Here is a 124,775-nt window from a genome sequence, read left to right on the forward strand (position 1 = left end):
TCTGCATCAGTATGTACCGTTTCGTTACTGAAAATCACAACTGAAATTACCGTTGAAAGTTATTTGGAATGTAACTGTGGACAACATCTCAGTGAATCTCATATTTTATCTCCTAAATTTCGCTCGCAGGTGGTATTGGTTAGGTTGAAAATGGGCATGCGTCGTTCTCCGCCCATTATAACTAAGATTGTCCTTGCCTTTCTTTTCCACTAGAGGAATATCGGAATCGAACTTTCTGTATTGCCACGGCCGTTTGACTTTCCACATCTTTGCGCACTAATCCGCTATCTGTGCATTAGACAACTGCACGTCATAAAATAATGTCATGTCACGTCAATTCTCGTTCAAGCTTCGTGAGACGAAGGAACTCACGAAATACAAACACTCCGGACCCGTAAGTGAGAGGTGAGGAGACTCGCAGAGAAAAAGCCCTGGACATGATATGCAAGAAGACACAGAAGGAAAAGAATCGAACCAATATCGTCCTGACGACTATTGAACAAAACCAACGTTTGTACACATTGTTCTAAAAACTGCATTGTTGGACAATTTTATTTTGAATTTCAGTTGATTCATTTTTGCATCAAATCATTGCCTGCAGTAAAATAGAAGATACCATTTAACACGAATTTTACCTACTTTTTCTTATCACAGAGACACCAGCTCTTATAAAAACACATTTCAGGTAATTTCGTTTCGTAGATACAATTTGCAAAAACTAAGGTTCTCATTTAAAATTTCACAGTTCGTTCCCGCTTCACCCACTTACGGAGTGAGGTTGCAGCAATAATATTCTAGGAATAAGATTTCCTCCTTTGCATTATGGCACTACTACTCTAATCATATTTTCCTCTGTTGCAACATTCTCGAGGCGTGGAACAATAAATACCCTCTGTGATTTCCTATTCGAATTTTTGTTCTGTTCGTTTATCTTTAACTGTTTTCATTCTATGGGCACTGGACGTTTTCAAGATTTATCGAACGAGGTATCATTCGCCCCATATTTCCATTTAAAATTTTGAAGTTGGGCCTTGGGGGCACCGCGACAATACCATTGGATGTGTCCCATGGCATTTCCTATTTGACTTTTTATTCGATTATTTATTTCAGCCGTTTTCATGTTAGTAACACTGGAGTTTTATCTAATACAGGCAATATGTCTTGGTGGTCAGTTTAAATATGGTGACCGATATGAAAAATCTTTGGCCACAATGTTTTTTAGTTTTTAAAGAGCTATCGAACGAGGTATCACTTAACCCATTTTTCCATTGATAATTTTGAAGATGGGCCCTGGGCTCCCATGAAAGGCAGACCTGGGTTCACCGCGATATCATTTGACGTGCCCCATGCCATTTTCATGTTTCACTTTTTGTTCTGTTCATTTATCTCCAACCATTTTCATATTGGTGGTACTGGACGTTTTGTCTGATATCTTGGTGGCTGGTTTGAATACGGCGACCGATATTCATACATAAAAAATATTTTGCCACAACTCTGTTAAGTGTTTGAAGCTGTATCAAACGAGGTATCACTTGACCCATGTTTCCATTTAAAATTTTAAAGTTGGGCCCTGTGTCCCCAAAGATAGGCGGCCCTGGGGGCACCATGACAACACCATTCGATGTGCCCCGTGGCATTTTCTATTTGAGTTTTTGTTTGGTTCATTTATGTTTAACCGTTTTCGAGATATTTCCGTGGAAAGATTAAAATGGGTCACCCTGTATAGAAATTGATAATTAGCATTGTTCTTGAAACGTGAAAATGACATAAAATTCATTCATTCGTATGATCCGCGAACTTAGAAGCATATAACCATACTTAGTTTGCAAGATTTCTCTGGAGCTATGTCTTACATGAAATGTTAAATCGATTATTCCTTGCGATATTGCATACAACAATATTTGTAACAACAGGCCTTGTCTTCCTGAAATATTTTGTTTTGTTACCTGAACAGCTGTCTTCTATCATTGTTTCTCATAAATATGTTTCAGTTTATTTTATTCACTTATCCATTCTGGTTTACTAAACGATCCCCATCAGGACGTCGCGGTCGGAAAGAGGGATTGCCGCCGTCGACGGTGGCGGGCCGCCGGAGGCAACCGGCACCCGTCCGCGGCGGCACGGCGATCTACTTGTTCAAAGTTGCCGACCTTTTGCCGAGGCGGCAAGCGGTCGAAAATCGTCAAGTAAAATTCCCTTTGCCGACTGTTGCCGACCGTCAGAGCCGGCAAAACAATCGGAAAGGCCTCTTTCCGACCCTCTGCCGACTCCTTATGCCGGCCTCTTTTCGACGGCGGCGCCGGCGCATTTACTGCGCCTTTACGGTTGTTTGCCGACTGCTCGGCAAGACAACTTTCCGACGGCGGTGCCGGCGCATTTAATGCTCATTTCCGGCTGTTTGCCGACCGCTCGCCAAGGCAACTATTCGTCGCGGTCGAAAATCGCGCTGAAAGATGCCGGCGTCCGGCGCCGGCAATCCGACCGCGGCATCTGGTCGGCATGGACAAATTGTCCGACTATAGGCGGCAGAATCCTGATGGGGATTGGACGCAGGTTATGCAGTTATATATGTACAGTACGTTCGTTCATAATTGGAGTGATCAAGAGCTGAGCTGTATCATCAAAAATTAATGCGAAGGCGCATAACTGTGAGTAGCGGTAAGGATTAACTTTATTTGAAGATCCAAAGGATATCAACAGATTCAACATATAACCAATTACAGTTATGCAGTGTGTATTAACACAAGCACATTTAACGTGGAGAGACTGAAAGTAGTTCAAGTTCAAGGATACGCAAGCATAACATTTTATTGTTTGATTTCATATCAAAGAATTTCAGCCCTTCTCATGATGCAAGCTAATAATGGAACAAGTAACTGATTTCGAAAAAGAACCAATGATGGAACATCCACGGTTCCCTAGGGCCTCGGCCACGGCTGGAATTCAGATGGGTCTATTTATTGGATATTAAACTTCCGGAGCTTCATTAAACAAGTTTACGCAAGTCTTCGATTGTAACACAAGGCAAAATATGGAACAAAAAATACATAGATTATGCCAGTTATCGCAAACTGAAATACAAACTTTTTGGTTGCGTAAACACAAACATTTAAATAAGGACTCTGGTCCTCACACGCGTGAAATATCCGGGCGAAGCAGGATGTCCCTTACAATATAAACTTTTCTCTCGAAAATAGTCAGCATTGATTTTTTTTTATTTATTTATTTATTTATTAATGAATACTTCTCTGGTCATCCACATTTCGTCGTGTCGATATGACAATCGTCTGTAATTACTGAATATGCAGAGTTGTTGAGTAAGTGCAACAATGTTAGCTTTTAATGTTTAAAAGTATGAAAGAACTCAGACTACTTTCCAAAATCCCGTAGACACGTACAGAGATGTATCGGAAGCAAAGTGAACTTAGAGATTTATTCTAGAACAATCTCTGGAAGAGAATGATATAAATGCAATATTGTTAATGATTAACTGAACCAAGTGCTGAATGTGAATAGGTTATTCATTTTATTTTCATATTTTAGTAATCGCTTGATACACATAAATTGTAAGTTATCATTTATGTTTTTCTTTACATCGCATTCTTCCAGATGGTATTTATCGTAGTGTAATGTTTATAAAGTCCGTGAAACCTTCGCTCTGTAAGAGCGAATCAAACAATTTAATTTTCCATTGCTGTGTTGCCGCATTGACAACATAATGCTGAAGAATTTATACATGCGTAGTAGCAGGAAAAAATGAAATCTTTCAGTTTAACGTCCCACGATTATACCATTTAGGCTAAAGGAGACGATGATTAAAGCAAGTGAATGATGATGTAATAATTGGTGGAATAAGAAAGTAGGGGAAAACGACAGTACCCCCGAGAAAACTCATGGACACGCTGTCCACCACAAACTTACTTGGCCGGGAATCGAATCAGGAACTCCACACACCAGAGATGAGCGATATACCACACTTTTATTGCAATTTAATGTCAGTACAATTCAATAAACAAAATGAGAAAGTTGAATACAAATTGGCAGGTACAGGAAAAGGTACATTATGTATGTATCACCCTAAAACAATTTACAAATAACCTCTTGCGCATGGCAAAAGGAATTTGTGTTAGCTGCATATAAAACATAGTATAGGAAGTATGAACGAGTTTCTGAGGTTCTACTAACAAATATAAAACAGTGTTACCAATCAACAACTTGATATTTAGTTCTCGGTGAAAAAGTAAAGTCAGGAAAAATAATTTAGTCTATTGAATTAGCCGTGAGAGTAGTGCGGCACATGTGGGCCATATAGCGACAAAACTGAGGCCACACCACTATTACTTCACCACATTCTGTATGACGAGTTGAATAGTGTCCTTTATACACTTTATAGTACAAGAAGCACAAAGATCAGTCACTTAACCTAAATGAATGTCGTCGGGCTACAGTATAAACAATTTGATGCACCACAATAAACCCCACAGACCACTGTGCCACCGTTCCCCCATCGTAGTAGCAGAAATGATGAAATCTTTCTTTAAGATGAGATGATAACTCATTTTCTTTGTATTTTTAGATAAATGTATGTACTCGAACGCATGATACTCATTAATCATTTCTTGAACACATTTCTCATAAATATATGTAAGCGGTATTTCATTTTACCTTTCGATTCATGACCACACGTTCGAACTGTTTACTTAACATGAATTGTATACAAGATCAGATTTTTTTTCCAAATTTTTAGTCCACATACGTAAAAACTTAAATTGGCTTAAAAATTTTGCTGTACAATAAAAACACATACCTATCTTTCTTGTCGAACCTCTATTCCCTGATACAGAATTGTATGATTAAACAAACTTTCCATTAACTCTTAAATGCATTTCTTATTAGCCCACTAGTCGAAGTATTTAATCATGATTGATAAAACAATATAAATATTTTAAAAAATCAGTATGATTTTTTTTTTTTTTTTTTTTTTTTTTTTTTTTTTTTTTTAGATTTTATCTATGTGCAGGGCCGTCGCGTGGCGATTGCTCCGGGCACCGGGACGACAAATCAACAAAATTCAAGGAATTCAGACTATGTTGGTAAATTATTTTTTAAAAATAACGTTCATTCAGATATTTTAATAATGATCAGGCCACGGTTAAGTAAAATTACCGGTGATGTAAAACATCGTCTAGGATTATTCAACTGGAACTCTCCGCAGCCCTTTGTGGGAAGAGTGACCAAGATCTGCTAGCACTTACTTCTTATCCGTATGATAGTTTGGTACAAACTGAAGAAACTTCAGTAAAATTCCATAACATTTCTTTAATCTTATTCCGTCCAAGAAATGCTCAAGTAATACCACAATAACTGCAATAGTATACTACAATTATCTGCTTATTTTGACACCACTTGATAATAACTGGTTAGCATCACAAATGCAAGTTTCCAATCAATAACAAAATAAATATATTTTTAGTTCTTCAATTCTGTACTAACCTCATACATCAACTTGTTTATTAACTATCAGGGAAGTAGCTATGTAGGGAACTAAAGGATCCCTCCCCACTAAAATGGAAAAAGAAATCTTAAAATTCAAATTTAGGCTCTCCTATATTGGTTTAAACTTTTAAAAAAAGTTTTTAAAAAAGGCATTACAATACAATTTTAAAACTTATTTTTTACAAAAAGTTGCGAGGAATACTGTCAGACCTCGTGTACTCGGGGGGGGGGGTAATATTTGTATCCTTATTTGTATATTGTATGCTATTACTATATTGATGTGTATCAAGTTGAAAATAAACAAGAATGGTACAAACTAAATACAACTTTCTTATAAGGCTGTCTATAATCTTTTTGACTAGAAATGTTACAGTTTCGGAAGTATATCACTTCCTTCTTCAGACTACTGCTCCAACTGAAATCATAAATAACATTCCCTACATATACATACATATATAAAGGTGTATGTAGGAGAAACCAGGAAGAGAATGCAAGAACGTTTTAAACAACATAAAGATGATGTAAGATTGAAGAGAGAGACTAATGCCATTTACAAGCACGTCGATGAAACAGGCCACGAAATGAACTGGAAGGAGCGAAAATATTGAAATATGAAGGGGACACAACTGGTTAGAAAGTGGAAAGAAGTGAAGAGGATAAAAGAATTTTACGATAAAGCTATGAACTGGAATTGTGGTTTGAATATTAATGAAGAGTGGTAGGACATTTTGAAAAGAGAAGAAAGAAGAAAGGTAGAATATACGGACAATATAGGATTAAATTTATTTATGTTTTTTCAATATTCAGGTAGAAAATTTCAATATTTAGGTAGTTAATTAGTATTTATTTTAGTTAATATATGTTAAAAGTTGAGTTGATTTTAGTTTAGCGTCCCTTTCAGCAGCGAGGCTATATGAGACGTGGACCTACTGATTAACGTGGAATCCGAACCACATGAGCTCCCGCCGGGAATCGAACCCGGGTCTCCCACATATGTTAAAAGAAATGTAAAGATTTGTTAACAATGTATTATGTCTGTTAAGAATTTAAAATTGTCACAACAATGGACATATATATTGAATTTTAATGAAAAATGATTCCTGATTGGTAGAGATAACAAATGATGTAATGTTATTTATGATTTCACTTGGAGTAGTAGTCTGAAGAAGGAAGTGATATACTTCCGAAACTGTAACATTTCTAGTTCATTTATAATAAAGATTATAGACAGCCTTGTAAGAAAGTTGTATTTAGTTTGTGTTTAAGATGGACACAAGGCCTTTTTATCATAATAAGAATGGTACCCGATTTCAATAATAATTAAAAACCTGTTTTCATTAACTTTTATGTTTAAACTTCAAAAGCTATTCACTTTAAAACACTGACATAATACCAACTTCTTTTACCTTACATTATGATCTTACATTCCATATTTAAATCTAGGAGTACAGAGTAAACTCTGATTGTTTTTCATAACACACTGGGGAGAGGGCGTCTGGAATTCTCGTTCCAGGCACTTACAGTCCACGCGACGGCACTGTCTATGTGTCATCTAAATTCTTTTGAATGTTACTACTAAGTTTAGCAATCTGATCAACATTATTCATATATATATCTTAAAAGGAGTATATGCTGTGGAACGACTCGAGAATTATTAACTTTGGGATCTGAAAGTAAGCCTATTTAGTAGCATTTGATAGTGATATTACACAATTTAAGAAAACAGTAAATAATGTACTCATAAGTATCTAAATCCGTACACGGGCGGGGAAGGAGGTCAAAACTTCCTGCCCCCATAAAAACTCTCTACAGTAGATGAAACGGCAATTAAGTAGTTTCCAAGTCTTTTTTCCCCCCTTTCTCTCTCAAGGTAAATCATTTCCAGGGTTTTTTTCTTCTGTACTTTACATCCCTATTTTAAATTTGTGTAATTAAAAGCATTAATCACCAGTCTTAACACTTCTAGCTCTTAAATTGTCAGTCATAATCACAATAACGGTAAAAGAGCAACACTGCAGTCTTCATAGAGGTTCTTAACACTATTTCCTTCAGAGTAAATAAGTTTTTACAATCTCATTTTCATCATTTTCACCGAACTATTCACTTTTTAACTAAGTTTATATTATGACCCCGCACGACCACACAGATTCGTTAATCGTTGTACAAGTTCAAATCAGCCACACATTGAATGATTCAAATCACAACATATTTTAATATTGCGAACAGACACGTGTTTGGCAAGAATGTATATCTAAAAATTGTAACAGTTTCGACACTAAATGGTCATTCGAATATTTTTAACAACCACTCAACTTGCTTCACTTTTTAAATTTATCGTAGTAGTGAAAGTTGTCTTCTATTAACCAATCTTCTTTAATTAAATCGGAAGCTTTTTCAGCAATCATAATCGTGGGAGCATTGATATTTCCACTAACAATCATTGGCATAATAGAGGCATCCACTACTCGAAGTCCATCTATTCCATACACTCGCAATCGGGGATCAACTACAGCACCAGGGTCCGATGATGGACCCATCTTGCACGTTCCTGATGGATGATATATCGTCATAGAATAATGTCGCATTGCACATTCCCAGTAATCGTCAGACAAAAATATGAAATTTCTACATCCTGGAATGATATTTGGGTTTATTCTTGCTCCGTATTGATGTAGTGCCATTGTTTGACTCAGTCTGAGAACAAATTTCGCTGCATCTATTAATGTCTCAACATCTCTTGGTGTGGTGAAATAATTTGGATAAATTAAAGGATGATCATATGGATTTTTGCTTCGCAGTTTGATCATTCCTTTACTTTCTGGTCGAAGAAGCATCATTGTAACAGTATAAGAATTTTTGTAGATTATTGGTTCATATACAGCTGAATAATAATCATCTCTCAAGCCAACATTTCTTCTGTTGAAAACTCCCCCGTCAGTATTTTCACCAAGTGAAGAAAATATCAATTCGACATCAGGAAAGTCGTCGCTTGCATTCGCAAATCTTGTGTTGATGAATGCAAGACATTCACCTTCCGGACGTGCTAATGCAGGACCTTCATTTTTAAAGATAAAATTAGCAATGGTTTTCAAATTTCCAAATCTTGGTGCGATAAATCCAGCTGGCTTATCTATTAAGAAAACAGTACCCCCTAGCGCTACATGGTCCATTAAGTTATAACCAACTGGAAGATTTTGGATTACAGGAATATTCAGTTCCAAAAGATGTTGTTTCGGCCCCACTCCTGAAAGCATCAATATCATTGGCGATTGTATTGCTCCCATACTAATAATAACTTCTTTTCTGGACTTTACAATTCTTTTCTTGCCATTCTTAGTAAAGACTACTCCATATGCTACTCTTGTAACAGGATCTATCAATATTTTCTCAGCATATGTGTGCATACTAATGTGAAGGTTTGGCCTGTCTTTAATTGGACGCAAAAATGCTTTAGCTGTGCTTAAACGCAAACCATGACGTACAGTTCCATGTGTTACAGTAAACCCAGTCTGCTGAGGACCATTTATATCTAAAACAGGGTACCCCATCTCTTTCCCAGCTTCTAAAAATGCATGAGTTAACTCTGTATGATAATAAAAATGATCTACAGTTAAGTATCCACCTCTTCCGTGATAAGGTGAATTTTGGTATTCAGGTATAAGAAAGTCTTCGGACTTTATAAAGTACGGAAGTACATCTTCGTAGCTCCAACCAGGATTTCCCATGGATTCCCACAGGTCATAATCCTTTCTGTTCCCACGGACGTACATCATCATGTTTAGAACACTACTGCCGCCTAGAACTTTTCCTCGAGGCCAGTTACACTGCCCACGAACCATTGCGAGACAAGCTGTTCCTTGTGGCACTGTCTTGAATTTCCAATCCAAATGCGACAACGGAAGCGACATTGCCGCCATTGGAACGTCTGCGATCGGAATCTCATCTCCACCTGCCTCTATCAATAGCACTGTCCAATGTTTTACTTCACTAAGCCTGTTTGCTACGACAGCACCAGCGGATCCTGCGCCAACAACAATAAAATCATATTCCTGTTGCACAAAACCACAATCTCGAACACGATTTTCTCGATCTATAATATCTGGCCTAAATATATAGATCATGAGTTCTATAAGGAAGAGGAAACCAAACGCCGGAACATAACTTAGTGCTATTCTTCCTATGGTATAAATTGTCAACAGTTGCGGGGGTATTAATGCCTTCCAAGGAATTTGAATCCTCAACATGGTTACCTGAAATAAAAGAAAATACAATAAGATTTTCGAAGAGGTGAGATGGGTCATAGAAGAAAAAATGTATGTATATTCCTACATCAAATAGATCTAGCAAAAGTCTGTTTCAAAATTCGTTGGTATCTATAAAGATAGCCAAGAAAGTTCTGTCGCTTTTTGTGGAGGTCTGTGTTCAATTAGCCTTCTCACCGTGAGTTGAATGCGAATGGAGATAAGGCAAAAGCCAGTTGTTGGTGTGGATATATCCAACATATTACCTGGTTGTGGCACTTCAGTTACACCGTGAACTTGCGTAAGGATAAAGGGAACATGGGACCACTACAGAGCGTCATAAGGGCCTGTATGCTGTACGAGCTCAAACTGGGGTCAAACGCCGCTGCAGCGGGGCGGAAGATATACAGGCCTTTGGTGAGGGTGTGAATACGCGGACAGTGCAGCGGTGATTTAGCAAGTTTAAGGACAGTGACGAAACACTCGAAGACGCACCACATGCCGGAAGACCAACACATGTACAAAATGAAGATCTTGCACTGTTCGCAGCAATTAAGGCGGACATTGGCCAGACATCTGAGGAACTGAGACTATAATTTAGTGTGAGTGGAGATTTGACTTCTGACCAGAAATCAACGCGAGCAGACAGCTGTGTTTCTTTGCTGTCTCGTTTGAGGAAGGAGCCATTTCTGGGCAGGGTGTCGACATGTGATGAGAAGTGGGTACTGTACGAAGCTCCACGGCGCCGTCATCATTGGTTAACATCTCATGAACCGGTTCCAAAACAGCCGAAACCAGCACTGCACCAGAAGAAGGTCCTCCTGTGTGTTTGATGGTCTGCTCGCTGCATCGTGCATCGGGAACTGCTGCCAGCTGGTCAGAGCATCAATGCAACTGTGTACTGTCAGCAGTTGAGCCATGTTCAAGAAAATTCAAAACTCTGGAGCCAGTACTTCTGAATCGCAAATGGGTCCTCCTGTTACAGGACAACGCTAAGCCCCACGTGGCTAGGATGACCCGGGACACCATTCTACGCTTTGAATGGGAAACACTATTGCATCCGCCATTCTCCCCGGACATTGGATGGACCGATTATAATCTGTTCCATTCCTTGGACAATCACCTTAGAGGACGCCAGTTCAAATCCTTAGTAGTAGTAGCATTCCCCAAGTAAAAATTTCTGGCATACTTACTGCTTTTGGGGGTAAAAATGTTTGCCCCAGAGGCCCCCTCAGGGTCCCGGACGGGGTCCAACTCAAAAATTTCAAATAGCAAGAGGGTGTAGCACATTGTTTGAATGCTGTTGTGAAATAAAAGAAAACGGAGCAACTCTCGACTCTCTACGACAACCCTGTGCAAACTGACAGCGTCTCAAAATGTAAACAAAAACTTGAAAAGTCCATGGCTACCCTTATAAATTAGAAACGGTGGAACAAATGTGAAAACAGGAAAAGACGTGTGGCATTATTTTCAAATTACAACGATTTAAGTCAAATCGTCTTGTCCCAGGGTCCTAGGTGGGCTCCAACTCAAAAGTCCCAAATGGCAAGAGGGGTTAAGTAGCACATCGTTTGAAAGCTTTTGTTAAATGAAAGATGGAACAAGTCTCGACTCTACGAGAACCCTGTGCAAAATGGCGGCGGGTCAAAATGTAAACAAAGCTTAATTGAGTCCAAGATGGCTGCTTAAAACCAGTGTTGGGTAAGTTACTTGTAAAAGTGTAACGCGTTACAAGTTACTTTACTTTCTCTTAAAATGTAACGCGTTACTAACGCGTTACTTGCCTCCAAAAAGTAACTGTTACTTTACTTCGAAAGTAACGCGTTACTTTTAGGTTCGAAACTTTGAATATGTGAAAAAATCTTATTACTTCAATTTTCCGTACTACTATTACTACCGCTATTATTATTATTATTATTATTATTATTATTATTATTATTATTATTATTATTATTATTATTATTATTATTATTATTATTATTATTACAACACTGTGTATAAACATGAAAGATAGGCGGTTTGTATTTGAATACTAAAAAACTAGTTGATTGCCACCAGAGTTGGCGTGGGTCAATGAAAACTTGACCCACGACCCACTGGCCCACCACCCACCATGACCCACGACTCACTGACCTACCACCCACCATGACCCACTCTGACCCACGACCCACCATGACCCACCACCCACCGTGACCCACTCTGACCCACCACCCACCGTGACCCACTCTGACCCACCACCCACCGTGACCCACCATGAACCACTCTCATCCACTTTGACCTACTCTGACTCACCAAAATCCATCGTCATCAACTCTGAACACGATCCACAGCCTCTTCTGAACTGACAAAAGAGTTTACACTTGTAATAAAACAAGATTGTGAAATTGTCACTAATCGGAGTTTGAATTTCTAATCAATCGCTCATGCACCACTCTGTTACAATAACGGTAAATCTGACCTTTACGATATAAAATGGTAAAGTGTTTGTCAGTGAGGAAATTGAAACAGTTCGAGGTGGGGGGAAATTAGTGTGTGCCTAAAATATACTTGTATTAAGAGAGTATTCTTGCAAGTGTTAATTTCTGAACGCATTCCACAAGAAACTTCTATTCGCAGGAAAATACCCCTGTACCATATGGAAAAGGTTATGGTTTCTCAGTTCACAGTATTTTTCTCACAAAGGACTTGAAAAATCAATTGTTCATAGGGTATAAATGTGCTCGGGTACCCTATGTGAGAGCATTTCTATAAAGTATGCTCATAATTGTAATTTGTGTAATCACTAAAACACCACGTTAAATTTAAGTTACAAATATGCATAATTGCAATTATTAGGAATATTTATTCAAAGTAGTTTTCCTAAAGCAAAGAAGAGACTTACTAAAAATTAGGTACAAAGTTGAATAACACAAATAAGTCATTAGTAATACAAGTATACATTTTCCGTAACTCGTAATTTTCCACCTTAAAACAAATCTGAAATCGCATTTATTTCCTGTTGGTAACTTTTTGGCGGTAAATCATCCGCAGTGGAATGATGTTCATCCTTCAGCCAAGATATAACTAGCTCGTCTACTTTGAGCATGTCTAGCAGTGGGCCATTAACATTGATGAGCAACAAATTAGACAATGTTTGAGCACTTAGTCGATTTCTAATATCAGTCATCTGTAAATTCTTAAGGGGAAATCCCCATTCCCACTCTGTCGTGGAAATTGATAATACTTCTACCCGATTTCTGCAACTTCTCATCGACAATCTACTTGTTAGACTTAAGTCTGATAACGATTTTTCTTGGTCAGGTTTGAAATACTCAGCAAGAGTATCATCTCTCTATCACCATACAACATCTTTTCCATATCGACCATGTCAGTTGGCAATGCCGACCCATGTAGAACAGAAACTTCATCTACCACGCTTTGATAGGGAATCTTGTGAATAAATTATCAATTAAAGCCTGATAAACTGATGATTTCTTATTTGTTTATAAATTTAATTTTTGTAATTACACATGAAGGTTTGATGCCATTACCAAGTTCCCTCCCCCGTCTAGAAAGCGAAAGGCAACGAGGTTCCTGGAAAGTGTTCAGAGGTGAATGGGAATTTCCCTCCTTCTTCAACTTCAATTACCACACTGCTGTTTGCCATGTGCCAAATTACGATGAATTTCAATTAAATTATCATAGTATAATTATTTCCTTATTGAATTATCAATACTTTTCAGTGGAAAAAAGGATGAAATTTCAAAGTTCCAAATCAAAGTAAGTAGACCAACGTAAAGGGTAAAAAGTATAAAATTTTCCATACAATTATGCGTACAATCCAAACTTCAAATTTCCGTGTAAATAAGGTTACAGTACAAATTTTATGCCTATTTTTCTAACAAATTTTATGGGTTGATTGCCCTGTACTGTAAGCGCTCCATATAATAAACATAAGTTTCAGCAATTATTACAGCAGAAAGCAATGGATATATGAAGCCAAGCACTGTATTTTTTGTTTCTGATTTTTTTTTCTTAAATAACATCGATCGTTTTCGATCATTTTTACAAACCAACTCACTACCAATTTTCCATATATAGAAAGTGCCCCCCCCCCCCACATGAAGGAGAATTTAAAAAATGCTAGGACACATTCTGTTTATTTTCAATAAATACTTAATACACTGAATTTCAGCTCCGTAAGTTTAACGGCTTGCGAGATACTCATTTTTTTTTTTCGCAAAAATTCGGATACTCACTACCTCCTTAGGATATTATGCATTATAATAAAAGCAATATAACATCCCAATTTGGATTAGGGCCTAACTATATACCAAAAGTAATTTCATTTGACTTTGCAATTTGACCGTGATGATAAGGCACACATAGTTACATTCAATTTTTTATATAATAATTTATATATTACAGTGATTCAAAAATGTATTTTTTCCAGTAGGTAGCTCTAAAAACTCACAGGTCTCGAAAGCCAAGTTGTAGTGTAAGTCCTATTGCTATTATTACTATTAAAAATATCAATATCCAAAAGTGCCTGAAGTTCTTTTTTCACTTGGTTAGATATACTCACCTCAGGTAAGTAGACAGAAACAAGTTGAAAAGGAAGGGAAATGAAGGTCTTGAAAGTAAAACGGAGACACATTTCCCAGTCTTCAGAAGATACAGTCTACAATGCAGTGAGCAGAGAAGATCGGTAGATCATACTGAGTCGGTGGGTCGCAGTGGGTCACGGCGGGTGGTGGGTCACAATGGGTTACATGCTTTTGACCCACGACCCACTGACCCACTCAGAAAACTTGACCCACTTGATCCACTGACCCACCGACCCACTGACCCACTCCATCTCTGTTGCCAACCTCGGTAGTCGTGAAGTCTAGGAGTCAAGGACATTGTTCACGAATTTCTGAATTTGGATTGAGAGTTTAGGTTGAGTATTCGGGCACGAGCCAAACATTGTTAAAAGTTATAGGCCAATAAAACTGCTCGGCCCGGGTTTAGAATTATCAACGACTCGAGCAGCTCGGCTCATTCACTATCGACCCGAACCTGGAAGTGAGTCGAGTCAATAGCTTACCCAAACGAGTCAGCTAGAGCCCTCGGCTCAGTTGAGCCGAACCAAGCAGATGGCTCATCCCAACCAAGCCAGCTCGAGCCGATGGTTCACCCCAAGCGAGTCCACTCGAGCCACCGGCTCAGTTGAGCCGAGCCAAGCTGAGCTTGTTATAAAACATCTCTTGTGGTCTCGCTATCGAGGCGAGACGAGATGCGAGCAGTGTCCCCTTTTCATAAGCAACACTAAAAAAATGAAATCTTTAGTTTTACGTCCCACGATTATGCCGGTTAGGCTAAAGGAGACGGTGATGAGGAGAAAGCAACACTAAAAGTATTCCATATTACTGCTTAGCTTACATTTTTCATGGCTTTCGCTTTCCAATGTAATCAGACTATGATTTCAAAACGAGTTAAAACAAGCTGAACGAGCGAGCCCTTTATCAAACTCGACTCCACTCGAAACTCGACGTGGGGCCACGGTGGCTCAGTAGTAGAGCGTTCACCTCTGGTGCTAGGGGTCTCGGGTTCAAACCCTGCTCCCGCCAAGTGAACTTTGTGGTGGACAAACACAGTGTGCGTGGGTTTTCTCGGGGTTCTCCCGTTTCCTCCCACTTTCTTCATTCCACCATTTCATTCATTATTCATCATCACCGTCTCCTTTAGTCTAACCGGCATAAACGTGGGACGTAAAACTCAAAAATTTCATTTCATTTCATTTCATTTTCGAAACTCGACGCCAAAAACAGTGAATCGGCTTGGAACTCGACTCGAGAATATTATCTTTGATTCGACTCGAAACTCGACTTGAATTCAAGTTGAGTTTTAGCTTGACTCGTGCCCATCCCTATCCGTTAGAAAAAAAGTGTCTGTTTATTATTCTGCTAAACTAATTATATAATAATAACAATGTTGTTATGTAAAATTTACAATACAGAATATAGAGAAGCATTACACTACAACTGAAAAATGAGAACACATGAACTGAGGGTGAATCAAAACTTGTCAGTAACTCTAATATCGATACATGCTTTTTAAAGCTAGTTGTTCCAAACTCTATAATCAACGGAACTTTAGGATATGCAAACTGATCTAAAAGAACTCTGATATTACATACCATCATCATTACATCAATAAAGTAGGCCTGCTCATCAGAACACAGTTTATTCATATTAACCCCTTACTGTATATCGTTAATTATGGCACCCTATAGTTGTTGATAAATATTTCCAGCCGGGGTACCACTTTACTTTTAAGTTCTGTCCACCATCATCTTCAGCTTTTAAGAAAAAGTATGCTTTCAAATGTTCGAACGATAAAATATTTTCTTCTCCATCTTTACAATAACAACACAAGTCCAAGTAAAATAGACTACCTGTGCCGTTGCACTTGTAGTTCACTCACTGAATGTATTGATTTAGAGCTCTCAAAGTCTACAACAAAATCTTCCAGATGTGTGCAATCAGTACATGTGATTTTCCTGAGGCTGTCCTCATTTTCCAAAAACAGCAGCAAGTGGTACTATAATCTTATTTGTTTCTTTGGTGTCGGTGACTGATTGTCGTTCACTGACATGATCCATGATCCATTGTTCCATTCTGAGAAATTCACTTACAGGAAAAAAAAAAATTGTTTCCGAAATAAAAATACACATATATTGTAGTTACTCACCCAAATGTAACGCGAAAAAAGTAACGCAAACTAGGCACGTTACTTAAAAATTTGTAACGCGTTACCGTTACAGTTACTTTTGAAAAATGTAACGCGTTACTAGGAAAAGTTACTTAAAAAGTAACGCGTTACTAGGAAAAGTTACTTAAAAAGTAACGCGTTACTTGAGTTACGTTACTTCCCAAGACTGCTTAAAACCTATGTCGAAAGGATAGGCATACCAAATTGTTCAAACTAGGAAAGCTAAATTTGGCATGAATGTTGATCAGCAGGTGATGAAAAAATACGAAGGGTCTTATGCAGAATAGTTTTGACGTACGATTAGCGTCATACTAAACGCCTGACTACTGTAGGAAACATATGTTAGTCAAACTCTTTAGTATGGCATTATTCACGTTTCAGAACGACTCTGCATTAGGCTCGAAGTGTTCAAAAACGCGACATCTTGGAGTCAATCCATTCTAAGTGATCAGGCATATGCTGCTCGACCATCTCCAAAAAATCTATTTTTTTCATAAATGTTTATACTATATTAGGGTACTTCAAAACAACAATTAATTATTTTTAAAAACATTTCGTAGCGACGCAACTTCTGCCGCCATTTTGCGTTTTCTCGATTTCAGGCGTTTACGTTGTTTTGAATATCTCAGCATGCTTGTCCTAGCAAATTGAAAATTGCTGGGCGTGTCCAACTTGTGCAGAGCTAAAGCTTTGTCCTTTTAACATTTTTGCCTAAAACCACTTGAAAGGGGTGAAATCAGGGCCTACAGTAGCAACATTTTTGAACGTTGAAGACATGTTTGGGAAGAGGAAGGAACTGGCGTAGAGGTCTGAATTTGTGTCTGCATGTAGTCCAGGGTTATACGTTTATACTCAAAAATTTGCAGACCTGTAGCTGCTTCCAAAAGCCTGAAAAAATATCGAAAAGTTGGGGAATTATGTCGATTTGCATATTTCACTGTCCAATATCTTCAATGGGCCTGGATAAAAAAAAAAGCATACCATAACACACAACAAAGTGCGTTTTGTGTTTTTGAGCAGAAGGGGGTCAAAGTATTAAGGAATTACGTCATCTCTAGGAGGTGTTTTGTTCACAAATTCAACTGTAAATTCGTTGTTGTGAAGTAAAATAAAGTAAGATGAATGGCTAGTCCAGTTAAGGCTCTCAAGTTCCTTTCTTTCCTCTAGTTCTGACTCACTGTCTTATCACCCACAGCAGCACTGGTGAAGAATATTGCTATCAGCAGAAGTCGAGGACGGTCAAAATGCATGCTTGGCAAAAATAGTTTGTAAGTACTCATTTCTCTCGCTGCTTGCTATTTCAATGATATTCAATTCTGTTTATTGTTGTTTTAACTGTCAATTCATGCAGGAGACTGTTGTCCTTTCGTTAAATTTACATTTCCCACCTAATCCATGTTTACAGTGAGTGAGTGTTCACTGACTGGGGACACAACAATGAGAACTTACTAGAGGAAAGAAAGGAGCTTAAGAACCTTGACTAGACTTGCCATTCATCCTACTTTATTTTGCTTCACAACAACGAATTTCCAGTTGAATTTGTGAACAAAACACCTCCTAGAGATGACGTAATTCCTTAATACTTTGACCCAGTGGCGTAGCACACTTTTGCGCCCCCCCCCCGCAAAGTATAGAAAAGGGGCCCTAGTTGTAAAGCCGACAGAAGTAAGGTTGAAGTTCTACTTCTTTAAATCTTTATTCATCGCAAGACTTCGGGGCCCTCTATACCTCGGGGCCCCCCCGCACTGCTTTGACCCCCTGCTACGCCACTGCTTTGACCCCCTTCTGCTCAAAAACACAAAACGCACTTTGTTGTGTGTTATGGTATACTAAGGGAGTAACTATTCCCAAAATTTCAGATTTTTTTATCCAGGCCCATTGAAGATATTGGACAGTGGAATATGCAAATCGACATAATTCCCGAAATTTTCGATATTTTTTCAGGCCTTTGGAAGCAGCTACAAGTCTGCAAATTTTTGAGTATAAACGTATGACCCTGGACTACATGCAGACACAAATTCAGGCCTCTACGTCAGTTCCTTCCTCTTCCCAAACATGTCTTCAATGTTCAAAAATGTTGCTACTGTATACCCTGATTTCACCCCTTTCAAGTGGTTTTAGGCAAAAATGTTAAACGGACAAAGTTTAGCTCTGCACAAGTTGGACACGCCCAGCAATTTTCAATTTGCTAGGACAAATACATGCTGAGACATTCAAAACAACGTAAACGCCTGAAATCGAGAAAACGCAAAATGGCGGCAGAAGCTGCGTCTCTACGAGATGTTTTAAAAAATAATTAATTGTGGTTTTGAAGTACCCTGATATAGTATAAACATTCATTAAAAAAAATAGATTTTTTTTTTAAAGGTCGAGCGGCAATTTTCTTTTTTCTCGGTCACTTGGCACGGATTGACCCTTTGGGATCAAAACGTCGTGCTATGTATCGAACGCATGTCCAGCTGAAACCACTGGAGTTTGAGAAGCGAAATGTGGTATTTAGGTTTATGGTCAATAGTAGATATCCGCAAAATATCAAAGACATATCATCTGTAATCCAATATGGCTGCCAGCGTGAAAAATGAGTTTGTATATAAATATGCTATCCCTTGAAATATTGTGACCAAACCAACAAAGTTTGATGCAGCTCGATGTACTGAAATGATTTACACGTGGTTTGGTACTGCTCGCCAATCTTGTAAATGAACGTGTTTATATATATATATATATATATATATATTTGGTATTGCTTGAAATGTGATCAAACCAACAAATGACATACAAATGTAATCATTACGAATACGTTACAATGGAGCCCCTAACCTGACTGGTGCAGCAAGTCCTTTATGTATGAACTACGTATGATAAAATTAGGGGGGAAAAACCCGAAGAGATTCAACTTTTTCTTAGCAGAATTAATAGGAAGTTAGAGTTGTGTGTTCATCCGGTATATTCATCCGGTGTGTTCATTCGGTATATTCACGTAAATGATATCAAGAGAACCGCGACGAACGTGCATTAGGAACAAAACATATGTGTTGTTACGAAATTAAATAATAGTTGAAATGAATGGAAATTCAATTGTTCTTTAGTCTTCCTATTGTTTTCGAATACATAATAGAGAAAAATAGATTTAGAATTGTACTGTTATGAATGACATAGGTTTTAAGCAGCCATCTTGGATTCAAGGCGGCCATAGACTTTTCAATTAAGTTTGCGTTTACACTTTGACCGACGCCATTTTGCACAGGATTATCGTAGAAAGTCGAGTATGCTCTTATTTTCTTTATTTAATAGCAGCTTTCAAAGGATGTGCTACTTAACCCCCTTTGCCATTTGAAACTTTTGAGTTGGACCCCATCTCGGACCCTGTGGGTGCCCTGGGACAAGACGTTTTAACGTAAATCGTTGTACTTTGAAAATAATGCCACACGTCTCTTCCTTGTCCCACCGTTTCCGATTTATAGGGGTGGCCATGGACTTTTCAATTAAGTTTTTGTTTACGTTTTGACTCGCTGTCATTTTACACAGGGTTGTCATAGAGAGACGGAGTTGCTCCATTTTTTTCATTTCACAACAGCATTCAAACGATTTGCTACTTAACCCCCTTGCCATTTGAAACTTTTGAGTTGGACCCCGCCTGGGACTCTGCGTGGGCCCCTTGGGAAAACATTTTTACCCCCAAAGTGTGCCCTTGAAAATGATGGGATATGTGTTCGCCGAGATTTCCATTTACCCAACCGTTTCCGAACAAATGACTCGGTTCAAACTATTCTGCCAGGTAATATTTTGTAGCTTCTAGATTACAAAATATGTTGTAATTTACTATATTCCTCCCGGTGGCACTATAACTTTGGGATTCGTCTAGTTATAACATATCAAATGCAAACACAATTTTCTCATTTGGATCTCAACGGAGCCACTTTGGGACCCTCCCTTGTAAGATTTTACTATAATTTTTCAATAAAGTTTGTAGCAAATTTTAAAAAAATATATTGACTACTTATTTTTATATATGTACACTCATGTCCAAAAGTATTGTCGCATGTCTATAAATATGTTGTTGTAGGAATATAATTTGATAACGAATTCGCCCGTTATTTCTTATAATGTTAGTATGTGTATAATCGGCAAAGACATGTATGTGACAAATTTCATGTCAAAAGAGCAGTAAATAAGAACAATAAAAGGAAAATAAAACTTTCTTGTCCATTTAGCAACATTTTATTTTACTCACTCTAATTTTTGTATTTATAATTCTTTTCCTATGAAATTTACCTCAAATATACATTTGCCGAGTATACACATAGTATTAGTATTAAAAGTACAATGCAAAATCATTATCAAATTATATTCTTACAAGAAGACAGTTATAGATATGCGACAATCATTTTGGACTTGAGTGTACATGGTGTCCTAGTCGCTACCGAGTCTAGAATTTCTTTAATAATGTATTTGACACTAATAAGGATATTGGAAAAGAAATTTGACGCAGACGGATCTTATTTTGTATGATATATGATGTTGTATGTTGGAATGAACATTATCTTCGTCCAAACAACACTGAATCCTGCACACCATATTAGAAGCGTTCTTACCACTACGTCCAGTGTCGCTAGCTGAATTGCTTCGTTAATGTTTGCTTTTACAGTGAACATGGTTTATTTATGTAAACTCTCTCTCTGTCTCAGACATTCCCGTAAAAAGTAGACAGGTGACGTTAGATCGGGCGAGCGCGTTGATTAAAGTCTTTTCAAAATGACGCGATCACCGAAAAAGAACTGAATTTCTACCATACTGGCGTGTGATGTGTGAAATGTCGGTTCATTTTGTTGGAAATATTTCTTGTCGTCCAGATAATTTACCGAAATGTTAAAGATGTCCATATATGCAAGCAGTCGTTCTTTCAGAAAAAGTGTTCCGGAGGGCACACTTAGCATTCCGGGGGACACTGCTGGTACTATTCTATTTATTGTTATATTATAGACGTATTATTTTGGTCTCCTCCCGAGAGGCACTCTCAGAGCTCCGGGGGGGGGGGGACAGTGCCCCCCAAAAAAACATGTCTGGAAGAAACACTGTATCCAAGTAGCTGTTGTAATTGTATTATGAAGGACATGGACCGAATCATGTGCTGCAGGAACATCTGACACCAAATAGCAATCTTCTGGGAATGGATAGAGTTCTTCACATATCATGTTAGGATTTTCACTTGGCTAAATAAGTACTTGAAACAATCGACAATATGCAACTTTTTTCTCCTTTTAGACTATTTTAATTCTTGGACCACAGACATACCATAGGCATAAAACTTCGCTTTTGTTCCCAGCGGGATGCAGACCTTCCACTGAAAGCTGATTCTTGTGAAAGTCGGACCAGTGATTCTTGGTTTATATTTATTTGAATTCTTTATTTTCTGGGTTGTTACCACAGATATTTTTGGATGCCTCATGCATTTTTGTCCAATGAAGTTCTCTTGGTTTCTAGTTTCTCGACAAGCTCCTAACGCTGGACTTACCCGGCGAATATCTCTCGAAACTCAAGGATTCGCTGTTAACACGAATATATCGATTCTGTTTTCCAACACCGACACATTTTTCATCCATATTGTCTGCACGCTTAGGCACACACCATGTTGTGTAGATACTATTAACTGAAAGACAAAAACAAAATGTGTCCAACAGTCTGATGGTAAGTCAAAGAGGATACACGTTGGTTGGCAGATCGCTACTCTTGTCGCAACAATCAGGAACCAATTTACACATATTTCATTTCTCACATAACAAATAAATACTCTTGTTAAAATTTTATTGCAATAGTTAGTGTAAATATTTATTAACTAAATGACGGATTCGGCAGTGAGTGGAACATCCTGTAGACAATGAGCTCTTGGTGATTTATGATTGGGATGCCTTGATAAGTTTGATGATGCGTTGACTATTGTTGATGTTCCTAACTATATCATGGTATCATGTAAAGTTAGAATGACCAGTGGAACTGGGTCACTCCATTTTTATCTCAAGTTTATTATTTGCAATTAGGTATAGTAGTCGTGCTCATAACTTTGCCAGCAAGCGACCTTTGAAAGAAATTGAAAGAAATAGTGGGAAAGAATATGATTTGAGGGAAAAGAGAGAATAACGTGGGTATAATTTCAAAGAACACACTAGATATACTCATTTGTTCGTTGTATTAGTACCAGAGTTGGCGTGGGTCAATGAAAACTTGACCCACGACCCACCACCCACCGTGACCCATTCTGACCCATGACCCATCATGACCCACCACCCACCATGACCCACTGTGACCCATCATGACCCACCACCCACCGTGACCCACTCTGACCCACCGTGACTCACCACCCACCATGTACCAATCTCATCCACTGTGACTTACTCTGACTCACCAAAATCCATCGTCATCAACTCTGAACCCGATTCAGGGCCTCTTCTGTACTAACTAAAGAGTTTACCCTTGAAATAAAACAAGACTGTGAAATTGTCACTAATCGGAGTTTGAATTTCTAGTCTATCGCTCAAGCAACACTCTGTTACAATAACGGTGGATCTTACCTTTACGATATAATATGGTAAACTGTTTGTCAGTGAGGAAATTGAAACAGTCCGAGGTGGGGGGAAATTAGTGTGTGTCTAAAATTACTTGTACTAAGAGAGTATTCTTGCAAGTGTTAATTTCTGAACGCATTCCAAAAGAAACTTCTATTCTCAGGAAAATACCACTGCACAATATGGAAAAGGTTATGGTTTCTCAGTTCACAGTATTTTTCTCACAAAAGACTTGAAAAATCAGTTGTTCATAGGGTATGAAGGTGCTTGGGTACCCTCTGTGAGAGCATCTCCATAAAGTATGCTCATAATTGTAATTTGTGTAATCACTAAAACACCACGTTAAGTTTAAGTTACAAATATGCATAATTGCAATTATTAGGAATATTTATTCAAAGTAGTTTACCTAAAGCAAAGAAGAGACTGATTAAAAATTAGGTATAAAGTTGAATAACACAAATAAGCCATTAGTAATACAAGTAAACATTTTCCGTAACTGGTAATTTTCCACCTTAACACAAATCTGAAATCGGGTTTATTTCCTGTTGGTAGCTTTTTCGTGGTAAATCATCCACAGCGGAATGATGTCCATCCTTCAGCCAAGAAATAATTAGCTCGTCTACTTTGAGCTTGTCTAGGGGTGTGCCATTAACATTGATGAACAAGTGAGACGATGTTTGAGCACTTTCTAATATCAGTCATCTGTAAATTCATAAGGGGAAATCCCCGTTCGCACTCTGTCGTGGAAATTGATAATACTTCTACCCGATTTCTGCAATTCCTCATCAACAATCTGCTTGTTAAACTTAAGTCTGATAACGATTTGTCTTGGTTAGTTTTGAAATACTCAGCAAAAAGCATCATCTCTCTATCTCCATACAACATCTTTTCCATATCGACCATGTCAGTTGGCAATGTCGACTCATGGAGAACAGAAACTTCATCTACCACGCCTTCGATAGGGTATCTTGTAAATAAATTATCTATTAAAGCCTGATAAACTGATGATTTCTTATTTGTTTATAAATTTAATTTTTGTAATTACACATGAAGGTTTGATGCCATTACCAAGTTCCCTCCCCCGTCTAGAAAGCGAAAGGGAACGAGGTTCCTGGAAAGTGTTCAGAGGTGAATAGGAATTTCCCTCCTTCTTCCCCTTCAATTACCACACTGATGTTTGCCATGTGCCAAATTACGATGAATTTCAATTAAATTACCATAGTATAATTATTTCCTTGTTGAATTATCGACACTTTTCAGTGGAAAAAGGGATGAAATTTGAAAGTTCCAAATCAAGGTAAGTAGACCAACGTAAAGGGAAAAAGAGTATAAAATTTTCCATATAATTATGCGTACAATCCAAACTTGAAATTTCCGTGTAACCAAGCTTACAGTACAAATTTTATGTCTATTTTCTCATTACTTGTCCTGTGCTGTAAGCGCTCCATATAATAAACATAAGCTTTAGCAATTATTATAGTAGAAAGCAATGAATATATGGAGCCAAGCACTGTATTTTTTGTTTCTGATTTTTTTTCTTAAGTAACATCGATCGTTTTCGATGATTTTTACAAACCAACTCACTACCAATTTTCCATATATAGAAATTGCACCCCCATAAAGGAGAATTTTTAAAAATGCTAGGATACATTCTGTTTATTTTCAATAAAGAGTTAGTACACTGAATTTCAGCTCCGTAAGTTTAACGGCGTGTGAGATACTATTTTTTTTTCCGCAAAAATTCGGATCCTCATTACCTCCTTAGGATATTATGCATTATAATGAAAGCAATATAACATCTCAGTTTGGATTAAGGCCTAACTATATACCAAAAGTAATTTCATTCGACTTTGCAATTTGACCGTGATGATCAGGCACACATAGTCACATTCAACTTTTATATAATAATTTATATATTACAGTGATTCAAAAATGTATTTTTTCCAGTAGTTAGCTCCTCTAAAGACTCACAGGTCTCGAAAGCCAAGTAGTAGTAAAAGTCCTATTGCTATTATTACAATTAAAAATACCAATATCCAAAAGTACCTGAAGTTCATTTTTTCACTTGGTTCGATAAACTCACCTCAGGTAAGCAGACAGAAACAAATGGAAAAGGAAAGGAAATAAGGTCTTGAAAGTAAAACGAAGACAAACTTACCAGTGTTCAGAAGATACTGTCTACAATGCAGTGAGCAGAGTGGGTCGGTAAATCATACTGAGTCGGTGGGTCGCAGTGGGTCACGGTGGGTGGTGGGTCGCAGTGGGTCATGGTGGGTGATGGGTCGCAGTGGGTCACGGTGGGTGGTGGGTCAGAGTGGGTCATGTTGGGTGGTGGGTCGCAGTGGGTCACGGTGGGTGGTGGGTCACAGTGGGTCGCATGCTGTTGACCCACGACCCACTGACCCACTCAGAATACTTAACCCACTGACCCACTCCATCTCTGATTAGTACACACTCAACGCTAGATTGGGCGGGTAGCATTCCTACAATTTCCTCTATTGACGGCTCTGTTCCTGTCCAAACGCCCATGCTTAGGATAATTTGCTGAAAAAGTTCGGGATTATAAAAGCTTAAGAAAAAACATTTGAAAATTAATTTCTTTAATCTACATTTCGAACATATAAATATTGATATTGTATAGATATGATAAGAGCATCCAGCTAGGGATCATAAGAAAAGAGTGACTTAGACCTACGATGATAAAGCTTGGTGGCTGTAGGTATAGAGCACACAGACCCAATAACCTTTCACAATTTAAATTTAATAGAAGATGTAATCGACCTACCTTTAGTTTAAATTAAGTGCAAAGAATATCCAATTTTGTTCCCAAAGAAACTTCAGACAAGGTTGAAAAGCACGTATACACTACTTATGCACATATGTCCTTTACACTATGCGTGACAACGATGAATGTGATATTTTTCTGTAAATATTTGCATTGTTTTTCATTATTATAACTTGATAAGGTTATTACATCGAAGAAAATATTATGTTATGTGTTTCCATCTCCTTTGCTTTTCACACTGGATAACAAAATAACAGATGAAACGTGACAGAAGATAACACAACTAGATGTTCATAGATGCACTGTGTACTTTTCTTATAAGATTCAGCTGGACTGGAAGAAAAAATATATGTCCGCAGTGGCGTAGGGAAGGGGGGGGGGCAGAGGGGCCGGCCCCCCCAAAGAGGTCCGACAATGTACTTTGGTACTTTGACGTTTGTAATTTTTTATATATTTTTGTTTATATATTTCTTTGTTTGTAATGTTTCTATATGTACCTATAACAGCACTTGTCCCCACTCCCCAAACACACATCCTGGCTACGCTACTGTGTCCGTGTAACGTCTTACTTTGATGTTCCTTTGTCCTGTAGAATGAGAGAGGGACAGCGCATCGCACTCCTTGGGATAAAAGATCAGACTTATCTAAAATTGGTTTTACTGTACATTATTATTTTTTAAGTCTTGAAACTAGACTCAGGCAGAAACAGAAAAGCATCTGAATAAATTTCCTATCTTTACGATTGAAAATATATCCGAAACCAGGGACACACCTCTAAAACTTTATAACTTTCTAAATGATGTACTTGTGTTTTAGCTGCACTAGGGACGCACTCATGGAAGGGGGGGGGGGGCTCCTAATATACAACTAATACGTACTTCTGGGTATTGCCGTCATCTATGGCTTTAAGCCCGTCACATATGAGGGATGCGTCCTTTGGCGAGCACACTATCCGACGAAGGAGGAAGAAAGGAAGTAGACTGGGACCTGTGTGTTAGGTACCATCCGGGATTTGTCTGCTGAGAATAAGGGAAACCCAGGAAAAACCTTACTTAGAATGATTAGTCTAAAAAAAAAACTATTACACCTTTTCAACCAAGGGTCACCACCGGTAGGCACCCAGTCTAGACTCTTCCAATCTCGGTAACTCGACGGTTATTTGTACGATTTCTTTATAAAACTATACTTCCTTTACCAGAGAAATAATCGATGTAGCCTAAAGATTTGGTTTTGCATTTTATTTGTACTCTTTATTTTCTTATAGAAAGAATTTAATTTTTTAATAAAAAAATATAGATTCCGGTATTTAAAAATTAGTCGAGTGTTGAATAGTCGATTGTTTTTTTCGGCTAAGCCCCCCAAACAAAAAATTGTGGGTGCAGTCCAGTCCAAGACATACAATATTCTTGCACGTTGTTTTCTTGGACCTTGAAACCAGGGATGGAGGAAAAACGATAGTTTCTATGCTTCTCCTACTAGAGAGAATATGGTCTCTTCATTCAACAAAATAGATTTTAGTTTCGAATGATGAGAGAACTGAAGATCATCTTAATCAAGATTTTAAACGATTTATGTGTCTTGTGAAACCTACGCAATTCTTTTTTAAATACCCGTTCATTCCCATGTGCAGGGGCCTAGGTGTTATGTTATACAGTATGGCAATCTTCAGAGGATTTCTATTTGTTTATTCAATTAACGTTATGTTCTTTACTTACATTATTGCTTCCGGAATTCGAACGCCCGAGACATGACGGCGTTTACATAGGACGAACCGGGAAACCGCTCGGGGCCACGTGCTTCAGTTTTGCATTTTAATTTTTATAAACATTTATGAAATTCGATAAAATTCTCAAATTTACGGACTCTGAGAATATAAAGACGATTACAATTCTACATATAAGTAGTCAAGGAAAATACCATCATAGGCCTATGCACCAGGAAAACAAAATATTCGCATCATCCCTTTCATCTAAATTTTCAACATATTAGTAAGTGAAGTTGCCCTTAACTAGGAAACAGCTATTCTCCCCCCTTCCCCCCGAAGTAATTTAAAACATTATTATGTAACAGTTTATTTGCTTGCAATATATTTTCTCCCTTCTCACTATAGAAAATACATATATTTTGAAAATAGCAGCTCACGATGATTGAGAATCGTTTTTGTCAATAGCAATTGACGACACACATACGTATATATATATATATATATATATATATATATATATATATATATATATATATATATATATATATATATATATATATATATATATATATATATATATATATATATTATAAAATGACAGGAAAAACAGTAAAGGAGAGTGAAGAACCATATTAAAACAAATTTTTGAAACATTTTTAAAAAGTGATATCGGTCATAAAACCATAAACGTAATTTGATCATATTGAAAACTTTTAAGAAAAGTTGCTTATAAGGCTTATCCAGGAAAAGTAGCTTATTAGCCTGAATAACAATCTTATTTATTGGATACGTAAAAAAAGAAAAACGTGTTAAGGGGCAGACTACTAAAAATGATAAAAGTTAACCATTTTTCTTTTGCCAGTTTTCCGCAAATGAAAGGAGATAATGAAATGTAACTTACCACAATAATAGATAATATAACGTGAAATAGTGTTACGTGACATCCGTCTCGTTGCCATGGTGATCGTAGTTTTATTTTCTAAACAACATGGCCTAAGTACAAAGCGAAAACAATGACGTGTTAACTCTCGGATTGTACAAACTAAAATAAAAGAAACACTTATATGTTTTAAAAAAATACTCAATGAATGAAACTACGAAAACATAGAAAAAGCAAGCAATTAGGTAAATAATATGTTAAATATGACAAACGTTGAAGGTGAAATGTTTCCCCTGATATCGCAGATTTTGTGATTTCTACATTGGATGTTACGTTAATTGTCAAAATATACTTAGCTTATTTATTATTGGATATTAAATTCAAATAATGCTGGAAATTTTTTTTATTTAGTATACCATCAGTGTCTCACATTACATTACAAGCGTTTAGTTCTACAGAAATAGTGTTTAAAACTTATGCTGAACCATACATAATTGGATGTTTTCTTGTTGTACTGTCAGTATATGTTTTTAAAGTAAATAGGAAATATAAGGACAGAACAGATCCTATGCGTGTTAACCGATCAGAAATTGGTCCTGATTGAAAATTCTCAGAACAAATATGTTTGTTCTATTTTCACTGTGCGGACAGCTCATCAAGTCTGTTTCATAGAGTTCACACATTGTGTATATTTTTTTTGTTCATTATGCACTACGTGGTAATGGCACTGGCATCACTTATGCAATTTATATCTTATCAGATTACCTAGAGATGTGGCCCCTGTAGAAAAATGTTCCTTATATGTTATTTGGTTAATTGCTAAATTTCATCGTAAATTTTCTAAATGGAAAAGATCTGTATTTTTTCCTGCCAACTTTATTTAGTACTCAAAATATTCTAAAATTATTATTAACTATATGTTCTTATTGCATTTGTTTAGAAAAAAACATGGCAATCACCATGGTAACGAAGAGGGAATGACGACATCACTATTCCACTCTATACTACACTCGAAAATACGAATCGGAAGAATTTTCAGTGTTGCCATCCATAGAAATTGCAGTGCGGCCAGAATACGAATTACTGAAAAAGGTTACGGCAACGACTAGAAAAATGAACTCAGCGGTAACTGATGACTTATGTTGTCTTGGCTCCTTGTTAACTACTTTTTAAATAATATTTGTGTTTATTTTGTAATAAACAGAAAGTTATTAAAATTTCATTTTTGTTTATTACACTTTCTGTTAAGAAGATGATTTTAGAATGATATAAATGTCAGTATCTCAGTGAACAAAGTTACGATTATTAATGATTTCAGATTTTTCCCTGGGTAGATTTCAATCAACGGAGGGTTAAAGAAGCTAATACTGCTAACATACTGTAACCAGTGATTTATTTGTGAATTTTGTAGAAGGGGGGGAATGTCTATGCAATATTGTGTTCCGTATAGCAGAACAACTTTAAAGTCGGGTTGGGACAACGTTATTTTAAACCTACCTATTTTAAAATATGCTAGTAGTTTGATAGGCGGTCCCCAAGTTCATATTTTTTTTTCACCTTTTTAAAAACGATTTTATAATAAATACAGGTAGATACGTTAGATTAGATTTTGTTAGGTAGATTAGATTACATGCGTTACTTGCCTTGCCTTACCTACTACTGAGGACAAGTGTGCAGCATCCAGTAAGAGCCATATAGTTCCATTTCAATCTGCACAACTTGTAACAAGTGTCATAATCCTACGTAAAACAGTTTTGTAATGACAAATAGTTCTTTAGTCTTGAGCAGAACAGTGATAGGTGCACATACACTTGAACCTGATTTTATTAAATAGAAGTTCCTCATATCATAAATGAGTTTTGGCACTTGCCCCTTGTACTTAATAAAATTAGATTCAGGGATGTGTGATCTAGCACTGTTCTGCTGAAAGTAAACTTCTGGTAGATAAAACTTATTGGTATTAAAATGAATCCAGAATTGAACAAAGACTAAAATCTGGTCTCTGAATAATCATGAGCACATATTTAATAGTTACCAATATGATGCTATCTAGGAAAAAAATACTTTACCTTTTCTTTCACTTTTACTCTCGAAATTGAAACAGTCATTGTAGCCTACAATATTTACAGTTTTTTGCAACAAAATTACAAGAAAGGATTGACTGCCGATTTCACCCTGAGTTAAGCTGAGGCATGACTAATGGCGTGTTATCTAACACTGTCTTTAGAAATTAACAATACTTTCACAGCGTACCTCAGTTTGAATAGTGAAGCAATAGGAGGTTGGTTTACATTGGACACCATCTTTTTTTCAGTTGGTTTGTCGGTAGCAGCATGATGTCCACTTTTTATTCAGCTGAAGTCATACCTTTCTGCATTGAAAGAAGTAATGTCTAATCCATTAACGTTTATGGAAAGAAGGGATTCGAGGGTTTTTACAGATAAACGGTTTGTAGCGTCAGTATGCTGTAAGTCCAAGCTGCAAAAGCCTCTCTTACACTCTGCAGAAGGAACTGGAAGCAATTCTATGAACAGTTCTTCGGGAAGCAATGCTATAAACAAGACCAACATAACTCGCGACAAAACATATTGAAAAAGTAAAGAATCACTACTAAAACATTAAGTTGAATCATTGTACTTCAAAACAGATTATAGCTTAAGAAAGGGGGAATAGGGTACAGCGGGGTAATTCGAATAGGCGGGAAATTTGAATAATGTTAAGCATTTTGCCAGCTGGAGTGAAAACGCGGCTCGCCATGTTACTGAACTTGCGGTGGATTTGTAGGTGGTGATTTGCAGAAGTCGCTCTCAGAAATACAAAATATTCCTTCGGTTCTGAAGGCTTACACGATTTTTTACTTGCTGCAAGGTAAGTACGAATATGTGTATTTTTAGGTCGTTATAATTTTCAACGTTGTTTTCTTAAGCTTTCCTTATTATTAACTGGATAAAATGAAACCGCTCTGGATTATAATCGTATCAGTAGTAGGGATGGCCGGATCCGGATCTGGCCGGATCCGAAGATCCGGATCTGATTGGGTCCGGATCCTTTGGATCCGGATCTCGGATCTGGATCCGGATCTCGGATCTGGATCCGGATCTCGGATTTCGGATCTGGATCCGGATCTCGGATCTGGGTCCGGATCTCGGATCTCGGATCTGGATCCGGATCTCGGATCTGGATCCGGATCTCGGATTTCGGATCTGGATCCGGATCTCGGATTTCGGATCTGGATCCGGATCTCGGATTTCGGATCTGGATCCGGATCTCGGATCTGGGTCCGGATCTCGGATTTCGGATCTGGATTCGGATCTCGGATTTCGGATCTGGATCCGGATCTCGGATTTCGGATCTGGATCCGGATCTCGAATCTCGGATCTGGATTCGGATCTCGGATCTTGATTCTTATCCAAACCCACATCCCATCCAAATTATGATAAACATGAATATCTAAAATTCGCCGAAAGTAATTTCACGAAGTCCTGACAGTGAAGAAGAGAACAGAAAATTAAGACGAATATTGACAAGTCTATTTGTTTCCTTCATTCTACTCTAAAGATCAAATGTTTGGCTTACTTAAGAAAAAAAATGATCCGGATGAGAGCTCAAATGTCGAATCTAGTTCCACTCGGTTGCAGGACCGAGATGAATATTTAAAATTCCTATTGACAGTTAAGAAAACATAAACAGTTAAGACAAGTATTGACTACTTTTTACGTAAATTTATCTTGCTCAGTCTGCTCAAAATATCAAATGTATACCCTACAATTAGATTTAATAATTATTTAGTAAATCACAATATGAGCACCGAGAATAAACTATGAATTTTGGTGCCTCTTATCTAGATTTGAAATTTCGGATTCATACATAGAATCAGGCTGAAAAATAAATATTTGAGATCTGGAAACCGAAACATGTGCTAGTACCAAGATCGTAGCCGTTTGTACAGTGGCGTATTTACGATTTTGTTTCGGGGGGAGGCTTTGCTAACTTTCGGGGGGAGGCTTTGCCTGAAAATGTGAAAATTCTGCAAGATATTTCATATAGTTTACTATAGTAAGTAAGATTTCGGGGGGGGGCTTAAGCCCGGAAGCCTCTCCTCTAAATACGCCATTGCGTTTGTACCTAGGTAATGCGAGCGGAAGGCACTTGCACTAATTCCGCATGTAGTTTGAGGAACACGAGAAATTAAAAACAGATAAATATTCTTTTTCAGGAGTAAGTCGCGCTTTAACATGACTTTTCATGAGTGTTGTGTTCAAATATGAAAACTGTAATGACAACTTGTTTGAAATAAAAACCTTTTCATTTTTAACAATAAAATTAGGTACTTTCACATTGGAGAAAAATTAGCAAGGCACGTACCACTGATTAGGGTGCTGATTCTTATGGAAGCTTTCACTTGAACCGGAAGATTTCCGCATGTTAGTATCGGATTGCCACAATTCACCTTGCTGAAAGACGTGGTTTATCAGGAGGTCGGACAAGATTCTTTTGAACGTAGCCTGTAGACTGCTTCTAGTCTCAATTATTCCCATATAACAAGACTAGCCATATACATAGTTGGTTCGAAATAAGTTAAAATATCACTAATTGACCTTAAGGGGATAATCGTGATTTAAATATTCGTAAATCAGAAGAGATGTGAAAGTTAAGCGGTAAAATAAATCCGATAATTCCGGAATAAAGAGATTTATATGCAACCTAATGATAGCAATAAAACTCTTTATGTAACATTTTCAAAGCTAAAATTAACAGTTATCTTCTTGAAGAGGGTTTACGGCAACATAGAATATTACAAATCCAATTATTATAAGTAGTACCTCTGACAGCCCTGCATTTCACATCACCATCGCCCTTCATCCTGACAAGTGGGCAATTCACTTACCCACAATGACTTTTCAGGCGTTCCAGTGACATCAATATCTCAGTTTGGGTTTGGGATCATGCTTCGGTGAACCTTGACTATCACCATCAGCAGCTATTAGAGAATCAGAACTTATTTCTGTATTAGATAATGTGGGTAACTATATAGCTTTTCGTCTATAGAAGTCGGAGAGTGTATGGTATTATCGCAGGAAATATTTGATAGTATACATAAAACTTAGATTGTCAGTATTTAGGAGCAACTTTTAAAATAATCAGTTACTGTAAATGTGCTACAGATTAGCCGAGAAAACCCGACAGCCATAGTCGAGTGGTCTGCGGCATTAGGCTGTGGATCCTTTTACTGTAAATGTCTTGCATTCAAATCCCGCTTCAAATGAACGTAAGCCCGATGGTAGGAACCAAAGGACTGTCGTGCCAAGAATTTAATTTGTTTTAATTATCATAAATGCCTTCTTTATTATTAAATTTTACCCAATATTTTCTTTTCAACCAGTTTGCGAAACTCAGAGCTAGCTACTTGTTTTCTTTTTAATTCATGTTCATACTTAGCACAACTAATCACTAAGGAAAAACAATCATTTCAATAAAATTCGCCTCGCGTCTTTCGTAGCTCTAAGTTATTTTCAGCTTTTTTTAAAAAAAAAACAAAAAAAAAGCTGAATGGCGTTTTATCACTTTCCCCTCGCTTTCCCTATTTTTTTTCTAGTTTTACCTATGTTTCTTTGCACGGATATTGTGCCTATATGCACGTGCTTAATGTGTTCGTTTACAAAAGCGGGCCATTTCCCTGCCACTATAGAAAGTAGAGTGCCCTGTATCAGAGAAATATTAATTGACGTATGTAAGTGAATATATCTGTGATGAAGTCATAATTTCTCAGTTTTTGCATCGCACATAGTTTCCTCATCCTCATTAATCTCTTCACCCCCGCTTCCTGAATTCCAGTTCTGGTATTCTTTCTTGAGCAAGGCCTATGTAATGGGAGACTGATGTCTCATGTAGGCTTATTAACTATATCATCAGCAATAAAGAAAGTAGGGTTTAATTTGCACTAATTTTAGAACATTACGTTAATTAAATAATAATAATAATACGGAGTGAGCTCAGGCTACTTGTTAGGATTCTTGCTTCGCAATTGGATTAAACCGAGTTCGAATTCGGAGACCAACTATCCTGACTGAGGATTTTCCAGGGTTGTTCCTCAGTTATACTGGGCAAATGCTAGGTTAGTACCTTGATCTAAGGCTCTGGAGACCTTCCTTCCATTCCTTTCCCAATGTTTTCATCAGTTGATTATTAGTGTAAAGTGGCCTCTGAGGATTATCTGGTAGCTTATAGTAAATAAACAATAACGACTTAATATATCTTCACGAAACGTGTGGGTTAATTTAATTATAGCCTTACAGTCACAATAGATAGCTAAAGTTTTAATATTAATTTCCTGACTTTTAAATACTATTTTCATATTGTTTCAGCTTTCAATTATCTCATGTATGTTCCACCGAGAATTGAACCTGAGATCACATGAACAAATGCGAATATGTTAAATATTTTTGAACACTAATATACAAAACACAAAACGCTTCAATGATACGATGCATGGATATGTTTTGGTTACGTCCTGCAATGTATGATTAAAGAAACCTGGAGGGTGAAGAAGAAATAACAGAAATCTCTTTTATATTTACTCCTTCAACAAACTCCTGACCTCAGAAGGGCAAGCCATAAGTTAGGTAATAAAGTCGTACAACGAACACTTTTATTAATACTAATAATACTACACAACCACATCGCTCTCCTGAAATTCTCGTGTGTATGTTTAAAGATCTACTGTTGTTCCACGCCAACCAGTCTATATTTTTTGTTGTACCTTCGAAGTGAAAGATTTGTTGATGGTTGGACTCTAGTGAGTCAGAAACTACTATTAATAAAGAGTTTGTTTTGTCCAGTATTCCTGCGATTAGAAGGGTCTTATTTAAAAGATATTTCATTTGTATATGAGAAAATAAGAAAGTTTATATAAGAAAGTAAATATTGCAAGGTTAAAATAACATAAAGAACAAAGGTAGCACAAACGTGTTATGGAAACATTTAAAAGCACAGCATCCTACTATATTAGTAAATCCGAAAAAATTTTTGACGAATTTTAGATATTCAATTTTATCATCACAATTTCAGATGTAGGTTTGGATACGAATCAATATCTGAGATTCGGATCCAGATCCGAGATCCGAGTTTCGGATCCAGATCCGAGATCCGGACCCAGATCCGAGATCCGAGATCCGGACCCAGATCCGAGATCCGAGTTCCGGATCCAGATCCGAGATCCGAATCTCGGATCCAGATCCGAGATCCGGACCCAGATCCGAGATCCGAATTTCGGATCCGGATCCGAGATCCGGATCTGAGGTTCGGATCCGAGATCCGGATCTGAGATTCGGATCCGAGATCCGGATCTGAGATTCGGATCCGAGATCCGGATCTGAGTTTCGGATCCGAGATCCGGATCTAGGTCCGGATCCGGCAAGATCCGGATCCGGATCTCACTGGATCCGGGATATCCGGATCCGAAAATTTTTGGCCATCCCTAATCAGTAGCATGTGGGGCATTGATATACTGTACGCTGGCGTCAACTAATGAGCAGTTTTCATACCACGTTCTGAATGGAATATTCGTCGACTGCGGGGCAATTTGGATAATTCAAACGGGGCAATTTGAATACAAGTGCAATTAGAACTATAGGCCTACTATTTTATATTTGTTTGTCAAAAGCGAGAGCTTTTGGTGTTAACAAGGAAACTGAATTCTTATTTTGACTTACTGTGAAAATTAATGAACGAGTATGATCTCCATAAATCATCCTAACCGTATTTATAATATGCACGAAAGTAGGCTTCCTCTAGATAACAGACCCCTAAAATTCTTGCAGAAAAGGGTAGAAAAGAGGTGATAAGTTTAACATCTGTTGAGGGCGAGGAAAATATAGCGGTGATAGCATGCTACAATGCCAGGTCTTTTATACCTCCTGTAGTAATATTCAAAGGCTTACGCCAAAATCCGAACTTTAAAACCCAAAATCTCACTCTCAACTTTTGTCCTTAGCGTTCTGACAAAGCCATGACATCGAAATGCTTTACCTACCTCCACACACAACATACGTATTACAACCACTCGATCGCTCTATTTTTAAGGCCCTTAAAGCCAATTACCACCAAGGGGCAACTATCTGGATTCACCAAAATCCGAGCTTAGTGATTAGTAAATCTTACTTCTGCATTTTGTTCACTGAAGCCCGGAAGCGGACAGCTTCTGTTCGACTGGTAGTTAATGAGTCTTCATGTATCGGTATATACCTCTTTAGTCCACAAGCTATTGACGAATTTCGATTCGACCCTTCGGAAACGTATGGCTTTGTTACACATTTTGAGGAGCAGTCTTCTTGGAAGAAGATCTTAACAACGCGCCTTCTTCTTCCGGTCATGGTTCTCAAAACTTTGTCCCAACGAAGCCTATAAATGAACCCATACTACAAGTGCTTCTCACCCAGAAAAAGTTTGTGTGCAGAAGAGACGTCGTGTCACAGGAAATAATCATGCCACTGAACTTCTGAAAATATTCAGGAATGCGAATAAAACAACTCCAAGGAAAGACGCAAGCATCGGGTGCAACAAAACCCAAGGATACTACAAGAAAGAAGAGTGCTAATACAGAACCTGACACGAAAAAAACAAATGAATGATCGAAAGAAACTGATATCCTCTACCCCTTCCAGTGACGAAGATGTATTTCTAGGTCTAAAGATGGCAGCAAGCAATGAAAGTCAAACATGGAATTGCTGTTTTTGCCTTCTTAATTACTATTCAGAACGTTCTGCTAGAAAGGGAAACTGGATTCGTTGCCAGCGTTGTAAGGCATGGTTCTACGAAGTCTGTGTCGGTGCAGAAGGTCGAAAACAGTTTATCTGTTGTCGTTAAATACGAACGATGGAAGATGAATTAACCTATTACGGCTCTGCCCTGGATAGTGTTGCTAAACAATTTTTTTTTTAGTGTAGGCCTACATTTACAAAGATAGCTACAGGTGACGCATATTTACAATTTATGTACTTCTTTTCATTCAAAATTAGCATATTTCAACTACCGTAGAATTTGCAATCTAACTATTAAATAGTTTATATATATTTCTATAAGACTTGTTTATTTTGTTGGTTATTCATATTACCCCACTCGTTATTCAAATTGCCCCTCGCATTTACGTTTTTCGAAATTTCGGCGGGGAAATTGAATACCCAAATTTCACAATGATGTATCTCAGATACTCTCTTAAAAAAGTGTTAAATAATAGTAAGGTTCAAAGTTTTTGTTCACAATTTTGTATTTGGATACCAATTACAGTTTCTGAGATATATGAGGAAATGTCTGAAATTATTCAAATTACCCCGCTGTACCCTATATCTTCCCAGGCTGGGAAGACTGAATTAAACCCAGAGGCAGGGAAGTCAAAACTTAGAAGGGGGGAAATTCCCAGGCTTCCCTGGCTACAAATAAATCCCTGACTGTAACCTAGGTTGATTGATTGATTGAAGTTGAACGGGGACGTCAACATCGAGGCTATTTGTCCCCATTACAATCAAGACGACTGCCCAAACACGAACTCCCGTAAATAATATTTACAAACGAACACATCAAAATATAAGAAACAAAATACCACTATAAAATAGAAATTAAAACCTAAATAATAAATATATGAGAATAACTAATATATAACAAGAAATAAGAAATAAAAGTATATTAATAACAATAAATAGAACACTAAAAATAACAGTAAATAGTAATAATAGTAACAATAGGGGAAATATACAATAACATTAAATAGTAAAAAAAATAATTCAAAGTCAGAAATTAACTTTTGAGGCACAACTTCCCACTTGGGCCAAGTACCGTCCACTCAATATACATCAGTTCGTCTTTCACCATGTCAGATTTCAAAGTAACGACAGGTGGCTTACGAACAGGTGTAGATTTTGTTCTTTCCGGAGAAAGCACCGCATCATTCAGCCGGTGTGTATCATGGCTAAGTTTTAGACCAGTGATATAAGGTGAGTGGTGATGAGCTGGAGTTCACCGAAAACTAACACTAACAGAAACACATGGGGTTTTGGAGGTTCGCTGGTCGATGCGACTGGGGTCTGAATTTCTGAATTTTTGTCGGGAACAAAATATGTTTGGTAGGAAACATCGGACGTCTCGGTTGTCACAGATTTACAAGAAGTACCTGCAATAGTACCAAAGGACACAGAAAACGAGGAAGGAATGCTTTCTTTTAAGCGACTCTTAGTATCGGAAGCAGAGATCTCAATAACTATTAGCTCTCTGATACGTTTCTCCCGCTAAAAGGCTGGATAGTCCCGAGACCAAGCAGAATTCTCGCCCTTGCAATTGACACAAAAGGGTTTGGTCGCTGTACAAGATTTCGCATCATGACTACTCTGGCCATAATTCACACAAAGAGCAGCAAGCGCATTGCACGATGTAATGGTGTGCCCCAAATGTTGACATTTGAAACAGCGCAGGGAACTGGGAATATAAGGACGGACCTTGGACCTTAAGTCGATAATAATCATTCTTCACGTAGTCTGGAAGTATAGGCAAACTGAAAGTAAGTATTATCCAGTGACTGAGGCAATGAGTTTATCTGACTTCTTACTTTTGAGACGAGCTACCTCTATAACATGTTGGTCAGCGAGATTGATCTCCTCCTCGGTGGCAGTTATAGGAGGACCCTCTTGTCGACAGTTTCCATCAATAAAGTGCCATTCCGTTATGTCTTGATACCTTTAACCTGTTGCGCCTTATGAGTAATAACTTTATTAAAACTAAAGGGGACAAGCCTTTAATAGCATTCGGGCGGTTTGTAGGGATGGACACGAGTGGAGCTAAAACTCGACTCGACTCGAAACTCGAAGCGAATTGGAGTCGAGTTTCGAGTCGAGTCAAAGGTAACTTTCTCGAATCGAGTCACTGTTTTGAGGTTGAGTTTCGAGTCGAGTCGAGTTTGATAAATGGCTCGCTCGTTCAGCTCGAAATTCGTTTTGAAATCATTGCCTGATTAGACTGGAAAGCGAAAGCCATGAGAAATGTAAGCAGTAATGTGGAAGGAATACTTTTAGTGTTGCTTACGTGGTTATATTTTTAGTGTTGCTTGCATCTCGTCTCGGCTTGATTAATGAGATGACAATGGATTTTTATAATGAGACAGTCTCAAATGTTGTGAGCAACAATATAAGTATATAGTTATTATAATCAAGACTGAGATCTGACAATCGAACTTTTGAGCCCAAGCAGAAGCCCAACCCAGGTAATGATGTCAACCGGCTTAGCTCGGTTCAACTGAGCGAACAGTTCGAGCCGGCTCGGTTAGGATGAGCCACCGACTCGATTCAGGTGAGCCATCGGCTCGAGCCAGCTCTGTTGGATGAGCTGTTGGCTCGGCTTGATAGTGAATGAGCTGTGAGTCAAGCCGCTCGAGCCGTTGACAACCCTAAACTCGGGCCGAACAGTTTGAAACATGTTTGGCCGAAGCCCTATCAATTTTAACAATTTTTGGCTCGAGCCCGAATACTTGATCCTCCGGAACTCAAACCAGAACCTCGTGCATGATGTCCTTGCCTCCTAGACTTCATGACTACCGAGGTCAGCAGTCACCTAATTTTTAGTATTCAGATACAAATATAATAATAATAATAATAATAATAATAATAATAATAATAATAATAATAATAATAATAATAATAATAATAATAATAATAATAATAATAATAATAATAATAATAATCGATGATGATGACGAAGAAGAAGAAGAAGTAGTAGTAGTAGTAAGTATCATTGATAATAATTGTAATGTGTATGTAGGATACTTGAAGAAAATACTTGGAACTACACACAGCATTTTACTCGTTTTGGCTCGACTCGACTCGAAACCGAGTCAAATTCGAGTCGAGTTTCGAGTCGAGTTGGAGGAAATTTTTCGAGCCGAGTTCTCAAGTCGAACTCAAAGATGTCTGTTTCGAGTCGAGTCGAGTTGAGTTTCAATGAAGACTCGCTCGAACTCGCTCGTGCTCATCCCTAGCGGTTTGCTTCAGCATCGACACTATTCTGATATCTTTATCTTTAATTACAAGAGAAAGACAGGCTTTTGCAATACTTGTCTTTTCCACACATTATCTACAACATGAGATTTTGCCTCGTTCTTGCTTGTTTTGGGCTTTTTACGAGAGGATGAGCGTAGACCCGATTAAAAAAATGTAGTACCCATAAAAATTTAGTATTAGGTACTGTATTCATTTATAAACTGCAAATGTGTGTGAACGCCACAACTTCACACCGATTCGCTTGCGAGAACTTAACGCTACTCCCCTGGCTATCTCAAAAGCACGCCCTCACTATTGGATCAGCGTGGAGTCGACGGGTTAAGGAGAATGGGGATGAAAAAAAAAATAAAAAAATCCCATCGACAGAAACGTATGGCTCCAGAAAAAGAAGTGGAACTAAAAGGAAGAAAGAACCTCGAACGAACAAGATAGACTCTCACCAGCGCCCAAGAAAGCAAAAGGTGCAGATTTTTAAAAACCATTCCTCAACTTTTATTATTTTTTGTATTTTTCTATGTTTTGACTTTTTAATTTTAAATTATTGTCAAAGACTCAGACAGCAAATGACATACACTGGACGCACATAATAACAGGCCGGGGGAAGGGGGAACACGTTCACCCCACATGGAGGTAGATTCCACGTACAAACCACTTCCCAAGACTCTCACCAACCACCCGCGAATCTGGTACCGGTATTCGCGGCTGAGATGGCATGCCATAACATGTGGATGAGGGGGTGATGCATGCATGAAAAATGGAGCCGCCCTCTCAGCTCCACCCCCACCCTGACCATGACGGTTGACTACATAAAAGGGCTAACCTAAGTTGAGAAATCACTCGGAGGTAAATTTTGTAGCCCGGGAGAATCTTTCTTGGGCCAAACCCTGAAATCATCACTGGTCAGTATAATCCTCATTGGGTTGTATTGTCATAGGATAAGATCCAGTTGCATTTGTTTCTGAAATGGTAGAACTGGACAGCTGACTAAATCATAGTTTACTTAATAATAATAATAATAATAATAATAATAATAATAATAATAATAATAATAATAATAATAATAATAATAATAATAATAATAATAATAATAATAATAATAATAGGAATGAGTTTGTATATTCTTAATTTTTAAAGGTTAATTTACGAATACCAACGTAATATTGTTGAAATGTTTTAAACAAGGCCATGAAAGAGACTGCAAGAATTTTCATACACAGTCTATAACATTGTCTTGTTTATAATGTTACTACATACTTTTGTTTTCGTTATGTTATTCACGTTAGTTCATCAGGTCAAAATCCTCGGTCTGTTTACTTTTTTTTTTGTATACGTGGTAGTTGTACATTTATAAATATTATACACATTTATGTTATAAATATTGAAAATTTATAACATGGCAGACATGTTATACCTAGAAAATAAAACATTCAGTGGAATTGTGTCGTCGTGCATAACGGTTCTTATATGATCCTCAATTGGTACATATAAAATGAAATGAAATATATGCGTCATGCTCTGTACACTAATAGGGAGAAAATCCTCAATTGATGGATTAGTGTTATACACTGACCAGCAAAAACATTATGACTCTCTACTCAATATCTTGTTTTGGCGTGGAAGTACTGAGGTCTTGAAAAGTGGAAAAACTCGATCGTTATTGATTTTTTTAAAGCAAATCTTTACTGCAAAAATGCATTGCATTTACTTGACGTGCATGCATTTCTGCTTAATTGTTGTGCTAAATAGCGAAGCCCCTCCTCCGAAAATTTGACTATGTCGAAGCCCCAACTTTGATGGCCAATAGCGCAGAAACCAAAGCTCTGCACAGGAAAATATGTTACATGCTTACTAAGCAAATCAAGGTCTACCTTCTTGCCAAGTTTCGTCAAGATAGAATGAGTTCTGTAGAAAGCATTGTATGTAATAATTATGTTCTTAGGATTGAATTTAAAAAAAAAGAGAGAAATCAAATGAAGGATAAAAGAGGAGTTACAGTTGTGATTCAGAAAGCTATAAAATATATGTTATCCGTCACATAGTTTAGTAAATAATGAAAATCCTTTAATTTATGAAGAACAATCCATATGTTACATAAATATCTTCACCTCTAACCCAAAGAATAAAATAATTATTATAATGTCCATTATCGCACGGGAAGAATAAGGTTTATAGAAAATAGTTGAAGGATATACACATTTTTGTGCTTTCAAATTAGTTTCTGATGCAAGTTTAATTTCATTGGATTTACGTAAACGCTCCTTCTGCTTCATCCCTTAGAAGTTACACTTCGTAAAACTCCATTTTTTCGTTAGCCGAGGGAATATAGAGAATATTTGTATAACATTTCAAAACTCTACGCTAAATACATAATATTTTTATACCTAATACATCTGATTTCGGAGATCGGAAGAACGACAACAAAACTTGTCAAATCCACTTTTATTTTTTTAGAAGTCACATTTGGAAAAATCCCATTTTATTTAAACGTCCCAATTTATTATTAAGTTACTATCTCTTTCAGATTTTGCACTGTGAAAATTCTATATTAAGATCAGAATTGATAAGTCCTTTTGCTTTCTGGTTTCAATATAGGCATTAAAGCCTAAATTGCACTTATTCTTATTCTTGGGACAGTAAATTCATATCCAGAAACGTTCTAAATGTGTAAACCATTATTAGTCTATGGACATCACTTTACACTTGATGTTTCTACTTTAACGTCCTACGATTATGCCCCGTAGCTCATAACAGATGGACGGACAGTGCCCCTTACGGGAAGAGACAGGAAGAGAATGATTACAAACTAATTGGTAGAATGATAATGTGGGAAGGAACGAGAGAACCTCGAGAAAATTCGCGGACACGATGTGTTCAACATAGCTCACATGGCCTAGGCTCCTCATGCCAAAGGTGATCACTTTACTAGTAAAACACTGTCCGCCTTATGCAGAGTCGCTTCGACGCATGATTAGCGTCATACTAAAGGCCTGACTACTGCAGGAAACATGTTAGTCGAACTCTTTAGTATGGCACTAACCACGCTTCAGAACGACTCTGCATAAGGCGGACAAGGTCTTATGCAGAGTCGTTCTGAAGGGTGATTAGTGCAATACTAGAGAGTTCGACTAACATATGTATCCTGCAGTAGTCACGCCTTTAGTATGACGCTAATCATATATCAAAACGACTCTGCATAAGGCCCTGTATCTCCTGGGAATGACTACTGAAAACGAAAGTTGTAAATTTGTACTATTTCTGGTTCAGTAGAGAGTTAACAGCCGAGATTACATCTGTCCTTGAACCACTGAATCCAGGGAAAAAGGAAAATAAAATTTATTATTGTCTCTTACCATTCTTCCTTTACGGAGATCAATGTTAAAACCACTGCCACTTCCAGTTCCAATAGAGCATGGTTCTCAACTTAATTCCTATCACGACCCCCCATTTTATCGCATCCACTTGCCAGTGACCCCCATTTTATCACATCCTCTTGTTAGCGATCTTCATATAATCTCTGGTTTGTAATAAGCTTCTGTGGGATTTTTATTATACTTATTCCGGAGATCTCACGATATCCATCTATTTCTTTAATAGTAGAATCCATTTCTTCTATATAGTGAATACAGTAACTTCCCTAAAAACGAATGGGTTAATATCAAATTTCGTCAGTTCATTCATTTTACACATATCGAATCCGATCCGTCATACTGTTTCAAAAGGGGGGTCGTTTGGAAATTTTAAAACTACATAACTTCCTTAACTTTGGGTCATATAATAAAAAGTGATTTCTAATTTTCGTTAAAAAAAACTTGGACAGTTGTTAAAAAAAGTTCTTGAGTATTTTAAATGACTTGATAATGTGCGTCACGAAGACTGAACCGGACATTGCCACGCTGGTGAAATTACACCATGCTCAGATATCTCATTAGCTTTCAATTTTAATTGTATTTCAATTTACAGGTTTTGTTGCATTTGTATTTTACGGGTATTTCAATATGCAGTTCTCATTAGTTTAATATCTATCTCTTTCATTTAAATTGATTTTTAAGCAACTCTGCGTCTGTTGAAAATGTTAAGTAGACCTATTTGTTGTTGTTGTTGTTCTTAACAGCATAAATAAAAATAAAAAATACCCCTGCCAGAACAAAATTCAAAATAATATTTAAAAATATTTTCCAGTATTAGATTATAATTGTATTTACCTCTTCCGCTTATCTTCGCGACCCCCAGGTTGAGAAACCCTGCAATAGAGGGATCACAACTGCCGTTGAACATATTTTTTAGATCAAGAAACCATTTCGTACCGTTTTCCACAGTTTTTTTCTCTATGAGAATCAAAATTAAAACGGGGAGTTGCAGTGGATTACAACCACTTCCGGTTTTAGTAGAGTGATAAGTGCAGAGAAGAGGCTCCTCATCGAGATCCTGATTAGGGATGGGCAGGAGATTAAGAAAAAAAAGAAAGCAAACACTTTAGTTTTCCTCAAAAAGTTCTGAATTTGACTAACACAATGTGATTTTCGCGGAAGCCGTTATTTGTTCTTTCTCTTGAAGCACTCACTTCCAGATAAGTTAACGAAAATGCAAGATGTTTTTGATACAAAACCGAAACCGATTTTTAAAAATATATAGATTCATGAAAACCTAAAAACCTTTTTCCTGCCTACCATTATCCTAAATTTATATCGGAAAAACTTTTATCGCTATCTCTGCCTCTTTTTGCTCTAATACCTGCCAACAGACGGACACAGGTGCTTTCCATTACTTATGCACAATATACTTTCAAACTCTTCAAGATATTTAGTGGAATGAAAATGTGAGAAGAAACGGGAGAACCTCCAGAGAATCCATGGACACGTTGTTGTACACCGCAAATTTCAGTTCAGTTTAACGTCCCGTTCAGCAGCAAGGCTATATGAGACGTGGACCTACTGATTAACGTGGAATCCGAACCACATGAGCTCCGCCGAGAATCGAACCCCGGTCCCCCGCGCCAAAGGCGCGTATGCTAACCGCTTAGCCATGAAGGAGCTCACACCACAAATTTACATGGCCTGGTGTCGAATCAGAGACCCTCCTCTCAAGGGGTAATGTGCATCCTATTTCGTTGATTTGGGCCCTCCCGTTTTTTCCCATTATGTTCATTGAACAAACTCATCATTTGTCTGTATTTGTCATTAGCTCATAGGTAATTTAGAAAGTCATGTTATTGCTTTCTTCTGTCTTCTACTACAGTCGTTCCCAACCTTTCTTGGCTTGCAACACAGTTTACTGAACGCATATAACATCGCGACAAAGTTGTTTGATTTTTTTTTTATTAATATTAATGTAAACTATATTAGTGTAATCGTCTAAGTTTCTAGGTATAAATAGTTGCTGCCACTGGAGGCGTTGACTGATATACTCTGTCTCAAAATTGATTTTAACTAATTAGTAAATACTTCATGATTTTTAAAATTTCGCCGGCATCCTGTATGGGACTGTGCGACACATCATAGTGTGTCGACACGACGGTTGGAAACTACTCTTCTACTCTGCCAGAAAATTTCATACATCATTGTTAAAACTCGCATAGTTCACAAGTCGACTCTAGATGGCTGCAGTATAGTACACACTATGTTTTGACTAGGGATATCCAATTGAGGAATTTTTACTTTCCTGAATCCGGAAAGTAAAATCGGAAAATTCCGGAATTCGAAAAAATCCGGATTTCGAAAACATTTGAGATTTCTGAAAATTCCGGAATTCAGAAAAATTCCGATGTCAGAAAATGTCGTAATTCAGAAACATCCGGAATTTTTCCGAAATTCGGAAAGTAAAATTTCCGATTCTGGAAAATTTTGACCATCCCTAGTTTTGACTGTGACTGATAGGCTGCTTGTGACATCTGGTGAGATTTCTTGAAACTGTTTTCCCGCAAATAGATTTTCCTGGTGTAGTTTTCTCAGTGTTGCTTATTTAGCAACTAGATGCGCTAGCTGGAAGACTTTTCTGTTATTCAGTGACAAAGAATTTAGCACCTAGCGACAAATTTGGCGACATACTGATAATAATAATAATAATAATAATAATAATAATAATAATAATAATAATAATAATAATAATAATAATAATGATAATAATAATAATAATAATAATAATAATAATAATAATAATAATAATAATAATAATAATTTTGACGGTAGAAATATAATTTTATTATTTTGAAAAGTCCTTTAGAACTGGAATGAGTACCTAGTGAAATCCAAATGGCGTAATTGGCTAGAGATGCCTATGATAAATATCATTTTAAATGTATGCCATGCCTTAAAATCATTTGGTCACATCTTAAACATATACAAGCTTCAATAATAAACCATCAAATAATTGGACCAGTAGCGTAACTGAGGATGCTTCCCACGTCACGAAGACATGTAGAATTTATACAGGAACAGGCTCGCAGCCAGCCACAGAGGTTTGGGAGAGCCATAAATATGTTATGGGGGGGGCAAGTCATTAAACATTATGTTTCCAATAGCTAAATTGTGCTTTGGTATTAATAATAGCATTTTGTGTTAAGGTTTGGAGAGGCCACGAAACGTTTAGGGGGGGCAGGCCCCTAGCCCCCCTCTGGCTGTGGGCCTGTACAGGAATATAAAGCATATTTTGACTTTGGATGATCCATCTAGTCAGCCACTATTTCTTCATAACAAAGAAGTAAAATTTAATTTCCTCTCAGTTTAAAATTATCGAACACTAAGAGAAAAGTCCGGCTTCGTACACGAATCATGATGTTTATGTACAAATATTTAAAAATAAAGAACTGAGTATAGTTAATAAGAATGAGCAACGCCTTTGGCGTTGTCCCTATCCAACTAACATGCAAGTTTTTGACTGAACTTGGGCTTAAATGGGAACGAGAGTGACACTATTTAACTCAACGACCTCTAAAATAACGGACTATTTAAAAAAAAATCTCGGCCCTTTCTCATTCCCCATTTCATTCGGCGCTGAACTTGGATTTAAACAAAATCAATAGTGGCACTATTTATCTCAAGCAACCGCAAAAACTATGGATTCGACGCTAACATTGATTGTTTTCGATTATTTTTACATGTCATCACTTTCTACCACTTTAGGGGTGCTTGGGGTGTCTTACCTTCAGTTTTTTTTTTTTTTAATTGTAAATCATGTGTGTGATTCTACCTATTTTTAAAAATGAGTTCACACATGCATCTTGAATTTCACCTTCCTAATATGAAAAGCTTTTGAGAGGCTATTTTTTTGTATCAATTTTAAACCATCTCTTTCCCTTTAAATCATTCCTCCACACCTTATAATCATATCATAATATTCTAAACAGTCTACTGTCTCTTTCCGACTTCGGTCTCTTTGATACAGTTACTTAGAAGTATACCAAGCCAGTGGTGTGGGTTGTATACCGGACAAACAAATATTCAATTTTATATGTAAGACTAGCTGAAGTGCAAGATTTCGCATGGGAAGAATAACGTTTGTGCACAATATTTGAAAATTAAGTACTGAGTAGAACTCATAAGTACGAGCAGTGCCTTTGGCGTTGCCCCTATCAATTTCCGAGCCTATTGATATGCACGTTCTCGACTAAGTTCGGTTTAAATGTCGTGAGGACTCTGTCAGCAATCGGTTTAGCGGCCCAGACACTAATATCGGCCATTTTGTATACATAATTTATTGTTCACCCCCTTTACACTCCTGCCTTATCCGGATGGAGGCTAAACTTTGAGTTAGACGGCTTCTTAGTCGCTATTGAAAATGATAATGACACTATTCATCTCACGATCACGAAAACTGAATTTGATATTAATATCGGTGGTTTCCGATTATATCCACATGTCGTCCCTTCTTACTCCACCTCTAGGAGTATCTTACCCGCAGTTTTTTATTATAGATTGTAAGCTCTCTCTCTCTCTCTCTCTCTCTCTCTCTCTCTCTCTCTCTCTATATATATATATATATATATATATATATATATATATAATCTTGTTTTCAAAAAAATACGTTTATATACCACGATTCATCTTTCTAACATGAGAAATGCGTGAGACACTATTTAAAAAAATACATTCTAAACAATCTCTTCCCCTTTGAACCCCTCTACTTGTAGGATACGAAGTAATATATATATATATATATATATATATATATATAATGGTCTTGTACACCAAGTCAACGGTGTGGATTTGTATTATTTTGTTCTCTGTACAAAATGTTTCCCCTTAAATGACTTTCTAGGTAATAACTTGAGAATATTGGAAGCAGGGTATTTGCCAGAAATTTTCTTCAGGGTGGTGTAATGAATTGGAGAGGGGGTGTAAACTGTAATGATATATTGTGAAAAAAGGAAGTTCTTAAACCTATCTTTATTTAATATTATACACACATTACAAATTTAGCATAACCTTGGCAAAGGATTGCTTTAGTTATGAATAGGAGAAAAGAAAAAAATGCTTTCTTTTATGCATAGTAGTTACCTACACATTTCTGAGAGGTTGCTTTAACCAGATGTTGCAGGTTGCAAGCTTTATATATCAGTTCATTTAGCCTTTGTTCTTGAGAACTGGAGCAAATTCAGGAATATAGGGGCCTTCTATACATATTTTCATTAAATCGTTTATACCTACGTTTTCACAACTAAGTCGGCATCGTCCTGAACATAACACTCTGTTCATTGTGGAAAATGAACGCTCTACTTCTGTTGCGCCCACAGGAAGAAATAGAAGAACACTTGCTACTTCGGACAGAGTAGGGAACATATTTCTTTATTCTCCACAGGCAAGATCCAAGAGTTTTTGGTGGATGCTGATGTTAGGACCTGCAGGAGCTCGTTTGTAAATTTTATACTCTAGTTCGAGTTCCGATTTATTAACATTACAAATGCTGTTCACTTCAGTTAAGTCAGGTGAGTCGGGGGTGTTTTTGAGTGCATCATAGAAGTGAGACAGCTGTTTGAGAGGACCACCAAGCTCCCTTCATGTTGCTGATAATTTTTGAGTTCTAATTGGAGAGGAGAGCCTTGAGTTCTTGGGGTTTCAAGTTTTCTTCCATTCTCACACTCTCAAATTTTGGCTTTCCTACAACGCTTTCAGCGTGTTGTGAAATCTCTTCAAAAGTGATATTTTCCAACTGTGAAATGGTACCGTCTACGAACTTCAGCGCCGTAACCATATTATTTCCACTTGACACTTGCACTTCTGCTTAATTTTGCAAGTGGCTGCAAAAATGTATTTAAACTGAAATGAAACGAAATCTTTGAGTTTTACGTCCCACGGTTATGCCGGTTAGGCTAAAGGAGACGGTGATGATGAGTGATGAATGAAATGGTGGAATGAAGAAAGTGGGAGGAAACGGGAGAACCCCGAGAAAACCCACGCACACGGTGTTTGTCCACCACAAAGTTCACTTGGCGGGGGCTGGAATCGAACCCGGGAAAAATGTATTTAAGATTACTAGTGTGAAAGTTGTCCGTCTTTCTTAGTTCCATCAATAGTCCACCAGCATCTGATGACATGTCTCCTGCATCAACACAGATATGCCCTAACGCAAAGCTTATTGCAGCATAATGTTTGATTACCACATAAACACTACCTTCATATGAAAGCCACCTAGTGGAAGCAGGTTGCACCAATTTGTGAGAAGTAGTGTGTATTGAAGATTCCACTTCCTGCAGAACTTTCAGTCGCTTGTGACTCCTATGAAATGCTGTATACAGTTTATTCACTACATTTACAACTAGGGATGCGCACGAGACGAGTCGAGACAGGATTTTCTTGAAAAAATTCGAGTCGAGACACGGTTCTTCCAATAGAAAAATATACATTTTTCGAGTCGAGACATCTGTTTTACAGCACATTTTCGAGACGAGACAGACACAAATCTTGTCTCATGCGCATCCCTATTTACAACCCTTTTGATATCTTTTGAAGTTCCAAACGCCCTTATCAATCCAGTTGCAAAAGATAGCTTCTGCAATGAACGAAAATCAACTAGTCGAATCTTCTTCAAGACGTGCCTGAACTTCGGATTTTTCACCACTAAAATTTGAGGCACCATCTAAAGCTACAGCACTCAGTTTTGCAATACTAAGTCCTCCTATATGTATTTAATGAATAATTGTCTCTTTGATGCATTCTGCCTTAGTAGACTGAACTGAAACAGCACAAACAAAGGTCTCCTTTACTTTGCAAGCCTCTATTTAACGTATACAAATATCAGAATTTCTCTTCCATGTATATCTGTGCACTCTCTGCCATGAGTGAGAATTTACTAATTCTAGAGCTTGGCTTTTGTAAATTTAGTTATGGCAACACCAAAAAAATCTAGAATAGAAGTAAAAGAGTAATGCAACAAGTGATGCGGATTCTCTGGTGAGTTTCTTATATGCTACCTGATTGTTCCTGAATGGTCTAGCGATGCCACTGTACTAACTCCGGGTCTTCATTTGAATGTATGTGGTATTTCTTCAGAAAATAGGAAATACGCGATGTTGTACAAATCTTTAGTTACTACCGAAATATCCTGTCATTGAATATTGCTGCCGGACTGCTGTCGGACTTGAGTAGCAACATTGTTACTTTGCAATGAGGCCTGTTCCGCACACATATGGTCTTTTACTTTTGACATGTTTTCTTGCCTTTTCTGAAAGTTCTCTAGATGAATATAAAGACACAGGGACAGGCCCGTAGCCAGCCCTAAAACTTAGGGGGGGCCCGGCTGAAGTTAGGGGGGGCCGATCCAACCATATGATAATTCATCACCATATTATACAGGGTGTCCGAGAATTATCTATACAATTTTACGACGTTATATTTAAAGAAGTTAATGTGATATTTACATGCGGTTTATTGCATTCAATGCAGAAAGTCTTAAAGTTTTTTTTAACACAGTGGAGCTCTGCCACACTGGTCTTTAGAAGTTCGAGAATACCTGGATGAGGTGTTTCCCAATAGGTGGACTGATCGCGACGGTCCGATATCATGGCCTCCGTGGTCGCCGGATCTAACACCACTGGACTTCTTCCTGTGGGGGTACCTTAAGGACATCGTCTTCGCTACGAAGGTAGCAAACCTTGAACAGCTATAGCAGCGTATCCTTGCTGCTTTTCACACAGTAACTGCGTATCTTTGCTGCAGCGCACATGGGCTGAAATTGATTTTCGTCTGGATGTGCTTCGTATCACACATGGTGCCCACATAGGGGTGTACTGAACAGGTAAAAAAAACTTTAAGACTTTCTGTATTGAATACAAAAAAACGCATGTAAATATCACATTAACTTCTTTCAATATAACGTCGTAAAGTTGTATAGATAATTCTCGGACACCCTGTAGTTCTTTTGCAAGCCTAGTGTAAAACTTCTAGGGGGCCAGCAAAAATTTAGGGGGGCCCGGCCCCCCTAGACCCCCTGGATACAGGCCTGCACAGGGATTAACAAAGACTGTGTGCTTTTTATTCCGCCCATTCATTTGACAGATTGATGCTCTCCAATCACCGTTCCTTGTTTCAAGCTCTGTTATTGAATGAATGAAACAAGAGCAGTTTACCAATGTATATAGAGTATTACAGGTAGCACATTTTCTGCTATCGAGAGAAAATATTACCCAGAATTCTTGCGCGACGTGACGTCACGTGGAAGAGAGCACGAAACAAACACATTGTAGGGAATACAGTAAGCGGTGTCGATGCGTGGAATTTATAAAGAATGGGTAATTATTGAGACAAAAATGAATAAAAATAACTTTGTTGTTGCTCAATGTCCGAATTGAGAAAGGAAAACTCCATGTATAACATAGCATCCCTTTCCTAAAATGTTGTTGGTACAACGACAGTGAGTTTCTCGGTGTAAATGCGCAGACAATCGATGTAAACAATGCTAATATTTATTCTATTCATTTCTTAACGAAAGATTATGAGACAGACTTACAATACGAACTTCATAAGCTACCTGTAAGAAAAAAAGTTCCTCACTCATGCAATTTCTTCTCTGCATATATCGAATTGGCATGGAATTGTTAAGAACGAACAGAAGTAAAATATTAAGAGAAAATAATTTATTTTTCAAACATATAAAGTTGAAGAACTTGTAGAAATTTAAATAACTAGAGTCATGGATGCCGATCCTGCAGGACGAGCAAAAATGTTAGAAAAGAGGATTTGTCCATTTTGTCCCCATAACTCGGTGAAGCCACACACACACACATACACACACACACAAAAAATCGAGACAAGCCTGATTGGCTGCTCTCTTTTCGCCTGTAATGCTCGCCAAAACTAGGTTTTCCGTATGCCAACATATAGTGTTCATTGCGTTTATTTAAATATTCACTTTAACGTTTAAAATGGATACATGTGCAGCTCGTTTTCGTTACCTTCAATGGGGCTCGCGTTCTTATTTCCGTTGAGGCTCGTGCTCACTTGGACTAGGACTCATCCTCCAATAAGGATCACACTCAGGGTGGGATCCAGGATTTTCTGAGCGGGGGTGCACCAATAATTACCAAACTAACCAATCACACTGAAACTCTTCAAAGTGACATGTGACAATATTCTTTACCCTTGACAACGCTGATACATAGAACGGGGGCCGGTTATTTTATAGAAGGTCGCATGTTTTCTGTTCTACTTGACAAATGTTATATTGTTTTGCTTGGTGAATCCTTTTCCTTCAACCTTCAGAAAATCGACTTAATGTATTGCTTTTGCAAAGCTTTGCTTTCTCTTAAGCCCCAAACGGAAAAATAATGGCAGAAAGTTTCGGAAAGTGTTGCTATTTTCACTGCTAGCTTCTCATTTTAGATAGTATATATTTACAACGAAGGGGTGCACGTGCTGTGTGCTGATCACACACACACTAGACTGCTGGGAGCTCGCGCTAAGTTCATTGGGGGTGGAGGCGCGTTGACTCAGTGGTAGAGCGTTCACCTCCGGTGCTTGGGGTCCCTGGTTCGACTCCAGCTCGCGCCATGTGGACCTTGTGGTGAACAAATACCGTGCTTGTGGGTTTCTCGGGGTTCTACCAGTTCCTCCCACTTTCTTTATTCCGCCATTTCATTCTTTTCTCGTAATCACCGTCTCCTTTAGCCTAACTGGCATAACCGTGGGACGTAAAATTTAAAGATTTCATTTCGTTTCATTGGGGTACACGTTTATTAGCTTTCGGCTCACTACACTCAATAAAGCTCGGGCTTACTAATCTGAACTAGAGTAAGGGTCACTACCATTAATGATCTCGTGCTCAATGACGTCAGTGGGGCTTGTAATGAGTTTATTACTTTCAGTGGGGAAAGCGTTTACTATTCTCGTTAAGGCTCGCTCTTACTCAAACTCGGGCTCATATTCTTTAATGAGGCTCGCGTTTACTCGGTCTTGGTCTCACATTCTTCAGTGAAGCTCACTCTCACTAGATTCCTTGGAGATCGCGCACGCTAATCTATTTCGAGCGAGCACGCGATTAGTTAGGTTCGGGGTCACTAATCTTAATTAGACTCTTGCTCACTCGTGCGTACTATCTTCCGTCAACTGGGCTCGAGCTCACTCATCAATGGGGCTCAAACTCACTGACACCACAGTGTGTATTAATGTGGGCTCGGGTTCCATATTTTCAGTGGGGTTCGCGCTATTTATTCTATTTGAGGCTTGCGCTTTCTTGGTCTAGGACTCACATTCTTTAATGAGGTTCGAACTCACTAGGCTCCTTGGAACTCGTGCTCTCTAGTCTCCTTCGGTCACGCACTTGCTTGGATTCGGGCACAGTAATCTGGATTGGACTCATGCTCACTTGTGTTGGCTCACTTCCGTCAGCTGGGCTCGATCTCAATGCCATCAATATAGCTCGAGCTCACTGATACCAGCGCGGTTTTCACTAATGTGGGCTCGGGTTCATTATCTTTAGTGGGCTCGTGCTCAGAGCCGGATTTAGGATTGGTGGGGACCTACGCTGATGAAGGTAATGAGGCCCCTTTATGTATTTTGTCATAAAGGGGCCCCTTTATGTGTCCAGGAAATGAAGAAACTAGTGATATTTTAGGAAGCAGGCTAGCAGAAGGGGCCCCACTACTTACATAATAAAAGTATACAAAACAACGAGCACTATAGTTACTATATATATATATATATATATATATATATATAGCTTTTATTTTATTGTTTTTTCTTATATTTTGGTAATGTACATAAAGATTTTCCTTTAATTGTTTGTTGTCCCCAGCAGAGTGGGACCCTAAGCTATAGCTTTTTTTTTTTTTTTTTTTTTTTTTTTAGCTTATACGTAAATCCGGCACTGCTCATTATTCTCGTTGAAGCTCATGCTTGTTTGGCCCCGCGCTCATATCTTTCAATGAGGCCTGCACTAACTAGGTTCCTTGGAGCTCGTGCTCTCTGATCTCTTTCGGGCAAGCGCTTACTTGGGCTCGGACTTCAACTATCAGTGGGACTCGAGCTCACTGGCGTTAGTAGGGCTTGTACTCATTTTTGCATGGGCTCACATCCTTCATTCAGACTCGTGTTTACTCAAGTTTTGGCTCAGATCCTTTAATGAGACTCCAGTTATTAGCCTCCTGGCACTCGCTCTTACGAATTTTGTTCGGGCACATTTTCCGCGAACTAAACCCAAAATATAGTAGAAAAACATGTAAAAACAATAACATTTATTTGAGCAATCTCAACCTTAAAAAATAAAGCCCCATCAATGAAGAAACACAATGCAAGGAAAAACAATCAATGCGTTCTGGGTTCTGTGACTTCTGAGGGCTGCGTTTAGAATTATCACTAACATTTCCTATCAATATTCATGAAACAATAACAATGAGTGGATGATAACATTAATATAAATTTATTATAATATAGCAATTTATTATGCGGATTTGTAGTTAGAATTATTTTTGTCTATGAAGTTTCAACAATCAAATGAAGTTACAATATGCTCGGAGTATACAAAAAGTATATGCTAAAAGCAGAAGACGCGATTTCCTCTCTTCCGCGTGACGTCACACTTCCAGCGACCAATGCCGTTCGAATCGCATATTTAGCAGCCCCTGAGCAGTTTACAATGCTGCTCTTGACGGAACAGTTTGCGTGCACCACCACCAGGGCGCCAGCTTATCACGAATAGCTTTTCAGTTTCTTACTGCTCGTTTGGAGTTACCTAATCAGTAATCACCTTTATTTTACTGATTATCGTGAGCCAGCTTTGACTTTGTTCTTGTATCAGATTTCAGTTCTAACATAGGTTGTTTATATGATTCTCAAGCAGTTCCTTGAGCGCAATACTTCACACAATTCCGGGATAAGAGAAATAAAAATATAAAATCGAAGTTAATATTTAGATTGAAGCAAATATTTCGATTGCTGAGCTTCGTGTCAGCTACCAGAAAAGTATCAACAAGAAATTATTTATTGGACTGTATTTTACATTTATGACACCGTTGATAGTAATAACAAAAAATTATACACAACCTTTGGGGGGGGGGGTTATCGAGCTGTTTTGGCAGGGAGGACAACGCCTATCACAGGGAGGGTGTAGAGGGGGTGTTAGGGGGATGTAAAAAATTCCTTGATTGGAAAACTACAACAATATTCAGGACACAATGTGAATCAATATTAAACTATTTAACATTATAAAGTTACTTTCCGAAACTTAAATGAAGTTTACTTTTACTGTAGGCTCCCGTATTGCAGGCTCGTTAATTACGTCGCTGGATGAGACCAACGGCTGCATACAATACCCTCATATCATTCCAACCCTCTACTTCATGTACTACAGGGAGCGAAACATGTTGAGAAATTTGAGGTTTTCTCGGACAAGTGAGTACTTTATTACTTGTAATAAACTCTTATTCTTACCTTTTAAAAGTTTATCATGCTCTTGTAGATTTTGATAAAATATTATTATAGCAACAAATAATTACTTAAAGACTGCGTCATATTTCAACTGACTGTAGATGGCTTCCCGGATTTTTTCCTGATTTAGGACAATGTGAAGAATATTTATTTATTTACCGTATTTTCATGTTTAGTAAGAAATGTAGCGTCTTCAATTTTACGTACGCAAACTAACGACTTTAGTGTATCTTTACAGTGACTGTATTTGGTCTGTCGTTAGCAACACTGGGTTTGTAGTAGTGCTGCTGTTGGCAGTGATGCCAACTCGAGGAAAGTTTCCGGTTTCGAGGGAAATTCAGTCTACAATTTTGCTTATGTGGGGAAAAGGGAAGTATAACGTTCTCCAAGAACGTTCTTTTCAACGTTCTCAAAGAAACTATACACTATTTTTTCATTGACGGTTGGGTAGCACCATCCATTGACTGGCTATTGCCTAGTTTCATTAATAACTTACTCAACAATTTCTAACACTAGTGACTTCAACTTTCCAAATTTAGAAAGCTCGCTAAACTGGTGTTGTGTCTTCCACATTCCGGCGCGGAAGTTACAAAAAGATATATTCTGCTATAAATGACGTTAAAACATAGAAAAGAAATATAATAAGCGATGACTCGTTAAATGCAGTTCGTGTGGTCAAACAATCATTTCAGACAGAAAAACTAACTCTACAAAAATAATAGGGCTAGTATACATGAGAACCCCCTGATCTGCGTTTCTTCTGTGTTCTATTACCACTTCTACATGAAATACCATAAATTTTCTACGTAGTGCAATAGTAAGAAGTATCCATGTGCACAAGACATGCGATATGCGTTAAATCCCCCCCCCCACACACATAGCAGGCCCGTAGCCAGCCCAAAAACTTAGGGGTGGTCCGGCTGAAGTAAGGGGGGGGGGGCGATCCAACCATATGATAGCTCATCGTCACATTATAGTTCTTTTGCAAGCCTACTGTAAATTTTGTAGGGGGCCGGCCAAAATTTAGGGGGGGCCTGCCCCCCTAGACCCCCTGGATACGGGCCTGACACATAGTCATAGATAAAGTACAAGGGCACTACACATTCAGATATGAAGTACAGGTACGTTCTTTTTTTTATTTTCGTATCAGTCGATAAGTAAATAAAAGTCGCTTTGTCACCCCCTTTGTAAGTTCGTACATGCTCAATGAATAATCCCTAAAAGTATGAGCGTCCTGCTCCTTTGGGAACTGATACAGCTTCATATATACTATATCCCAACATTTTATGTTACGAAATGACACGTAGACCTTTACTCCAAACAAAAATTACAAATGTGCATTAGCAAGGAGTGTAAACATCAGAGAAGCTTTATTGGTAAGTGAACGGTTTTCGCATTACCTGCAATAGTATAAATTTAAAATTGTAATTTCATTTCTATTGCAATTAATTAGACATGTAATTAGTATCTGGGCTTGTAGTATATATTTTTTTAATGTGCAATAAAGCTTCGTATTGGGCTATATCGGCTTATTTTTCCTTTATTTTATCTTTTGGAGAATGGGATTTTTTTTTACAAACGAGGAAAAATTTTCACCAGCAAAGTTAAAACTTCTGCGTTACTAGGTTGGCATCACTGTCTGTTAGTAACACTTGCACTTGGTATTGAGGATATATGGAACATGTGTAAACAAATTAATACTATTAAGTATTTGTAATAATAACATAATTTTTTGTACACTTAGTTAATTAAAAAAAGTGAAATACTTTAAGAGAACAAAAATGTTATTCAACGTAAAGGGTGCAAAGTTTTATTAGTTTAAGACACCACCAGATTCTTTAAATCATGAGTGTTTATACTGTATCTGTGCGAACATTACACCAAGTTGGGAGGTAAGTTAAATTATTAAATTATCCCAAATTAGTTATTGAAGAATCACTAATTTGTGCATCTTGTCATTAATTTATGTGTAGAAAAGGGGATAAAGACATCGTAACTGTAATAAAGTAAGTGCAAGGCTATTTCACTGGACGCTGTTTTCACAGACTTAGAAGTGGGTTGTCTATACTTTTGGTACCGATGCGGCTTAAGTTTAGGGGTTAAGTTTAGAGTTACCCCTCCGCTTTTTTATAAAAATTAGGAAAATTTACAGGAGAAATGAAGTAAGAAATGATAATTTGATGTTTAGGAATGTAAGTTCGGCATGAGAGTTATGTTTAATACGAGAAAAGATATGTGGAAGTTAGTACTTTTTGTCGGATGCGGAAGCATTCGCGGAAGGTTTCAGCAGCATGGTAGTTGTAAAATATGGCGAACAGGTGTAACGGATGCACAAAAATAATTAAGAAAACCTTTAAAATTTTTGTGAAGCCCACGGGGTACTAAAGTTAAGTGAAATGTAACAATTTTTAATACATTAAGTACCGTACTGTTTTTTGTATGTTGCGAAGTCCAAGAGCACCCAAGTTTAGAGTTACCCCTCCAGTTTCAAATTACAATAAAACAATTAAAACATTAAACATTGTTAGGTTATGTTAGTTTAGAATAGGTTAAATTATTTTAGGTTAGGTTTGGTTAGCTGGTAAGACTTTAGTCAGACTAGAACAGTGACTAGACCCGGTTCTCATAGAGACTTCAAATTATCACTTAAATTCAGTGATCCGTGGTTCTCATGAAACTTTAATAGATTCTCTACGTTATTCTTATATAATTCTATAAAACACAATGCGGAAATATCTTATTCAACGCACCAATTCGCCGTCCTATGCCACTACTATGCTGCTAAATCACCGAAACCTTCCGCGTGTTGCAAATAGTATCCACTTCTACATAACTTTTCTCATATTAAACATATTTACTGCCAAACTTAAACATTTAAACATCACATAAGAACCACAAATCATTATTTCTTATCTCATTTCTTCTGCAAATTTTCCTAATTGTTATAAAAAACGGAGGGACAACTCTAAACTTAACCCGCAGACGCCATTTCTTACTGAGGAGTATGTTTGGCAGAAGGAGTCCAGAATCATGTAAAAAACAAAATTTACAGGAGAAATGGATGATGTAAGTATTTAGACGCAACATAACATAATCAGCCCTAACCTAACCTGAACTAACGTAAACTACCTAATATTAGTAGAAATAAGCGAAATTATATCATTTTTGGAAAATTAGCCTATGCTGGACCTCTACACTAACATAGTACATATAACATAAACGGCACTAGTGTCGTATCGCCGGACCACTTTGAAAACTGAAATAAAGCACCAAAATGTACTGCATTCGGTTATATTTTGTAGGATTACATTAAGTTACGTTAGATGACGTTACTTTATGTTAGGGGCATAAAAAATACAGTGCAAAAACAAACCAATCTCTGCTAGGTGGCCACTAAAAACCACGAATGCTATCCAACCGAGTCAGGGCAGGTGCGCAGTAGGGGGAAAGGTGGTGCGTCCGAAGGGAGCAGGCGTGTCAGCGACGGTGGCTATACGCGTAAGTGAGGGTAGTGACAATGTGTGGGTTTTGGTGATCATAAAAATTTCAATAGCACTTGTCATGGTTTCATACTTGCAATGGTTGACTTGTTAACATACAATACAGCTTCTGTGCACTGTGCGGAAATACATTCCCGTTCAGTTAGAAGTCACCTTCAAAACTGAGGCTTGTAAACTTTTCGACTTTCAAGAGGAAAATCGTGTACAAAATTTTCCTGGGGTTTCCTTTCCTTAAATAAATACTCCGCTAAATAGCTCTCGAAATGCTCCTCCTCCTTCCCCAGCGCCATGCCTTTCGCGCTACTATATCATAAGAAATGTACCTCTCCGCGAAATAGTTCTGCTTACACATTCAATACCGCTTACAACATCAAAATCAAAAATTTTCTTCACTTTTACTCATTCCTCCTCACAAACTGAAATAAATTCTCCAATTCACCCGGTAAATTTCCTAAAATTGGTCCGGCGATACGGCACTTAACCCACATAAACTAACCTAGCATGAATAGAAACTACCAAAATTGTAACATTTTTTAGAAAAAAGAGCTGGGCCCTGCTTAACATAGACCCTTACTTAAAATGTTGATTATACTTTTGTAGATTGTGATAAATATTTCTAAAGCAACAAATGCTTAAAGACTGCGTCACATTTCAGCTGTAGAAGACTTCTCCATTTTTTTCCTGATTTAGAACAATGTGAAGAAAAGACTTGTTCAATCGAGCGGACGGTTCTACCAAACAGAAAATGCATAGTTAAATACGATATGGAACATTTTTCATGTAGGAAGGGGGCGCGGTGGCTCAGTGGTAGAGCGTTCACCTCCGGTGCTTGGGGTCCCTGGTTCGATCCCAGCTCGCGCCGTGTGGACTTTGTGGTGAACAAACACCGTGCTCGTGGGTTTTCTCGGGGTTCTCCCGTTTCCTCTCACTTTCTTCATTCCACCATTTCACTCATCTCTCATCATCACCGTCTCCTTTAGCCTAACCGGCATAACCGTGGGACGTTAAACTCAAAGATTTCATTTCATTTTTTTTCATGTAGGAAGAGACTGTGAATATAAGTAATTACTGTGGATGCACAGCATATTGAAATGAATTTTTTGAGTGATAATGAAAGTATTGTATGTGTAAGTGTGGCTTTCCACTGTGCTTGTTTATAGGTACTGACGCACCTCTTCCGTACGGACGCACTCCCTCGCTACCGTTCGGATACCCCTGCTGCGCTCCTGCCCTGACTCGGTTAGATAGCATTCGTGCATTTCAGTGGCCACCTAGCACGAGTTGGTTCGTGTTTTACGCATTGTAGATTTATGTCATACATCCATACCGTATTTCTACTGAACCCTTCTGAAGTCAATTTGCCAGTAGTAGTGGACCTCCTCATTTAGTACATGCTCTGCTGAAAGAAATACAATGGTCTAACATAACCAGAAAATGTAAGAAGTGTGTCAAAATTTGGTAGAACTGTTTGCTCGAATAATGCCGAAAAGACATTCTTATTTTATGATTTTTTTTCATGAAAACATCTAATAAAGCCGCTGTCGCTTTTCCTTGAATAATAGCATGGATTATGGTTAGTTTCGTAATCTGTGCTAATAGTTTACGGTGGAGCTTCAGGTAACTGTAAACTAGTTTTGGAGCATAAGTTTTTTTTATTTGTTGCATCAGTTTACAAATTTGTTGGTAAAGCTACATGTTTTAACTAATGTCTTACTAAGGTTAGGTTAAATTGCATAGACTATAACCAGTTTTTGTTTTCTCAAAACCTAGTTCCTCGGAAAGAGTTAAAGAACCGAACAGATAATGGGTGTGCAGATGGAGTGGTTGTGAGGAAAGATTACACGTATAAAGAGTACAGTAACTTTACATTAGATTAAGTTATATGAGTTGATACGGATTACTTTACGTTAGTTAGACCCATACGGTACCCATGAAATCAACTCACTAATAAGAAGAAACAAACGTAGCTGAAAGAAGGGGAACGAAAAGCATCCTTATCTTACTGACAATAATCCTGCTTAAGTAAATCACCAACAGGGCGAACCCCATAATAATTACTGTGTTTACGTCAATACTTTTAAATGACCCATTAATAACAAACATTGATATTTTGGAAAGGAAGCTGTTTAATTGTTAAAAGATCATTTATCTTAACTCCAAGTGTCCCAGAAAACGTTTTTATGCATACTGTTTTGATATATGCAGGTTTACATCATCACAAACACGATGGATGAAATACTATGTTGTTCAGCAATCTATATTTTGAAGAATTCTATCGTTGGACGTATCCTTAAATCTACTTACAAGAACTTAATTATTGTTCGTTGGTTTTATACAATATATATTGCTTCTTTTTTATTTCTCATAATTTCTGTGTTAGAAATCCCATAATAATAATAATAACCACAGTAATAACTACAAAACTACCTTAATACAAATGCTCCATTACTACAAATAATCACATAAAACGTGCCTTACGAACACAGTAAAAGTAAGTAGCTTATATTTACTATTGGACGCTATGGAATACATATTTATAAATTAAATTACTAACCTTGTGTTCATGGAAATACTTACTTTCTTTCTTATTATTTTTGTTTGGTTGTTTGTTAGATTATTTCAGAAAAGGGAGCTAGATGTAAAATATTAATAATTGGAGCTGATATGGCAGGTTTGTCCGCTGCTGTTCATTTAGTGAAAAATGGTATTAGCGACTTGAAAATATCAGAATTGGAGGAAGAGTAATTGCAACACCAATGAAACACGTGTAGGAGTGCTTCATAATCCAGTATCATTCGTAAATTGTTTCTCATGTACGTTTCTGAAATAATGTCTTTGTCTTCTGAGACAATCACGGAATGAGAAGATACACAAAAGTCTAGCGTTCAAGAAGTTGCTGAAGGCAGTAGGAAAGACTACTGATTTTATTTTATTTTATTTATTTATTTTACGGATACATTATTTTTGTGTAATTTGTAAATATAAGATTTCCACGTTCTCATTCCGAAGAGAATTTCAAACGATGAACATATAGAGAACTATTGGCGTTTGAGATTCAATCCATTCCTTATATTTAAATCAATAAATTAATTGGAATGAAAGTAAGATTGGAGTTATGGTGGTAAATGGACAGAACTATTTCATACTGGAGGATTGGGCCTGACGAAAACTTGGGTCATGGGCCTGGCTTGAGTTTTTTTTTTTTTTTTCCTAATTTTTTTAAAACTTACTGAACAAATTCAGATGGTGTGAGGACATACTCATTAATATCACCAACCATTTCTCGCACTTCAAGTTTTAATTCATAAATAACTCTTCCACTTTCAAGCTTTCGGCTCTCCTCTAAAACTTTGCTCGTGTAGAATAAAAATATAATCACAATGTCTCACATTGTTAACTTGACGAATGACTCATAGTAATACTCACTACAAGGGTATTTCTTCTTTTCTCCCAGTGGGTCAGTTCCTTTTTTGTTTCTTTGAAGTATATATTTATTATAGTTTCTTTCCGTTACCTTTTATTTGTATTTTATGCCCCATGAACAAGACTGTAGGAGAGAGTCAAAAGCTTGAGAGTGAAACTTTTATTCAGGAACTAAGATTTAAAATAAAAGCACTGGACGAAAAATTATGATTTTGGTAATGAGTTTGAAAGTATGTATATCCTAACTATAATATATACACTACAGTTCCGTTTAACCGAATCACTTAAGAAAAAAAACTATTTGTGCACGGCTTTTATTTTAAAACACCAAGAATGAATGAGTAAAGTAGTGTTTTGATGGAACAGTTGTAAATCAACGAGTGAGCTCATTGTTACGATAGATCGGCTGTACTAACTCCCTCCTTCCTGTTTATTTTTAACACACGTGCTGTACTGTACAGGTCAAGAGACACTTGCCAGTTGAGATTCGTTTGTGCAAATACACAGTAGTGGATATCAAAAAAATCTTTATTCTGGTCTAACCGTAGCATCATCGGTCCCATCAAATTCAATTGAACGAGACTGTAGTATATTTTGTGAGTATGGGTAATGGAACTAATATGAGCAAATTAATTTTATTTACGGACATTTGAATCTACGCATATCAAATGAAAGTCAATTTTCTTTTTAAGTTGAGATTACTGGACTAACCTTGTTTCCATGATAAAGATTTATTTTACTTATTTATTTATTTATTTTTTGGTAGGTGGTTTCACTGTAGTAATTTCTTCTACTTTCTTCAGTAACTTCATGAACTGTTTTGCTACACTCATTGTGTATTTTCTCATCCTGCGACTATCACGAAAGAGGACACAGACATTACTTTGGAAACGTGACTGAAAAACAATGTACACGGAATTATGAAGCACTTGAACACGTGTTAACTCTCGAAGTTCCTCACATACCAACCGAGATAAATTAATTCAGTATCATTTTTCAGTTTCATGTGTGTGTCCAAAGTATTGTCGGTGTCCTCTTCCGAGATAGGCACAGGATGAATGGATAAACAATGAGTGTAGCATAGCATTTCATGAAGTTACTGAAGAAAGTAGCAGAGACTATTATACTAAGATCATCTAACACAAGAGGTTCTAGGTTTCTAATCTCAATTTATAAAAGTATCCCATAGCACTCATTAGTAAATAATTTTCTTTTTCTTTCTCTTTTTTTCTTTTCTTTTTTCTTTTTTTTTTTTTACGCTTAAAATTGTTACCTAACGGATATATAATTCGTTATAAATTTAAGAAAAAACTTTTTCTTTTATTATAGGTATTTCAGACGTAATCAGGCTTGCGCTTGTAGTGCGTTAAAGGATTGTATATCCTGGAATAATTTCTCTTCGACATCTACGCCTGAAGAAGTGCAGATTCCTCCGAGGATTCACAGAGGCCCGACCGATATATTAAGGGTAATTTAGTAGCACATAGTAGTTGTTTCATTGAAACACGCTCTATCGGACATTTTCATGTAATTAAAGTGGAATATAAACTTCCTAACGGGTATCGAAACCGATTCTTCTACGTCGAAACTAGTACAAATATCTTAGTTATTTCACTCACGTTTGCTGCTTCGAGTTTCGTCGGTGTGGAACAAATTTTCTAATGTCAAATTTTGAACTTCCTTCCCTACACGGTAGTTTTATTCTTCTGTTTAAAGGTAAGTGCATATACCCCGTTTTAGTCCTGAATTTGTATCGGATAGGAGTTAATTGGTAAAGACAATTAGAAAATAACACTCATACAGCAGTACGAACGGTAATATTTTTTTCAGTGGTTTTGTCAATTAAATCTTATTCGATATGAAGTCTGGACTAAAAGAAGAATAAAACAATCTTCAAACGAGAGAATAAAAGTAACATGTAAAGCAGAAGAAAGTTGAAGATTTGTCCTCAGAAAATTCATTCCTTCGAAGAAGCTAACAGAAGCAAACGTGAGTGAAATGTCAGGATGTTAATAAAAAGGACCACTCTACTTACATGTATAATATTTTTATTTATTTGTAATATAGTTGCATAAAACGAGAAATCAGTAACATATAAGTAATAATGATGGATGAAAAACAAATTAGAAACCGGCTATATGTTTTATGTCAAACTAAACACAACACACGAGCAAGGTTATGTGATAAAACATATAACCATATATATAAAAACACCCCACGTAACAGTTTCAACACACTAACTATGTCTTTATCAGATTTCTACATCTTCTCGAGACGTCAGAATCTATAGTGAAGGTCATGCACAATTTCTTCTCATCTTTGGTGCGTGGGGTTTGATTCGATTCTAGCCCGTGCCAAGTCAACTCAGTGATGTACAAATATAATGTGCGTGGGTTTTCTTGGGGTTCTTCCACTTACTTCATAACACCATTATCATTCCCGTCTACCTTATCGTCGATACATAATCGTAGGGCGTTAAACTTAAAAAAAAAAAAAAAAAAAAAAAAGTAAACGAAACATACTTAATTATACTAATGTAGTCCTAGCACTGGACCGATCGGTTAATGCGTATGATCAGATCCGAGTTTGGTTTCCAATGAGATACCAGTGATTATCAAGCAATTAGGGAATTACCTGAATCAGTATTGAGCTGTGGGTCAAGAAAGCCCACATAACCACTCATTACTTAGTTGTGCCGGCCGGAGCCATTCATGAACTGAAGTGCCCTTTTAATTACTGATAATTTAGGAATTAAATTAATTTATGTAATAAATCAGGAATTAACATAATAATATTTATCATCAAATTAAAGATTCATTTAAATCTGATGTGGTAGGCAAACTTCAATACTTGTAGCACAACCGTCCTCTGTTACAATAAGCAAGATGAAATAAATCAAAGTCTCACAGGTTCCTTAAAACCTTATTATTGTATTTCAAAAAGGATCTCTATACTGTTAAACCACACTACAATAACCCATAAATTAGTAAATGAGCTTGAAGTGAGTACAAATTCCTCATCATCAATTAATTACTATTTCTTCTATTAATGTTTTTACGAGATCTCCAGTAGATTCAGTATTTATGGGCTACTATTGTCTTTCTTGACAGTTGTTTTGGCGAGATCGATTTCTAACTCTGTACCTGTAACATCCGCAGCAGCACAGGGGAGTAAACTTAAGACTAATCTTATTCATATTGTACATGAATAACCTGGATAGTTGTTTAACTTCCAGCGGAATCTCGTTATGTGCAAAAGACTGCGAAATCTTCAGGCAAGTCAACAATAAAAAAGGACTCCGAGCAACTTCAGAATGACATACATAATTTCTTCTCATGGTGTAACACATGGTTCCTAGAAAGGTTGTAACAAAAGCCGCCACTGAATCTGAGTTGGAGAAAAATCGTCAGGACGACTTTTATTACAAATCAGAAGAATTAAAAATAATTTAACTTATATTGTAAAACATCGAAGGAAAGAGAGAAAAATTGTTGTAACATATTTTAAAAATATTTGAAAAAGTAAAGATCCTGGCGATTAAAAAGAAGAGAAAAATAAAAGGTGAAATATTGTTATAGTATTTCCAGGCAACACTGATTTCTTTTTTCCTCCGGGCGTAGCGGACTCCCGGCCGGTGAGTTGCGCTCGGAATTTAAAGGTGTGAAGATGTCTAATGGAGGCTAGTGTGAACAAGAGGAAACGTGAAATCGTAATACGAACACGAGTTTGTGCAATCGGTATTAGTAACTTCGTGAGAATTTTGCATGTTTGGTTCAAAGGAGACAAAGTTTAATAATTATTAATAACAGTTATATCTGGAAGCAAAAAAAAGAAAGAGTGAACCGAAACACTCTTGTAAAAAAAAAAAAAAAAAAAAAATAAGTGGAGCAAGAAAGTGGGGTCGTGAAAATCAAGGGATTGTTTTAATTCCTAGTGCAATTCAATTCTGGTATTGAAAAGAAAGAATTTAAAGTGAATGACTTTTGGATAACTACTTATATTACCAGATCGTTGATTGCAGCAAGATTCGATATAAATTCGAATACTCCACTTTATTCCGTTTACTTAAATACGTTATTTGAATCCTTTTGAGAGGATAGTCTTACGTCTTTCCTTACTTATTTGTGGTATTTGGAGTTGGTTTAGTAAGCCAGAACGAAGGTCGATTTCCATTCAGAGGAGGACAGCGAGACAGAGTTGGTAACGAAAGGTATAAGACCATTATTGAGAAGGTAAGAACTATTTCAATTTTACTTCCTTGTGACCCTCGTTAACTGTTAGGGATATGTTTTCATTAGTTCTTGTTGGTTGTCTCGTAGTATTCGTTCTTTAAGCAGGATTCTTCCGTTGTTCGATAAATGCGAAGTTATCTGATCCGTTATCGTATTCAATTACCGTTTATTTTTTACTATAAATCTCAGCTCGATCCTTAGTAATAACGTTTTCAGCATTGGAAGAAGGAGAAACATTGTTGTCTGGAAATACTACGTTTGTATTAGAAAGAGAATAATTGAAAAATTAATATTAATAAATTGACTGGATCAATCCCAGTACCATTTGTTATTAGTGTGTGGCGTGACCGCTCATATATATTGTCTCTTGTCTATACAGTCTTGATTTGCTTTTCAAATTTTTCCATAAAAGAAAGAAATTAAAGTACAATTATATAATACATAAGGTTAGGTGGAGGTTCCCCCCCCCCCCTTATTTTGTGAATCAGTATCGATTGACATTTGCTTGTTTCAAATTCTCACTAGATAGCTTTAAGAACTGTTAAGAATTCGTATTTATTCAAAGAATTAAATAAAAGACTTAAATTTCACCTTAAATTGCTGTTGATTAACGTAACGTTCAAATACGTCATATAATATATATATTTATTAATCGTTGAAGTTATTGTTGATTCACATCGCATTCAAATACTCATTTTGCTTATTTGTTTTTTTTTTTTATTCTAATAATATATTTGTTATCTACTTTTGGAATATAATAAAAACAATTAAATCAAGGATTTGGTGTTATTATTTCCAGAATTTGTGTGTATGTATGTTTGTGTTATATTTTTGCAGCCGAATTTTTGTACGCTATTTTCTACTGAAAGTTGAAGGAGAAAGAAACACTGATTGAACCAATAAAAGGTAAGGGTTGTTGGGGAGGATTGAGCTGAGATCTTGTATAAAGAAAGATTTAGATGTCCCGCACCCAAAGCGCCTGATTGATGAAGGTTTTTTTTTTTTTTCCTGCTGACCGGATTCTTTACGGGCGCGTTATAAGGTGAATCTCAATAACAGTAGTTCCATAACATTTTCCCTAAAGAAAAGTATTGTATACACGTGATACAACATAAATAGTTCGCCAATCACGAGACTCAATGATTTAAGGATCTCTGAGTTACTTTTGACACAGCTAACTTTTAGAAAACATATAAGCGCAATAAGTAAGCAATTTATGAGCATTCTACGACTTCTGTGCAGATTAACACAAATACGAAATATCTCTTCTTTAGCAACGTTTTACAAGACAATAATTTATCCAAAAATGGAGTATTTTTCACCTATCTGAACAATGGTAGCTCCTACAAATCTGTCCGGGCTAAATTCAATTCTAAACTTTTTCCTTACAATAATACGTTTCAGAGTACCTCACACACGTGCGATGGTAGAACATGGATTGTTATAAACACGAAATATTCAACAACCTGATATCCGTCATAAAACCACTGATCTCAGATATGTATATAAAGTCACATATATGACCAATGCAGCTTTGAAACACTGCTCTTAGAATTGTATTTCTGAGTTCCATTTAGCCAAGCACGTAACACACACATATCTCTTCCACATAGTATGACCAGTAGTTCAATGCTGTCTGTTCCACAGGCTTCCTAAGTTATACAGCAAAATATCACATACACTTATCGATTTATTTAATTCTGAAGTTGCATATAACTGGATTACGACCTTATTTTAGTGGATAAATTTAAGTTTGCTATTTTAAACCTTTGTTGTTATTACTCTAGGTGTTGATACTGTTTTATTATTATTATTATTATTATTATTATTATTATTATTATTATTATTATTATTATTATTATTATTATTATTATTATTGTATTATTATTATTATTATTATTATTATTATTATTATTATTATTATTATTATTATTATTATTATTATTATTATTATTATTATTATTATTCAATATGTTATTGCCCCATAGATTCGTTAGATATTCTAGTTGTATCTGAAATTATATTGGAAAATAAATAATCACCTAACTCTTCACATACTTGAATTTTCCATCAGATACTTGTATTTATAAAATAATCCCTGCCATAGAATAACAAGCAGGGGTGGTTTGAGGAGGATTTCTGAGAGTTGCGAGTGTATCACTTAGCGCCTTTTCCCCTTAATAAATAGTAGAATCAAATTTTTTGTGTGCGTGATGCCGCTACTACTACTAGCCATGCAAAATGCTCACAGCAGTGTTGCCCGCGAGATACGAGGAGACTGAATTTTCGTGACGAAATACGAGACGGGACAACACTTTTACGATACTCTTTCGAGACTAGACAGCTCCATATGTCATCTCGTAGGCAACACTAACTCACAGCAGTGGGCTGTGTTACTTTGGTACTTTTCTGTATTATTTTCATTTTTTTTTTTTTTTTTTGAATGTATGATATGGTACTTGTAAAAGTAAATAAAAACAGTTGTGCTTATTCAAATGCAAATAATTGTATGTAAACAAATAAAAAATACAAAAAATTACAAGAATATCCAGGTCAATGCTGAGAATCATATTTGAGAGTATGTACGTATCTTTTTAGAAATTTCAGTTAAGACACAAAACATCAAAATTACACTTTTCTGTACTTGCACTCTGCAAAATGTCTTTAATACTTGTTGTACATCCAGGTGTTGAACACTTCACTTTCTATCGCCAGCATTGCTAGCTTGTTCACACATTCTTCTGAAATGGGAGACCTGAGGCAGTCTTTTATTGATTTTAGTTCGGAAAAATTTCTTTTTTCTTCTCTAGCAACTGATCGAGGGCCGCGGTGGCTCAGTAGTAGAGCGTTCATCTCTGGTGCTTGGGGTCCCGGGTTCGATCCCAGACCCCGCCAAGTGAACTTTGTGGTGGACAAACACCGTGTGCGTAGGTTTCCTCGGGGTTCTCCTGTTTCCTCCCACTTTCTTCATTCCACCATTTCATTCATTACTCATCATCACCGTCTCCTTTAGCCTAACCGGCATAACCGTGGAACGTAAAACTTAAAAAAAAAAAGATTTCTAGCAACTGATCCTGGAATGATGAGTAAGATTCTTGAGGATACTGTATTATCATTTTACTGAGGTTAATACAGGAATAGCAGTTAATACGTATAAAAAATAATTGTAAAAGTAAATTATTTAATAAAAAAAAACATTATTTTTTAAGTATAAGAATGTTAGTGGCGAGCATCGGTTTAACCGGTGTCCAGTGCAGCCACATCTTTCGCATGGGCCTTGCGACGATCCTGTAAATAATCTAAGCCCAGGTACATTTAATTCATATCTAGCAAATAATTATAAAGTCTTAGTTCAACGATAGTTCTTTTTTCGTGCGACTATATTACAAACTAGAGTGATTCGGATAAGAGATGTTTTCAGATTGACTTTTGCTATTAGACTCATATAATTTCTTTACCAGCTGTTGCTGTTATAGGTCTTAAACCTTTGTAATGTACAATATAAATAATAAAATGTATTTTCTTATGTTCTAAAGGCTTTGGCATCTACTGTTGGTCATGATCCGACAGCACCTCACTATAAATATCATGACGATCCATATCTTATTCCGACGTCCAATACTGGGAAGCGAGCTTTTGCATTAGCCAAAGAATCCGGTCGTAAGGCTGCACAGTGGGTGCGTGATAAGCATGCAAATCTATTTCAACATAGAGTAGCCGATCCTTTCATAGAGGTAAGTATTTGTGTTTATCTATACTCTGAAAATTACATTAATATTTATTTCATATATATATCACTATCTATTAGTTTTAATTCATTTTTAAATAGTCCATCCAGTGAAGAAAATATTATTATTTTTTTATTTTTAAATTTTTTTTTTTATATTTAACAGTCGATATTTTTGGTTCAGCTTTGAGAGCCATAATAGGCGGTACTACTATATTTTGTGTTCATATAATGTTCATTAAGAAATTCCTGTTATGCAATACAACCGAATATACTTCAAGAAAAATGTTACAGGGCCCGCGGAGCTAGTAGGGGTTGATTTATGAACTGTATATTGTAAAATGACGAGAAGAGGCTTGCTTAGAGATTTACTTAAGTACGTGATAAACCGAAGATCTGCTATGTGTGAACAGGTTTTTTTTTTTTTTTTTTTTTTTTTTTTTTTTTTTAAATGAGAAAAGTAAGTGAAGTCGTTTGTCTATACATAATTTTGTATATTTGTCAGTAGGGGATACCTATGTCATACATGTTATGATGCTAGCTATTTAGGAATGAATAGACACATTTAAGAAGAACTTTCGTTCATGTAGAGAATATATATTTTTTTGTATGTAATTAAATCGTACTCAGTTCCGTTCATTCGTTCCATTACAGTTGATAAAAGAGCTTATGCGTAAGTGTGAATTGGGTGTGCACTTTTGCTGTTCACTGTAATTTACTATGAGTCTCTGTAAATATCGATTTTTTTATATAATAATATATAAAAATCATGAGTAAGCTGATGTAATTACAATATAGTAGTTTTTAATTACTATAAACCAATAATTTTCAGTCGATAATCCGGATAGTCAAATCTGATGAAGATTACCTAGCAGCAGCAAACTATTTTATGTAGAAGACAAGTAAAATAGCAATATTTTTCCTTTTTTTATCTGCAAATATAAAAAGAACAATTACTTTTATGTACTGTTACAAACAAAGTTTTAATCTGTTCATGTTGTGCTTCTGATCGGACTAATTGTTTTGTTAATTTCTTTAATATTGCAAATCGTTGGAGAGAAGTACTATTGAAAAATTCAGGGTTAACTTTTTCACACACAGACAGGAATTTCCCTAAGATTGGAACATTTTTCAGTCAAATTTTTGTGTTTCACAAAGACCATGTGTCGCTTTGTCAGTATCATATTTGGATGAATTGAAATCTAAACATACCAAAGGCTACTAAACTATACTTTAGTTTTTAGCCAAGAGAACACTTTTGAGAGTAGATAGGTCAAGTTCGGTTGTTTAGGTGAGGTGTACTTGACTATGTGGGAAAAGGAAGTATTTTAATATGTTACGCACTAGTTTTACTGTGTTGATAAAATTTTGTCTTTATTTAGGCTTTTACCCCGAAGGCTGTTTACAACGAAAATAGTGAAGTTTCCGAAGAAACCTTGCTGAGAGAAATAGAGGCTGTATCTGTTTCAAATGCAGCTACTGTGTATGATCTCTTAGAGAAGAAAGGGACACGTAAGTTCATATAATGTTTATTGATTAAATTCGATTTCTAGAAAGAAATGCTACTAACTATGCACGGGATTTCAATGACAATAAAAATTACGAAAGATATAGAACACTAGTGTTTCTCAAAATTGCAGCAGCAAGAAAGGAGCCCAAACTCATAGGATTTATACGGCAGGATATTATTTAAAAGAAAAAAAAAGTTTTCTTTCAATAAAAAAGTGGTATTTTTCACTTTTTTCAGTTTATTATTATTGGTTCTCTTCAGATTAACGCTTAGCCTTAAACTATTTGAAGGTTGTTTGGACGAGTAGAAAACAGGGTGGGAATTCATGTAGTTCGGATTCTACATTAAGCTGTAGGTTCACGTGTCATATAGCCTCGCTGCTGAAAGGGATGTTAAACTAAAAATCAAATCAAATCAGATCTTGACACAGAATCAGCACATAAGCATTGCTCGTAATATATGACTATCATTATTTCTTAATTGGTTTTTGACATCAATAAGTGTGAACAGGTATGTCATTAAGAGAGAACTTATGGTTCTTTACTTATTATTAGAAAACTCCGTGTAGCCCTTCGATACAGCGATGCCCTTCGCGGGGAAAAATTATTTAACGTTGTGATTTAAGTACCTCTTTTGATAGACAATGGTTTGGTTTTCTACTATCTTTTGGTAAAATCGGAATATGGGATGCTATTTAAGAGAGAGAGAAAGAGAGAAAACTTTTAAGTAAATGTTTAGCAATAAATGTTGAAGAAATTTGAGTTTAAGTTTGTTTTAAAATCTGTTACATCATCTGTAAGCGAATACTAACAATCAGAAGAAATACTACAAGGAGTGTGTTCTAATAATCTGTTTTTAGATTAGTGCCTATAGAGTAGTGAGTCTTCATGCTATCTCACGAAAAAACTAAAGCGAACTATCGATGTAATTTTCTATAACGGTTATAATGACTCCGAATATGCGGAAACAACATGCCCACAATATTTTTTAGAAGCGTGAATATTTGGGATACTAGGAAATTGAATAGTCAAAAAGATGAGGAATATCGGTGGGCTTCCTTCCCGTTATTTCTTTGTTGCAGAATACCGGAAAGCATAGCTTTAAAAAGTCAGCTTTTAACCCCGTAGAAATATGGAAAGGTCATTAAGTCAATGTAATACTTGGGGGCCGCGGTGGCTCAGTGGTAGAGCGTTCACCTCTGGTGCTTGGGGTCCTGGGTTCGATCCCAGCCCCCGCCAAGTGAACTTTGTGGTGGATAAACACCGCGTGCGTGGGTTTTTTCGGGGTTCTCCCGTTTCCTCCCACTTTCTTCATTCCACCATTTCATTCATTTATCATTATCACCGTCTCCTTTAGCCTAACCGGAATAACCGTGGGACGTAAAACTCAAAGATTTCATTTCATTTCATTTTTTTCAATGTAATACATCTTTTATGGAGGGAAATAAATTAAGCGGTCTATTCCACATTTCTTGCACGTGTGAAGCTACGTAGAATGCAATGACTAAAAGAAAAATATTAGCACCAAGTTGTAGAAACACTGTAGGGAGGCCCGAGTGGATAAAGAAGCCATTTCGGGGCTATCGAAGAACCTCCAATCGACCAAGCGCTCAGTACAGGATACGAGTGTGCTGTACCCAGCGTCTTCAAATATTGAAAGAAATGTGTATGAGGCATATTACATTAGAACAAAAAACCCGAAACTAAGCATCAATAAATGAAATTTGTATAGAACAATGGTTCTCAACCTAATTCCTATCACGACCCCCAATTTATCACATTCTCTTGCCAGCGGCCCCCTTATAATTTCTGGTTTTAATAAGCTTGTGTAGGATTTTTAATATACCTATTGCGGAGATCTCACGATATCCATTTATTTCTATAATAGTAGAATTCATTTTTTGTATATAGTATATACAGTAAGGTCCCTAAAAGCGAATGGATTTAAACCAAATTTGGTTAGTTCTTTCATATTACAAATATCGAATCCGATTCGTCATACTGTTTCAAAATGGGAGGCCGTTTGAAAATTTTAAAACTTCATAACTCCCTTGATTTTGGGTCATACGATAAAAAAAATTAAATGATTTCTAATTTTTGTCAAAAAAAGAAAAAAAAATGGGACAGTTGTTAAAAAGTTATTGAGTATTTTAGTTTTCGAGAGGCCGCCACTTTGAGTTATCTCATATTGTTGTGAATTTGGTATGTATGTGTTTAGTATCACCAAAAACTGTTAAATTAATTTGTTTACATTTAGAATTTAGGAAAAACATAAAACCCCACACCAAAAACATACTTTCATTGTGGCCAGCTTGCTGGAAGAAAGACTATTCGCTCACACACATACGTGTACAATTCTGCAAAGAACAACAAAGAATCCTAAACTAAAGCAATCCCTTCTGTTGCCGACAGAATAATTTGTCCATTGTTGATTTATCATCTATGCGGATTAGTGTTTTCAATTTTAATTGTATTTCAATATGCAGGCTGTGTTGCATTTGTATTTTTTAGTAGTCTGACATTATTTCAATATGCAGTTCTCATTAGTTTCATATCGTACCTCTTTCATTAAAATTGATTTTTAAACAATTCTGTACCTGTTGAAAATGTTAAGTAGATCTATTTTTTGTTCTTTTTTACAGTATTTATAAGAATAAACCTATTCCTATCAGAACAAAATTCCAAATAGTATTTAAAAATATTTTCCTGTATTAGATTTCAATTATATTTCTCCCTTTCGCTTATCTTCGCGACCCTCACGAAAGCCTCTCGCGACCCCCAGGTTGAGAAACCCTGGTATAGAGACTGAGTCGGCATAATTACTAATTACTTCCTTAAAGGCAAGAAGGAAATTTCGATTTAAAATCTTTATTACACGTAGTTTCGATAAATGTAATTTATTCCAAATACACAAATTAGAAAATTTGTGGTTTGCATGTTTACATCAAAGAAGGTAACATAATATGGGTACATTGAAGACACATTGATTCCAATATATCTTCTGGCGAGGGCAAGAACAACAATTCAAATATTTTGCTAGAAGAATCTATTTGCTGATTAAACCTGAAAATATAATAATAATAATAGTAAAAAGCTCAACAGGGTATTCTTATTAGTGTACTAAATCGTATGTATATCTTCTCATGTTTGTTGTATAGAACGAAAATTGTAGTTGCCTCTAATTTTTCTGGGCTTCCAATTGTACCAGTAAGTATTGATATAATTAGGCAATCGTTCTTATAATTTCCACTGTGGCGATACAACTAAACATGTGAAGAGCTTATGTAAAAAATGATTTACGCCTGTGTTTGTGCCTGAAGAGCAGTGCCCGAGTATAGCATTCAAAATATTTGGCATAACAAGTGACATAGAAACACATGTAGGTGAATAATTCGTTATATTATAATGTATTCCATACGATTCATAAGTAATTACACTACAGTATCTCAGCTTGCTTTTCACTGGGCTTATATACGACACGAAATTCAAATTTAAATTTAGAAATTACCTACATTTTTCTTTCGAGAACCCAGAGTATGATAAGCAGCAGAAATAGCAGGTGGATACGTACATGTAGATTGAAATGCTGCGTTTGGCTCAAACTAATACCACCGTCATTTATTCACATTTTTTATTTCTTTTATTTTTGAGGCAATTCTCCATTTACAAAACTCACGGGTAAAGCTTATAAAACATTTAGAAACATAGTGTAATTCACCACCTTTGCAATTTGTTATATATATATCCGCATTATGGGACAAAAGAGCCAGAAATTATTAAATTGGAGCAGGTGTACTATTTACGCATCATCAGATGGAATATGCGCCATCTGACCTTTCAGAGTTCTTTATGGAGTGAGAACACAACATTTTCAATTATTCTAGTATGGCATTCTTTTCGTATCATATTTGATGAATCCATACAATTTGAATTTTCATACATGCAAATACATAGAACTAAATGTAATTTTATTTATAAAATTCAGTGGTATAGAAGGTTATTTATTTAAAAAAAAATAGAAAATTCTTTGAACAAAACATTGAGAACAAACTATGAGACGAATGCGTTTAATCTGTTATAAATTCATTATACAACATTATCAAGTAAGTTTATTTTGAAAGGATTGCGTGAACTACAAAAATTCTGCTTGGCATTATTTATGAGGTATAAATATGTAAGTAAATTTAATTTATTTGCGCTTGGTTTTGATATATACAACATATTTGTACTTTCAGCAATCTCAGATACCACCAAGCAGTCATTACTAGAGTTGTTATGCTTTTACAACTGTGATGATACTTCGAGTGAAGACCTTATTGAAGAGAGATGGTTTCGTCAAGGTGCTATGCATAAAGAGAAACAGAAAAAATTGTGGAAGTAAGTACAAATCTTCACTTTAAATAGGTATTTGCAAAAAACATGTCACGTCTGCAGGCACTGGAGAAAGAGGATTTGTTACCTTTTAGCGTACTGCACAGGTGATCACATCCACAATGGACGACATTACTCAATAAAATTGCGGTCAACCGTAATAACCACCTCTACACTCTGTCGAAACTGCCTGCAGGCAGTAATGAGGTGGGTCTTTGAATTGTTTGGCATTGCATCCATAACAGTTGCTCTGAGAGCCGTAACGGTGTTGTGTGGATGCTTATTGGAGTTCCTCTCAACCACTACCCGTACGTAATAGTCCGTTGAGTTAAATCTGGGAGGTCTGTATGTTGGGAGTGACATGGTCATGAAAATTGTAGGCCAGTCATTCTTGGATGTTATGGGATGGAGCCGAGTTCTAGTGAGAAAACGGTACAGCAGTAATCCAGAGCTACACAGCCGTGTTCAGCACTTCGGTAAGCAACGGTCCTTGACGAAAGAAATGTAGAGACATCACGTCGTCTTCACCCCAAGAACCATCACTGAGTCTGGAAATTTTATGTCTTTGACGATCAGTACTTCCTCATGGCTTTTGTGTAGCCACCGACCATTTTTGCGGGCCACCTTTTGGTCTTGGACTGTTTTTCTCATTTGATTAAAAAGAAAAAAATCCGGACCACTCCGAATATTTTAGCTCGTTCAGGAGGCGCCTGACTTTGGTCAGTCGGTTTGCCCTATTTTTCTCGGGCAAGAACTGTCCTCCCCGCATCATTGACGTGTGCCCGCATGAACTTCCCAGGATTCTAAACGGTGGCAGCATGGATGAAGAGACGAGTTCCGGCGTCCTGATAGAGTCCTAGAGGTCAATACTGTCGTTTCATGCGGGAAATGGTGGCCACGTCACCTTGGCAGTCCCCAATTCTCTCCGAACTTTTAAGACGAATGACCAAGTGACATTCAGGAATGCAGCGAGCCCTGAATCGGAGTAGCCTACAGTCAAGAAGACGATGGCAGCATGGCTTTTCATTTCCTAGGTTAACCTAGGTCATTCCATGTTTACCTGCAAAAGAAAGGAATTGTAACTATGACGTACAGCGTACTGTGTGACTTATAATATCTTCTCAAATACCTGTCGTACCTGGTAAATAAACAAAATGTCAAAGCAATACGATTTTAAAAAATTCAGATATACACCAGTAGTAGGTTATTACAGTATGTAAGTAATTGTATGCTACAATCATCAAATAGTAGCGTTTATTTATTTATTTTTACGTTCCGAGATTATCGTCCAAGGCTAAGAGTACCTGATGATGATAATGGATGAAATGGTGTAATGAAGAAAGTGGGAGGAAACGGGGAAACCTCGAGAAAACCCTCATACACGGTGTTTATCCACCACAAAGACCACTTGGAGTGAGCTGGGATCGAACTAGGGACCTCGTACCAAATGAGGAGGCAAATGCGCCTTCAGTGGTAGTATTAAGGCACTGGCAGATAATTTGCTTCTGTTTGATATACAAGCAAAATATACATGTTTCCTGCACTTTAGACAGTTAGATTTGTGCTTTCTGGCGTTACAGCTTTGGCAGGCAAAATATTTAAAATTAAAATTCTTAATTATTTATATTTTCGTATATAAGCTTATTTCGACATACACAGTCTCCCCGGCTGTAAGGCGCCATGGGTCGAAAGCATCATGATTTCGTATCATTTATACAGTAAAATTTTATTTTGGTTTAAGCTTAATTTATCCTTATGTGACTTAATATTCTTCGGAAATAAAGGAATAAGTTTAAGTCCATTGTTGAAGTCAGGTAGCAGGACTTGATCTCACATTCGAAATAATGAGAAGTAAAGGATGATTTGGACTTACATTAGTTAGTTTCAGTGATACATGGAAATAAAAACCTTTATTTCCAAACTGATTGTCTGAATATGTCCATATTTCCATTTGCTTTTAGAGGTACATGTTTCGGAAATTCTGTGTGTAAAATCCATCCAAAATTTGATTAACTTTCTAATATGGGAGCGTTGCTAATTACTGTGTAAGTGTCTTGTCGTCGTTGTTGTCTTCGGTTGTTGGTAGAACATAATCATAACGTGTATATGATGCACACAGTATCAGCGTTTGGAAGGTGTCGACAGATAGATCTGATATGCTGCCATGGGTGACCAAATTTATAGAATCAAAAAACAGGACACTCACCAAACTAGTATAATTTGACAGTCCACGTAGGTATAGTCATTGTTACGTCATTATTCATGGCAATGATGTAGAAGTCTCTAGTTTTTCAAAATAAGTTTTTTTTTTTTTTTCAATATTTATTTCAGCTTATTTTGATTATAATTTTTATATTATTTTTTAACATTTAACAGAAATCAGAGTCGATTGTCCCGAATTCATATCTTTTTGATGACTGAATTTCTTGTGGAAGGGTTGATCTTTCTTTGAAAATGCTGTTTAAGTCTATACAAGAAATTACTAGTATGCTATTTGACTACAAGCCGAAAATAGGATGCTTACAAAAAAGAGGGGAGAGCATATTTCGTCCTGTTTGTGTTTTTTCTCGGGACATTGGACGACTTTCCTAAAAAGGGACATCTGGTCACCCTACTCTATCGCGTGGTAGTAAATGTAATCACTTGTTTCTTCTTCACCATTCTGAACAAATCCATTGACAGTACGAAGATTTTTTTTAAAAAATATTTTACATGTAAAATTGTTATGCGTCCTGATATTTTATTAACCATACTTCTTTTTCTAACTTGTGTAGCTTCATAGTAGATTTAATCCTTTTATTTGTACTTTCTTTTAAAGAAAGCAGTATAATAGACTAATATAGATATTTGTTACCCTTTTGTTTCAACAATTTTCGAAATATATTTAGTTTTCTGTTTGGGTTAAACATTGAATATTTTTTCTTCAGAGATAATGGTTTGGCTGAGAAAGTATTTCATTCTATGGAACCTAAAGGTCCTGCTGCATATCGCACTTTGTTGTTGGGCATGACGCAGTATTATCAGATGCAAAGAGCATGGCAACTGTATGAAGAGATGCAACAGAAGAGAATACCTTTGGACACTGAATGTTACAATGCTCTCATTAGTAGAGTAAATTTTTTGAGAGAAGGCCATGAACATAGGTGGAAACTTGTTGAAGTAAGTTAAATAGTTAGCAGATTGTTAAGGCTCTTTTAGTGACTTTACTAATTAATTTTTGTATATCTGTCTATTTTAGTATCTGTCCATTAATTGTTTTTTTACACATATTTTTTTTTTCTTTTATACTTGCACTGAACTAAGTTATTTCAGATACCCTTTTTTCTCTACTTGTTACTCGAAACACAGTAATTACTACTTCATGTTTTGGTGTTGTTTTATTTAATATCAGGAAAAATCGCATTAACTGTGCTTTATGGGGGCAATCCAAATGAAATTGACCAAATTCCAGGTCAAAGGTTGCTGACAGAATTAATTAATTAATTAATTTTTTAATTTTTTACCTAAGATTGTAAAACATTCAGGGAGTTGAAAACGGATATTTATTTATTTTTTAGCCGCGCAGGTTTGTTTGTAGCGGCCATTTTGTATAGGCGCGTGTGCATATTTGGCACTTTTCAGAGGATTCCGTTAAACGCTGTAACATTTTAGCCTGTAAAGACAATAAGTTCAAACCAAAACCATATGAAAGATAATGGAATGGACAACATTCTGTGTTCTTTGCGCATTAAGACGTACTTTAGAACGTCGAGAAAAGAAGCTCTAAACATTGAGGTTGGAAACCTAGAAATGGTCATTTTGGAAATGTACATTTTGAAACGAAATAAATGAGACTTGCCTTCAATCTTTTGTCTATATAGATGCTAGATAATAGACAACGTCCTAAACAAGTTTCAAATCTGAGAACCGTATACTTGATTTTTTGGAAATTTTTAAGCATTGCGAATTTTCGAAAATCGTGTATTTTCACCATCAAATATCTCAGGAAGGACACAAGTGAAAAATCCCAAATTCGCACAAAATAGACGATAGTTGTACAGTAGCAAGTGAGTAAAATTTCATCACTGAGACTTGAGTAGTTTCTGAGTTATAAGTTGTTGCAGTGATGTAAAAGTCGCGATTTTAAGAGCCGAACAGATGTACAGGTTTTGTGTTGATATAGTATCTCAGGCATACAATTTATCTGTGTTTCATCAGAGGAAGTGTAGTCAAACAGCAAGAAATTCGAGATCTGCTACGTGTAAAAGAATTATCAATACCTGATCATATCATAGACTTGTATCTTTGACGCAAACACAAATCAGATGTTATGAATACTCACAATCAGATGAATTTACTGTTTTCAGTGCTTCAGTACTTCCAGAACATAGCATGTTGTCACTTGCACCTAATGATATCATAGCCTGTATTTATGACGAGAAATGGTGGATTGGGGGAATTGAAGACGTTAGTCAGAAAAGTAACAATCTTTTTGATCTTTTTTTTTCTTCATCCCCATGGCCCAAGAACCTCTTTTAAACTATCTACGAATGACAAAGTGTGGGTGCCAATCAGTAAGGTTCTCCAGAAACTCACACCCACAGAGTTCACAACTCTTACAGGTCGTACTTTCAATATCAGTGCCAAACTCTGTACACAAATTAGTCAACTATTTACCTCACTGATGCATTAACAGCAGCACTATAGGCAGAAAAGAAATAACAGACGCGTTTCGTTTTTTGTACAATATATGATTCATAAATTATGCACTCTTTGCCCATTTAACTTACTGTCGTGTTATACAAAGTTTATATCCACGCATCATGGTGCCTCATGATATTAAATTCCAGTGAAGAAAAATCTTATAACTCAGAAACTACTCGAGTCTCAGTGATGAAATTTTACCCTCTTGTTACTGCACAACTATTGTCTGTTTTGTGCAAATTTGAGATTTTTCACATGTGTCCTTCCTGAGATATTTTGATGGGGAAAATACACGATTTTCGAAAGTTCGCAATGTTTAAAATTTTCCAAAAAATCAGGTGTATCGTTCTCAGATCTGAAACTTGTTCTATGTAGGCAAAAAAGAATTTAAAAAAATTATAATAATAAATAAAAATAAAAAATAAAAATAAAAATAAATAAATAAATCGAAGGTGTCTCATTTATTTCGTTTCAAAATGTACATTCTAAAATGGCCATTTCTAGGTTTTCAACCTCAATGTTCAGAGCTTCTTTTTTCGACGTTCTAAAGTCTCACTGTGCACAGAACACAGAATGTTGTCCATTCCATTATCTTTCATATGGTTTTGGTTTGAACTTATTGTCTTTAAAGCCTAAAATGTTACAGCGTTTAACGAAATGCACTAAAAAGTTTAAAATACGCTCAGGCGCATATACAAAATGGGCGCTACGACAAAACCTGCGCGGCTAAAAAATAAATGAATACCCATTTTCAACTCCATGAATGTGGTACAAGCTTAGGTAAAAGTAATAATAATAATAATAATAATAATAATAATAATAATAATAATAATAATAATAATAATAATAATAATAATCTAAATTTTTTCAGCAACCATCATTAATCGATTTAATTTGGATTGCCGCTATGTATAATCTTTTAGCGTGTCAGCTGACCATGGATGTAATTAAAATTAGTCTTTAGTGTAACGTTCCGCGATAATGTCATCATATAAAAGGGATAAAAATAAGTACACATGAATGATTATGGATTAAATTAAACAAATTTCTGTAATTCGATAGTACATGCATTTGTGTGTTTCGGTTCCACTGTAACTTTCGTAAAATAAAATCTGTCTGATTGTAATAATAATATATAAGAGGGAAACTTTAGCCCGAAAAGTTCGTGCATATATCAGATGTAATAACAAAACAACTTCTGTAAAATGTATATGATTTTGGTGGAAAATGAGATATATTCCTATGAAGCTTTTTGTTCGCTTGGTGATGAAATCGGTCAAGAAATTTATCCAATCTTAGAAAATGTTTTCCGCTATAAATTTCGTAAAAGATCTTCAGTTTTCTCGAAACATAGCATGGATTTTGTTTGGGTCATAAAAATTACCCCTAGTGCTAGGCGTTGAGAGTAGTCAGGGGTAAGGGGATAAATTGATCCCATTTTTTTGCTTTGAAAAATAATAGTAACTTCCCCATTATAACAACTATTGTTATTCTTCGATTTCCTGTCATCCGAAGGAGTAGAGTAAGGGAAGAAATTAGAAAGGAAGGTGTAATTGGAACGCGTTTGTTTCCTCCCACCAATATAATTTAGTATCTATTTAGAGCAGCCATGTGTAAGAGACTGACCCCGGGCCGGTTCCATTCCACTGAAGCCTTTCATCTTGCCCACCTGATCCGTTATTGAAAGTATATTTCCTAAACTAAATTGAAATTATTTCCAAATCTCAGTCGCACAGTGTGAAACTTTTCTCTCGCGATTTGGTACTGCTGAGAAAATAACACAGAAGCCAAAGTTTTTCTTTACCTCCATCCCATCCTACTCGGATTTGTGGCACAAACTTCGTCATGACTAGACTTCATGTTCCCGCTTCGGATGTCAAGCTGACTTTTGTTTGCTGATCTTATTTTTACGTGTGTTTAAGCATGTCTGCTTATTATTGTTTATTACAGTACTTCCTTGTGTGGTATCGTGTAGTGTACTGTATGGTGTGGTGTCACCTTATTAGAGTTACATTAATAATTTTATCGTCACATAAGACAAGGAAGGTAGACACCGAAGATCAGGCAACTCACGATTACTTTTACGTTGATGAAAAAGGTAGGCCTGTTTGTGTTATCTGTCGGGAAAGTTTAACAATAATGAAGGAGTAAATAATTAAAAAGCATTATATTTCAAAACATTGTAGTTTTGATTATTTGCAAGGACAGCTTTGCGAAAATAAGATAATAATAATAATAATCTGAAGAAAAACATGTGTGGTCAGCATCTGCTTTTTAAGAAACAAAACTATGAAGTTAACGAAATTGTCCGAGATATTCAATTCTTATGAAACTGTCATACATAGTCTTGTATGGCACTTGACGCTAGTAAGTCGTCTGTGATTGACCCTCCTCCTATTCCAACTTGGACATGTCTGATTCAAAGTCTACCTAATGAGAAGGTATTTCGGTAGGAGATAAAGGTGTGTTCGCTTTGTAGATGACGTAGTGGTATTTAAAATACGAAAACATAGTGTATTAGAAAATTTGAAGAGCGGCTGTAAAGCATGTAAGATGAAAATAAATTATACAGAAACGACAGCAGTAATGATCAGAACGAAGGATACTGTGCCATTTACACTAGATAGATAGGAAATACTAACTCAAGGGCGAGTTCCAGGTACCGAAGTAGCATTCTTATTGAAGATCTGACATGTAAACAGAAGTATAATCAAAGATAAGACTGATAAATGAAAAGTTAAATATATATATATATATATATATATATAAAGTATTGTTTGTGCTCAAAAACATTTAGAAATTGCAGAACAAGAAGACAAGTAGACACGAGGCCCTCGGTTAATAAAAGTCAAAAACTAAACATAGTAATCCACATAATAAACTCGTTCATTTTTAAATTCCTACTCAAAACCTTGTCATAAGTAGGCATGTGTTAAGGCATTATTATTTTCCAACGTCTTCCACCAATCTCTTGTTAAATAAGAAGTTAGGTAAAAGATAATCGAATATTTCATGTTTAACATTGATCTGTAGAGCAGAAACGTGGATATTGCAAAGGCGCTAAGAAAAGCTATTGTAAACTGACTTCGAAAAGAATGGGAGAAATTGGTGGGTGGAACGGAGAGCAGTGAAGAGATGTTAGCAAGGGTTTGGCAGAAAATAACAATACTAGAAATAATTAAAAGAAACTTGTTAGGATATTATTTAAGAAGAAACTGCTTTACTACTGTGCAGTTAAGGAAAGGTGAGGTCTGGCAATTGGACAGAACACCTTGTGCGTTGCAGGCGTAGTTGCCAACGGATCTACAACAATAGAGACAGCAGCTCAGGATGATCGTAACGTTTGATTTCTAAATATCAAAAATAATAGTACTTTGAATATTTGATAAAAGATTCAACATCCAACTACCATCAACAGCACGTCCAGTGACTTGATTGCCTAGAAACAACGTGAAGGAATACTGCAGTTATTGGCGAACAACCTTCTTCTTCGTTTTGTTTACACCAAGTGCAGCTATCTGTCAGGTGATAGCTTTCCTTACCCTCACAAGTGGGGTGTGGTAGAGGTATAGTGGAAAGTAAAAGGAGGGGAAAAAATTGTAAATGAGAAGATTACATCAAAGAGAATAAACTTAGTGGAAGAACGTTGTGAAAACTTAACATTGGGGATGCAGTGATGACAGATTACGTATTGCGTCCTGGGTTCGATTTCCGGTGGGGACACTCGGTCGAAAAGTGTAAAAGCTTTTTCAGGCAGCTATCCTCAGTTAGATTTTCCTGGGTTTCCCTCATTCACACTAAGAAAATGTTGGGATGTTATCTAACATAATGGTTCCAGGACACTTACTTCTTTCCCCATTCCTTCTTTCCTAACCAATTCCCCTGACAGTAAGACTACAAAGTTACGTCATCCCTCATACATGACGGGCTAACATGGCCATAGAGGCGCAAAGCCCATGTGCGTGGGTTTTCTCGGGGTTCTCCCGTTTCCTCCCACTTTCTTCATTCCACCATTTCATTCATTTCTCATAATCACCGTCTCCTTTAGCCTAACCGGCATAACTGTGGGACGTAAAACTCAAAGTTTTTTTTTTTTTTTTTTTTTTTCGCAAAGCCCAGAACTCTAATTTCTAATCATGATTATGTACTCTTAAGTTAAATGTTATGAAAAACTATTTCCTATTGAAACGGAGAGGGAAAGGAAGGAAGAAGGCAGTAAACAGAAAACTTTCGGACTAATGTTCAAATCTGTATTATGTACCATTAGATTCGAAGTATCATACAAGTATATACCTGCAAATATATATGCGCAATTAGTGTTGATTGCTTTCCTGTGTTGTGCTGCTACATTGTCTTGATAATCCAGCATTAATTAGTAGACTGCAAATTTAATGAGATGATGGTTTGGTAAGCTCCATCTCCAATGTACTACATTGGACAATGAAATAGCAAATGTTCATGTAATTATGTAGCTGGTAGCGTTGGACTTCTTTGTCTTTATACAAGATTGGTTATATCATATTTCTCTTTTTTCTTCCAGGAATTACTGACTGAAATGAAATCTCAAAATTTGGACCCCAATATAGGAACTCTTAATGCTGTCCTGGAATCATTAAGTTTAATGGGAAACCATAAATCGATTCGAGATTTGGCATTACAGTCATTAAAAGAATTTAAGAATTTCGGCATTGAGCCATCCTTAGCCAGTTATTATTACTTGCTGCTTATATTTTGCAGAGACAGTAAGTTATTGTATTAATATGGTACAGTAATTTAGTAATTTATCTAACTTTTTTTTTTGTCCGTTTTTAATTTTGGTGACTTAAGAAAAAATAGTAAAATTAGGTTGAACAGTGGATTCCCCTTTTCTATGTATTTTTCAATACTTTTCTACAAATGTACCGGATATTAGTAAGTTTCTGTATACTCAACAGATTGTAAATTAGTATAAGACAGAGAAGTCTGCACTTAGTATGATCAATTCATTCAGAAGTTATTTGATACATCCGTGATTTCATAAGAGAGGAATGAACGCAGAAATAAGTTGATTACGCTAATGTTTTTAAACAATATTTCAGTTGTATATATTAGTGGTTTTCCAAGTTTTTACTCAGTTATGCTAATAATTGTTATAACTGTAGTAATAAAACTATATATATTATTTTCATCGATATAAACTAAACTGAATATACATTCGAATGTGAACTGTGGTTCTTTAGACTCCAGAAGGTAAGCAGAACAGAAAAAGGATCGATAAGAGGGAAAGATTGTGAGAGAGGTAAGAAAATGTGTTCTCTTACTAGTCTTTTTCCCCTTCTCGGTATCATATAGAGTTCGAAGAGCAAAATAGTTTGCAGTCTAATTTTTACGTAATATACAGGGTGAGGCATAAGTCGGTTAACACCCCTCTAGCACACGAACGGCTTGGCGTTCACATTTGGTTCATGGTATATGTTGTTCGGGTGGGTAATGGACCATATTGCACAACGTGGTTGTCATGGCGACCATCTTGGAAGCCACCATCTTGGGTGCAACTTTGGATTTTTAAATGGGAAGGGAGGCATGTGGGGTATCATTTGACACAAGCATGATCTGAGGAAAACAGTACCGAGTCCATTTTCACCTACCGTTATTGATTAAGAAGTTATTGCGTCACAAAGGGTGAACATTTGGCATTACAGCATGTTTCTCTATTGTTCCAGGAGGTGTAAGATGTCGCTAACAATCCCAGAACGAATCAAGATCGTGGAGAATAGTAGTGGACGGTCTGCCACGATGATTGCGGCTGAGTTGAATGCACCCCACCCAGAGAGGGAGAACATTACGTTGAAGTGTTTTAAGTTGTTGAAGAAGTTCCATGAGACGGGCTCGGTGCACGAGAGGGACCGATTTGGACGCCGTCGGACCGCTACTGCCGACGAGAAGGCGACAGAATGTTGGCTGCTGTTGTGAAAAGCACAAAACGCAGTTCTCGTCATGTGGCATCCATAACAGGAATCAGCGATCAGTGCTATAGGTGCTGCATGTGAACAAGGGGCACTCATACAAGCTGCAACTCTAGCAGCGGGTTAACAGATGATGATCCAGACAGGCGAGTACGGTTTGCTGAATAGGCCACAGAAATGTGTGAAGAATATTCCGTGTTTCCATAACGTGTCTTTTCAGTGATGAGACATTATTTTTCGTACATGGAGAGGTGAATAAACAAAATCACAGATACTGGAGTGACACAAACCCAGATTGGCGCCAAGACAGCAAAGAAGTGGGTGGGAAAAAGGTGATGGTGTGATGTGGAGTCTGGGGGACGCGCATTATTGGACCGTATTTCATCCACGGCACTCTGACTGGTGAGAAATATCGTGATCTGCACGAGGATGATGTGTTCCCTGCTCTCTTGAATGAGGACGGTGATTTCTCATCCTTTTTCTAGCAAGACGGGGTTCCACCTCAATGGCTCGATAGACAGTTTCCGGGATATTGGATAGGGCGACGGGGACCGATAGAGTGACCACCACGATCCCCAGATCTTAACGCCGCTAGACTTCTTCCTCTGGGGCCATCTGAAGAACCCGGTTTATCAAGAACCCATCCATGATATCCACCATCTGATGATGCGAATTCTGCAATGTTGTGAAACCGTAGACCAGGACATGGTGTTGCGAGTCCAATCGGGGTTGACAGAGACGTCTTGCAGTATGTCTTGCCGAAGAAGGACAGTACATAGAGCACATGATGTAATGCCAAATTTTCAGCCTTTGTGACGCAATAGCTTCTTAACCATTAATGGTAGGTGAAAATGGACTACACCACTGTTTCCCTCAGATCGTGCTCGTGCCAAATGATACCCCATATGTTCTTTCCCGCAAAGTTGGATCGAAGATGGCCACCATGGCAACCATGTCGTGCAGTATGGTCCATTACCCACCCGAACAACATATTCCATGAAGCAAGTGTGAACGCCAAGCAGTTGTCGGGGTGTTAATCAACTTATGCCTTACCCTGTAGTTTATGTCTACGGAGTAGTATAACTAGACTTTTTTATGAGAATAATACAGAAGGCAGTTACTGAGTATACATGTGATTATTTTATAAGAGACTCAAACGACAATATTTTAAACATTCAGAAGCAAGGTTGATGAAAATCATTTACAGTATTTTCTGTTTATAGTTTTGAGTGATTTAAGACATGGATCACAATACGTTAGGTGTCCATACAAGGATAGCAAAATATAATATGTAAGATGTACAGGCAAGCAAATTACAACAATATGAATTAAATTTAAAATACTTTCAGTTCACTGGCGAAAGCTAAATATATACTGCTAAATATAGAATTTTTAATTGAGCCGTTGTCAACCTTCTCTAGCATATAGAACTCAGTGTGACCAACTACCGTAACAAGAATTCAGAAAAATGTGACATATGTTTTGTCATCCTTGTATAGAGATGTTATAGATAATTTTCTGCTTGATAGTAATATATATAATTTTAGAGTTCCTAAAAAATTAAAGATATTAATTTATCAGGGCAGGGCAGGGTGTGTGTGTACCTTTGATTGAATGGAAGTGGAAAATTAATTAAAACGTTTTAATGATTTTAATGTTTCAATTCTTAAATTTTGTTGCGTGTGTTACGTTTTTATTATTATGCATGGTGTCGGGTTCAGTCCCGGTGAGGGTAGAAAAAATTAAGAGTCGATCGTGTCCGAGACATTTGGGGAGATAACTGAGCCTAGAAAGTGGAAATAAGCTAGGAGGACCTATCGGCTCACACCATATGTCATCCAATTACAAAATCTCCGGTTGGTCATAGTCCTCCGCGGGCTGTAATTCCAGGAAATTTATTATTATGCCACATTTTTGTTTTTTGTTTATTTTTCAGAAGGACCGAGGAGCCCCATTCTACACGATATAATGAATCACATAGAAGGGAAAGAATTTACAGTTGTGGATCCAAAGGATACTTTCTTCTTTGTTTGTGCAATGGATGTGTGTAGGAATCATTTACAAGATAAAGATCTGGCACATCGTGTTAATAAATTGTTACACACAGGAGATAACTATGATTTAATTGGAGACTCTTTTAAGGAATCTGTTTATTAGTGAGTATATATAAAACAAAAAAGAAACATGTGAGGATTTCTTCTTATTATTTTTATTTATTTGTTTATTTATTTATTTATTTTGTATGTGTGTGTTTTACACAATACCAATGTTATTGTTGAACATAATTAAAACATAATACAAGAGTTCGAGGTTGAGGTCTCTTTCAATTCAGCAATCAGATTTGTCTATTTTTTTCTTAACAAATGTTAGAATTATTTGCAATAAGAACATACACTAAGGATGACTTCTACAGCGAATGATATTAAGTGGACCACAGAAATCTTATGTTGTAGGTTAGTAATGAAGGGGGTGTGAGAATTGCAGTACCTCTGTTTAAAACCGATTTTCGTCACGTGCATTATAGTTGTATCTAATTTATACCTTAGTCTGCCTCAGTATAGAGCTGATGCACCTTCGGAATATTATGCCGAAGGTCCGGAATGTCCGGAAAGCTGCCATCAAAATGATCTCGTTTGAACATCCAAACATGTATTCACATGTATTCGATTTTATTTACACAAGTATCAAAAACTTAAATCTTAATTCAAGAAGTTGCATGTAAAGTCTGGGAAGAGCATCGCGAACACAGGAATTGTGGTGAAATGGTGTGTATTGCTTGTGAGGAGCATTGAACCGGCTATGACAAACGTCCGCCTGGCCTCCTATTCGAGTAGTACCTTCGAAATAGGCGCATTCCGTGTGTGCACTGAGTGGATTTTTGTAATGAGCGGAAGGTACTACTCAGTTGAATGTGGCAATAGATTAATGGAATATGGCACAAAGACGTCATTTGGATGCATTTACTAAAGGCCGGATCATCGGGCGCTTGGAAAAAAGATGACACACAGACAGCAGTAGCACGAGCCATCAATGTGCCACAAAGTGTCGTGTCTAAGTTGTGGAAACCGTTTATCGGAGACATCAGCCGTATGCCCGATGAAGGACGTCCACGAGTGACAACTCCACAACAAGACCGATACTTACCCGTAACAGCGCATCGGAGCCGGACTATGCCTGCTAGACAACTGCCAACTGAGCTTGCAGCCGCCTCAGGGGTGAGAGTGTCACGTCAGACTCTGTACCGGAGACTGAAAGCCAGTGGTCTGTATGCCTGACGACTAGCAACATGTGTTCCGCTGACTCAGGCATACTAAAGAGCCCGTTACAGTAGAGTCGAGAACATCACCAATGGACCCCCAACGAATGGGGCCGCGTCCTGTTCACGGATGAATCCCGATACAGTTACCAGAGCGATTCCCATCGCGCTCTGATCTGGCGCGAACAGGGAACTCACTTATATCTCACGAACGTTGTGGAAAGGAATCGGTATGATGGTAGTGACATACTAGTCTGGGCAGGCATTATGATGAATGGTCGTACTGACCTGGATATCTTCGATTCTGGGTCCAATGGCCAGAGGTACAGAGATGAGGTACTGCATGCCCATGTGCAAATTTTCAGGGGCGCAGTTAGCCAACAGTTTCTGCTCGTGGATGACAATGCTCGTCCCCTTCGGAAGAATACCTAGAGACAGAAGACATACAACGTATCGAGTGGCCAGCACGATCTCCGGACCTAAACCCGATTGAACATGCTCGGAACGCATTAGGAAGACGTGTTGGAACGCACCAGTCGCCTTCTAGGATACACCCGGAGCTCTTTAGTGCTCTTCGTGAGGAGTGGAATCAGCTACCCCAAGAGCTCTTCAACAACCTGATCTTGAGCGTGGAACGTCGTTGCCAGACATGTATGGCTGTTCGAGACGACCATATCCCATATTAACCTGTTTTCGATGTCGGTAGTGCACCTCACAGTGTTTTTGTGCTATGTGTATTTTGGTACTAAATTTTGAGTTTGCGTTGTGTGACCCCCTCTACCATGTTTTCTTTCAAATTTGGCCTGTTCCTTGTTAGTGTGGCCTTTACTGTGGTATGTTGGTTCCATTTAGTGTTGCTTCTTTACGTTCTTCGTGCCCTATGTACTCGAACAGTCATTATACTAAGGTTTGGACACTTGTGTAGTAGTCGTACATTGCTAAGAATCATACATTTATAATCAGTGTACAGTAAGTTTCTGAACACTCCACATAACAATAATTTAATCTGAATCGTTTAAAACCACCTGGAAGAGGGAGGATAATGAGTTTAGGATAGTTGATTTAGAAATAGGTAGGGCAACTTCTGAATCACAAGATGAATATTGTTTTCTCCTGGAACACAATCAGTGAAACATAAAACTCTTATGCATACATATATAAATTTATGTGATTACTATTATCCGAACACTTAACACAAAATGTGGTCTAGACAAACTCCTTATTATTGGTCACTAATATGGAATTACCATATTTGCCGACGTATTAGATGCACCCCATTTTCTGTATTCAATTTTGAAGAGAAAATATTTTCACTGATTATTAAAAAGTTTTTTCTTTCTTTCAAATTATGAAAATATATTTTGGCAAGAAACATACTGAATTAATGAAGAACTAGCACATGTGCGTCCAGATAAAAGCATACATACTATAGGGTTCATAATGACCTTGAAAGTCGGGGAAATTAAAATGACTCAGCTAAATGCTTCAAACTATACCGGAAGTCAGGGAAATCTGTTATACTTCACAGAAGAGTAAGACTTTTTTATGATTTCCATAGAATGTATAGAGAACAGCTCAAAGAACTGAGACATATTCAAAAATATATTGATAAGAAAAAGATTGGGGAAAAATCATCTTTAAAAGTAAAGAAGGATGAGCAGCGAAGAAAGATGTTAAAATTTTAAGTTTTGAAAGAAATATTAATAAATTAAATGAAAAATTCAAATGTTACAGAGAAAAGTCAGTTTTTTGATTGTAGATATTCAGAGATGTTCCAAATTATGAGTCATGTTTACTTGTTTATGTTTATAATGTATTGATAATGCGTATTAAAGTAGGGACCGCGGTGGCTCAGTGGTAGAGCATTCACCTTTGGTGCGTGGGATCCCTGGTTCGATCCCAGCTCGCGCCAAATAGACTTTGTGTGAGACAAACACCATGAGCGTCGGTTTTCTCGGGGTTCTCCCGTTTCCTCCCACTTTCTTATTTCCACCACTTCATTCATTTCTCATTATCGCCGTCTCCTTTAGCCTACACGGTATAATCGTGAGACGTAAAACTTAAAGGTTTCATTCTTCGTGTTAAAATAATAGTTAGTGTATAATTATTATTTGGTACTAGTGTTTTATTGTATTCCAAATATAAGAAATTGGACTTATAATTAGTATTTACAGCAAGAAAGTAAATTTATACTGTATCGAAATAAATGAAAACGAGAGCATTGTACATCTATGAGGATGGTGTGGGTCGAGTAAGATTTTATTTTTTCCTAAACCTAATCGTAAATGATAGTGCTTGCGGTGTTGCGGGTCAGGGAAAATTTATTTACTCAGTCATGGAAATTCAGGGAAAATCTGAGAAATCAGTACCAAAATTTTAGTGTGAATCCTGTACTATTTAAATGTATCCGAACTACATTTACTGAATCATTGAACAGTACGTAGCTGAAATCCTTTTACACACTGTAACACAAGATCGGGAACACTTATTGAAATTGAAATAATCCAGCTATCTGTACTGGAGTATAAGACACATTCCATTTATGGGCTTATTCTCAAGGGGGAAGAACTGTGTCTTATTCACTAGCAAATACGGTAGTTCAGTGACAGTCAAGATTCTGAGGCGCATACTTCAATCCGGTGCCTGAATGTTTACTGAAGGATACCATTCAGTTTCTCACAAAAGCAACAGTCGAAATAGTTATTAAGATTGAGATCTTGATTCTTACAGACTAATAAGTTTTGTTAAGGTCCTTTTCGGTGTTCCTTGCCGTAATAGCATATGTTTTTGAAGTGTGATGTGTTCTCGTACAAGTAAATGAAGGTACAATCTGCCAGATGTTCTTGCATGTTCTTGTAATGAAGCAAGGCTGAGTAAAGTTTCCGTGCACTTGTGGATTTTCAAGTAGAATTCTGTCTGTAGAATTCTGAGCCTAGTTTCTATTTTTAGAATAACCGTACATAGAAATCATCATTAGCTGTTGAATTTGACGTAAGTGCAAATGTCTTGCACTGGTCATTATCCAGGTTCTTCTATTCGATGTCCAAGTGTCCAATTTATCATTTTTGTTGCAGTCGGATCGAGCTTATATAAGGTTGCTGGAACATTTTAACCGAATTCCACGAGTGGATTCTGTGATAATAGTAATCGAAATAGATAAGTTTTGACAAAGGAACTACTTTAGAATGTGATATCTAGCTCTATTTAAAACAGTAATAATGGGTTCTGGGTTCGTGTTTCTGTGGGTTTCTGCTTGAGAGAATAGATATGACGGTATCGGGTTTGATCGATTTAGCCCTTGCGAGAGCTTTACTAATTCATAAAAGAAAACGAACCCTGGGACTTGGTGATACAATCCACAAGACATATATAAACCAACAGAGAACAAAAATAGTGAGAGTCGGGATTCGAACCCTGGGTTATTGGCATTAAATTGATACCGTGTACGTGGTATATCCCCGTTTCCACCTCAGCAAAAACAGCTGATTGTTCCCAGTATTGGTTACCCAGTTTTACGGTCAGAAGTTCGGGGGACATTGGGCTTCTGGTAACTTACATTCCAAACAAACAATATTTCCTTGATTTGTACTGTCAAAGTGGTCATAGCAATAATATACTGTATACATGCAAAGTAACACATTTTATTCTTGCACTTAATTTTGTTAATAATAGTAACTTTTAACCATTTAGTAGTGAAAATCTTTTTGTCATGATTTTACATTTGGCGGAGCAGGTTTTCTGAAGTGATAGATGAGTGAAAATTTCATCTTAAGAGAAAGTAATTTACGTAGCACTTTTGACAGCAATACATTTTGTATTAGTTGACAAACACTAGTTTTGATACTATCACTTTATGAAACAAATACTGAACTAATTTCAAGTTTATAATGTACTTAACATAGAAGTATTACTTATTAATTTGAGTGGGATAAGTAATACTTTAGTCCATAATGAGCGGCTTTCCAATTCCCACTGCTCGCTGCGCGCAAGACTGCTTTTTTTCCCAGACAATGGGTACGTAAGAATACACTTCTTGACCAGAAAATATTTCTACCAAAACATTCAATTTTTAGGCAGCTGCTCCTTTCATAGGAACTAATATATAGACTTTTGCGTTGTTAATAGTATAATTACTATACTTGCACAAACATTAAAATTAATAATAACTGTTAATTAGTAAAAATGCAAATTATAAAATATAGTTCGTAACTTTGCACTTCAGTTTATAAAGATGTGGGGGGAAGCGTCACACTGTTCTGAATTCTTTCCCCAAATTAGGCTGTGCGAAGAGAGACGCGGGTGACACACAATACATATAAGCACTTGTGAGGGAAGAATTCTGTAGCTTTGCATTTCCGAGAATTCCGTCTCGTTGAGCGTTAATTCCAAGAAATTTGTCTGCATATATAAGGGTGCAAAATATTTTGATTCACATTGATAACGTCATATGATTTTGTGCAAAGCCTACTAGCTGGGGATTTTGTGTTGTGATTTTGTTAGTTCTCTTTCCCACTTGATAACTAAGTCAGAGTTGACCTGAATATTATTATTATTATTATTATTATTATTATTATTATTATTATTATTATTATTATTATTATTATTATTATTAGCTGACAACTATATTTATGTATTCTGTTGATCAACCTATTTTGTTATAAATTCAGTGAACAACGTAAACCTTTGTAACTTATATATTGTATGTGATGTCTTTGAGACGCAAGTTATTGTGTATCCGCATATTTATGATTCTAGAAAATTTTTTGATAAAGAAGCTTGTAGAAATAGTTCTTAAATGTATCTATGCAAGAAATATCTCACATAATATATTTTAATGTTAAATGTACGCACATGGTGTTTCTGTATAGTTAAATGTCTCTTTTTCCTTTCCAGCCGACATTATTTCGTGCTGCTTTGTCAGACGGAACCAATAGATGTTTTTATGAACTTCTATGATAAACTTGTTCCACATATATACATCCCAGAACCAGGAGTAATGGAAGTAAGTCAAACGCTATGTATATTCATACTTATTTCGTGGAGTAAATTCCAAAATCCATAGCTATGTATTTGGTTAATTTCTTTAATGCAAATTGATTTATTTTCACCGCATAAGAATTTTTGTCACTACTCTGTAGAGCTATATCTGAATGTTAGAAAGAAAGTTATACCAACACATCCATAGAGTACAAACTCTGATGCAGAATGTATAAATGTTTATATATCTTCAGTTTAATCCCCATCCTTTCACGCTGCTGGTGGGAGACGCTAGACACTAGTAGCAGTCCTCTTCTTATTGATGGTCACGACTGAGCGCCATATCTCATGTATAATGGCGTCTCTGATAATAAAACACTGTCCCCTAAATGGTTCCTTCAATTGGAGAAAAGATCAAAGATCCCGTCGTTGGAGTAATAGCAGCATTGTGACAACAGACTTTGTTCTTAGTTTATAAATCTGGTTCCCAAGTCAAATTATAATTTTCACTTTTTTTTTTTTACATTCTTTTCTTTTCTTGTAATTAGTATATTTTTGTTATTAATATACGTACAAAATAGATCTGAAGTACACATTTACATTTTTCTGTTACTTATTTTGAGTCCAACGCTTTTTTATTTACTTGAATTTACATCGTATTATTATATCGTGTTATTTTTAATATTTGAACCGTTACTTTTTTTTTTAAGGTATGAGTATTTGTAAATTTATAGTTTGTAGTTTTACTGATTTATTTTCTGTAGTTTGTAAAATATTGTAATTTTACCAGATTCTAAATGTTATTGTGTATATAGGGAAGAGGAGGGTGTGAGGCATAGGAATAAAAAATAGAAATTTCGCAGTAAAATGCTTCAACGTACAGAGTTCACATATTTCAATATCCATAGTTACTAAAATATATGGAATTAAGGATCCACTAGCCACTACTACTACACCCGTTAATTCCATATGGAATAATGTTAATTACACATGAGTGTCACTATTTACCCCTGCCCCCAGTAACTTATTAGTGAGGGGATATTATTCGAAGAATGTTAAGTGAGGAAAATTATCCGCCCGGATTTCGTATCCTATGTTTATTACAGTTGCAACAGTGATTCATGCATACATTTTACTATGATATCCGATACATCGTAACTTCTTTTTGTATATGTAGTTGATATTAGAAGTTGAACGTAACACTTACGTACATTTGCATAAAACATAGCATATATATCAAGGTTTCTTAACCTTTTATACGCGTACCACTGGTGGTACGCGAGTAGCTGTTGGTAATAGTACGGTTTGTGGTGGTATTAATAATTAGTATGATTTGGTAGTACGCCAGTAGCAAAGGTTGAGATCCCCAGACATATATATATATAGTTGTATACTAATATATTATAATTACATTACCTGTTTCTATTTTGATTTGTTAGGTTCTCCGGTCCAGAACGAATTTCAGCTCATGTTCCATTGTAAACTTTTAAACTACTTTTGATATTATGTGATTAGCTTCCCCTTTGCTATGTGGATAGCGAACGCACTTGGCGCGGGATCCCCGGGTTGGATTCCAGGCTCATGTGGTTCGGATCCCACGTTAAGCTGTGTGTCCACGTCTCATATAGCCTGGATCCTCGCTGCTGAAAGGGACGCTAAACTCAAGTCAAATCAAAATATTACAAGATATTGTAATGTGGCACAACGTAGATTGTAGAATAGAGGAGTATAAATCACTCAGGACGCTTACAGCTTAGTTGGGTTGGTCAGCTCGGTGAATACAATCCTGTGGGCCATTTTAGGTGAAATATTTATACATAAAGATTGTACTTACTGCTGTTCCCCTTAAACTTGCAGAGTCCAGGGTCCGGTGGCTTGGTGGCTACTGTACTATAGGAATCTCATATAATTGAAGTACTTCAGTTATAAAACACATTGTTTGTTCATTCTTCCTCTGTCGTGGAATGGCGATCCCTCTGTCAGATAGAATTCTACAGGTATTCTTGTATGTTGAAGCGTTCCGATTGATTCTCACTTCACTTTATATAGTGATTCTCTGGGATATGGACACTTACCCGTCTCCGTAGCGTTGCCACGAGACAGCTTATTGTGAAGAATTGATGAGATGACATAGATCGATTTGTCGGCGTTTCTTTGTGATACAGCGATGCGTAAACACTCCAGCAAAAAATGTATATGTGATCGTTTAAAACCGAGTAATTCAGCACAAGCTTCTTCTTCTTCTTCTTCTTCTTCTTCTTATTATTATTATTATTATTATTATTATTATTACTACTACTACTACTACTACTACTACTACTACTACTACTACTACTACTACTACCACCACCACCACCACCACCACCACCACCACCACCACCACCACCACCACCACCACCACCACCACCACCACCACCACCACCACCACCACCACCACCACCACCACCACCACCACCACCACCACCACCACCACCACCACCACCACCACCACCACCACCACCACCACCACCACCACCACCACCACCACCACCACCACCACCACCACCACCACCACCACCACCACCACCACCACCACCACCACCACCACCACCACCACCACCACCACCACCACCACCACCACCACCACCACCACCACCACCACCACCACCACCACCACCACCACCACCACCACCACCACCACCACCACCACCACCACCACCACCACCACCACCACCACCACCACCACCACCACCACCACCACCACCACCACCACCACCACCACCACCACCACCACCACCACCACCACCACCACCACCACCACCACCACCACCAAGGTGAATCATAAATACATTGTCTGCTATAATATTTGTTACAAAATTGACTCTTAATAATATTGGCTTGTACAATATTATCTGCATGAATATTCACGTAAACTAGAATGTCAGGCCGCAACACAAAATATTTTAACTGCAACATTGATACACTACTGTAGCACTGATATCCAAATATGAATCATCTGTTGGATTTCGAAACTAGTTCATATCAGTTTCAAGTTATTTTACTTGGAATTTGATTTAATTTATTTTTTAAACTAATAAAGAGAATAATTTTCAGCTTTTATGTTGAAAAGTTTTGATTGAGGAGAATGTTGGGGAAATGGCGGGAAGGAACTTTTCCCGAGTACAACGTGTGATGGGCGAAATAGCTTTTGTTTCCTAAATAAATTTTATAATAATGTTTCGATAGTAATCTGTCTTTTGATCTAAAGTACTGGTTTATTTATTACTGCTTTTTCTTTCAGGAGGTAATACGTTCCATTGAGTTGAATGTGGCAGTGGAATACCTGCCTAAAATTTGGTCCGATATGGTTATATTTGATCATATAGACCGTGAGAATCTTGTTGTAGCTGTTCTGTCAACTATGGTGAAGTATCCTCAGCCAGCTGGAAGTGAATTAGCTGACCAGTTTTGTAATATTGCGTGGAAAGTATGGGAGAAAATAGAAGGACAAGAGGACGAGAAATATGGCAGACTAAGGTAATAGAAAGTTTCAGATGCATGAATCAGTATCGATATTATAGTATTTAGTTCTATTATCAACTCTGTAATGCTGCAAGCGGTATAGTTGTTATTGTCAGTCCTACCTTAGTCACATCAGGTTTATGAAACGGATATGTTTCAATATGCAAGCAGTTTTCTGAATGAGAGCCGTGTGATTGATGTAAGGGGTCATTTTCGTTCTGAGTTACGAAGCTTTTTAAATAAAGTAACATAAATAAATACGTTATTTTATGGACTATGAGACACACTTTTTTCTTCGAAAAATTGCCTCCAAAATTCAGGTGCATCTTATATTTGAAATTAATATTAAAAAAGTTCAATGTTTGATTTAAAATTCCCGCCAATGCCGCGGGAAACTTATCTCTATCTGGCAACATTGAATTCAACTGGCAGCAGCAGTACACCGATGCGACGAACATGAGTTACGGGGATTCACAAGCTTGCTAACACTGTCTGTCCTCCCGCCCCGCCATCACAAACCCAGAACCACAGACTAGAATATATAGACTATAAACTCTGCGAAAAACTGGAAACAAGGCAAACCGTAGTGCCTCTAACATGCGACGACGGAAATTACCAGTCGATCTGTTAGTCGACAACCCATGACGTCACGCTCGAAAACTGATGGTAGCGCCAAGTCACGACGAATTATCGTTCTCCACCAAACGTTGATTGACTCTTTCGCCGTGCGGACGATATAAACTAATTTCAATAGCGCATAGTTCTGTTTTATAAACTAAGAATGTTTTTTTAGTCTGGTTTTGCAATCTAATAATAAACATGGTAAAAATGTTATGGTATATCTTTTTTAAAAAGATGCTTAAAAGTTAAGGTGCGCCTTATAGTCCGTAAAATACGGTAACCTTTATGATGGAGTAGTTTGAATCAAATCGTATCGTTCTGGATATGTTGGAAATTTTACGTTTATTATTCCAGTAACCCATAATGATTAATTTCATATTATCATTTACTCATTATTAGTGTACAGAACGGAGCCGTAAAATGAAAATATTTTTCTTTTGAAAGTTCATTGATTGCTGTTAACGGTTTATTTTGTATATAGGAGTATATAGTGGATGCAAGAGTGTTAGGTAAATGGAACTGATCTTAAGTATAGAATTTTCTTATCTTCCTAATATAAAGTTGAATTAACACAAGCATAGAAGTATCCGAGTACGATCGAAAGAATTCATGGAAAAATCCGGGACATTTGTTGTTTGAATATGATTGAAATCACAAAAGATTATAGAAAAATCAAATGTTTGGGTTGTTGTCATCAATAATGTATATGCAACTTCGCTCTCTTGTATTATCAATTAGAACATGGGCTGATTGTAAATTATTTCTATTTATTTATTCCCTTCTTTTGAAATAAATTAAAGTTTTTATTTAAGACACCAAATCGCAAGATGTTAGATTATACTCATAATTCTAACTATTCCATCTTGTAACCGTTCTTAATGAAACATGGTTAATTATTTGGTGTGTTCTTCTTTACCTTTATTTTACGAAAATAGTTCAATACTTTTGGTTAATAACTCATTAAGCATACAATATTCGTTATCCAAAAGAACATACAAGATGTTGTAGAAGTCTTCATCTCATTATAAAGATTAATATTTTTCTTAGGGTAGTGATAGAAATTTGATAATGATAGTAATTTGTGGGCAAGTTTTTCTTGGGCTATTAATAAATCTCCATGTGACCATCTTTGGTACCACATCCTGGCGACATTCCATTTCACCTCATATGTTGGCTAATGCAATGGCTGTGGACATGCTCCCTTCCAATATTGCAAGATCATATTGTGCGTTGCGTGCACAATGTTCTTCACATAATCTCAGAGGGGGAAAAAAATCAAGGGTTTGACCGTACTATTTGAGAATAGAGAGTTACATACCACCTTTATGTTGTTGCCAATTAGTATCCCCTTTTCTATTCTTATTTTCTCCAAGTTTTCTTCAAATATAATAATGACAAACGGGCTACTACTTTTCTGATACAACGTTCAGCGAGGAAATGTGGCTTCCATTTTAGGTACATTACCTCCTGGAAAATTATTAAAAGACGTTTTCCTTTTATATCTAACTGTTCAGAGTTTGCTGTTTATCTTTCTGTGTTAAAAAAAAAAAAAAATATATATATATATATATATATATATATATATATATATATATATATATATATAGATAGATAGATAGATAGATATAGATATAGATATATATATTCCAATAATTTTATTCTTGAAAATAATAATAATAAAGAAAATAGAGTAAGTACACTTTAGAGATTTTCCGATCTTCCATGATGCATTGGTGCTGACACTCTTCTTCCTAAAGTTTCCTGATATCCTTCTAATATTAATATAATACCAACTCTCAAAATTAACTTAATGTTCATAAGCCTGATACTATCCTTCATTCACCGTCTTCCGGGTACATCCCTAATTAAAAGATGTTCTTGTGTTTATATGATATACTTTTTATACAATTTTTATTTGTGAACTGGTGTAAATGTTTGATTTTTTCTTTTTGTTACACATCCATTCCATTCAGTGTTACACTTTGCATCATACCCTTTCTTGTGGGCCCCATGCATAGATAATGAGTCATTTATCTATTACAATAATTGATATTTACTTGTAGCTTACAATAATTGATATTTACTTGTAGCTGGACGGGTGCAATGCTGGGAGACATAATGATCGTTTGCCTGAGAGGTGATGATTTTGAAAAAGCGTGCAAGGTTCTTACAAAACTGAATAAAGACCAAACTAAGATTGTAGGGGTTCCAAATATTGAATCACTTCAATTATTCTTGGATATCTGTATGGAGAAGAAGAATAAAAATATGGCTTTGGTAAGTATTATTGTTGTTGTTATGTCTTCTGAATTGTTTTATGATGCTCTTCTATCACTTTGAACGATTATTTTGAAGTAATTAAATTAGAGGAGAATTGAAAGGATGTTGTATTAGGATATGGTGCACATATCTTCAAATATTATATATATAGTAACTTCTGGTACTAAATGCTTTATTGTTCATGTGTCTTCTGACTGTTAGAGATAAGTGCGTAAAAGCTCTTTTCAGAATGTGAATATGATTATTTTTATGTCTTCTCTCTATTTTTCGTAATTCTTCTGTAAACAAACAAAAGCTTTCACTGTATAACGTTCAAAAGTAGAAGTCTAGTGTATACTTTTAATAATTTGGCTGATTAGATGACGATAATTGGTGATTTACACTGAAATTCTTGCATAAAACAGTATTGAAATCAACATTCCGTTCGGAAATTATTGTTTTCTTTTTAGTTTAACGCCCCTCTTTTCATCGCCAAGGCAATATGAAGAGAGGGAGGGAGTTTGGTGGATCTATTCAGTGTAGAATTCTAACAAGGTATACTCTACCCGGGAATCGAACCCAATTTTCCATTCGGAAGCCGAGAATTCTTTTCATTTAGTTGTGAAGGAGTTTCGGAACTTTATTATGGGAAAAAAGTTATTATCGGTAGCGGTACAAAACACAACCGAATTAACTATTAAGATATTGCATTCTTTTTCTTTGAATAAATATTTATAAAATCTGTAAGATTCCTTTTAATTAGGCCCTTTTAAATTATTTTTTATATATATTTTGTAAATCACGTTCTTAAAAAAAACAGACTAGAATGCAGCCATTCATTATTTAATTATTTATTTTATTCAGAGTATGCGTTTTTCGTTTATATTGGAAACAAATTTTATCATTTTCTATATTTAATGACATTAACCAATACAGAGTGAGTTCAGTTTGTGAATCGGTAGAATCAGGCCGGCTCTACCATATGTGTGACACTCCTTTTGCACGGGACGGAAGTTTCGAGGGGCGGCAAAATCTGTCTCATAACTATATTATTTAAAATAATATTTCTGGTTGGAAACAGACTTTATGATGATGGTAGTTAAATTTACTAAGCTGACCTTCTATTTGAGTAGTACATTCATAAATTATGTTTAGATCGCATTAGTTTAGTGTCACATGGACAGTGCTAAAGCAAATGGTGAAACAAATCCCAACACGAATTGTTTGATTGTTGTCAAATACAAAAATTCTCGAACAGTAGGGAACACACCTGTTCCATTTAGTTAGTTATCACAGTTTTGATATGAAAACTAGTCTTTGTCACAAACAATATCGTTGTGTGCATATGCTCCTGAGTCTTACCTGGTCTCAGGGCACAGCGCACATTGAACGTTCTTGTCTAGATGAGGTTTCCGTACCTGCAACCTAGAACGTATCTTCATTTTTATATTATTAGGGAGAGCATTTTGGGTGAATGAAAGGTACACAGTTTTCGAGGAGGAAATGTGCGAGTATAAAGGAAACATTCATTCACAGCAAAGGCAATGTGTGAGGCTTTAATGCGAGTGCCTTTGTTTCTTAAAACGAATCTAATTTGAAATTTAATTCCCGATAAAATTTTGGGTTAGTGTTGGATTGGAAACAACACAGCCTAAAAGGAAACATTCAGATATGAGAGCAGAATGGAGAATATATGTATAGAAACTGCAACTGACTCGGATTTGTCAATAAATGAGTACTACTTACGGATTTGGTTCCATCCATTCCAGTTCGTTGTAGTCTGTATTAACACTCACACTAGCACTCACTAATACACAGTTCCTGACGGTTGTTAAGTGTCACTTGTCTTAGTCCGAAAAATGAGGTGGGAAGGTCTTTAGTCCATTAAGCATCTAAATTGCTTGGAGATTAGCTCTGGGCGGCGACCAATTAGGAATCTTAACTCCAGCATCGTTGACTGCTAGGCAACCATCTCTTCCTTCTTTTCTGTATGGGCGAAGTTTTCGGTGATTTTCCCTCTTTTGGGAGGACCACGAGGGTGTCTCCTAAGGTTCTAAAATACCCTAAAAGTCTATGACAGTCCTTTTCTCATTTTAGGTATTTTCTTCTTCAGATTCGTATATGCTTGAATAACAAAATAAGACAAATCGGAGTATCTCGCACACGGAGATGTTGCGAGTTTGAAATACCGAGGTAAAAAGCTTAGTGTTACAAGTTATTGCTTCTATTTGTAACTTCGCTTGGCGTTGTTCGAAGGATCTGGCGTCCCTATCTCAGCAAATCAATTGCTTGTGATGAGAACGTTCTCTTCAATGCGTTTCCATCTTATGTCTGCAGTTTCGTTGTATGTTTTTTTTTGTTTTTTTTTTTTTTTCTATTTTCTGCTCTATCTGCATGTTTGCTTCCGGCTAATGTTGAACGATTGCAAGCTAATTGCATGAGACACGAAAAGAAATCGTTTCTATGCAATGTAAAATTAAATTTAGAATAATCGCGTTTCTTGATTATTTCCTTTTTACTCTTTTCTGATTTATTTTGTTTTCCTTTTAGAAATTACAAATTAGATCTGTTTTACGATATTCTTATCATTGAAGATGGAAACAAGTTTCTTTTTTAATTTTTTAACAGATGTAGAAAGAAAATCAAGAAATAAAGATAAAAGAGGTAGTTGCATTCAAATTGCAAACTGATATATTGAGATTGAAGTTCGATATTGAATTCTGTAAAAAAGATTACCATCTTTCCTCTGCAGGTGTGTTTGCCTTATCTTTCACTAACAAACTAGATTATTATTTAAAGAAAAAAACAGACACCACGAGATTGTATTTGTAGTGCTTAGGCTTTCTGAGTGCGAGTGCCCTTTCCTTTCCCTTTGTTGTTCATGATGGGGTAGCATACTTAAAATCATGACTTTTAAGATTTGTTCTTTCTGGAGAAAGGGCGGGGGGAAAGGCAAATAATGCCATTGCACAAGGCACCGATTTGACTAAGGCCGGGCCTTAGTAGAATAAATTTAATCAGTACAATCTGAGTATTAAATTATTTTATTTGAGAGAAGAGAGCTTCAGTAGGGTAGGTCAGCACTGGAAATTATATACGTGACGTTGAAATGTAAACGGATTACAATACCATTTGCACTTGTTTAAATAAAAAAATGAAAATGCTTTTAAATATTAAAATCATAAATCCATTCTCAATCCACTAAAGTTATATATGTTTCAATTCATGTTTGAGATACTGCAATAAGTGGTTTGTAATTTTCTCTGGAAGTTGATTTGCTGATCACATTTCTCGATACTACAACTTTCCTCAATTTGCGCGGTAAGCTATTTACATTATACCAGAGAAGGAGAAAGAAAGAGAATTTTCGTACGAGGTTTCATGTATGTCTAGCTTTATTAATTGTCGATATAACGTCTTTTAGTCATAATTCTGTGTCCGTAGCGCACCAAAAATTTTTTAACTTACGTATATTTGGTAGTAGCGCCTGTATTCGTTCTTATCTTGAAATCTTGAGTTTTGATTTATCAGTACATTTACGGTTTTATAGATGTGAATGAAGTCTTACAATCGAAAGCGAAAGCCGTGTAATGATTAGTGAAAACATCAGTGAAAAATTTATTCGGTTTTAGACGTTTCGTGATCATGCCATTCAAATAATAATAAATTGAATATCTAAGTTGCAGAGATAGACGAATTGCGAAAGGAAATCGACAAAGGCATGGAAACGTTCCATAGACATAAATATAATGTCATAAAAAAAGTTAGAAAAATTAGGGAAATGCGAACAAAAGAAAAGTAAAAATAGTTGAAATAGGAAGGAAATTAGGAAGAACAAATATGACACTAGAAAGTAAGAATGGAAAAACTCTTAAGCCAACGAAGTGAAATTTCAGGTTGGTGGAATGGGATACATTGACGAATTGTGTGAAAGTAAGAACAAACCATGTAGTCTAGCAGTTGAAGAAAGAAATTAAATAAACAAAATAACAAAGTTTCGATATTAAGGAATGGGTTTAAGATAGCTTTTCATCAAGATGGAGCATGAGAAGGAAAACCGATATAGTTAATGCGCCAGTTAAGTTAATTAAAAATATAGAATAAGGGTATTCCTAAATTATAATGAAATTTCACGAAACGGAGAATGAGTAAGTGATTTCTAAAATAGAATAATAGTCCCATTGGTGTCGAATTCAATCAGGATCGCAAACAGCAAAAGTTTTACTTCGTATATTGAACAGAAGATTATGTGATCGAATAAATGAGGAAAAGGAGATGGAACAGTTTGGATATAGGAGGGAAATGACACTGCATATACGCGAACTATTGGCTTACTGTGAATAATTAATAAAAGTTTTTTTTTTTTTTCTGAGAAAAGAAGTGTGGCGTGTAATGCGCCGCTATTTCATACCTGCACCGCATTACATTGCATAATATTTTGAAGGTGGCGATTAGCATTCTGATCTGTACCTCATGATTTAAATCTAAAGGAAAACTAAATTTTTCGAAGCGAACTATAAACAAATATTGTAAGTTTAATTGAAAGAGAATTGATTTTAGTAACGTGAAGATACTCTGTGAAAAGAATGTTAAGTAATCCCTTGTGGATGGAGTTTTAATAATTAATAATAAAATATACTAAGGCAAAATTAGAAAATTAATTGTTTGTTTTAAGTAATGAAAGAATACATCAAACAGTTATGGATTGCTAAGTTGAAATATATTCGGGAGAGACTTTCTCCCTTTCTCTATCGTATTTACCACCAGATTTAAACTTACTTAATAAATATAATAGATTTAGACTAGCACTTCAAAATTCTAGATTTGCCCTGAAAATAAATGTAAAAGGAATATAGATATTTAATTGATATAGTAATGTAAAGATAAATAATTATATATAAATGTATAGTAAAATGAGATATGAATAGAAATATTATATAAATGAAAGTATGATAATATATATATTAGTTATAAAAGGAAGTTGAATGCTTACTACTTGGCACAATACTGGATCCGAAGGGCGCGAAGTGAAGATCCTCGTTAGAGGCTAAAGAGATGAATAGAAATCATGAAAATATACATCTATAAATAAAAGTAAATAAAATAATAGCAAGGTATATCATTACGGGAATCAACTGAGTTAATACAATATAACGGAACCTAACCAAAAGGCTATTTGAAGAAATTACATTTATTAACAATGTGAGAGCTTTAATTGTATGATTGGGTTAGATCTGATTAGGGATGGCCAAAATTTTCCGGAATCCGGATTCCGGAAATTTTGTTTTCCGGAATCGGAAAATTTACTTTCCGGAATTCGGAAAAATTCCGGATTTCGGAAAAAATCCGGAATTCGGAAAAATTCCGGAATTTGGAAAAAATCCGGATTTCGGAAAAATTCCGGAATTCGGAAAAATTCCGGAATTCAGAAAAATTCCGGAATTCGGAAAAATTCCGGAATTCAGAAAAAATCCGGAATTCGGAAAAATTCCGGAATTCAGAAAAAATCCGGATTTCGGAAAAATTCCGGAATTCAGAAAAATTCCGGAATTCGGAAAAATTCCGGAATTCGGAAAAATTCCGGATTTCGGAAAAATTCCGACATTCGGAAAAAATCCGGAATTTAGAAAAAATCGGAATTTTTCCGAGATCCGGAATTTTTCCGATTTTACTTTCCGGATTCCGGAAAGTAAAAATTCTGGAATTTTCCATCCTTAGCTAGTAGCTGTTAAAAGAGAAACAATAATGAATAGGCTATATATACTGTATTAATTTCTTGTAGTTGGATATGTCTTTATCATTTACGTAGACAATTGCTACTGCAGTTATTTACTACTTTATGAGAAAGGTCTTATTTTCACACACAAAAAAGTCGCCGGTATGTCTCAAACATTATCGCGTTCCCACCTGCAGCTGCTTCAAAGCACTGCAAACTACTTTTTAACCAGGCGAAAGGCAGTGAAGGAAAATAAATCTCTAACAAATATTCCAATAACATTCGCTTATTGTCAACATACCTACAGTGAGCGCAGAAAGTGTTCGTACAACGTGCATACTTTATATTGAAAACAGCTAGCATGAGAACGGGAGGTGGAAAATATATATATAACCAGAATTAAGACTACACATTTATACATTTTATTTCTATACACAAGAGAAAGGCCTAACAAAGACAATCACTGTTTTGTTCAGAAGAAAAGAGAGAATTCCTTTTTTGTAAACGCAAAAAGTCACCGTACACTTATGCTTGAATTAATGCTTATAAAGTATATTAAGTTATTTAATATTTTGTGGGATTACCCTGTGCGTTAATGATTGTCTGTAGTCTTCGTGGCATTGATTTCACCTGGAGTAGTTCGTAGTTCTGTAGCTTCGGGACTGATTATGTCCCATTCTTCTTGAGTAGCTTTTCTTAGGCCTTCTTTAGTAGACAAGCTGTGCCTTCTTATTCTTGTCTCCAGAACAGATCGTAGATGTTCTATGGGGTTCATGTCTGGGGATTGGGGAGGTGTGCGAAGCCGTTTCAAGGTATTATAGAGACAGGGGCGGATCCAGAGGGGGGCGATCGGGGCGATCGCCCCCCCCCACAAGAGGAAACTCTTATTTTATATATAAATAAACCCATCCATAACAAGTTTGGAGCTCTTAAAAGTAGCAGTATTACCGCCGACCGCCCCCCCCCAGAAGTCCGTCCTGGATCCGCCCCTGGCAAACCTTGCAGACAGGCCTCGTTCAACAGTACAAACAATAATTGCGATGTATAATGTTTCTATCACTGTGCGAAACCATAAAAAAAAATAATAAAAAAAAAATAATTTAAAAAAAAAAAAGAACTGGAAGACCAAGAGTGTTGAGTGAACAAGTTAAACGTTACATTATTAGGGAAAGAAAAAAGGTTCCAAAAAGTAGTGCTGTGCAATTGGCAACGGATCTGGAAACACGCGGTGTTAAAGTATCAGCCAGTTCAGTGCGGAATATTTGCAGGGTATCATGGTCGGATAGCCAGAAAAATGTTCTGGGTGAACAAAAATCGTATAAAGAGACTAAAGTTTGAAAAAGAGTATAAAGATAAGGGATCAGGCTTCTTTCTGGAATAGGGTCATATTTTCGGACGAAAGTAAATTTAATTTTATCGAGTCCAATGGGAGGCGTATGGTATGGCGCAAGGTGAATACAGAGATGAATCCTCAAAATCTCGTCCCTAAAGTAAGACACGGAGGAGGGTCCGTGCTCGTCTGGGGTTGTATGAGTGCCTCAGGAGTGGGTCGTCTCCACCTTATCGATGGAGTGATGATCCACAAAGTGTATATTAACATATTAAAGGAATATCTCCATACTAGTGCGCAGAAGATGGTTCTTGAAAACAATTTATTGTTCAGCAAGACAACGACTCCAAACATACAGCGGAAAATACTCGATTGTGGCTACTCTATACAGGGGCGGATCCAGGACGGACTTCTGGGGAAGGGGCGGTCGGCAGTAATACTGCTACTTTTAAGAGCTCCAAACTTGTTATGGATGGGTTTATTTATATATAAAATAAGAAAGTTTCCTCTTGTGGGGGGGGGGGGGCGATGGCCCCGATCACCCCCCTCTGGATCTGCCCCTGAGGTTTGCTATCTTTCTCAAAGACTTACCCTTCTTATGCACTTTAATAATTACTTTTCTTGTCTCCTCATTTGTTTCTGTTCGGTTGCTTCCCATTTCGACAGCCCACCGTGCAGTTTTTTCACTCCTATTCACAACTAAACTCATTCTGTTACTCGTCATGCTATACAGAGGTGTATACTCAGGTGAATACTAGTGAACCCCAGTTGTGGTATCTTTGTTTCGTATTCGTACGTCAGGTGTACGATCACTTTTTGCGTCTACTCTATACATTTTCTACGGAATTTATTTACTTTCTGACCATTAAACTTGTCTTTGTGGTTCTTTATTGATATATTCATAAAGCTTAGTTTTCATTATTCATATTGTGTGTGTTATTACACTTCTTAAATTTTCTGTTTCTTTTTCGCAGGCATTCTCGTTTCAATAGCATAGGTGTACGAACACTCTGCGCTCACTGTATGTACAGTAAATACAAATTTATAATTTTTGACTTTACGAAGTATACAATGTAATTGTTCAATAATTAACATAAGCAGGCATTCATTAATTTATATTAATATAATAGTTAACAAAACTAATAAGCGGGTGATTGATGACTCAGTGGTAGAGTTTTCATGTATGGTATTCTAACCCAGAACATGTGGGTTTTCGATGGCTAATTTTGTGTTCGAAAATTTTCCCGGTGGTACTCTTGGTTCCCTTTCTTATATTTGTTCCATCATCACTCATTAACGAATTTAGTTTATAAAAACTCTATAGCCATATATTCATTCTGTCCGTCAGTGAAACAAACAGTCTCAAGAACTATCTGATGGATTACCAATCAATTTTGGCCATGATGTACAGAGTCAATAGTTAAGAATCGAGTTTCCTGATGAATGTAATATTCAAACCGGAAGCGGTACAAATCAACCATTTCCGGTTTTAACGTTAATCATTATATAGTAAATATGGTATAGTATAGTAAAAAATCCTCCCCCCACAACCATGCCATTTGTGATTTATTTTCATTGTGGCTATATAAGGGGAGAATAAACTTCAATATAAGCCAAAAGAACACAACGGATCAACGCAATCACTGCTTCTTCCAGAGATGATTTTGGGGGAACACTGGCCTCCCCAGAGCTCTCAGAGTGCCCCCTCGGAGGAGACCAAAATAATACGTCTATAATATAATAATAAATAGAATAGTACCAGCAGTGACCCCCCTCCGGAATACTAAATGTGCCCCCCGGAACATTTTTCCTGAAAGAACGACTGAACGCAATTGTGTGTTTGGAGTGTAATTCCAGCAAGTAAACACACTGTACATAGTTTTCTTGATAATATTACTGAACTGATTTTACATTCACTTTACATTTTCTTTTTTATATTTTTTGTCCTGAAAAGCCAAACAACTCGCAAGGATTGTGAACAGAGATATCTGGGTAGAGCCAAACAGCCTTTTGTAGATTAAATTATACTCTTTGATTATATTAATAAATAATTATATATCAGTCATTTATACGTTTATTGTAAATTTTGTAGTATAATGAAAAATTGTATTTGTATGGATTGCCCTTTAGTGAACTAAAATTGTGTTTTTTTCATTTGTTCGGAATATTATAACGGATGGAGTAACTCACTGAGACGATGAGAGGCAAGCCTAGTTCAAGTGCGAGTGGAAGTTACTTTACACAATACAATAATAAGTTGAATTGTAGGGCGCTAACATCCCAGTGCAAATATATAGCCGGCGCATTTTCCCCTCTTTTTGGGGTAGGGCGCAAACATCCCAGTGCAAATATATTGCGAGCGCATTTTTTCCTATTTTTGTGGTAGGGCGCAAATTTCCCGGGCGCAAAATTCTCGCATTCAAGGAAAATATAATGTCCGTGAAGTTGACAAGCCACTTATGTCAGACTCCAATTTCGACTTTAAACGTCGCTAGTGCTACGTTAGTGTTCGATAGTGACGCAAATCGTTAGTTCTCCAACTGCATGCCAACACGCCCACTTCTAAGAATCATCTCAAAAATGAGGTTAACCGTTAGAGCAAGTAAGTGCTCATTGGTGCCATTAACATTAACGTTAAAGCCTCCTTTGAGTAATAATAACACCACGTTTTTTGCTAGTCTCAATGCGTCCCTATATTCTCGCGAACATTCTGACGTGCCCAAGTTAGTTACTTTTTTTTTGGGGGGGGGGACTATTGTTTATCTGTTATTGTTTATTGTTTATTGCTAGCCTGCAGAGTAGTTTTTACATTAATATGCCATTGTCCTTGATAATCATTGCGTATTTACAAGCAATTTGTTATTACTGTTAGAAGATATCAAAAAACAACAGATAAAATCAACTACTTAACGGTTCATATTTTTCTTTTACAGTACATAAACGATTAATAATAATAATAATAATAATAATAATAATAATAATAATAATAATAATAATAATAATAATAAGACTATTCCAGCATAAAAGTTATCAATTGCATCACACTGGCAACAAGCTACGCATATTTTAACTTCATAAAAAATCGTTTCTCACGATTTTCTGGAAAACTACGTATGATAACATCTTCATTATGTCAAGTTGTTTATCTCAGTGTGATATATGTCTTACCTCTGGACAATATCACAGTAAAACAAAAATTAAATATTAGGAGTACATCGTACTTTTGGACTACATCTCATTAACCATGGGAAGATTGAGTAGTGTATACTTTAGGATGTAAGTTTCAGCTTAACTTGCATCATACATTCTTAGGATTACAAAAAGGAAATTTGTTCGTTTGCATTTGAACAAAATTCTTAGGATTACAAAAAGAAAAAATAATTTTTCCGAATTCCGGATTTTTTCCGAAATCCGGATTTTTTCCGAATTCCGGAATTTTTCCTAAATCCGGAATTTTTCCGAATTCCGGAATTTTTCCGAAATCCGGATTTTTTCCGAATTCCGGAATTTTTCCGAAATCCGGAATTTTTCCGAATTCCGGAATTTTCCGATTTTACTTTCCGGATTCCGGAAAGTAAAAATTCCGGAATTGGCCATCCCTAGATCTGATATATTAACCTAAAAGATCAGAATATGGAAATATGAACAAATTGATTACAAACTAAGATACTGCGAAATGTTTTTACCCAATGTTGTAAAATACATGTTGTATATAATAAAATATATTTAGAAAACAGATGATGAAAGAACGTTCAATGAAATTTTAGTTGTCAGGTTTAATTTCTTTATATTATATTAATATTTAGATATTAGAATAGAACTTACGTCAAGGTTTCATGTTCTCTTACCTTGTGTTGTGATTCAACAATCTTCAGGATGTTGTTCTTCATGTCACCTTGAACTTTTTGATATTCTGAAGTTTTCCTGCGAAACTAAAACAAGTGGGGTGGCGACCGTTGCAATAGGCCAAACATTTGACTCAGTTCGTGCCAGGAGATGTCTGATGTGTTCTGTTGCAGAACCGTGCCCACAGTAATAAAATTGATGTTAGTAAGACTGTGAATAATCATCTCTGTGACATTGTTGTTGTTGTACTGCCATATGAAAAGAGTACCTCGAATACCATCTGTATGCGTCGACTAGCGTGTGATAGCAACAAACAGTGGTTAAAAGGATTTGTATAACAGTTTCAATGTCAACAGTGTGGTACTGTGGAGGAAGTACTACAAGTGTTTGTTGATGTACAGATTGCTTTTACTGAATTGACTACGAAGTTTTGATGGAAATGATAATGTAGGAATGGAATAGAAATATTGAAGACTACTAAAGAATTTGTACGAAGATCAATCAGAAAGCAATGCACAATCTAATGTAGCTCGGTAATGGTAAGCAGTACAGAAATTAAAAATTGTAGTTAAAAGCATTGATTCTTTGGAAATGTCACTCAATATACGATCCATTTGTTTCCATCTTTGTTTCTATGACATGAATGCACATTCGTAAAACTCGTGAGGTTGGTCATTTACACCACTTTTTCACACACACACACACACACAATGAGCTCCTTATCATCTCGAAACTATTTCCACGTAGTGAACCTTCAGGAGCCAAACAGATAGAAATCCGATGACCGTTCTGGATAATCTCCAGAAAAACTTTGCAGATCATAATCACATATATTTTTTCTGATTTGTATCATCTCCCTTGTTAAGAGCCGTGAAACCCAAATAAAATTTTTCTGTATGCCGATCGTTGGATAGCTTTAACACAAGTCTTTTTGCAGTCATGTGTGCTTCATAGTCTGTCCTCAGTGATTGGTTGTGCACTTTCGTAGTAAAGTTTCTGACGGTCGATTGAAATGGTCTGGATAGTATTCTTAAAGCAATCTGGTAACTGCGCTTCGGAGTAACAAATTCGGATTTAATTTAGCAATTACAGTTGCGGAACTATAATAACTTTTAGACCAAGCTTCTGCTGATTCTTTCTTGCAGAAAGGGAAATAAACGAGTACTTTGTTAGAAAGTTGAAAGTTGATCTGCATGCGTCTTTTATCAAAATGTCGTTTCTGGCGTTTATACGTTTGTAAGAGATTGTTTAACTCTTATTTCTTATTTTAACTAGAATTTCCCGAATGCAAGAAGGAATGCTTATATAGTCGATTTCTTACAATTAAGTGTTTTACCCTGCTTTTACTTATTGTTTTACTACTATTATTCCTTTTTACTATTACGACTAATATGTTAAGCACAGTGAATAAGCTTAGTGTGAGTTGTCGCTAGTGATGAAAATTTTCCGGAAAATTTTGAAACTGATAATTTTCAGGAAAATTTTCCAGAAAGTTTTCCGATTCATAAAACCATACTTCATTTATTCCTACATCGTTGTTAGCCGTAAAATTTATTGCTGATAAATATTGTCTGAAAAAAGTTTCATGAAGTGAAAATCTAACGATTCTTCATTTCTGCAAAAAAATGGTTTCAAAAACGTCAATGTGTTCTTCCCTCAGAATTCACCTTTGATCTCACAAAGTCATATTTTGTCAATGTAATACGCGTAAGACAAATTTTCTCATAGCTTTACTACTTTTCTGGATCTACATAATTGCAACATATATAAATAAGTAGAGATAATATAAGGTACCTACTGTAAATTTTTGACTACCTAAAATCTCAGTTTAAGTAACTCATGAAAACATATACTGAACATTTTCTGAGAAAAGTTATTTATTCGTATATTCATTTAAAAGAGAAAGTAAAATGTAACTAATAATCAAGCTAACTTGTGTAGTTGTTATTCCAATAAAATAATAAAAGAAACGTAAAAACTGCGCTGTTAGCGCTGCGTTCGAAAAGCAACAAGTAATTTCATTTTAATTTACAAAATAAAAAAATATATTTCTTTTTTGTTATACATGCACTTGTTCTATCGAATAGAAATTATTTCTAATACATTTTTTATGGATAATAATGGTAGTTTCACAATACAAGATATTGATTATACAAAACTCCAATATTGAAGTACTAATTTACGAGTGTTAAACACAATAAAATCAAAGCATATCTTCTTATTTTCTGTTACAAAAATAATCTTCGTGAGGAACTTTTTTGTAGTTATTTCATTACATAGGTAAGCCTATAGCCCTATGTGAAGAAATAGTGAAATTTTCTGTTTTTGAAATAATTGATAAATTCATAAAAGTTTCTATTCACTTTCTTGTTACATTTTAAACAATGTGATGGGATATTTGTACTCTGCGAACTCGATCTATGTTCCCTGCACTTTACACACACACACACACACAGACAGAGAGAGAGAGAGAGAGAGACTATGTAAATTTTTACTTGATAACTCTAAATATTAGAAAATTTTCCGGTTCCCGAAAGTAATTGGAAAATTATAATTTGTTGCGATCTAACTTTCCTCTGCAGGAATTCAATTTTATAGCTCAGTGTGCTGTTAAATATAGTGGAAAAATTTCCATCTAACATCACTGTACATAATATTCAAAATTGTACTGCTTATGAAAAGTTTTTCCACGTGTTTCTACATCGTAATGAAAATTTTCTGATACATGAAAATTCCTTTCCCGTCTCCTTTAGCCTAACCGGCATAAGCGTGGGACGTAAAACTTAAAAAAAAAGAAAATTCCTTTCACTTGTTTCTACAGAACAATACAACTATCCGATTCACAAAAAGTTGTTTTACTTTTTTTATTTCAAAATGATGAAAATTCTCCTACTCATAAAAAGTTTTTCAAGTTTTCCATACACGACAAAAAATTTTTCGATTCATGAAAAATTGTTTTACTTGTTCCCACATAGTACTGGAAATTCTCTGAGCCATGAAAATTTTCAGACTCTTTAAACGATCTTTCACTTTTTAACATTTCTACACACGAATTCAATCAATTTTATCATTAATTGTTACTTGATCACTGATATTCGTTTAGAACGGAAAATTTTCCGGAGAAATATAGGGGAAAATTTTCCACCTCACATCACTAGTTGTCGCATCCAGATATTAAATGTTTACATTGATGAATTTATTTTCAGAATTGTATTCAATATACTGCCGATGCTGGTTATCCTGAAGCAGCTGAGCAGGTGAAACAATTAACTTCGAATTTTGAGCTGGAACCGTGGGAGCTAACTAAAATTGAGGAGATCATTGGTTCTGAACCATCAAAACAGCAGGCGAAGGAGAGCGCTTCCTGAACTTTACGTTCCAATGCATTTGTTGAAGTCGATTTTTTGTAGTATGTTTGTGAATAAACTTTTTGTTAACTTAATTACTACATACATTTTTTCTTTAAAATAAAGAATGACCATTTACATATATTGTACGTTGTAAGTAATCTAATCCATTGTGCAGAACAACAAGAGTAATTTTAATGCAGTTTTGATGATTGTTGTAAATTAATCGGGCTCGTACATATGGTGTAGTACGACGTATATTCATTTGAGAGAAAGTTCGTTGAGAAGAAAGAGTTGGTGTAACACGTACTATCTAGCTACTATGAGCTTAGAAAAGTTTATTTGTTTATTTATTTTTAATTTTATCGAATATACACAAATAACACAAAAATCTTGTTTAATTTTTTTTTCTTTTTTGATGCTTTGCAAAGCTTTGTTTTGCACAAACGGATGTATGCACTTAAGATATGTTGAATATTTTATTTTAAGTATAAAAGAAAGAAGTAATTTGGAATTTATATACATTTTGAACAATAATTTTAATTGACATGTTCAGAGGTTCACAAGCCTTGTCAAAAGTCTGAGTATACTATTGATTTTTTAGAGTTTTCCACCAAAAAAAAAAAAAAAAAAAAAAAAAAAAAAACTGTATCCATACAAAACCATGTTTATTGGACTTTTTTAAGAAACAACATTGTTAATATAAGGATGCGAAAATTCATGGTCGTATTCACAAGTAGACAAATTCATTGAACAAAAACTAATAAATACACAACTAACGTCACACTTTGTTCTATCATGCATCGTTTCAGGGACACCTAGTGATGTGTGTATGAACCCTTATCAATTGCAGTCTATTTCAACTAACAGTTGTCTATGCGCTATTCTATCCTGTCGTAATATGGACAAAATTGAATGCAAATCTGTGATATGCCATCTTACTGTTTTCATTCGCGTGAACCATTGAATAATGTGAAGAACATGCAAATACTATAAAATGTAATCGAAGTGGTTATTTTGAGAGAAGAGACTTATTCTCTGCGAAAAATCGCTCAGTGATCGGGCGGAGCAATGTGTCGGACTCTTGAAAGATAGTCACAAAGTGGTGTAAATATTACACGGATCGTTCAAAAATAACAACTTCTCGTAAGGACAAGTTCACTGAAAAAACAGAAAACGAATTAATCGCTAACCGCTCCGGAAGCACCAATAAAACTATAGAAGAGCCATTTCCAATCGGTATCAAATAGGACGGTGGCCCAGCGCCTTCAGATATGGATTCAGATCTTGGGGGTATGACTGTGGTAAATAAGCCATTCTTTTAAGTGGAAAACTCGGGCTCATATTCTTTAATGAGATTTGCACTTACTAACTTCCTTGGAGCTCGTGCTCAATAATATCTTTCGGACACGTGCTTACTTGGTCTTGGGCTTACTAATTTCAATTGGGCTCGTGCTCGGATTCACTACCGTCAATGGGGTTCGAACTCACTGATATCACTGGGGCTTGTACTCATTCCGGCTCGAGTTCATTATCTTCAATGAGGCTTGAGCTCACTATTCTCCTTAATGCTTGCACTTACTCGGACTCGGGCTCACATCCTTCAACAAGACTTGCACTTATTGGTCGCCTTGGAGCTTTCGCTCACTAATTTCGTTCGGACATGTGCTCACTTGGGCTTGGACTCACTACTCCGCAGTGGAGCTTGCGCCCAGTCGTGTACTAATCTCAATTTCATTTGCCCTTGGGCTCACTAACCTTAAATGGGCTCGCACTTTAGGTCAATTTCTTCAACTGAGCTCGAGTTCACTATCAGTGGGGCTTGAGCTCACTGACGCCAATGGGACGTACTCATTTGGACTTAGGTTCATTACCTTCATTAAGGCTGGCGCTTACTCGGGCTCGAATTCACATTCTTTAATAATGCTCGCGCATACTAGCCTCCTTGGAGGTCACGCTCACTAACATTGTTCAAAACCTGCTCACTTAGGCTCGGGCTTACTACACCTCAGTGGGGCTTGCACTCACTCACCCCTAATCTCAATTGTATTCGCGCTCGAGTTCACTACCCATGGTGGAACTTGGGCTGACTCAGGATCACACTTATAATTCTCATTTGTCCTCGGGCTCGCTAACTTTAAATTGACTTAAGCTTTCTCCTCTTAGTGGGACTTGCACTCACTTGAGCTCGTGCTTAATTTCTTTCGGGCTTATAGCCATTAGCTTCAATGGAGCTCGGACTCTACTTTCAATGGGGTTCGGGATCGCATTTACTAGTTTCATTTGTTCTCGCACTCACTCAGGCATGGGCTTCCTAACCTCAAATGGACTCGCTCTTTGATTCACTCCCCTCAACTGGGCTCGGGCTTATTACCCTCAATGGGGTTTGCACACACTTAGGCTCGCGTTCAATAATTTCTTTCAGACTTGGGTTATTACCTTCAGTGGAGCTCAGGCTACTTCCAGTGGGACTCACACTCATTTGGGATCGGTCTTACTTCCGATTGTTGTTTAATTTTCAGGAAATAGGACACAAGGTATTGCAATTTTTAAGTTATAGGACATTGATTATAAGTTGAGCCAACAAAGATGGCGGAGTAGGCGTGAACGCGTGGCGAAGCTGTGACGTAAGGCTTCATAATTTTGCAGAATGAACACATCCTATATATTATAACATCTTTGCGAACAATAGTGTGTTTGTCTTATTAAGTGAGAAGTTGTGAAGAGTGAACTGTTGTATTGTAGTGGAGGCTCTATTAACGTTGATCACGATACAGTTGTGTTTACATGTTGAAAGAAACTTACTTAAATATCATCTTCTAGTGACTGTTTCATTTGCAAAAACTTTATTGTTAGAAGGAGACAACGCAGTAATAGGGCTAGTCAATTTAATTACTGCTAGCAAGAAAATAAAGAATGACCCACACTTACTCCTGTAAAAAGTTTAGGAAATTGAGGTACACAAAATATGCCGAAGGACGGGGACGCACTGGCCCACACGGCAGTTACCGGATGGGCCAACATAGTGAAGACGAAAGGAAATTACGAGGGAGGATCAGAAACTAAGGTTACAAGGCCGATATTTCTGGAGTTCATTTGTTATAGAGGAATGAGGAGAATGCGGTAATTTTAATACATGGAGTTGGCAACAGTGTGAAGAGTTTCAGCCATCTGCCACCCACGGCGCTAGTTGTAGGTAAACACAAATGGCGACTCTTTCGGAAAACTGGTCTCACGAAGAAGTCCGCTCAGTTATTCGATTTCTGTGGGCGAAACATGTAACCGCGGCTGAAATTCACTGGCAGCTGGCGCGAAGCAATCAGGAGAAAACGGCTAGGATTTCTCTCTCTTCTCCAGGATTCCTTCACGACATCGCGCACCCGCATACAACCCAGATGACCACGACGTTGTTGCAGCAATTTCGGTGAGACATCATCGGCTACCCGAGCTATAGCCCGAACTTCGCTCCAAGCGACTCACCTGTTTCCGCACTTGAAGATCACGGCCTAGGTGGCCGTCATTTCGCTTCAGAATAAGAGGTTTAAAAAAAATATGCAAGGACAGGATGTTTACCAAGAAGGAATCTTCAAACTCACTCCTCGATGCGAGAAGTGCCTCAACTGGTATGGAGACCATGTCGAAAAAATAAGCTAATATATGTACTGTCTGTTGACTGTATTGGTTGGCTATATACACGTAGTCTTACTTTCTGATCACTGCTCGTATTTTGTTTTAAAATTTTACTCTAATAACTAATGCTAGGTGAATATTTTCAACATCATCTTGTTCTAAGCTGTGTAAATTTTTCCCATGGATACTTTTTTTTTTTTTTTTAAGTGAGGAAAGAAGGTATTCGAAAAAAAAAAACTGCTTCAGTTTTCACATTATGACGATTATAATAAATCATTACTGAAGTCTAAAGATATTAATACTAGCAAAGAAACAAAACCGGACAAAACTAAAGAAGAAGATGTAGGTTCCGATGAAGAGAGCGAGAACGAGAAAAACAAAGATGATAAACAACTGCTATGCAAAATTGGAAGAAATTTCAAAAGATGTCTGTCTTGCATGTTAGAATTACTTTATGAACTAAATCTCTATAGTCTTATATATTCATCATTGTACGTGGCGTACAAATATATTTTGACTTATTCATGCACCCAAGTATCTTGCGAAAAAAAAAAAAACTTTCTCCATCTTGAAGATTATTAAGAATCGATTATGATCTTTCCTTCGGCAAGACTTGTTAAAGGATTTCGTTCTCTTTTACGATGAAATATAACAACTTTGATTATAACGGAATTATTGAAGAAATAGTATTTACTTCAAAGAAGTTAGGCTGTCTTTTAAATTATTAACTACAAACAAAGAAAACACTAAAGAAATTATAGTAACTAAAGTACTAAGTACAGTTATGATTTCAACATTTTCACATCTCCTGTCTAGAAATGTAAATATCTAAGTCTCAGACACTAATTAATGTTCCTAAATTTCTTGAATTGTAGTTAAAGTTAACCTTATTTAAAACATTCACACTGTATTATGAAAATTGTATTCTATGTAAATTGTGTGTTATATTAAAAGAGGAATGTAACTATAAAAAGAGCGATGTGTATTTTCTCTGTGATATTTTTTTTTATTAAAGCGAACCAAATTTATGTTTTATTAAAGAACCAAGCTTGAAATGTACAGAAAAGAAATAGTATTCAAACTATCGTATTGCTTTATATTTTTAGGGGGGCGCGGTGGCTCAGTGGTAGAGCGTTCACCTCTGGTGCTTGGGGTCCCGGGTTCGATCCCAGCCCCCGCCAAGTGAACTTTGTGATGGACAAACACCGTGCTCGTGGGTTTTCTCGGGGTTCTCCCGTTTCCTCCCACTTTCTTCATTCCACCATTTCACTCATCTCTCATCTTCACCGTCTCCTTTAGCCTAACCGGCATAACCGTGGGACGTAAAACTCAAAGATTTCATTTCATTTTCATTTTTTTGCTTTATATTTTTAATTTTACCGGTGTTGCTCTTAAATATCTGTATGGGCGAACCTACGGTTTTTATTGGTACTTTTTCATAAAATATGTAATACAGAAAAACTATACCAGATACAAGCTTAAATGTAATATAATAATTTATGTAGAACTTAATTTCCTACGTTTTTTAAAAGAAAGTAATAGTTGTTTTGTAAACAAGGCTTGCTGAAATGCCTGTTTTTTTGCACAGGGAGAATATGTTTTATGAAAAGTATTTGACCCTCTTTCCTCTTAGGATAAATATTTTAATGAAAGTGTAGTGGTATAGAAAATCTCACCTCCATGCCTATGGGAGCTGAACTTGGACTTAAATAGCAACAGGAGTTGCACTATTCATTTCAGCGACTCCGAAAACTATGCATTGGACGGTCGTTTTCGATTATTTTTACATGTCACAACCTGCCCTCGTCCCTCAGCCCTGACCGTCCAAGCCGAAAATGTGATTTAAAAAAAAAAACTAAGTTAGATCAGGGTCCACTCATATCTAAAAAATCATGAAAATCGGTGCAGCGGTCTAGAAGCAGTAACTCATCGAACATCATTATATTCATTTTTTTTTATATAGATACAATCTTTACGCGGACGTTAGAGTAAAGGAACTCTTTGGTTTTTATTTCCTGGAGACCCGAGGAGTGTTTAAAAGTTTATACATTTTTATTCTATTTGATCTAATTACAACGGACTAATTTGTTTTCAATTTTTTAAATATATGTGTTTTATCAAAAAGTGCAACAAATCTTAGTTTGTGGTAAATTTTGGAAAGATCCCTGGTACAATCTATTTTTCGTAAGTCCAGAACATTGTTCGATTTTCAATTTTCCATTATCTTCCAATCTAACTTCACAAATTCCTACCAATCCCACTCGACAGATAATCCTGTTGTATAAATATTATCTGACCTTTTTTTTAATTACTTTTGAGCGACAAAAGAAGAGACGAAAATATGGTAGACGTAAAAAAAAAAAAAAAAAAAAAAAAAAAAAACGAATTTTGAGATTTCAACGGATTTACACGTTTTATGGCTCATACATATCAAAAAAGCGATTTTTCGACATATATCCGTCTTTTCGTCCTCATTTACATTTACTTAGAGGCTATACTGTTGAACGTATCAAGATCAAATTTTAAACTTAAGATTTTTATGATATATGATTCTCCAGAGATATTGAGATTTTTCTAATTTTCTTTCTTCTCCTAAAAAATATGGATAGTTTGCTGAAAGGTGAAAATCAAAATTTGCGATGTTCTCAAGAATGGCTTAAACGAATTTGTCTATATTTCATAAGTAATTTTTACAATAACCCCATATTATACTATGTCGTTTTTCCGGGAAAATCGAGTAGTTTACTCTTGGGGATGATTTTTTTTTTTCAGATGATTTCCTCATAAACGATTCAGACTATTTTGTTCATATTTCATAAATAAATATTTCATTAATATCATTATAATTTTGCACAAATAATGTCCATGAGAATATTCACAAAGGGTAGTATACTCTTGTGGTAAGTGCTTTATTTATTTATTTTTTACGGTTTTGAGAAATACAACTTTTGCAATTTTGTTATTTTATTTCCAGACATTTCATTAATAACCCTAACATATGGCATATCCTAAGTCATCTTCTTATGGAAAAATTTACAAGGCTAGTGTACTTTTGGGGGTGAGTTTTCTTTGGCCGAAATTTTCTGAAAACGCTTTATAATTATAATTTTGTTCGTATTTCACAAGAAAATGTTTCATTAATAACTGCAGCACAACATTATTTAGTGTAAGGCAGTGGTTTTCAAACTTGTTGTTACTGCGACCCACATTAAATAATAAAAAGTACTTTGTGATCCACCTATTATTATTCAAATATACATTGACATTTTAGGTAATGCTGGTGTATTTCAAACCAATTACATTTTGTAAACCATATTTCTAATTTATTATTTCCTAAACTAAAAAAGAAAAAATAAAGAAAAGAAAAATACATGATACACAAAAACTAATTGAAAAGCAAAATCTTTGCACTGCTATTCATAATGAGGTGTATGCGATGCATGTCCTTGTTTTCGAGATTTATTAATAACTGTATTGGTATCCACGCTGATCCTAGTTCAGGTGCAAGGAATTGAGACTTGCAGCCGGTTTCTGTATTTGTCTTGTTCCCAACAATCGCTGAAAACCCAGCTTCACATAAATAGGAAGAACTAAACTGGAGTAGCACCTTCAAAGATTCAGTAGAAAGTTGTGGATAGGTTTGTTGAATGGGAAGCCAAAACAGTGCTAGCTTTTTAGGGTTGAAATTCATATGAAGTGAGCTATCTTGAGATATGTCTATTACTTCCTCATCAGCCTTCACAGATATTCCAGTTGAAATGCCACTGAAAACGAGTATGCAATCCACTTTAGTTGCTTACACATATCTTCAAGAAAGTAACATTCAAATTTTTCTTTCAATGTCTCCAAATGTGTGGCTGTTCCATGAATTTCCGGAATCGTCTGCGTTTACTTCATTTTCGATCACGAAAGTTTGAAATGTTTTGAAACAGTAATAATTGTGGTTTCCAACGTTACTCTTTCAGAAAACAAGTTTCCTCATGAAACTTTCATTTCATCAACAAACGCTTCCAATTTCCATTTTCTGAATAGTACTTCACAAGATATGTTTCTCTATCTAAATAAAATTTTCATAATTAAAAAAAAAAAACTTCTCACGACCCACCTAAAATTAGCCCGCGACCCACATTTTGAGAAACACTGGTGTAAGGAGTTGCAGCGAGAAACTTTAATGTGGTAGACCGTACCACACACACACACACACACACACATATATATATATATATATATATATATATATATATATATATATATATATATATATATATGGGGGGGCAGATTTTCGCATAGAATGGATTCATCTAAGCGTGTACGTAGCCACTCGTTTAGATTTTTTGCTCGGAAGAATTTGCTGGCTGCTGAAAATATATAAAGGTTTTTCGCAGTTCCTAAGAACACATTTCCTGTAGGCACCCCAAATTACATGTTGTTTATGCGGGCTTACATAACAGCAAGCGATACATATCCGGACTTACAGCTAGTTATAGGTCTAGAAATGAAATGAAATCTTTAAACGTCTCACAGTACGCCGGCTAGGCTAAAGGAGACGGTGACGATGAGAAATGAATGAAATGGTGGAATGAAGAAAGTGGGAGGAAACCC

General features: G+C 36.4%; 1 protein-coding gene and 1 pseudogene across 2 annotated transcripts; one reads left to right on the forward strand and one right to left on the reverse strand.

The window, feature by feature from the left end:
• Positions 1 to 7,740: 7,740 nt before the first annotated feature.
• On the reverse strand, positions 7,741 to 9,740 carry LOC145664627 (glucose dehydrogenase [FAD, quinone] pseudogene; annotated as a pseudogene).
• Positions 9,741 to 57,925: 48,185 nt separating this feature from the next.
• On the forward strand, positions 57,926 to 116,644 carry LOC145689368 (small ribosomal subunit protein mS39). Of its 2 annotated transcripts, none has more exons than XM_081763527.1 (12): positions 57,926 to 58,192; positions 64,553 to 64,691; positions 70,992 to 71,189; positions 72,565 to 72,694; positions 76,927 to 77,068; positions 79,990 to 80,221; positions 86,286 to 86,487; positions 89,627 to 89,846; positions 95,840 to 95,948; positions 99,204 to 99,439; positions 102,136 to 102,322; positions 116,403 to 116,644. In XM_081763527.1, the coding sequence occupies exons 1-12, from the start codon at positions 58,146 to 58,148 to the stop codon at positions 116,562 to 116,564; spliced, it is 2,004 nt and encodes a 667-aa protein (XP_081619653.1). In that variant the 5' UTR covers positions 57,926 to 58,145; the 3' UTR covers positions 116,565 to 116,644. The 2 variants fall into 2 exon arrangements, with proteins under 2 accessions (XP_081619653.1, XP_081619649.1); XM_081763523.1 differs by lacking the exon at positions 57,926 to 58,192 and adding an exon at positions 59,290 to 59,366.
• Positions 116,645 to 124,775: the final 8,131 nt, after the last annotated feature.

The sequence above is a fragment of the Thermobia domestica genome, chromosome 1, assembly GCF_964235325.1.
Source record: "Thermobia domestica chromosome 1, izTheDome1.hap1.1, whole genome shotgun sequence".
Taxonomy (NCBI): domain Eukaryota; kingdom Metazoa; phylum Arthropoda; class Insecta; order Zygentoma; family Lepismatidae; genus Thermobia; species Thermobia domestica.

Excerpts from the sequence above, each read along its gene's own strand:
- LOC145689368 (XM_081763523.1), top strand. The coding sequence starts at position 59,305 with ATGTTTGGCAGAAGGAGTCCAGAATCATGTAAAAAACAAAATTTACAG. Across the intron at positions 80,222-86,285 it reads ATAGGTGGAAACTTGTTGAA|GAATTACTGACTGAAATGAA; the intron begins GTAAGTTAAATA and ends TTTTTCTTCCAG. Across the intron at positions 102,323-116,402 it reads AGAATAAAAATATGGCTTTG|AATTGTATTCAATATACTGC; the intron begins GTAAGTATTATT and ends ATTTATTTTCAG.